This window comes from Somniosus microcephalus, chromosome 13 (genome assembly GCF_052327205.1).
Source record: "Somniosus microcephalus isolate GS21.2 chromosome 13, FLI_Smic_1.0, whole genome shotgun sequence".
Classification (NCBI taxonomy): domain Eukaryota; kingdom Metazoa; phylum Chordata; class Chondrichthyes; order Squaliformes; family Somniosidae; genus Somniosus; species Somniosus microcephalus.
This window is the reverse complement of record NC_140999.1, coordinates 40,474,178-40,618,356: the sequence shown is the minus strand read 5'-3', so window position 1 is coordinate 40,618,356 and position 144,179 is coordinate 40,474,178. Positions and strand designations below refer to the sequence as shown.

Here is a 144,179-nt window from a genome sequence, read left to right as displayed (position 1 = left end):
CCTGGGCCACTGGCAGTGCTGTTAGGCTACTCTTCCAGCCCTACAAATTAGAATGCCTGCTGGAAGAGACACAGTCAAACAGAGCTTGCCTTGCAATATATTGTGTGGTTGTGTGTATACCTGTGTAGCACCAAATGTGAACACGAGAGCAGTACTAACCCCAAGTTTGGAAGAGGCCTTTAATTTTACTATTTCAATCATTCCATGCTATTGTATACAAGTACATACAAAGTGCTTCCTCCAAGAAAGTCAATGGATTGTGCTTCCCGAGTCGTTCTCCAGTTTGGATCTGTTCCCTTGTATTATGTACCATCTTACCATTCAAGCAGAGAAGCAATCTTGAAATGTTTCAGTTGAAGTAGCCCATACATAGTGACAAATATGTGCCAAAACTGCAATCCATCCTGGGTGCCAATAAGTAACCATGCAACATGCAGTTAGGTGATGTAACAATAATTTAATATGTGTAGCCCTTAGAAGATGACAGCATGCCAAAGCTTTCAACTGTAAGCTGTAGCTTGACTATGTGCCTTGCTGAAGTATGGACATGCTTGCGATTCTATGAAAGGTGTAGATTTCAAAAAAAACCTGTACAATTGCAAAATGCTGGAAGCCTGTTTGGCCCAGTGGTAAGGGCATGATACAGTTAAACCTAGAAGCACAGACACACCTGTGAGTTTTAATTTAACTTTGGGAAAGACATTTACTTTGGACAATGAGCGTCCCGCTAGGTGATTTAATGGTGGATAGGTGATTTAACTTTGGACAATGAGACTTCGTGTTTTAATGGGTTTCGATGGATCTTCAATGGATAAGACAACAATACCAATTTTGCTGGGACAATGGACTTCCTGGCCTCAAGTGCAAACACTTTAACCTTGGGCAAAACACATCAGCAGTAAGACTAAATCACATTAAATATGTGCCACAGCAGGGGGAGACAAGATAAGGAATTATCTTCCATCCCTCAGCCCTGTACATATCCTGTGGTTTGGATTACTAGGTGTGCATTGGAAAACAAGAGTTGGAGGAAGGCCCAGACTCGAAAAGGCATGACGGAAGAGCTGTAAAAAGGAACCACACCACAGCTCTCTCTTTCTCTCTCGGAAGCTAGCTCTGACTACAGCAACTGCCAGGTGTAAGAAGGAAGGGAAGACGGTCATCTCCAGCTCCCAGCCAGCAGTCGACGTTGGCCACGACCAGCCGGTCGGGTAATTGTAAGTATCAGTTGACTCTACAAGGGGTTTGCGCTGTGTAGGCAGCTGCAGTCAGATAAAGTTTCAGCCAAATCTCTAAGGGGTTTTTGTCTGTGGTTTGTTGGTTTTAATAAACTAACAGTTTTGGGTTGAACCTAAAACGTTGTGCCATCTACCATTTTGTTCCTGTAAAACCCAGAGTCAAAGAACCCTTGTAAGGATGAGGAAACCAAATACCTTACAAAGGTTATATGAGAATTTGGCATGGGCAAGCAGCGAATGTAGAACAAGTTAACAGGTAACACTTTGTATGATGCAATCTTGGGCCATCTGCCCAGTACATGGATAGCCTTATTTTAGCAGGTTGCTTAAAATATGCCGTCTTCTCCCACATGAAGAGATTCAGCAAGAGACTTTTTGGAGAGGTGCGTATCAAGTTGGTTGATGACAATGTATTCAGGTACCTTGGAGAGGAAAAGGAGGTTAGATATGGGCACTGGATGAATGAAGGGTAGATTTTGAGGTGGGGACCATTTTAAGGCGAGAGGAATGGTGTCTATACTAAGCAAAACTTTTAAAGTGTCAGCAAACACTGGGGCAAGGAGAGGTAGTTGAGTGATCAGGATTTGCATAGGGAGGAGATCAAAGGAGCTGGAAGTGAGTCTGAGAGAGATGAGGCTGGTAAGGATGAGGAAGGAGATGAGGGAGAAATTACAAAATGATGTGGGCTTGTGGCTGGATGGAGAAGGACATGGTGGCAGGTGAGCCAGTCAGGAGGACAGTCTCAATCTTTTAAATGAAGAAGTTTATAAGCTTCTCATACTTGCTGTTATAAGTGAGGATGGAGGCCTGGGGCTTGGGGATCAGAAGAGGCCTTTGGTCATTGGGGAAATGGCTCTGGGATTGTCTTTACCTTCAGAATTATCCTAGAGTACTAGGAGAATTTTGCTGTGGCGAGGGAGATCCAGTATTGCTTGACATGGTCAAACCAGATCTGGTGGTGGATGTAATGTATATACCTTTAAGGGGGGAACTATCTTTTACAGCTCATGTATACTGCAGTACCGGCAGTGACCACACCTGTATATAGCACTGAGTAGTAATCTGTACAGATCAGTTCCAATGTGAGCGACGTTGAGTAAACACCTGTTGTACCGTTCTCCTGCAGTCTGTGTCTTATTATACACGGACACAACATTGGCGACAAGGCAAGTTCGAACCGACCTGCAACTCTGCATCACCTCCCGGGGATTCGTTCCTGGAGATCAGTGGATTGGAGGTCAAGGCCAGAGACTCGGGCGTCGACCACGGGCAACCGCCCAGTCATCCAGCAGAGACTCGAGAATTGCGGGGGAGGCTGTCGAGAGCCAGGCTTGGCTTTCCAGTCGAGGTGGTCCAGCGAAACGGGCTGGCAACAGGTAGTGCGCAGACCCTTCCCGGACAGCGGCGGGCTAGAGCCCGACGGAGCGGCACAGCAAAGGGCCGAGCAGCGTCGACAGGGGAGAGAGAGGGAGGGCAGAGCGCACAGGGTGCAGCCGGTGTTCAGGGGCCGAGCAGCGTCGAAGAGAGGGAGAGAGAGACGCACAGGAACCCGGAAGGCACCGCCATTGCCACGAGGACCGCCGAGAGCGGCATTGGCAGCAGCGCAGGAGAAGCGCGCGAAACCTAAAGTCACCGCCATTGCCACGCGAACCGCCGGGAGCGGCGTTGGCAGCAGCGGGGCAGGTAGGAAAGCGCGGGAGACGCCATTTTAAGCCATTGGGAGATGCCATTTAAAACCACACCCAAAATGCCAAAGAGTGGCAGTATCACCGCATTTGACAATGAAGTCGAAGATTGGACTACATATGTCGAACGAATAGAGGTATACTGCAAGGCAAATGAGGTGTCAGATGACAAGAAAGCGTCGGTATTGTTAAATTTAATGGGTGCAAAGACATATGGTTTATTACGAAATCTAGTAACCCCAACGAAGCCAATGGAAAAGAGTTTTGAAGACATAGTAACGATACTACAGGAACATTTAAACCCCACACCGCTGCTGATAGCAGAAAGATTCAAGTTTCACAAACGGAACCAGCATAAGGATGAAAGCAATGCTGATTATTTAACAGAACTGCGCAAACTATCAAAACACTGCCAGTTTGGAGCGGGACTGGCAGATACCTTAAGGGACAAGTTTGTGTGTGGGCTTCAAAGTGAAGGAACCCAGAAACGGCTTTTATCTGAAAAGGACCTTACACTGGAAAAGGCTTTCAGCATCATATGAAGCAGCAGCACGGGGCGCTGCAGAGATATAACAGAGACCGCAAGAATATGGCACAAACGAAATGTTATATGGAACAGAGAAGTGCTATCGCTGCGGCAGAACAACACACGACCAGAATGATTGCTGGTTCAAAGACAAAGTGTGCAGACAGTGTGGAAAAGTAGGACACATAGCACGAGTTTGCAGGTCGGGAAAGAAAACCAGCAATAAGAAACCTACCAAAGAAAAGTACAAGAAGGTACATAAGATGACGGAGAATAGTTCAGACGAACAAAAGAGTGATAACGACTCCAAAAGCAGGGAACTGAGTTGTCTGAAACTACATAATGTGATCACAACGGAGGATCACCGAACCATTTGGGTCACTCTCAAGATAGCAGGAGTCCAGGTAAAGATGGAATTGGACACAGGATCAGCCCTAACAGTCATAAACCGATGGGACTACGAGCGGCTATTCTCACACATACCCTTGAGAGACACAAAAATTATTTTGAAGACGTACACGGGGCAAAAAGTCTACCCCAAAGGAAAAATAAGGGTGACCGTTATATATAACGGTAAGGAAACACCAAAACTAGACCTGTATGTATTGCAAGATGGAGGACCACCATTACTGGGACGTGAATGGATCCGGAAAATACAACTGGATTGGCATTCCATACAGGCACTGACTGTGGCTGACAAAAAGGATGACGACGTCACACCTGGGCGACTGTCAAAGATCCTAACTGACGCGAAAGAAGTGTTCCAGCAAGGACTTGGAACACTGAAAGGCATGACAGCGATGATTAAAATTGAAGAAAATGCAAGCCCAAAATTTTTTAAGGCCAGACCGGTACCTTATGCGATCCGCCCAGCCATCGAAGCAGAGCTGGAGAGTCTGGAACGTTCAGGTGTACTGTCCAAGGTAGACTGGAGCGAGTGGGCTACACCCATCGTCCCTGTGATGAAAAAGTCGTTGAGCAGCACGCCTGGGGAACCAAGGAAGGTTCGCATCTGTGGGGACTTTAAGGTAACAGTGAACCCGGTCCTTCACACCGTACAATATCCACTTCCGCGGATTGAAGATATTTTCGCCTCGCTATCTGGAGGGAAACGCTTCACTAAGATTGATCTGGCTCAGGCGTATCTGCAAATGGAGGTAGAAGAAGCATCAAAAAAATACCTCACAATCAACACCCATAAAGGTCTCTACCAATACAACCGGCTGGTATTCGGGGTAGCATCAGCTCCGGCTATTTGGCAGAGGGCAATGGAACAAGTCCTGCAAGGGATCCCAGGGACCCAGTGTTATTTGGACGACATCCTGGTCACGGGCGAAAATGACAGTGATCACCTTGCCAACCTGGAGCAGGTGCTCACTAGATTGCAGGAATATGGGCTCCGAGCTAACCGCCCCAAATGCGAGTTTTTTAGAAAACAGATCTCGTATTGTGGCCACGTTATCGATAAAGAGGGGTTACATAAGTCCCCAGAGAAGATTGAGGCAGTAGTCAAGACTCCAGCACCGGAAAATGTGTCACAACTGAGGTCGTTCCTCGGGCTGGTAAACTACTACCATAAGTTCTTGCCAAATTTGTCTACAATACTACACCCACTGAACACCCTACTGCAAACTGGGGTGCCATGGAAGTGGAGTGACGAATGTAGACGAGCTTTCCAGAAGAGCAAAACACTAATCACATCGAAAGAGGTATTGGCCCATTACAACCCAGCATTACCAATTCGGTTGGCATGTGATGCGTCACCCTACGGCATCGGAGCGGTGCTGTCGCACAAATTCTCGGACGGCTCAGAGAGGCCAATAGCCTTTGCGTCACGATCACTAACCTCAGCCGAGCGTAACTACGCCCAGATTGACAGGGAGGCCCTCAGCCTAGTGTGGGGAGTGAAAAAGTTCAATCACTATCTGCAGGGGCAGAAATTCACCTTGCTGACTGATCACCAGCCTCTTCTCTCCATTTTTAATCCGAAGAAGGGCGTTCCGGTGATGACTGCGCAACGACTACAAAGATGGTCACTTTTTCTAGGGGCGCACCACTATGAGATTGAATATAAGGGCACGAAACAGCATGGAAATGCTGATGGGCTATCACGCCTGCCACTGCCTACTGCGGAGGAAGCACCAGCAGTGGATCCTGTTGAAATATTCCATTCGACTATAGTTGAATACCTACCGGTAACTAACGCTTGTATCGAAAAGGAAACCCGAAATGACCCGACACTGTCTCGGGTATATGATTTGACGGTGAAGGGATGGCCAGCACATGGCGACTCACTGTTGCCAGCATTCTCGACAAGGAGAGAACAGTTGTCAGTGTGCTGGGGGACCTTGATGTGTGGATCCCGAGTGGTAATTCCACCCAAGTTAAGGGATAGAGTGCTCAATGAGCTTCATGAGGGTCATCTGGGAGGGGTAAAAATGAAAAGCCTAGCCAGGGCTTATGTGTGGTGGCCGGGAATCGATAAACAAATCGAGGACCTGACCAAGGGCTGCTCAGGATGCCAGAAAGTCCAAAATGCACCACCACAGGCCCCTCTACACCCATGGGAGTGGCCCTCATCTCCATGGCAACGGGTGCATATTGATTTTGCTGGTCCATTCATGGACTCAATGTTTTTAATAGCCGTGGATGCGCACTCGAAATGGCCTGAGGTCATCAAAATGTCCTCCACCACCACGGAGAAAACTATTGCAGTCCTACGGACCATTTTTGCCAGGAATGGCTTGCCAGAACAGATTTGCTCCGACAACGGACCACAGTTTGTGTCCGAAGAGTTCCGGAGGTTCTTGAAAAAGAATGGGGTAAGGCATTACACATCCGCCCCGTATCATCCAGCCACAAATGGATTGGCTGAGAGGTTCGTACAAACCTTTAAGAAGGCAATAAAGGCTATATACAATGACAACATTCCGCTGCAGCACAAGGTGGACAATTTCCTGTTCGCCTACCGGAATGCGACACATGCAGTCACCAACCAGGCCCCAGCCATGATGTTCTTTAACCGAAGGTTAAGATCTCGCCTGGATTTGCTCAGACCAAACGTACGAAGAGATGTTGAGAGTAAGCAATTCCAGCACATCCATGAGAAGCCAACAAGGAGCTTCAATGTAGGGCAACCAGTCTTGGCCCGCGACTACCGAACAGAAAAATGGCAGCCAGGAACGATATGCACACGGCAGGGCCCACTAATGTACACAGTGGACGTTGGGGAGAGCATCGTGAGACGCTATGCTGACCAGATCCTAGAGTCACAGGAACAAGTCAACCCCATGCCTCGCCCATACGTACCTGGTGATGAACCCGACGTACAGGTCATATCTACCCCAGAAACAGTAGCATCGGAAGCTAATGAACCAACTGATGACAGGGGGCCAGAATCGCCTCCGCACCAAGAGCAAGACACTCGGGAAAGGCGCTATCCAGAAAGGATCAGGAAGCCTCCCCAAAGACTGAATATATAAATAGACTATTTTCAGCTAATGTTGCATGTTAAAAGTGTTAATTGTAATTAGTTTGATATTTAATTGTTAAATGAGTGTTATGGTACTGTTAATCTAAAAGGGGAGGAATTGTAATGTATATACCTTTAAAGGGGGAACTATCTTTTACAGCTCATGTATACTGCAGTACCGGCAGTGACCACACCTGTATATTGCACTGAGTAGTAATCTGTACAGATCAGTTCCAATGTGAGCCACGTTGAGTAAACACCTGTTGTACCATTCTCCTGCAGTCTGTGTCTTATTATACACGGACACAACAGTGGACAACCAAGTGGTTGAGCAGTAGGTGAACTTATGTTTTGGTCTTCAGGCTTGAGGATATCGAGGTGAAGACTGGCCATACCGGGTGAATGGCAGGAGTGAATGATTGCGAGTGACTTGGGAATGAGAGCATTAAAACATAACCAATGAAGCTGCTGAGTTGCTGGATACTGGCAGCAATATCATCGCAGGTGAAGACAGAAAAGGAAGAGTTAAAAAGTATATTGGTAAGGGACCTGGCGAAGGTGAGGTTCTTCCAGGGCCGAAAGATGATGGTAATGAGGGCGCTAGAAAAGAGGAAGATGAGAGGGCAAGCAATTCCTAAAGGGAGTGAAGAAAAATCACTCGTGAATCTCCTAGCTACCAATATAGCATTGGTAAAGGTCTGCAGTCAAGTCCATTGATCTGCTCAGATTGCGAATTAATGGTTGATGAATAAAAATATCTGCTTTAACCACTGGCTCTATTTCCAGCCATCCCTCTACAAAGCAACATACAAAATAAAGAAACAAATATTACCTCAAAATTCATTAATTTTTTTTTAAACCTATTTTTAGCTATTGACTGCCACTAACAGTCAAGACAGTGAGCGAGGACAATGGGAACAGAACCTTTTCCAAGTCCTGTAACCAATGCCACTGTTGACTGACCCAGTAACTAGAAGGTATTTAATATTGGGCACTAGCACTCACCCCTTCAATAATCCTCCATTCCTTTGGGAAGCAACTGATCTCCACTCACCAGTCACTCTCACAGATAAGACCTGCGACTCCCATTGAGAGAGATTACAGCATTAAACCCCATGTTTGATGCTACCAAACAAAATTTCAAGCACCAAATGATGTTTTAATGTTTTTACCATTAATGCCGCCATATCACACGCAAATAAAATCTAGTTCTAGCTTTAATGCTTCAGAATAAATTCTTACTTTATATACAGAGCCACATCTCGGTCACATGGATGGTCAACTAATGTTATAAAATTATCAGCCGCTTTTAACAATTCCTGTCCAAAAGTAAAACACAGATACACAATATAAGTAACCAACACAGAAATTATGTAAATGCAAGTATGTTACCAGTAAAAAGATCTATTTGAATCTTGTTTTGCCTGTTTTAGGACTGTAAAATTCTAAAATTCTCTCTACAGGAATTTGAGGATGGTGGTCAGTGTGGCCAATTCATGGCCCACCTGATATGCTGTTCATTTCTGCTCACGGTAGACAGCATCAGATAATAATAAGAAAACGTCATAAGATTTATCTTTTGCAGTATGTTATCTTGAAATGTTGATTTTTTTTATAAATCATGTTGGCATTGGGGACTGGTGGCACAGTGGGACCTGGGTTCAAATCCAGTCTAGATGAATGGAATGAAAGTCACCTTTATCTGCTACTTGTAAGAGTCTGATGTTAAATGAATTTGGGCAGTTTCAATCGAGTTCATAGTGGACACAGACCTAAAGACAAAACGGTCTCTAATTAAGCACTACTGTAATTGGCAATCTTGCTCAGAGAAGCCACAATAACAACTTGCACTTTCATTGCAACTTTAACATGGAAAAACATCCCACGGTGCTTCACAGAGGTGTAATTAGACAAAATGGATGCCGAGCCAAAGGGTGACTAAAAGCTTGGTCAAAGAGGTGTGCTTTAAGGAGGGCCTTATGTGAGGACAAGGAGGTGGAGAGGCAAGGGGTTTTGAAAGGGAATTACAGAGCTTCGGAACTAGATGTCTGAAGGCACAACTCCCAATGCTGGGGTGAAGGAAGGGTGGATGCACAAAAGGTCAGTCAGAGGAATGGATAATTTGCGGGGGGGGGGGTGGTGGGGGCTAGGATTATAAGAAGTTATAGAGATAGGGAGGGGCCATGAAAGGATTTAAACATGAGGATGAGAATTTTAAATATGAGGCGCTGCAGGATCGAAAGCCAATGTAGATTAGCAAGGACAGGGGTGATGGGTGAGTGGGACATGGCACAGGTGAGGATACAGGCAGCAAAGATTTGGATGAGCTAAAGTTTACAGAGGGTGGCGAATGGGAGGCTGGCCAGGAGACCTTTGGAATAATCAACTCTGGAGGTGACAAAGGCATGAATGAGGGTTTGAGCGGCAGATGAACTGAGGCAAGGACGGAGGCGGGTAACATTGTCAAAGTGGAAGTAGGTGGTCTCTGATCGAGAGTATATGGGGTCGGAAGTTTCACTCGGAGTCAAATAGGACACCAAGATTGCGAACAGTCTGGTTCAGCCAGAGACAATGGCCGGGATGGGGGATGTGGCGACTAGAGGGAGTCTGTGGTGGGGGGTCAAAGATGATCGCTTCGGTCTTACCAAGAGTTTAAACGAAAGAAACTGCGGCTCATCCAAGATTGGATGTCAGACAAGCAGTCTGACAACACAGCGGCATGGATGGGTTGAGAGGTGGTAGAGAAGTAGAGCTGGGTGTTGTTAGTGTACTTGTGGATCCCATGTCTGCAGATGACGTCACCAAGGGGCAGCAGATTAGGAAGAGGACAGGGCCAATAACAGATCCTTGGGGGACTCTGGAGGGGTAATGATGCAGGGGTAGGAAGAAAACAATTGCTGGAGATGTTCTGAATATGACTGGATAGGTGAGTGGGACCAATGAGAGCAGTCCCACTGAGCTGGACAACTAAGTAGAGGCAGTGGAAGAGGATAGCGTGGTCAGCCATGTCAAAAGCTGCAGCGAGGTCGAGGAGACTCAGGAGGGATAATGCACCATGGTGACAGTTACAGTGTTTGTGACTTTGGTTAAGGCCATTTCAGAGCTGTGGCAGGGACGGAAACCTGAATGGAGAGATTCAAATATGAAGTTGCAAAAAAGATGGGCACGGTTTTGGGAAGCAACAACATGGTCAAGAACTTTGGAGTGGAAAGGGAGGTTGGAGATGGGGTGGACTGAGGGCGTTTTCAGGGAGGGGGTGATGACGGAGGTTTTGAAAGAGTGAGGAACAGTATCTGAGGAGAGGAAACCATTTACAATGTCAGCTAGCATGGCGGGCCAGGAAGGGAAGTTGAGTGGTCAGCAGTTTGGTGGGAATGGGGTCAAGAGAGCAGAAGATGGGTCTTTGACAAGATACACTCGGAGAGGACATGAGGGGAAATAGGATAGACACTGGGGAAAGACACGTGTTCAGGGCTCAGGCAGGGCGGAGCCTAGGGGTGGTTTAGCTTTGTATAAAAGGGCAAGGGGAAGGGGAAGGGGAAGTGGCCGGGGGGGAGTTGTGGTAGTAAAGGCAGCTGAATGAATGGTCTCAATCTGGTGATAAAGAAGTACATGAAGCTCCCTGCAGTTTTATAATCATAGAATCATAGAATGGTTACAGCACAGAAGGAGGCCCATGTTGGCTCGCTGCAAGAGCACTTCAGTGAGTCCCACTCCCCTTTCCCCGTAGCCCTGCATTTATTTTCCTTCAGGTACATATCCAATTCACTTTTGAAAGTCACGATTGAATCTACCTCCACCGCCCTCTCAGACAGTACATTCCAGATCCTAACCATTTGCTGCGTAAAAAAGTTTTTCCTCATGTCGCCTTTGGTTCTTCTGCCAATCACCTTAAATCTGTGTCCTCTGGTTCTCGACCCATCCGCCAATAGGAACAGTTTCTCTCTATCGACATTGTCTAGACCCCGGATGATTTTGAACAACTCTATCAAATCTCTTCGCAACCTCTCTGCTCTAAGGAAAACAATCCCAGTTTCTCCAGTCTATCCACGTAACTAAAGTCCCTCATCCTTGGAACCATCTTGTAAATCTTTTCTGCACCCTCTCTAAGGCCTTCACATCCTTCCTAAAGTGCAGTGCCCACAATACTCCAGTTAAGGCCTAACCAGTTGACGTAAGAAAACTACTAGGCACTTGGTCTAAGCATTAAACAAAGCTTTAATCAACTGTTTTACAACATGGAGGTCTAGTTGTGTCCTTCACTAGTTCCTGTTAAGAATGTCCTACGCAAGCTGGGCCCGTGCCCGAGTATTTATACTCTCCTTGGACAGCGCCACCCGTAGGCCGCACAGTATTATTTCATAAGTCTTTCTTTCATGAATGACTGATTCATGTCACCAGTGTTTTATAAAGGTTCATCATAACTTCCTTGCTTTTGTACTTAATGGGGGCAAAATTTTCCTCCTTTGCGCCCGCCGTTAGCGCCTCCGGGGGGGGGCGCTAACAGGGGGAAAAGGGCTTATCGTCCGGGTGAGGGCGCTAATAGCACCTGTCGAGAAATTCAGCGGGGCGTTACTAAGGCAGTAGTCGATAGCGCGCGACCCGGGCTACTGCACCAACAGCAATTAAGTCATCGCCAAGTGATGCAACCCCTTAGCGCCCTGTGGCTGAAATTCAGTGACAGCCTCGCGGGACACGAGCTGGGCCACACACCGCTGGCAGGGTGCTAATTATAGGGGTGTTCCGGCTGCGCCCCGCGCTGACATTTTCTATTTTGGCCGATCTCCAGGTTGGCCCCTCTTTGCTGCCCTTGCCGTGGTCCGTGGCCGCCATCATGCCGTCCGGCACCACGTCTCGGTGCCGGGCTGCGGCCACTTCATCACACCGCCCTAGTGGGCTAGTGGAGGCCGTCAAACGGCCTGCTGAGTGCGCAGCAGCTCTCCCCTTTAATGGAAGAGGAGGGGCGTTGAAACACGTCAGCGCTATGCGAAGCGGCTGCATAGCGCACACGCGCTACCGCGCTGTAATGATCAATAACATGTCATTCTATAGTGGACACTAGGTGGAGCCGTAGAGCTGTGTAGAGCTGTATATCTATCTATATTCTATCCATATATATAAATAAATCGGTCCTTCTGTCTGTCCTTCTGTCTGTCTGTCTGCAGGTGTGCGTCTGGGCGGCTATGCGCTCGAAAGTTACAGGGCGTACCTACGCGTGCGTTACGTCAAAAGAAAGCTTACCTTTCCAAAATGGTTTTAAGCGTATTTACGTTTCGGCCGGGCTAAAATCGCGCCCGCGGTATCCGAAAAACCTTAACATTCCGCTCATTAGCATCTCATTATCCGCTCATTAGCGACAGAGTGACCTCGAGCTCGACCAATCGTACGCCGGGTTGCTGGCGTGTGCCGCCGGGCCAATCGGTGCATGTGTGGGCGGGCCTTATCGTTCTGAACCGAGGTGAGTCGCCGCCATCTTGATTCCAAACTTTTCCTTTCTTTTTCCCGCTTTCTGCGTCTTTAAAAAAAACGTTGCTTTTAAAACACATATTGTTTATTAAAAAAATGATTAGAAAGTCATTAACTTATCTAATCTCATTAATTTTCCTACCTTTCCCCGTTTTTCCAGGTAGGCCTCGAAGCCTCGGCCTCTCCTCCGCACCCACGCCCGAGCTAGGCACCTCCCGGCCCCACTCGAAGGCTGGAGGGGCGGGCCTCAGCCCAGCGCCGCTACCTTACTAAAGGGTGCGCGCGCAGCAGGAGCAGCTGAGACGCGGCGTCTCTCTCTCTGGCTCGGCCGGGGGGCGGGGCTTGGTGAGCGTCAAGGGTTACCCTGGCAACCGGGCCCGCCGGCCGTCTCGCACAGCCGCAATCTTGAAGCCAGTTCGGGAGGCCGGAGCTCGGAAGATCGCGCCTCCGGAGTTCGGTGCTTGGTTGGTGGGGGGGGGCGAGCCTCGGGGGTGGGGGGCGAGTCTCAGGGGGGCCAACCAGGGGGCTCGGGAGTTTGGGGGGACGGGGATCAGGGGGCTCGGGGACTCTCCCCCTTCCCCTCCCCTCACCCCCTCCCTCCTCTCTCCCCCCCTCCTCTCTCCTCCTCCCTCCTCCCCCCCTCCTCCCCTCCCTCCCCCCGCCCATCCCTCCCCCCCTGCTCTCTCCTCCTCCCTCCTCCCCCCTCCTCCCCTCCCTCCCCCCACCCCTCCTTCCCCTCCCCCCCTCCCATTCACCGCCCTCCCCTCCCCCCCGCCCTCCCCCCTCTCCTCCCCTCCCCCCCGCCCTCCCCTCCCCCTCCCACTCCCCTCCCCTCCTTCTCTCTTCCCTCCTCTCCCCTCCCTCTCTTCCCTCCCCTCCCCTCCCCTCCCTCTCTTCCCTCCCCTTCCCTCCCCTCCCCTCCCCTCCCTCTCTTCCCTCCCCTCCCCTCCCTCTCTTCCCTCCCCTCCCCTCCCCTCCCTCTCTTCCCCCAGTCGCTCTCTCTCTTCCCCCCAGTCGCTCTCTCTCTTCCCCCCAGTCGCTCTCTCTCTGCCCCCCAGTCGCTCTCTCTCTTCCCCCCCAGTCTCTCTCTCTCTTCCCCCCCAGTCTCTCTCCCTCTCTCCCCCACCCCCCCGCCCCCCCAGTCGCTCTCTCTCTCTCTCTTCCAACAACAACATGCCCTCGAAAAAGCCTCGGCACCGCCGGGCACTTCAGCTAGTCTATATATATAAAAGGATCGTTCTGTCTATCTGTCTTTCTGTCCTTCTGTCCTTCTGTCTGTCTGTGTCACGTGTGCATCTGGGCGGCTATGCGCTCGAAAGTTACAGGGCGTACCTACGCGTGCGTTACGTCGAAAGAAAGCTTACCTTTCCAAAACGATCTTAAGCGTATTTACGTTTCGGCCGGGCTAAAATCGCGCCCGCGGTATCCGAAAAACCTTCAAAATTCCACTCATTACCATCTCATTATCCGCTCATAGCGACAGAGTGACCTCGAGGTCGACCAATCGTACGCCGGCTTGCTGCCGCGTGCGGCCGGGCCCTCCTATGGTCGAGTGACGGGACGATTGACCAATCCTACGCTTTGGTCACCTGACGGTCGACCAATCGGTGCGTGTGTGGGCGGGCCTTATCGTTCTGAACCGAGGTGAGTAGCCGCCATCTTGCTTCCATTCTTTTTCCTGCTTTCTGCGTCTTTCTTTTCAAATATACATTTCCAGCAAAATAAAATTGAATTTATTAAATTGTTTTTAAAAAAATCACTCATTTGTAAATATTTTCTCTAACCTGAAGATTCTTTTTCCTACCTTTCCCCATTTTTTTCTTAGGCCTGAAAGCCTGGGCCTTTCTTGCCCAGCCAGGTCCGAGCTAGGTAATTGGGCTTCTGCTAAGCTCCTCACCGCCCCCCCCCCCACCGTGTCACGTTACCCGGGGCAACGGCGTCAGCCACGAGGATCAGGGTGCGCGCGCAGCAGGAGCAGGTGAGACGCGGCGTCTCTCTCTGTTCCGCGCTAGGCTCGGGGGGGGGGCGGGCTCTCGAGAGTGCGGATCTCGGCCTTGGTGAGCGGGGCTCTCGGGAGTGTGGGGCGGGGCGGCTGGGTCTTGGAGAGCGGCGCTCTCGGCCGGGGGGGGCGGGGCTCGGAGAGCGTGGCTCTCGGGAGTGCGGGGCGGGCTCGGAGAGCGGGGCTCTCGGGAGTGCGGGGCGGGGCGGCTGGGGCTTCGAGAGCGGGGCTCGGAGAGCGGGGCTCTCGGGAGTGCGGGGCAGGGCAGCGCAGCAGGGTTACCCCGGCAACCGGTCATGGCCGTGGCCATCTCTCAACCTCAAGCCCTCCCTTCCTCCCTCCCCCCCACCGCCCTCCCTTCCTCCCTCCCCCCCCGCCCTCCCTCCCCCCTTCCCCTCCCCGCCCTCCCTCCCCCCCTTCCCCTCCCCCTCCCCCTCCCTTCCCCTCTCCCCTCCCCCCCTTCCTCCCCCCTCCCCCTCCCTTCCCCCCGCCCCCCCACCCTCCCTTCCCCCCCTCCCTTCCCCCCCTCCTTTCCCCCCCCCGGCCTCCCTTCCCCCCCCCGCCCTCTCTTCCCCCCCGCCCTCTCTTCCCCCCCTGCCCTCTATTCCCCCCCCGCCCTCTATTCCCCCCGCCCTCTCTTCCCCCCGCCCTCTCTTCCCCCCGCCCTCTCTTTCCCCCCCGCCCTCTCTTTCCCGCCCCCGCCCTCTCTTTCCTCCCCCCCCGCCCTCTCTTCCCCCCCCCGCCCTCTCTTCCCCCCCCGCACTCTCTTCCCCCCAGGTCGCGCTCTCTCTCTCTCTCTCTCTCTCCGCACCCCCCCCCCGTCGCTCTCTCTCTCTCTCTCTTCCAACAACAACATGCCCTCGAAAAAGCCTCGGCACCGCCGGGCACTTCAGCTAGTCTATCTTATATATATAAATCGGTCCTTCTGTCTGTCTTTCTGTCCTTCTGTCCTTCTGTCTGTCTGTCTGCAGGTGTGCGTCTGGGCGGCTATGCGCTCGAAAGTTACAGGGCGTACCTACGCGTGCGTTACATCGAAAGAAAGCTTACCTTTCCAAAACGGTTTTAAGCGTATTTACATTTCGGCCGGGCTAAAATCGCGCCCGCGGTATCCGAAAAACCTTAACATTGCGCTCATTAGCATCTCATTATCCGCTCATTAGCGACAGAGTGACCTCGAGCTCGACCAATCGTACGCCGGGTTGCTGGCGTGTGCCGCCGGGCCAATCGGTGCGTGTGTGGGCGGGCCTTATCGTTCTGAACCGAGGTGAGTCGCCGCCATCTTGATTCCAAACTTTTCCTTTCTTTTTCCCGCTTTCTGCATCTTTAAAAAAAACGTTGCTTTTAAAACACATATTGTTTTTTAAAAAAATGATTTAGAAAGTAATTAACTTATCTAATCTCATTAATTTTCCTACCTTTCCCCGTTTTTCCAGGTAGGCCTCGAAACCTCGGCCTCTCCTCCGCACCCACGCCCGAGCTAGGCACCTCCCGGCCCCACTCGAAGGCTGGAGGGGCGGGCCTCAGCCCAGCGCCGCTACCTTACTAAAGGGTGCGCGCGCAGCAGGAGCAGCTGAGACGCGGCGTCTCTCTCTCTGGCTCGGCCGGGGGGCGGAGCTTGGTGAGCGTCAAGGGTTACCCTGGCAACCGGGCCCGCCGGCCGTCTCGCACAGCCGCAATCTTGAAGCCAGCTCGGGAGGCCGGTGCTCGGAAGATCGCGCCTCCGGAGTTCGGTGCTTGGTTGGTGGGGGGGGGGCGAGCCTCGGGGGTGGGGGGCGAGTCTCGGGGGGGCCAACCAGGGGGCTCGGGAGTTTGGGGGGATGGGGATCAGGGGGCTCGGGGACTCTCCCCCTTCCCCTCCCCTCCCCCCCTCCCTCCCCTCTCCCCCCTCCTCTCTCCTCCTCCCTCCTCCCCCCCTCCTCCCCTACCTCCCCCCGCCCATCCCTCCCCCCTCTCCTCCTCCCTCCTCCCCCCTCCTCCCCTCCCTCCCCCCACCCCCCCTCCCCTCCCCCGCCCTCCCCCCTCCCCTCCCCTCCCCCCCGCCCTGCCCCCCACCCTCCCCTCCCTCCCCTCCCCCCCGCCCTCCCCTCCCCTCCCCCTCCCCCTCCCCTCCCTCTCTCTCTTCCCTCCCCTCCTCTCCCTCTCTTCCCTCCCCTCCCCTCCCCTCCCTCTCTTCCCTCCCCTCCCCTCCCTCTCTTCCCTCCCCTCCCCTCCCTCTCTTCCCTCCCCTCCCCTCCCTCTCTTCCCCCCAGTCGCTCTCTCTCTTCCCCCCAGTCACTCTCTCTTCCCCCCAGTCACTCTCTCTCTTCCCCCCAGTCGCTCTCTCTCTTCCCCCCAGTCGCTCTCTCTCGTCCCCCCAGTCGCTCTCTCTCTTCCCCCCAGTCGCTCTCTCTCTTCCCCCCAGTCGCTCTCTCTCTTCCCCCAGTCGCGCTCTCTCTCTCTCTCTCTCCCCCCCAGTCGCTCTCTCTCTCTCTTCCAACAACAACATGCCCTCGAAAAAGTCTCCGCACCGCCGGGCACTTCAGCTAGTAGCTGTATGTATAAGACTACACTACCCAGCTGTATATATATTAAGACTACATTACCCATGAGGCACTAGGCTACCCACAAGGCAACAGTCAAGATGGCAGCCTACACACAGGAGCACACATGCTGCATCTCTACAGATACTGCACCTAGAGAATGTGTACTGAATAAATGACTAGCTAGAAGTTAGCTGTGTTCATAATAAGAATGTCTATTTATTAATGAACATAACATGGTACCAGGGTGGTGAAGATCTGCTGAAAATTGTGAAAAGCGACATGGAGAATTTGAAGCCACCAGAGCGTTTGAATCTCGAGGGAAATGTCGACTACAATTGGCGGATTTTTAAACAACAATTCGAACTCTACATTGCAGCCATCGGATTCGGTACGAAGCCAGACGCAAGGAAGATAGCGTTGCTGCTCACGGTTGCAGGCCCACAGGCGATAGAGGTATTTAATACATTTGTATTTAATCCAGCGGAGAACAGAGAAAAATTAGAAGATGTGCTAAAAAAATTTGATGCACATTGCTCTCCCAAAAAGAATGAGACGTATGAAAGATATATCTTCTGTTCTCGGACACAGCAACAAAATGAGACTTTTGATAGCTTTATAACTGATCTGAAACTGAAAGCATAGACGTGTAATTTCTCTGAGCTCAAAGCATCCATGATTCGTGACCAGATTGTGTTTGGTATTCATGGTAAAAAAGTCAGGGAATGTCTGTTGAGAGAAACCGAACTAAATTTGGAAAATGCGGTGAAAATATGCCAAGCCAGCGATCTAACTCGAAAGCACGCGAAGACTTTCAGTGAAATCAAAAATGATGCGATTGTAATGAGTGATAATGCTGCTGTCGGTGCTGTGTCCTACAAGGGGAAGAAACGTGGGCAGAACAGAAATGAAAAGCAATCGGAGGATGAAATTTTTAATTGTAAACGCTGTGGTTACAAACACCAGTTAAGACAATGCCCAGCGTTTGGAAAAATGTGCACAAAGTGTAATGGAAAGAATCACTTTGCCAAACAATGCTTTTCAAAAGTAAAAACAACGAAAGGGCAACAAGTTAATGTGATTGAGGACACTGATTTAAGTGAGACATTTTTTGTAGGAATGGTGTCATGTGACGTTATCAAAAAATATACAGAAAATGTGCAGCCCTCAGAAATGGACAATGCTGAACATAAAGTCAATGCAGTAAAATGGACAAATGGATGATCCCACTGCAGATAAATGGAGCATTAGTTACATTGAAACTGGACACTGGGGCAAAAGCAAACTTAATCAGTATGAGTGACATAAAAAATATGAAAGAAAAGCCCAAAATACAGAAAAAGTCAGTACTACTGAAGAGCTATAATGGACAGAAAATAGATAGCTTCGGTGTATGCAGACTTAAAGTGACAGTCAAAGACAAAGTGCATCATCTCATGTTTTCTGTTGTGGCTGAAAGACTTGATTCGATACTAGGTGACAAAGCTTGTGAAGACTTAGAACTGGTCAAGAGAGTCTACCGTATAAACTGTGCCATAAGCAGACCAGATGACTCAGGTGATGAAGCAGAGAGCTCATCAAGGATGAAAAGGCCAAAGGGTATCCATGTCTTCAAAAAGCCTAGTTTCTCCAAGAAGAAAGAAAAAGACTTTAAGGTCAAAGAGAAGCCAAAGGAAGAAAAGCACAAAGAGGAAAAACACAAGGAGAAAAAGTCCAAAGATATAACCGCAGCAGATGTTGTTAAGCAGTGGAAAGAGAAAAAGAAAAAGAAGAAGCCTGCACCAGAGCAGGAAGCAGTTCCGGTGGATATTCCTTCTTTCCTCAGGCCAATCTTTGGTGTTCCATTAGCCGAGGCTGCTGAGAGGACTATGCTGTATGATGGGATCCAGCTGCCAGCAGTTTTTCGAGAGTGCATTGACTACATTGAGAGTTATGGCATGAAGAGTGAAGGAAACACTGAAACCCTCTCCAAGCAAAGATCGCAAGGAGACCTCGATCTATTCAAGACCAGATTGATGACAATGCCGCAACTGCATCTTGTCATTCACCGCCAGAACAATCTCATGAAGACACATCAGGCTTACCCGTGTTGAGAAGATCCACACGTGAAGTAAAAAAAAGCCTGATAGACTTAATCTTTGAGTACAATGTAAAGCTTTGAAAATGTGTTGACTGTTTTGAAAATGTTTATGTTTATAGAGCACTAACAAAAGTGTTACCGATATTATCTTTATTGTTTTCTTGAAAGTTGATTGATATTGATTTTGTTAAACCTCAAAGAGAGGGGGATGTAATGATCAATAACATGTCATTCTATAGTGGACACTAGGTGGAGCCGTAGAGCTGTGTAGAGCTGTATATAGCTGTATGTATAAGACTACACTACCCAGCTGTATATATATTAAGACTATATTACCCATGAGGCACTAGGCTACCCACAAGGCAACAGTCAAGATGGCAGCCTACACACAGGAGCACACATGCTGCATCTCTACAGATACTGTACCTAGAGAACGTGTACTGAATAAATGACTAACTAGAAGCTAGATGTGTTCATAATAAGAATGTCTATTTATTAATGAACATAACACGCGCTCTGCGCCCCGCCCCGAGAGGAAGTGGCGCTCCCGAGATAGCGCTGCGCTTCCTCGCCTGGGCGGTAAGCCCAATTTAGAGGACGGGGTGGTACTCCCGGCCCGAGCGCTAAATGTGAGACGCTAATTCAGTTACTGCCCCCAAACGGGGCGTAACCGAATTTCGCCCCCCTTGGGGGAGAAATTCAGTTGATTTGCGCCTCCAGTTAGCACCCTAAGAGGGCACTAACAGGGCGCAAAGCAACTAGCACCTGGGCGCGGTGCCACCAACGCCTCCTGCGAAATTCAGCGGGAGCTTAGCGGCGACTGTAACCGTTAGCGCCCCGCGGTGCTGCACCTCTGGTGATGACGTCATCGCCGTGGGCAGCGCCCCGCTCGCGCCCCGGCCGCGATCTTCAGTAGCGCCCCCTGACTTACCACCGGATGCTATGTCTGACAGGGTCAGGGAGGCCTACCTGCGGCCAGGGCGGCGCAAATTAAAGAGAAGGTGCCGGGCGGCTATTTTTGTTGCTGGCCGCCTGCCAGCGCCTGCCTCCGTTGCTGTCCCCAGCCTCCTGTGCAGTCCCCCCATGGGGTGCCGGCTACGCTCCGTGAACCCGGCACTTCTCTTGAGTGCTGGGCTCTTTTGCCGGCACTCCGATCCCTGGTGGCCCAGCTGGGCCATGGGTCATGATGCGCTAGGCCCCTCCCCTTTAATAAGGGGAGGAAGGCCTGCAGTACCGCGGCGCGCCGTGCCGTGCCGCAGAGTGTGGCGCTGCAGCACGTAGCACCGTGATATTCACTCGCTGCGCCCCAAAAGCCGGCTCACAGCCTTTGCCCTACCCCTGGAGCGCTGCCCAGCCGCGTGGCCGTGCAGCTTAAAGGGAACATTGGTTACAACTTCAAAAAACTAACATATTTGTCAAACATGATTTCCCTTTCCTAAATCCATGTTGAATCTGCCCAATCATATCAGGATTTTCTAAGTGCCCTGTTGCCATGTCCCTAATAATAAATTCTAACATTTTCCCTACTACTGATGTCAGGCTAACTGGTCTATAGTTCCCCGTTTTCTCTCTCCTTCCTTTCTTGAATGGCAGAGGCAGGTTACATCTGCTATCTTCCAATCCGTGAGGACCGTCCTAGAATCTAGGGAATTCTGGAAGATCAAAACCAATTCATCTACCACCTCTGTAGCCACTTCTTCTAAAACCCTAGGATGTAGGCCATCCGATCCAGGGGATTTGCTGCCTTGTATTCCCATTAATTTCCCCAGTATTATTTCTTTATTAATATTAATTTCTTTAAGTTTCCCATTCTCGCTAGACCCTTGGTTTCCCACTATTTCCAGAATATTTTTTGTGTCTTCTTCCGTGAAGACAGATACAAAGGCGTGCGGGTTTGGGGGCGTGTCGGCAGTAAAAGTTGCAGAAATTGCGAGCGGGTCGGGAACCCGTCGTCATCCCGCCACCTCGCGCATTTAACTCGTTTCCTAGCATGCCACGGACCTGAACGGCAGAGGTGGGTGACCTAATAGAAGTAATGGGGTAGGCCATTTAAGACTGAGATGAGGAAGAATTTCTTCACTCAGAGGGTTGTGAACCTTAGAAATTCTCTGCCCCAGAAGGCTGTGAATGCTGAGTCTTTGAGTATATTCAAGGCTGAGATAGATAGATTTTTGGACTCTAGGGGAATCGAGGGATATAGAGATCGGGCGGGAAAGTGGAGTTGAGGTCGATGATCAGCCATGATCTTATTGAATGGCGAAGCAGGCTCGAGGGGCCGTATGGCCTACTCCTGCTCTTACTTCTTATGTTCTTATGTAATTAAGTGCTTGTTGTGAGACACTTACCAAGGCTTTTAAACCAGAGCTTTTGATTTTTACTGGATGACCATGGGAATCACGCACTCGGGAACCTTGTCTGTCAACATGAGGCGGAAGCTCAGTGGCCATTGTGTGAGGTCATTAATGGAGAGCATGGAAATCCACATAAATACTCCCACATTACACCTCATTGCTTGCCTAAAGGAAAGGCTCTCACTGACTCCATTTTGTGCACAGATTTAGGTGTCTAGAGTTTGGAAGTCTTTTCTGCAACCTTGGAAGCCACTCTCACCGCATTGCTAGTAACTATCACAACATTGACAGATTGGTCCTCTGATCGCTACTTGACCTGCCATCTATTCCATCAGCATGGGTGCTGCTTATACTGTCTCACCTTGGTTCTCAGAATTGGACCAAGATGAGTCCCACCACCACCAGCTGCAGCCACACCAAAAGCAGCAGCAGCAACAACACCAACAACCTTCTCCTCAACAACCTGATGCTCCACAGAAGAGAGGGCATCAGCACAGGGCTGCACCGCGCCGGAGACGATCCCCCCAACACAGGGTATACAGCCAGAGGATGAGCTTCCTCAACATGACAGAGCAGCAGTGGTTAGCACTGTTGCCTCACAGCACCAGGGACCCGGGTTCAAATCTGGCCTCGGGCGACTGTCTGTGTGGAGTTTGCACATTCTCCCTGTGTCTGCGTGGGTTTCCTCCGGGTGCTCCGGTTTCCTCCCACAGTCCAAAGATGTGCAGGTTAGGTTGATTTGGCTATGATAAATTGACCCTTAGTGTTAGGGGATTAAATACGTGGGGTTACGGGGATAGGGTGGGATATGTGTCGGTGCAGGCTCGATGGGCCGAAATGGCCTCTATCTGCACTGTAGATTCTGTGATTCTGTGATTCTGTGAAAGGAGGCTCAGGCTATCGCACCAAGTCGTCACAGACATTTGCAGCTTACTGGAGCAAGACCTCCAGCCCAGAGGACCTGGTGGCCATGTCTTACCAGTGGTTGTCAAAGTCACCACCGCCCTCACCTTCTTTGCCTCAGGCTCCTTCCACGGATCTGCAGCAGACATTTGCGGCATCTTGAGGTCAGCTGCCCACAGATTCATTACACAGGTCACCATGCCATGTTTAACAAGTCAGCCAATTAGGTGAACTTTGCCACTGATGAAGCCAGTGTTACAGAGCAGGCGCTTGGCTTTGCCACGCTGGCTGGCTTCCCACGGGTGTAGGGCATAATCGAATGCACACATGTGGCCATCAAGGCACCCCCACATCACCCAGGAGTGTTTGTGAACCACAAAGGCTTCCACTCCCTCAATGATGTGGAGATGCCGGTGTTGGACTGGGGTGGACAAATGTAAGAAGTCACACAACACCAGGTTATAGTCCAACAGCTTTATTTGAAATCACAAGCTTTCGGAGCGCTGCTCCTTCGTCAGGTGAAGTGGACTCCCTCAATGTGCAGCTGGTCTGCAACCATAGGAAAATCATCATGCATGTGTGCGCCAAATTCCCTGGCAGCTCTCAAGATTCTTTCATGCTGCACCAATCCACGATCCCTCAGCTCTTTGCACTGCCAAACACATGTACCGGCTGGCTGCTTGGAGACAAGGGCTAGCCACTGAAGACGTGGCTCATGACACCCTTGAGGAGGCCAAGCAATGAGGCTGAGGAGTGTTATAATGAAAGCCACATGTTCACCAGATACGTCATAGAGCAAACAGTCCAAAGATGTGCGGGTTAGGTTGATTGGCCATGATAAAAATTGGCCCTTAGTGTTAGGGGGGATTAAATACATGGGGTTACGGGGTTATGGGGATAGGGCTTGGGTGGGATGGCTGTCAGTGTATGGGACCGGGTGCTAGGGTTTGGATGATCAGCCATGATCTCGTTGAATGGCGGAGCAGGCTCGAAGGGCCGAATGGCCTACTCCTGCTCCTAGTTTCTATGTTTCTATAATAGACATGCTCAAGATGCGCTTCAGATGCCTTGATAGATCTGGAGGAGCTTTTCAGTACGCACCAGCCAGGGTCTCCAGAATCGTCCTTGTATGCTGCGCGCTGCACAACATAACGCAGCAGCGAGGATTAGAGCTGTATAAGGAGCAAGGTGCACTTGCCACAGCCTCTTCAGAGGAGGAGGAGGGGCAACAGCTGGAAGATGAGGAGGAGGAGGAATGCGAGGTTCAGATGACACCAGCAGCGGAGCACATTGCTGCCCGGGAGGCCAGGAATGGCCTCATCATGGCCAGATTTACTTACCTTCCTACAATGCACCCATATGGCTGCCACATGCTGTGTCAAGTTCCCCCCCCCGGCCCTCCCCACCGCAACAACACCATAAAGCACCCCTACAATGACCAAGCCATTCCTTTCACACTGATCCCCATTGCTGGAGGTTAAGTAATGTCTCACCATTCACTCCAACTCAAAAAGCCACTTCCAAGGTTGCAGACGAAAATGGGTGTGGTGTATGTAACCTGTTCCACCTTAAGAGAACTTAAGCCTGTTCCACCTTAAGAGATGTACTACTTTCTCTGGCTGCTGTATACGTAATACCAGTGGTGACCACCGGTATATAAGCACTGTGTAGTAATATTGTATTTAGTATAGTCCTGACCTCCAACCAGTAAAGACCTGTTGAACTTTAATCTTGTAGTCTGTGCTAGTAATTACAACTAGAACACACAGACTTAACAGTGGCGACGAGTCCGATTCTTACCCTGCGGCAGTTTATATCCACGGCGGCTTCGTCCACAGAACGGACGTCGAAGAGAGGCTTCCACCCTCATCACCCTGCTGGAAGACACGTCGCGCGGCAGACATCGAGAAACCAGAGTGCAGAAGACATCCTGAACTCGAAGCCTCCATCAGCGGCTGTCAGCTATCTTCTTTCTACCTCGGTGGTGGGTAAGCCGGGCAGCGACGCGACCAGAAAGTCGGCCGCGTTGGCTGTACAGACGGGGAGGGAAGACGGAGGAATAAGGGCGGTGAGATCGATCGCGACCGGAGATAAGGGCCGGGCCGCATTCGGGCCGAAAGGCGCAGCGCGGGGACATCGATCGCGGCTGGTGATAAGGGCCGGGCCGCATTCGGGCTAAAAAGGCGCAGCGTCTGGGGCAACTGAAGGCGCGAGAGCCGCGGTGAAGCGGAGACAGCGTCGGGGGACGGGTGAAGACCGCCAAGCGCGGGAAAACCGCCGTTTTGTAGGCGGAGGACGAAGACAAGAGCAGGAAGCCGCCATCTTGGATAAAAATTAAAATAAATTAAATTGCAACGATGCCTAAACATGGGAACATTAATACCTTTGATAGCGACATCGAAGGTTGGGCCATGTATGTAGAACGCATACAAAATTACTGTAAAGCAAATAAAATCCCAGATGAAGAGAAAGCACTAACATTATTAAACTTAATGGGTGCGAAGACATACGGGCAATTGAAACACCTTTTATCACCAGATGAACCGGCGGATAAGACGTTCGAGGAGATTGTTACTGTCCTGAAAAATCATCTAAACCCCACGCCGCTGATGCTAGCGGAACGATTTAAATTTTACAGCAGAAAGCAGCTGAAAGATGAAAGCAATGCTGAATATTTAATGGAATTGCGTAAGCTAGCAAAGTACTGTCAGTTTGGAACGAGACTGACAGAGGCGCTACGAGATAAATTTGTGTGTGGTTTATTAAAAGAAGATACACAAAAGCGACTGCTCGAGGAGAATGAGCTGACGCTTGAGAAAGCGGTCACTATGGCAGCAGCACACGAAGCCGCAGCGAGAGGCACGGCAGTAATGCAGCTACGGTCACCGGAACTCAGTACAAATAAATTGGATTTGAGTACTGTAAAATGTTATCGTTGTGGAAAGACAACGCACGATCAGAACCAGTGTTGGTTTAAAAACCAAGAATGCAGAACGTGTGGCAGGCTTGGCCACATAGCTAAAGTATGCCAGTCAGGAAAGAAGACCAGCAACAAAAAGTCACCGCAAGGAAAATACATAAAGGTACACAAGGTGACAAAGAACAGTTCGACCGAACAGAAGTCAGATTCAGACGCTAGCAGTAATGAACTGGGTAGCTTAAGAGTACACAACGTTGGTAAGGATGCAGATCTCCAGACAATTTGGGTCACCCTTCAGATAGCAGGAGTCCAAGTAAAGATGGAATTGGACACTGGATCGGCATTGACGGTCATGAATAAGAAAGATTACAAAAGGTTATTCCAACATATTCCCCTACGGGATACGGAGATTATATTGAAAACATACACGGGGCAAAGAGTGTACCCCATCGGAAAGATAGAGGTAAAAGTGGTCCACAAGGGCGAAGAAAGCCAAGTAATGGACTTATATGTGCTACCTGAAGGAGGTCCACCACTACTGGGACGGGAGTGGATTAGGAAAATGAATATGGACTGGCACTCCTTGAAGGCACTAACGGTAGATTCCGGGGAAACAGATGTCAAACCTAAACGATTGTCCAAAATATTGGATGATGCTAAAGAGGTGTTCCAGCAGGGACTGGGAACACTGAGAGGAATTACGGCAAACATCAAGATTGATGAACATGCACACCCAAAAAATTTGTAAAGCCAGACCGGTACCCTATGCAATACGACCTACTGTAGAAGCGGAACTGGAAGCGCTAGAACGTTCAGGTGTACTGTCTAAGGTAGATTGGAGTGAGTGGGCTACGCCCATTGTTCCCGTTATGAAACGTCCTTCGAGCAACAAGCCAGGAGAACCAGGGAAGGTTCGCATCTGTGGAGATTTCAAAATCACCGTTAATCCGGTGCTTCACACGGTGCAGTATCCGCTTCCGCGGATTGAGGATATTTTTGCTTCGTTGTCTGGCGGGAAACACTTCACCAAGATAGACCTGGCGCAGGCGTACTTGCAGATGGAGGTTGAAGAAGAGTCACGCCAATACCTCACGATCAACACGCATCGAGGTTTGTACCGGTACAATAGGCTGGTTTTTGGAGTGGCATCGGCTCCAGCAATTTGGCAGAGGGCCATGGAGCAGGTATTACAGGGAATTCCAGGCACACAATGTTACCTGGACGATATTCTGATTACAGGTGATGGTGATGAAGAACACCTCGCAAACTTGGAACTGGTGCTCAACAGACTGAAAGAGTATGGACTTAGAGTTAATCGGCAGAAATGTGAGTTCTTCCAGAAGCGGATCTCGTACTGTGGTCATGTCATTGACCGGGAGGGGCTTCATAAGTCTCCTGACAAGATAGAGGCAGTTGTAAAGGCTCCCGCTCCGGATAATGTCTCTCAGTTGAGGTCGTTTCTAGGATTGATTGACTATTACCATAAATTTCTACCAAATCTATCCACGGTACTGCACCCGCTAAACGCTCTTTTACAGAAGGGGGTACCATGGGAATGGAGCGAAAACTGTAAGAAGGCATTTCGCAAAAGCAAAGAATTGATCACCTCAGAGGAAGTGTTGGCTCACTTCAACCCGACACTGCCTATTCGGTTGGCTTGTGATGCTTCTCCATATGGTATTGGGGCAGTACTCTCACACAAGTTGCCAAATGGCACGGAAAGGCCAGTCGCGTTTGCATCCAGATCATTGACCTCCGCTGAGCGCAACTATGCGCAGATCGATAGGGAGGCTCTCAGCCTTGTATGGGGAGTGAAGAAGTTTAATCATTACCTGCAGGGCCAAAAATTCACACTTCTGACAGACCATCAGCCGTTGGTATCCATTTTTAAACCTAAGAAGGGTGTTTCAGTGATGACAGCACAGCGTCTCCAGAGATGGTCCCTTTTCCTAGGGGCACATCAATATCAAATAGAATTCAAAGGTACGAAGCAGCATGGCAATGCTGATGGGCTGTCGCGCCTGCCACTACCTGAAGAAGAAGAAACGACGAAAGTTGACCCTGTTCAGTTATTTCATTCGACCATCATCGAGTGTTTACCAGTCACCAATGCAAGTATTGAAAGAGAAACCAGGAATGACCCGACACTGTCCAGAGTCTACGAGGTGACAGTGAAAGGATGGCCAATACGTGGTGATCCTCTGTTACCGGCATTCTCGGCAAGGCGAGACCAGCTGTCCGTCTGCCATGGTACTTTGATGTACGGGACAAGAGTGATTATTCCTCCCAAGTTAAGGGAAAGAGTTCTAAAAGAACTGCATGAAGATCATCTGGGGGGAGTTAAGATGAAAAGTCTTGCTAGGGCTTATGTATGGTGGCCGGGTATTGACCAACAGATAGAGGAGTTGACGAAAAGCTGCGCTGGATGCCAAAAAGTGCAAAATGCACCTCCGATCGCACCACTACACCCATGGGAATGGCCTTCAGCCCCATGGCAACGCGTACATATTGACTTTGCTGGTCCATTCATGGACTCCATGTTCCTAATTGCGGTGGACGCACATTCCAAATGGCCAGAAGTGATCAAGATGAATACCACTACTTCAGAAAAGACAATTGCGTTGTTAAGAACAATATTCGCAAGGAACGGATTGCCAGAACAGATCTGTTCGAACAACGGACCACAGTTCGTGTCGGAAGAATTCCAAAAATTCTTAAAGAAGAATGGGGTGAAACATTATACCTCTGCCCCATATCATCCGGCGACAAACGGGTTGGCCGAGAGATTTGTCCAAACATTCAAAAAGGCAATAAAGGCCATGAACGATGATCAGATTCCGCTACAGCACAAGGTGGACAATTTCCTAATGGCATATTGAAACGCCGCTCATGCAGTGACTAACCAAAGTCCTGCCATGATGTTTTATAACAGGAGGTTGCGGTCCAGGTTGGACTTGTTAAAACCAAATGTGCGGAGGGAAGTGGAAAACAAACAGTTCCGGCATATTAATCACAAGACCACTCGAAGTTTCGATGTAGGACAACCAGTGTTGGCAAGGGGCTATGGAAACGAAAAATGGCAGTCCGGAACAATTCGGGCCAGACAAGGACCTCTGATGTACACAGTAGATATTGGTAACAATGTGATAAGGCGTCATGCGGATCAACTGGTAGAATCAAGAGCAAGGGTCGAACCCATGGTTGCGACAGAGACAACTGTGGAAGACGTTAATGAACCTGAAGCATCTAACTCGGCAGGGAATGTACCTGATGATGATGATAACACCCAATGCATGGGAGACCAACTAGAGGAGTCACCTCAGCAACAGGAATCAGAGACCACTGAAAGGCGTTATCCAAACCGAATCAGAAGGCCTCCTGAGAGACTGAACCTTTGAACTGTTTGTGGTAAACCACTGTTATAGTTATCACTGTATATTGTTCTCACTGTTCTCACTGTCACATCACTACACGAGGTCGCCTCTTGTCGCACTGTTATACCTGGGCTGACCACCTCCGACTCCGCCCATTACCTGCCCAGGTATAAAGGTAGCTGACTGGCTAGTATTCCTCCCTGTTGGATCGGATCACCCACGAGGGTGGGCTCTGTTATTTAGCCAATAAAAACCTTCAGTTACATTCTTAACTCGTCGCCTTTTATTGGACTAATTGATAGGCATATCAATTTTATTGACTAAATTTTAAAGATGTCTGATAATGAACAGCAACAGCAAGGAGCTCACCCAGCAGCACAGCAACAGCAGCCTCCAGACAACGGGCCACACCAGCCGGCTTGGCTGCAAGCCTTGAAACCACCATACCTGGATCTAAACCCACAGGCACCAAACTCAGCCAACGACTTCAAACACTGGCTGGACTGCTTCGAATCGTACCTGGAGGAAGCCGTCGTCCCTCAGAGATCCAAACTAAGAGTCCTGAAAGCCCAAGCGAGCCCGAGAGTATATACACTCATCCAGGACATGACTACGTACGACGACGCCATCAACCTACTGAAACAGCAGTACCGGAGCCCGGTAAACTACATGTACACTAGGCATCTCTTAAGATCTCGCCAGCAACAGCCAGGAGAATCGATAGCTGAATTTTCACGAGCGCTGAGACAACTCGGCAGGAACTGTGACTTTAAAGCGGTGACGGCTACTGCGAACATGGAAGACAATGTCCGCGACGCCTTGGTGAGAGGCCTACGTTCCGACTACACACGGCAAAGACTGCTTGAAGCTAAGGACATAGACCTGGACAAGGCCGAAGCCCTCGCCCTCACCCTAGAGGCCACCCAGCAAGACCAGGAAGCGTTTGCCAGGTACTATTCGCGACCCTGGGACTCGGGCCCGACCCCCACCCCACCACCCTTCACAGCGCTGCCCCCGGGACCTACCTCAGCGTCTGCATCACGGATCCGACCGGGCCCGCTAGCCCCGGTACCGGCCCCGACATCAGGCAACCCCGATCGGGCCGCTGGCTGCTTCTTTTGCGGCCAGGAGAAGCATCCGAGGTCGCGCTGCCCAGCCAAAAACTCGACCTGCAAAACCTGCCTCAAGAAAGGCCACTTCTCCAAGGCCTGCAGAAGCAAATCCTCAGAAGCCAGCAGTGCCTCATGCGAACCCTGGGGGCGGCCATCTTTGTGCGGGGCAGCCGAAGCCTGCAGAGCCTCATGGGAAAACCAGGGGCGGCCATCTTTGTGCGGGGCAGCCGAAGCCTGCAGAGCCTCATGGGAAAACCAGGGGCGGCCATCTTTGTGCGGGGCAGCCGAAGCCTGCAGAGCCTCATGGGAACAGCAGGGGCGGCCATCTTTGTGCGGGGCAAACGATTTAAACAGAGCCTCATGTGAACTACGGGGGCCGCCATCTTCGCCGCCATCTTGTCATGACAACGACGCGCTCATCTACACCCTAGCTTCCGTGACCCTGGATCAAGCCCGCCCGCACCACCTGGCCAGCTCAATGATGGACATCAAAGTCAACGGCCACGCCACGACCTGCCTGTTCGACAGCGGAAGCACGGAGAGCTTCATCCACCCAGACACGGTGAGCCACTACTCCCTCCCCGTCCTGCCAACGCGCAGCCGCATCTCGATGGCATCGAGGTCGCACGCCACAGACATCAGCGGCTACTGTGTCGTGACATTGTCGGTTAAAGGGACAGAGTATAAAAATTTTAAACTCCTCGTACTCCCCCAGCTGTGCGCTGCCGTCATACTAGGGCTGGACTTCCAATCCCACCTCCAAAGTGTAACCCTAGCATACGGTGGACCCCTCCCCCCACTCACAGTCGACAACCAGCGAAAGTTAAACCGCCCACCGCGTAACACCTGCAGCCTATCCACCCTCAAGGTACCGCCACCTTCCCTGTTCGCTAACCTCACCCCCGACTGCAAACCTGTCGCTACTAAGAGCAGGCGGTACAGCGCTGGGGACAGAGCCTTCATTAGTTCTGAGGTGCAGCGACTCCTGAAAGAGGGCATTATTGAGGGGAGCAGCAGCCCCTGGCGTGCCCAGGTGGTGGTAGTCAAGACCGGCGACAAAAATCGCCTGGTTATCGACTACAGCCAGACCATAAACAGATACACCCAGCTGGACGCATACCCCCTCCCCCGCATATCGGACATGGTCAATGAGATTGCACAATACCGCGTATTCTCGACCATCGACCTCAAGTCGGCCTACCACCAACTCCCCATCAGCCCGGAGGACAGCCAGTACACCGCCTTCGAGGCGAATGGCCGCCTCTACCAATTCCTTAGGGTCCCCTTTGGTGTCACCAACGGGGTCTCGGTTTTCCAACGGGAGATGGACCGGATGGTTGACCAGAACGGACTACAGGCCACTTTCCCCTATCTCGATAATGTCACCATCTGCGGCCGCAACCGGCAGGACCATGACGTGAATCTGGAGAAATTCCTCCGTACGGCCCAACGGCTGAACCTCACCTACAATAAGGAGAAATGCGTGTTTAACACAGCGCGCCTTGCCATCCTTGGCTGTGTAGTAGAGAACGGAGTCATCGGCCCCGACCCCGAAAGAATGCGCCCCCTCATGGAGCTACCCCTCCCCCACTGTCCAAAAGCACTTAGGAGAACCCTGGGGCTTTTCGCCTACTATGCCCAATGGGTACCCAATTATGCGGACAAAGCCAGACCCCTCCTGAAAACCACATCCTTCCCCCTCACGGAAGAGGCGTGCGCGGCCTTCTCCCTCATTAAGGGAGACATAGCCAAGGCCACAATGCACGCAGTGGATGAGTCAATCCCCTTCCAAGTGGAGAGCGATGCATCCGACTTCGCCCTAGCCGCTACCCTTAACCAGGAGGGTAGGCCGGTAGCCTTCTTCTCAAGGACCCTACAGGGCCCCGAGACCCGACACTCGTCGGTCGAGAAGGAAGCCCAGGCAATTGTGGAGGCAGTACGGCGCTGGAGGCACTACTTGGCAGGCAAACGATTTAACCTCCTCACCGACCAACGCTCGGTTGCCTTCATGTTTAATAACAAGCTGAGGGGCAAGATCAAGAACGACAAAATCTTGAGGTGGAGAATCGAGCTTTCCACCTATGATTATGAGATCTTGTACCGGCCCGGTAAACTGAACGACCCCCCTGATGCTCTTTCACGCATTACATGCGCCAGCGCGCAAAGTGATAGACTTCAGACCCTCCACAATGACCTCTGCCACCCCGGAGTCACCAGACTCTACCATTTCATTAAGGCCCGCAACCTGCCATACTCCATCGAGGAGGTCAGGACCATGACCAGGAACTGCCAGATCTGTGCTGAGTGCAAACCGCACTTCTATAAGCCGGACAGAGCAAGCCTGATCAAGGCCACCCGCCCCTTCGAGCGTCTGAGCATCGACTTCAAGGGGCCCCTACCGTCATCCGACCGTAATGTGTACTTCCTCAACATCGTTGATGAGTACTCCCGTTTCCCCTTTGCCTTCCCCTGCCCAGACATGACCAGTAACACGGTCATTAAATGCCTGAACAAACTCTTCGCCTTGTTCGGGTTCCCGAACTATATACATAGTGACCGGGGCGCCTCCTTCATGAGCGAGGAACTCCGTCAGTTCCTATTGGAGAGGGGTATTGCAGCAAGCAGGACCACCAGCTACAACCCCCGAGGGAACGGCCAGGTGGAAAGAGAGAACGCGACGGTATGGAAGGCCACCCTCTTAGCCTTAAAGTCTAAGGGCCTCCCAACCTCCCGCTGGCAAGAGGTCCTCCCGATTGCGCTGCACTCCATCCGGTCACTACTTTGCACTGCCATTAACACCACCCCCCATGCTCGAATGTTTGTCTTCCCCAGGAAGTCGACTACGGGAACCACCCTACCAACCTGGCTGACCTCTCCGGGACCCGTCTTGCTGCGAAAGCACGTGAGGGCCCATAAAACGGACCCCCTGGTCGAGAAGGTGAACCTCCTGCACGCCAACCCCCAGTACGCCTATGTGGCTTACCCAGACGGACGGGAGGACACTGTCTCCTTACGAGACCTCGCACCCTCACCCCCCCCTCCCAACCCCCCGAGTCCAGCCGAGGTAGACGGCATGCCGGAACCCCACGAGCCTTTGCCGACTACGCAGACACCAGCTTTAACACCGGATAATGTAACACCGCCGCTGCGACGATCGGAGAGGCTAACGAAGCCTCCGGACAGACCGACATACCAGAGCTGGTAATACACTTCACCCCGCCGGACTCTAATCTAAACAAGGGGTGAATGTGGTAAACCACTGTTATAGTTATCACTGTATATTGTTCTCACTGTTCTCACTGTCACATCACTACACGAGGTCGCCTCTTGTCGCACTGTTATACCTGGGCTGACCACCTCCGACTCCGCCCATTACCTGCCCAGGTATAAAGGTAGCTGACTGGCTAGTATTCCTCCCTGTTGGATCGGATCACCCACGAGGGTGGGCTCTGTTATTTAGCCAATAAAAACCTTCAGTTACGTTCTTAACTCGTCGCCTTTTATTGGACTAATTGATAGGCATATCACTGTTTATACCTGAAGTTATATATGTTATTATGTTATGTTAAATGGGGATATGACTGTTAAGCTAAAAAGGAAGGATTGTGGTGTATGTAACCTGTTCCACCTTAAGAGAACTTAAGCCTGTTCCACCTTAAGAGATGTACTACTTTCTCTGGCTGCTGTATACGTAATACCGGTGGTGACCACCGGTATATAAGCACTGTGTAGTAATATTGTATTTAGTATAGTCCTGACCTCCAACCAGTAAAGACCTGTTGAACTTTAATCTTGTAGTCTGTGCTAGTAATTACAACTAGAACACACAGACTTAACAATGGGCATAACCGGAAAATGGTGAAAATAGATACTGTTATATGTGTGATAATAGTAACCTTAACAATAACACTTCTTTATACACCCATGTGCATACCCTTGTGGCTTTTTTCTTTTACGCATGCTTCTACGAGGTGCAATCCCTGTGGCTTCAGCTGACGTAGAGGCAGGCTGCTCACTTCCCTGCTGCGACTGCGTAGACATTTTGGAGGACGTCCTCTGGGTTTCGGAGCCTGAGGGCCCCGCCGAAGACTGCTCCTCCTACGACTGTGCAGGGGCAGACTCGGCCATTGCGATCTGAGGCAGCATCTGGGGCTCTGACTGAGGGGGAGGCAACAGGGAAGAAGTGGGAATGCTTTGAGAGGAGCCCCCACTTCCATGCCCCCCTCTCATCATCATCCCTCTCATGGGCCACCCGCACTTCCCTGCTAGCAAGGAGCTGGAGAGCACTGTGTTGCACAGCAGCAGAGCCACGAGGACCCAAATCTACGCTTAGATACCTCCAAGAAAGGAGGCCTATGTGCCTCTGCCATCTATTCTCCATAGCTAGCATGTGCTCATGTGAGAGTGATGGAATGAGTGTAAGGAATGTGTGGGTTACATCTCTAATGGGTGTCTATGAGGGAGTGTGGTGCCAATGCCAAATGGCCTCCTTCTGTGGTGTTACTTGGTATGATTACATTAGGATGAGGGTGAGTGTGAGGGGTGGTTAGTCAGATGGGGATGTGAGTATGTACATAGAGAGAGAGGGATGGGTGGATGTGCAAGGTATGTTGGTGTGAGAAATGATGTGCAGGAGTAGGCTTGGGAAGCCAGAGTGATGAGGATGCGGTGACAAGCACATCAGGATGAAGGTGAGCGTGGTTTTGCACTCACCTTTCCTGATCTCATCAGATCATTGAATCTCTTCCTGCACTGTACCCATGTCCTCCTGACGACATCCCTGCTGCTGACCTCCTCAGCAATTTCGAGCCATGCCCTTTTGGTCTCTTGGGGAGGTCTCTTCCACCCATCAACAGGGAAGAAAGGGGACCTTACTGCATGCTCTGACTGCCTCCACAAGAATATGTAGTGAGTTATCTGAAAAGCAGGGTGCAGCCCTCTGTCTTTTTGAAATCATTTTTATAACTCTCAGCAAGATCCCACTCCTCTACAATACTCCCTCCACACTCCTACACGAACCTTCAAAAGCAATGTGACCAAGGCTGCTTTAAATATCCCCACTGGAAATGAGTCATTGATGACATCATCAGACCCGCACCATTTAATAGGGCCGGCAAACGCGCCTGACTAGTTCAATAGGGGCCATTAACTGAAAGTCGCAGTGGAGAACATGCTGTTCACACCTTCGGGCTCCCAACCGCACCCATGCAACCCGACTCCAAGGTAAAAATTCTGGCCAAAGTATTTGTTTAATGACTCTGCCATTTCCTTATTCCCCATTATAATTTCTTCTGTCTCTGCCTGTAAGGGACCCACGTTTACTTGTGCTAATCTCTTCCTTCTTGCATACCTACAGAAGCTTTAACAATCTGTTTTTATGTCTCGTGCTAGTTTACTCTCATTCTATTTTTTCTCTCTATCAATTTCTTGGTCATCCTTTGCTGAATTCTAAAATCCTCCCAATCTTCAGGCTTACTACTCTTTTTGGCAACATTATAAGCCTCTTCCTTTAATCTAATACTATCTTTAACTTCTCTTGTTAACCACTTTTGGTTGGAGCACTTTTCCCGTGGAGTTTTTATTCCTTAAGGGAACTATTTCTTTAAATGTTCGGCATTGCTTATCTACATCATAACTTTTAATCTAGTTTCCCAATCTGCCTTAGCCAACTTGCCCCTCATACCAACGTAATTTGCTTTGTTCAGATTTAAGACCCTAGATTTGGACTTAACTAAATAAAAAGGAAGAGAGTAGCTAAAGTAAATGCTGGTCCCTTAGAGGATGAGACTGGGGAATTAATAACGGGAAACGGAAATGGCAGAGACTTTGAACAAATATTTTGTGTCGGTCTTCACGGTAGAAGACACTAAAAGCATCCCAATAATAATTGATAATCAACGGGCTATAGGGAGGGAGGAACTTAAAATAATTACTATCACTAAAGAAAAAGTACTAGGCAAACTAATGGGACTAAAGGCTGACAAGTCCCCTGGACCTGATGGCCTGCATCCTAGGGTCTTAAAAAAAGTGGCTGCAAAGATAGTGGCTGCGTTGGTTGTAATCTACCAAAATTCTCTGGATTCTGGAGAGGTCCCAGCGGATTGGAAAACCGCAAATGTAACTCCCCTATTCAAGAAAGGAGGGAGGCAGAAAGCAGGAAACTATAGGCCAGTTAGCCTAACATCTGTCATTGGAAACATGCTGGAATCCATTGTTAAGGAAGTAATAGTAGGACATTTAGAAAATCATAATACAATCAAGCTGAGTCAACGTGGTTTTATGAAAGGGAAATCATGTTTGACAAATTTACTAGAGTTCATTGAGGATGTAACGAGCAGGGTGGATAAAGGGGAACCAATAGAAGTAGTGTATTTGGATTTCCAGAAGGCATTTGATTAGGTGCCACATAAAAGTTACTGCACAAGATAAGAGCTCACGGGGTTGGGGATAGGTGGGAAAGCAAGTTGTGAGGAGGACACAAAGGGGTCGATTTTCTGGCAGCCATCGGGCGGCTTTTCATGCGGCCGGGGGCCGAAAATCGCCGAAAAAGCGGGTCGCGACCCCCCCCCCGCCTGATTCCCCCGCCCCGTCCAACTTTCGGACCACCGTTTCTCCGCGACCCGCTTCAGTCCCGGCCGCCGCTGGCGGGACTGGTCGTCGGAACACTAATGACCAATTATTACCTTGTTGAAGTAGATTTTCCGGGGCCGTTGCAAATTTGGGGCTTTCCCCATGTGAAACACGCCTGCGGGGAACCCCGCTGATGAGACCTGGCATGAAAACAGTTGGCTTGCTTGCTTGCAGCTGCAGGTCAATGAGGGCTGAAGAGATTTAAACAAGCAGCATTTGCAGGCTGCAGGACCTTGTTGATGAAGGCTTGGGGGAACTTTTTGAAGGCTTAGGAACAGCTGTAGAAAGTTGGAGCCTCACACACTTCTCCAGTGTGAGCTCCTGGGAAGCCCCTCTCACCACCCTAACTCAGCGCCTCCTCAATGGCGGCATCTGCCAGAAGCATGGGAGGCCTTTGGTACCTTCCTTTCCTGGCATTAGAGGATCTCCAACAGCAGAGGAGGCTGGAGCAACTCCAGCAACAGCATCACCAGCAGCAACAGCAGCACCAGCAGGAGCGGCAGGCTGCGACTCACCCACCTGAGGCAGCTCAGGCCAGAAGGGGTCAGCGCATGGAAGGCCGTCGGCGCAGGAGATACCCCCCAAGCAGGGTGTACAGACACAGGGTCAGCTACCTCAACATGACTGAGCAGCAGTGCCAGATGCGGCTCCGACTTTCGCGAGAGGTTGTGACTGACATCTGCGCAATGCTGCAGCAAGACCTGGAGCCCAGAGCAACAGGTCCACACTACTTGCCAGTGACCATCAAAGTCACCACCGCACTCAACTTTTATGCCTCAGGCTCCTTCCAGGGATCAGCAGCAGACATCAGCGGCATCTCCCAGGTGGCCGCACACACATGCATCACGCAGGTAACCGATGCACTCTTTGTCCTCGCGCACAATCACATCCATTTCACCAGGGATCACGCAAGTGTGAGGGCGCGAGCGCGTGGATTCGCTCAGCTGGCAGACTTTCCAAGGGTGCAGGGCGTCATTGACTGCACACATGTGGCCCTTAGGGCACCACACCGCAATCCAGGAGTTTTTGTCAACCGCAAGGGCTTCCACTCCCTTAACGTTCAGCTGGTGTGTGACCACAAGAAGGTGATTTTGCATGTTTGTGCCAGGTTCCCTGGCAGCTGCCATGACTCCTTCATACTGCGCCAGTCTACTGTGCCTCCGCTATTCAGTCCGCCAAATGAATTTCAAGGATGGCTACTTGGAGACAAGGGATATGCCCTGCGCTCTTGGCTAATGACGCCATTGAGGAGACCAGCCAGCGAAGCTGAGGAGCGCTACAACTCCAGCCACATTACCACCAGTAGCATTATCGAGCAAACCATCGGATTGCTGAAGATGCGCTTCAGATGCCTCGATAGATCAGGTGGAGCCCTGCAGGAGTCATCAGCCAGGGTCTCCAAAATCGTTGTGGTATGCTGTATGCTTCACAACATGGCACAGCGTCGTGGCTTGCCGATTCCGCAGGACCAAGAGGCTACTCACAGAGCCGCCTTGGATGAGGAGGATGCTGAGGATGATGCTGAGGAGGAGGAGGAGGTCAGAAATGAGCATCCTGCAGAGGCCCACCAACCAGCGGCACCAGTGCGCGAGAACATTGCTGGGTGGAATGCAAGGAACGCACTCATCCTGGGCAGATTTGCGTAGTCTGGTACATCAAACACTGCAGCCTCACTGCTTCTGAACTGACCATGGACAGTGGCCCATGCCTGCACTTTCCAACAACTTTGACCAGCTTGCAGTCATCTGCAAGTTATCCTAAAGCCTCTATGTGACATCCCCATTCGCCAAATGACAGACGCCGTAACTGCAGCAGCTGGCACCAGATTTTTTATGTACAGGAAAATGATGGCATTAAAACTATTTACAAGACTGGATGGTGGAATAGTTATGTGAATGTGAGCATAGAGAGAGACGGAATGGGTGAGGATGCATGGATGTGACTGTGAAGTGGGATGTGGAAGAAGAGATTGCTGAAGCTGAGTGCTGTTGGGGAAAGGCAATGGGGATCAGGTTGAGGGTGATGGAAACTTCATACTTGCTTTCCCTGTGCGGTGAAGGTCATGGAAGCGCTTCCTGCACTGCAGCCAGGTGCGACGGGTGACACCCAGAGAGTTTACCTCTGTTGCCACCTCCATCCAGGCAGCCGTGGACTCTTTGGGAGGCCTCTTCCTCCCTGAGCGAGGGTAGAGGACCTCCCTTTGGGCCCTTACCCCATCCACCAAGGTCTGCAATGACGTCTCGTTGAATTTGGCCGCAGCTCGGCCTCTGCCGCTGGCAGCAGCTGGTGCAGGCTCCTCTGCCATTGTGCAAGAGTGGTTGAGAAGCCTGCAGAGGTGGAGAAGCTTGCTGGACACTTTGAAAGCACCACGAATGATGACATCATACTGTGGGGATTTCTGACTCGAATTGGACAATTAGCAAGGCTTCCCACATGCTGGGAATTAATTGGCCACTTGAGAGAAAATTGCGTGGAGCTGGCTGACACTTTTTTATGTGTGTCAGAAACCCCACATTCGGAGAAACCCGACCATTTCCCACACAAGCCGAAAATCGGGGCCTCTGTCTCCACAGCTCTCTGGGGTAGAGAATTCCAAAAATTCACGACCCTCTGAGAGAAGAAATTCCTCCTCATCTCTGTTTTAAATGGGTGACCCCTTATTCTGAAACTTTGCCCCCTAGTTCTAGATTCCCCCACGAGGGTAAACATCCTCCCTGCATCCACCCTGTCAAGCCCCCTCAGAATCTTATATGTTTCAATAAGATCACCTCTCATTCTTCTAAACTCCAATGAGTATAGACCAAACCTGCTCAACCTTTCTTCATAAGACAACCCCTTCATCTCAGGAATCAACCTAGTGAACCTTCTCTGAACTGCCTCCAATGCAAGTATATCCCTCCTTAAATAATTAGACCAAAACTGCATGCAGTACTACAGATGTGGTCTCACCAGCGTCCTGTACAGTTATAGCAAGAATTCCCTACTTTTATACTCCATCCCCCTTGCAATAAGGGCCAACATTCCATTTGCCTTCCTAATTACTTGCTGTACTTGCATGCTAACTTTTTGTGTTTCATATACGAGGACCCCCAGATCCCTCTGTACCGCAGCATTTTGTAGTCTATCTCCATTTAAATAATAATTTGCTTTTTTATTCTTCCTACCAAAGTGGATAACCTCACATTTCCCACATTATACTCCATCTGCCAAATTCTTGCCCAGAGTCATTGAATATATTTAAGGCGGAGATAGACAGATATTTGAGCTACAGGAGAGTCAAGGGTTATGGAGAGCAGGCGGGAAAGTGGCGTTGAAGCCAAGATCAGATCAGCCATGATCTTATTGAATGGTGGAGCAAGCTCGAGGGGCCAAATGGCCTATTCCTCCTCCTATTTCTTATGTTCTTATGTCCTTAAATCACTCTTAAACTCAATATAAAATTCTATCATATTATGATCACTCTTACCCATAGGCTCCTTTACCACAAGGTTATTAATTAACCCTGTCTCATTGCACAATACTAGATCTAAAATAGCCTGTTCCCTAGTTGGTTCCGCAGCATACTGATCTAGATAATTATCTTGAATGCATTCCATGAACTCGTCTTCTGCACTATTACTGCAAATTTGTTTTGCCCAGTCTATATGAAGAATAAAGTCCCCCATGATTACTGTATTACCCTTGTTGCATACACCTCTAATTTCCTGATTTATACTGTGTCCAACACTACTAATACTTTTAGGGAGCCTATAAACTACACCCACCCATGTTTTCTGCCCCTTGTTTCTTAGCTCCACCTGAAGTGATTCTACATCTTGATTTTTCCGAGCTAAGATACTTTCTCTCTACTGTCTTTATCCCATCATTTATTATCAGAGCTATCCCCACCCCCCCCCCTTTTCCATTTTGCCTATCTTTACTAAGGGTCAGGAATCCTGGAATATTTAGTCACGCTGCAACCATGTCTCCGTGATGGCTATTAGATCAAACACATTTATTTCAATTTGTACTATTAATTCATCTATTTCGTTGATATTAATTGTTATCAAAAAGTGCTAATACCGACCACTGGGGGATATCACACCCTTATCCAAGGAGGATTGGAAAATTGTGACCAGAGACTCCGCAATTTCCACCCTTACTTCCCTCAGCAACATAGGATGCATGCCATCCGAACCGGGTGACTTTTCTACTTTGAGTGTTGCCAACCTGAAGTACCTCCTCTTTATCTATTTTTATCCTATCCAATTTCTCTACCCTCTCCTCCTTTACTGTGACAATGGCAGCATCATCTTCTTTGTGAAGACAGATGCAAGGTACTCATTTAATATCTCAGCCATGCCCTTGATATACCTATCAATTCATCCAATGAAAAGCGACGAGTTAAGAAAGTAACTATAGGTTTTTATTGGCTAAATAACAGAGCCCACCCTCGTGGGTGATCGGATCCAACAAGGAGGAATACCAGCCAGTCGACCACCTTTATACCTGGGCAGGTAGATGGAGCCATGGGCGGAGTCAGCAGTGGTCAGCCCAGGTATAACAGTGTGACAAGAGGCGACCTCATATAGTGATACAACAGTGTGAACAGTGATAACCATAGAGTAACGATATAACAGTGATAACTACAGTGTAACGATAGTGAACGATAAAAGTGGTTTACCACATTCACCCCTTGTTTAGATTTGAGTCCGGCGGGGTGAAGTGTACTACCAGTTCTGGTATGTCAGTCTGTCCGGAGGCCTCGTAAGCCTTTCTGATCGTCGCAGCGGCGGTGTTGCATTATCCGGTGTTAATGCTGGTGTCTGCGTGGTCGGCGAAGGCTCGTGGGGTTCCGGCATGCCATCTACCTGGGCTGGAATTGGGGGGGTGGTGGGGGGGGGTGAAGGTGGTGTCTCCGGAGTGCCCGAGGGTGCGAGGTCTCGAAAGGAGACTGTGTCCTCCCGCCCGTCTGGGTATGCCACATAGGTGTACTGGGGGTTGGCGTGCAGGAGGTCCACCCTCTCGACCAGGGGGTCCGTTTTATGGGCCCTCACGTGCTTTCGCAGCAAGACTGGCCCCGGAGAGGTCAGCCAGGTTGGTAGAGTGGTTCCCGTAGTCGACTTCCTGGGGAAAACAAACATTCGTTCATGGGGGGTGGCGTTAATGGCAGTGCAAAGTAGTGACCGGATGGAATGCAGCGCTGCCGGGAGGACTTCCTGCCAGTGGGAGGTTGGGAGGCCCTTAGACTTTAAGGCTAAGAGGACGGCCTTCCATACCGTCGCGCTCTCTCTTTCCACCTGGCCGTTCCCTCGGGGGTTGTAGCTGGTGGTCCTGCTTGCGGCAATACCTCTCGCTAGTAGGAACTGACGGAGTTCCTCGCTCATGAAGGAGGAGCCCCGGTCGCTATGTATATAGTTTGGGAACCCGAACAAGGCGAAGAGGTCGTTCAGGCATTTAATGACCGTGGTACTGGTCATGTCTGGGCAGGGGAAGGCAAAAGGGAAACGGGAGTACTCATCAACAATGTTGAGGAAGTACGCATTACGGTCAGAGGACAGGAGGGGCCCCTTAAAGTCGATGCTCAGGCGCTCGAAGGGGCGGGTGGCCTTGATCAGGCTTGCTCTGTCCGGCCTAAAGAAGTGCGGTTTGCATTCGGCACAGGTCTGGCAGTTCCTGGTCATGGTCCTGACCTCCTCGATGGAGTAGGGCAGGTTGCGGGCCTTAATGAAGTGGTAAAGTCTGGTGACCCCGGGGTGGCAGAGGTCGTTGTGGAGGGTCTGAAGTCTATCACTTTGCGCGCTGGCGCATGTAATTCGTGACAGAGCATCAGGGGGTTCGTTCAGCTTACCTGGCCGGTACAAGATATCATAATCATAGGTGGAGAGCTCGATCCTCCACCTCAAGATCTTGTCATTCTTGATTTTGCCCCTCAGCTTGTTATTAAACATAAAAGCGACCGAACGCTGGTCGGTGAGGAGGGTAAATCGTTTGCCTGCCAGGTAATGCCTCCAGCGTCGTACCGCCTCCACAATCGCCTGGGCCTCCTTCTCGACCGACGAGTGTCGGATCTCAGGGCCCTGTAGGGTCCTTGAGAAGAAGGCCACTGGTCTCCCCTCCTGGTTAAGGGTAGCGGCTAGGGCAAAGTCGGATGCATCGCTCTCCACTTGGAAGGGGATGGACTCATCCACTGCGTGCATTGTGGCCTTGGCAATGTCTCCCTTAATGAGGGAGAAGGCTGCGCACGCTTCCTCCGTAAGGGGGAAGGATGTGGACTTCATGAGGGGTCTGGCTTTGTCTGCATAATTGGGCACCCATTGGGCATAGTAGGCGAAGAGCCCCAGGGTTCTCTTCAGAGCCTTTGGACAGTGGGGGAGGGGTAGCTCCATGAGGGGACGCATTCTTTCGGGGTCGGGGCCGATGACTCCGTTCTCTACTACACAGCCGAGGATGGCAAGGCGCGAGGTGTTAAACACACATTTCTCCTTATTGTAGGTGAGGTTCAGCCGTTGGGCCATATGGAGGAATCTCTTCAGATTAACGTCATGGTCCTGCCGGTCGCGGCCGCAGATGGTGACGTTATCTAGGTAGGGGAACATGGCGTGCAGCCCGTTCTGGTCAACCATCCGGTCCATCTCCCTTTGGAAGACCGAAACCCCGTTGGTGACGCCGAAGGGAACCCTAAGGAAGTGGTAGAGGCGGCCATTCGCCTCGAAGGCGGTATACTGGCGGTCCTCAGGGCGGATAGGGAGTTGGTGGTAGGCCGACTTAAGGTCGATGGTAGAGAATACTCGGTATTGTGCGATCTGATTGACCATATCAGATATGCGGGGAAGGGGGTATGCGTCCAGCTGGGTGTACCTGTTTATGGTCTGGCTGTAGTCGATGACCAGGCGGTTTTTATTGCCGGTCTTAACGACCACGACCTGGGCACGCCAGGGGCTGGTGCTCCCTTCGATGATGCCCTCCTTCAGGAGACGCTGCACCTCAGAGCTAATGGAAGCTCTGTCCCCGGCGCTGTACCGCCTGCTCTTGGTAGCGACGGGTTTGCAGTCGGGGGTGAGGTTAGCGAACAGGGAAGGTGGCGGGACCTTGAGGGTGGATAGGCCGCAGGTGTTACGCGGTGGGCGGTTTAAAATCTGCTGGTTGTCAACTGTGAGTGGGGGGAGGGGTCCGCCGTATGCTAGCGTGACGCTTTGGAGGTGGGATTGGAAGTCTAGCCCTAGTAGGACGGCAGCGCATAGCTGGGGCAGGACGAGGAGTTTAAAATTTTTATACTCCGTACCCTTAGCCGACAGGGTCACAACACAGTAGCCGCTGATGTCTGTGGCGTGGGACCTCGATGCCATCGAGATCCGGTTGCGCGTTGGCTGGACAGGGAGGGAGTAGTGGCTCACCGTGTCTGGGTGGATGAAACTCTCCGTGCTTCCGCTGTCGAACAGGCAGGTCGTGGCGTGGCCGTTTACTTTGATGTCCATCATGGACTTGGACAGGTGATGCGGGCGGGCTTGGTCCAGTGTGACGGAGGCTAGTGTATAGCTGGGCGAGTTGCTGTAGTCTGCGGGTGAGGCGGTAGTCGGGTCTAGAGGCACGGTGGCGGTCGAGCGTGGTGGGTAAAATGGCGTCTCCCATGAGGTTGGACAAAATGGCGGAGAAGATGGCTGCCCCCGTAACTCACATGAGGCACTGCTGGTGTCGGTTGCCTGGATCAAAGATGGCCGCCCCCATGAATCACATGTGGGGATGCTGGCCTCTGTTGCCTTGATGGAAGATGGCCACCCCCACAGCTCGCATGAGGCACTGCTGGCCTCTGTTGATCCCCCTCTGCAGGCCTTTGCGAAGTGGCCTTTCTTCAAGCAGGTCGAGCAGGTCGCGTTTTTGGCAGGGCAGCGCGACCTCGGGTGTTTCGCCTGGCCGCAGAAGAAGCAGCCGGCGGCCCGATCGCGGGGGTCCGATGTCGGAGCCGGTACCGGGGGTGGCGGTCTCGATCGGGTCCGGGACGCCGACGCTGAGGTAGGTCCCAGGGGGGTTGCTGCGGGGGGTATTGCGGTCGGGGTCAGTCCCATGTCCCAGGGTCGCGAGTTACAGTACCTTGAGTATGCCTCGAGGTCCCGATGGGCCACTTCTAGAGAGCGAGCGAGGGCTGCAGCTTTGTCCAAGTCGAGGTCCTTTGCTTCCAGTAGTCTTTGCCGTGAGTAGTCGGACCGCAGGCCTTTCACGAAGGCATCGCGGACATTGTCTTCAGTATTTTCTGCCGCCGTTACCACTTTAAAGTTACAGTCTCTGCCGAGTGCTTGTAGCACCCGTAAAAATTCATCCACGGGCTCTCCTGGCTGTTGCGGGCGGGATCTTAGGAGGTGTCTGGCATACATGGAATTTACCGGGCTCTGGTACTGTCTTTTCAGCCGGTTGATGGTGTCCTCGTATGTTTTAAGGTCCCGGATGAGTGCGAATACTTTAGGGCTCACTTGGGCGGTCAGAACTCTTAGCTTGGATCTCTGAGGCACGCCGGATTCTCCCAGGTAGGACTCGAAACAGCTCAGCCAGTGTTCGAAGTCGAGGGCTGAGTTTGCAGCCTGTGGGTTTAGATCCAGGTACGGTGGTCTGAGGGCTCGCAGCCAAGCTGGCTGCTGTGGCTGTTGTAGCTCGGCGTCTGGCTGGTCGTTTTGCTGCTCGCTTTGCTGCTCGCTTTGCTGCTCAGGGAACGACATTTTAAAATGTAGCCAATAAAATTGATATACCTATCAATTCATCCAATGAAAAGCGACGAGTTAAGAAAGTAACTATAGGTTTTTATTGGCTAAATAACAGAGCCCACCCTCGTGGGTGATCGGATCCAACAAGGAGGAATACCAGCCAGTCGACCACCTTTATACCTGGGCAGGTAGGTGGAGCCATGGGCGGAGTCAGCAGTGGTCAGCCCAGGTATAACAGTGTGACAAGAGGCGACCTCATATAGTGATACAACAGTGTGAACAGTGATAACCATAGAGTAACGATATAACAGTGATAACTATAGTGTAACGATAGTGAACGATAAAAGTGGTTTACCACAGCCCTCTGCCTCCACTAGAAGATCTCCACTTTGGTTCCTAAATAGCTCCACCCTTCCACTATTTATACATTTATAAACTACTTTTGGGTTCCCTTTGTTACCCACTAACCTATTCTCATACACTCTCTTTGCCCCTCTTATTTCCCTTTTCAGTTCTCCTCTGTACTTTCTGAATTTAGTTTGGTTCTCTACTGTATTATGAACCTAACATTTATCATAAGCCTCCTTTTTCTATCTCATTTTAATCTCTATATCGTTAGTCAATGTATCTAGTCTGTACCCAAACTATCTCCTCTTTGAAGGTCTCCCATTGTTCATTTACTGTTGTTCCAATCCACCTGGAGCAGATCCCCTTTGAACTCACTGAAATTAGCCCTGCTCCAGTTGAGTATTTTTACATTATCTTTGATCGCCAAGGCAATTCTGGAATAGTTTGTGGTTTTGCCAGAGGATAGCTCCAGATGTGGTCCAGCCAGATCTGGTGATGGATGGCTAATCCGTTGTGTGCCAGATACGCTCACGTCTGCACTCCTTGGACTTGATGGAGTGATGATGGGAGCCGTACTAAGGAGATCAACTAGTATGGGAGAGGGTAAAGGTTTTGCTGTGGACAAGGGCATCATAGATGGACATGAGGGAGTAGTTAAGCAGATCGATGGCTGCTAAGTACTGGAGCAAATAGAGGGTCAAAGGCTAGGCAATTAGGATTTTGAAAGTGCAGTTGTCAGTGATTTGGAAGAGTTTTTTTTTGCCAGGAGCAGATAGAGAAGGAAGTAGTATTGGAAGGGGGTGGAGAAGTGGTTGGAGATGGCCTTGCCTGTGATCGTGACCTTGGAAGTAGAGAAGCCATGGAAAATGGCATGGTCAAGGGGGAGGACGCTAGTATGGGTAGAAGAATTTTAGGGATTACAGAAGGAGGAGGTTTAGTTAATTCAGAAAATAGAGTCATAGAGTCATAGAGTCATAGGCCTAGAAATTCAGTGGATTGCGCCAGCCGCTAACGCCATAAAAGGGCTATATTTCCGGCGCTAGACACTTAGCGCCTGAACGCAGTCCGATCTGCGCCGACGCCCAAATTCAGTTGACATTTAGCGCCGGCGCAAAGTGTTTGCGCCCGCTCAGGTGCGCGCGCAGCTTATGACGTCATATCGTCGCGCAACGCTGTTTGTGCGCCCCAAACCAGAAATTCAGTGGCGCCCGCCCAATGTGGGCGTGGCGCTGCTAAGAACTGTGAGGTGGAACGCAAAAGAGGCCCTGTGGGCCTCGGGGAGCGCAAATTAAAGGGCACTTACACTGACCTATAAAGCCCAGCCTTTTTGCTGCAATGACTTTACTGCTTTGGATTTTTGGACAGAGACCAAGGGACAGAGCTTACTGATTTGGGACAACATAGGAGAGGTATTTTTGGCTTCTGGCCAGTGCTTTGACATTTGATTCATTGTGATTTATCTGTTCTCAACTTTATTATGGGGGCTGTATGGGGGGCCAACCCTCAGTTGCAGCATTATGTGCGAAGGGCTCGCAGACGCTGTGAGAGAGGGCCAGCCATGCCTAGACGCAGAGGGGCCATCAGGCGTCGGCAACGTAGGCCTTACCCACTCAGGCAATACCGGCAGCAGGTGTCCTATCTCACCATGACTGCGGCGCATTGTGTGAAGAGGCTGCGCTTCAGAAGGGAGGTGGTTGCAGAGATCTGCCAGCTGCTTCACACAGATCTGCATCCACAGCTGATGTGCAGGACGTCTCTCTCGGTGGAAGTGAAGGTCACGGTGGCTCTGAACTTTTATGCAAGCGGCTCCTTCCAAGCCGCTGCTGCGGACATAGCGAACATCTCCCAGTTCGCCGCGCATCGCTGCATCCGGCAGGTCACCGATGCCCTTTACGCGAGGAGACACCAATTCATCTCCTTCCCCATGACCCGACAGAGGCAGGAGTAGCGTGCAGTCGGATTTGGCAGGATCGCGGGCTTCCCCATGGTGCAGGGCGCCATTGACTGCACGCATGTGGCTATGCGGGCACCTATCCACAATGCCGAGGATTACCGCAACCGGAAGGGCTACCATTCCCTAAATGTACAGCTGGTGTGTGACCACAGGCAGCGCATCCTAGCTGTCAATGCCCGCTTCCCAGGAAGCAGCCACGATGCATTTATCCTGCGCCAGACTACTGTGGCTGACATGTTCGAGGCACAGCCTCCACCAAGGGGATGGCTTATCGGGGACAAGGGCTACCCTTTGTGTACATGGCTCATGACCCCGCTCCGCGCACCCAGGACCCCAGCGGAGGAGGCATACAACGAAAGCCATCAAGCCACAAGGAACATCATCGAGCAAACGATAGGCGTCCTCAAGCAACGGTTCCGCTGCCTGGATCGTTCCGGAGGATCTCTTCAGTATTCGCCGGATAGAGTCTCCCAGTTCGTCGTTGTGTGCTGCATGCTGCACAACCTGGCTATCCGCAGGACTCAGGCACTGCCACCTGGCATTGCACCACCACCTCAGGAGGACGAGCAGGAGGAGGAGGAGGAGGAGGAGGAGGAGGAGGAGGAGGAGGACCAGCCCAGGAGGGAGCGACAAGGGCCAAGGGCCGTCCACCGGGGGCTTATTGATCGACACTTCTAGGCCCCCTGTCAGGGAATGGCCTGTGGCAATGAACGCACCTGAGGCAGCCGCTCCGCAAGCCCTCAGCCGGTTAACGCAACAACCACTTCAAACATGACACCTGGACATGCTGAATAAATCAAAAGCTTTATTTCACAAACTCAAGACCCTTCCCACATGAAACAGGAAAACAGACAAGACCCCCAAAAAACTGTCAAAAACATCTGTCACTCCCAAAACCTGGGGAGGACTAACAAAACTTGCCCATCCAAAAGGCCTTCAACAGCGGCCTTACAAAAATAAGCCCCCCCCCCCACAACAGAGACACCCCCATGAAAACAAAAAATGCCTTGATCCTCGGCCTTAACAAAATAATGCCCCCCACAACACAAGCCCCCCAATATAAAACAAACCGCTCTCACCACACTCTAATGGGTGTGCCGAGAGGGCGAGTCCTTAGACAGGCTTCTCCGGCCCCTGGCCGACCTGCTGCTCTGCCTCAACCTGGGCCCTGCGGGTGTGGCGAGGCTGGGGGAAGGCTCATGAGGGCCACAAAGCGTGTCGGCAGATGCCCTTGGGGGTCGGCCTAGACGAGGCCTGGCCCGGGAGGGGCTGCCTGCTGACTGCTGCAGCTGTGGCTGGGCAGCATCAGTCTTAGCTGCAGCTCGTCGCACCTTGGCTGGGGGAGTGGCAGTGTCGGCAGCACCATTGGGGGCAAGCTGGCTGATGGCAGGTGCGCGCTGCTCGCCAGAGACACTGGCACTCGGCCGGGCTGGCAGTGTAGCAAGCGCAGCAATCTGGGGGAGGCCAGACCGCTGTGCTGCAGCAGGGCGGCGGGTGCCATGGCGATGCCTCCGTGCCACAGCGAGTGTGGCAGAAGTGAGTGCCCGAACTGCCCTGGTATGTGCCCGCATCAGCTCTGCCAGTGTCTGGACGGCACCACTCATCTCGCGAGTCGCGTCCTGCGCTGCCGCCAGTTGCTGCACACCCCTGTCCTGCGCTGCCGCGAGTTGCTGCACACCCCTGTCGTGCGCTGCGGCCAGTTGCTGGACACCCCTGTCGTGCGCTGCCGTGAGTTGTTCGAACCCCCTGGCCTGTGATTCCCCGAAAACCACCACACTCTGAGCCAGGGACTCAATGGCGTGAGGCACCTGTTCGACCACCCCCATGAACTCTTGGTGGCGCCGCTCAGACGCCGCCGACATCTCATCGAGGACGCGCACCTCCTGGGCGAGGACCGTGTCCGGACTGGAGGGCGGACTCTCCCTCCGGGGAGAAGGCCGCCGTGCTGGCCGACCCTTCCCGCGTGCGTCGACCCCACTTGGGCCAGGTTCTGCCCTCCCCTCCAACACCTCCCCCCTCTGGGCAGAAGGCCGGCGTGCTGCCGGAGCCTTCCCGCGTGCGTCCACCCTACTGGGACCAGCTTCGGCCCTCCCCTCCAACACTTCCCCCTGGCTCTCCTGCAGGCCAGACGTCTCCCCTCCATTGCCATCCCCTGGCACGGAGGAGGGTTCCCCCGATGTGCCGCCTTCCTCCTGGTCCTCGACGTCCTCCTCCTCCAAGGGTCTGGCTCTCTGCGCTTCAGGGACCACCTCCTCCTCACCAGCTGAAAGCAGGAAGGCACAAGAGTAGCTTTAGAGTGAGGACAGGCCGTCAGCGAGGGAGGCCTGAGTGGTGCATTATGCGCATTTGTCGGTCAGTGGGAAAGGATGTAGATCTGAAGCGCGAGGGCAACGAGAGAGGTGCAACCGGTCATGTCCTTACCAGTGGGTACCAGTACAGGGTCCGCCTCGCCGATCGCGACAGGGCCAGTCACCCGGCCACGCATGAGTCGTGCCACGCTCTCCTCCAGATCAGTGAGCGCCTGGTACTCGGGACGGCCTCCACCAGTGACAGCCTGGCTCCTTACATTGCTCGCCAGCTTGGCCTGCAAGAGAAAGGACGGCCTCTAAGTACAGTGTGGTGCCCTGTCGCTGTGTGCACTGCCTCCCATGGTGGAATAGCTTGGCCAGTGTGGTGCCCTGTTGCTTTGTGCACTGCCTCCCATGGTGGAATAGCTTGGCCAGTGTGGTGCCCTGTTGCTGGGTGCACTGCCTCCCATGGTCGAATAGCTTGGCCAGTGTGGTGCCCTGTTGCTGGGTGCACTGCCTCCCATGGTGGAATAGCTTGGCCAGTGTGGTGCCCTGTTGCTGGGTGCACTGCCTCCCATGGTCGAATAGCTTGGCCAGTGTGTTAAGTGCAGAAAGTGCTATTGATGAACATGCAAGTGCCATTGCTGCGGGAGGAGGGCTGCCCATTAGGCCTTTGAGGTCCCTTTGCCCATAATGTGAGGTGCACATGCAAGGATGAGGGGGACACTGGAAAGGGTACTCACCTTCACCATCCGAGTGAGGTCGTTGAACTTCTTGCGGCATTGGTCCGCACTCCTGGGGACATCACAGGTGGATGACACCCTGCGGGCGATTTTGCCCCAGGCTCTCCTGTACTGGCTCCTGGGAGCCTTCCTGCCACTGTCCGGGCACAGGATCTCTCTTCTCTTCTCCACACCATGAATGAGCACACTCAGAGCATGCTCTGAGAAGCGCTGCGCTCGCTCACGGGCCCTCTCCATTGCTCCAGGCGCTATTTTGGCACACCAGTAGTGCTGAGGCCTAGCTGCAGGGCTCCAGTATGCAGGGCGTGGCAGCAGTCAAAGTTGACCCTTCCCCCTTTAAGAGCTGGCCGGCGTCAGGGTGTCTGCTGTCAATCAAAACATGACCGCACCTGCGGTGCGCCCGGTTTCGGCGTTATTAGGCTGCATCGCCGGCTTAGCGCCGGAACACAGCATTTCAACGCCAGTTTCAGCACTCGGCCAAACTTAGGGCCAACTCTACTGAATTTCGGCGATGTGGCCTACACTTTCCGGCGGGCGCTAACTTTAGCGAGTGCCCGACTTTAGCGCCCCAAAAGTGTCCAGACTGAATTTCTAGGCCATAGAGTTTTACAACACAGAAAGAGGCCCTTCGGCCCATCGTGTCTGCGCCGCCCATCCATCCCTGTCCAGTCTAATCCCATTTTCCAGCATTTGGTCCATAGCCTTGTATGCAATGGCATTTCAAGTGCTCATCCAAATGCTTCTTGAATGTTGTGAGGGTTCCTGCCTCTACCACCCTTTCAGGCAGTGAGTTCCAGATTCCAACCACCCTCTGGGTGAAAAAGTTCCTCCTCAAATCCCCTCTAAATCTCCTGCCCCTTACCCTGAATCTATGCCCCCTTGTTATTGACCCCCCTACTAAGGGGAAAAGTTCCTCTTTATCTACCCTATCTATGCCCCTCATCATTTTGTACACCTCAATCAGGTCCCCCCTCAGCCTTCTTTGCTCCAAGGAAAACAACCCCAGCCTGTTTAGTCTTTCTTCATAGCTGAGGCGCTCCATCCCAGGTAACATCCTGGTGAATCTTCTCTGCACCCTCTCCAAAGCAATCACATCCTTCCTATAGTGAGGCGACCAGAACTGCACACAGTACTCCAGCTGTGGCCTCACCAGCGTTTTGTACAGCTCCATCATAACCTCCCTGCTCTTATATTCTATGCCTCGGCTAATGAAGGCAAGTATCCCATATGCCTTTTTAACCACCTTATCTACCTGTTCCGCTGCCTTCAGAGATCTATGTACATGTACACCAAGGTCCCTCTGACCCTCTGTACTTCCTAGGGTCCTACCACTCATTGTGTATTCCCTTGCCTTATTTGTCCATCCAAAATGCATCACCTCGCACTTTTCAGGGTTAAATTCCATTTGCCACTTTTCCGCCCATCTGACCAACCCGTTTATATCGTCCTGTAGCCTGAGGCTTTCCTCCTCGCAATTTACCACCCCACCAATTTTCGTGTCATCTGCGAACTTACTGATCATACCTTTTACATTCTCATCCAAATCATTTATGTAGATCACAAACAACAAGGGACCCAGCACCGATCCCTGAGGTACCCCACTGGACACAGGCTTCCAGTCACAAAAGCATCCTTCGACCATCACCCTCTGCCTCCTGCCACTCAGCCAGTTTAGGATCCAACGCGCCAAGGCACCCTGGATCCCATGGGCTCTTACCTTCTTGACCAGTCTCCTATGCGGGACTTTGTCAAGGGCAAGGGAAGCTGAGATGAAGATTGAAATCAGTGAGGATGAGGAGTCGCTCAGTACAGAGACTGAAGGAGGAATGGAGGGAAGATATCTTGTGCGAAAGATGGGATGGGGCTGGGGGCGCAGTAAACAATTAGGATTTTAAAGATGGCTGGTTCCACAATGGAGTGCTCTTTGGAGACTGGAGCGGAGGCATACTGTTGTGGCAGAATACATGGAACTTTACTCTGTATCTGGTTATGATACACCTCATCTAGGAGTGCTTAATGCTGACACTAGATATCTTAAATGAAAAGAGCTCTATTCCCCAGAACTGACATCCCTCGCTTTGATGAGCACAAAAAGATATTTTAAAAATGTTGGCCTGTTTACTTACGTAACCTGGTGGCATTGTACCACCATCATGGTTCAAAGAATAAGCAAGTTTTCTCTCACTATTAAGAAAGCACATAAACCAATAACAATTTAAAAACTACACATTTGAAAACTATACATAAAAACCTATTTAATTATTTCAATTGTGTTTTCAGCCTTGGATATAGCATTTTGCCATTAAGTCTTCATGTCATTACTACACAAACAGATTGATAGATATATTGTGGGCATTTTTGCAGCTAGACTCTACTGCTGTTAATTAATAGCTATTTAAATTGAATTACTGGATAATTCAAATTGCACTTAAGGATTACTGTGTTATTTTAACGCAATTGTTAGCTTTGAATCACTGAATAATTAATTTTTGGAAGCAAAAAATTACTTTCAATTAGACAGTATATAACTGTTTTCACTCCGTAAGAGACTGCTGTGGAAATTTTACATTCATACAAGTTTAGAATAGTATATACATTATATTAAATACCAGTAAATCTATCCACTGCATTGCTTAGTGGATAGTCTGGGACCTGGAGTGTGGTTGCCAATATTTGGTGGCATAAACGAAACAACAGTAACACAACAATTTACCAAAACCAATACATTGATGACTGATACAAGGTAGAAATAATACACACTGAAGATACAAGCATATTTAATACCTATCACTTTATAAAACTTCCTTTTACAACCTGCATTTACAGTATATAGCACTTTAACATAGAACAATATTACAGAGGCATAATCAGAAATAAATGGACGTTGAGTCAAAGGAGAATATTAGGAGGGATGACAAGAAGTGGGTTTTAAGGAGGATCTTAATGGAGGAAAAGGAAGTACAGAATCAGAGGGACTTAGGCAGGGAATTCCAGAGCGTTGGGCCTAGACAGCTGCAGGCACAGTCTTTGGGAAGGTGGAGGTTTACAGCACAGGAGACCATTCAGCCCATCATATCTGTGACAGCTCTTTGCTAGAGCAATCCAAAACTGCTCTCACTGTCCCGCTCTGTCTCAATAGCTTTTTCACTCTCTCACTTTTAAACTGATTACCTGTCGTCACTAACACACCAACCAGAAGATACTCACTTAAAAAAAATAAACTTCTATGAAACCTCCCTTTAGCCAGTGAAAAATAGTCCCAAAATCTCAAGTTTCTCCTCTTAACTATAGATTCCCATCTCTGTCAACATCCTCGTGAATTTAAACTCTATGCTCTCTTGATTTTAATGTGCTTTTTATAATGAATGACCAAATTGCATGAAGTAATTAACTGTGGCCTACCCATTGCCTTGTACAAATTTATCATTATCTTTTTACTCTTTTACTCTATGCTGTAGTGTCCGCGCATCAATAATACAGACTGCAGGAGAACAATAATAACAGGTATTTACTGAACAGAGGGTATGCTGAAAACTGAAAGTACAGAAGCCTGCTACGGCTTTATATACAGGTGTGGTCACTGCCGGTACTACAGTATAAAATCAGTTCTCTCTTAAAGGTACATACACAACAATTCCTCCCCTTTTAGATAAACAGTACATAACATTCATTTAACAATTAAATAATAACTAATTACAATTACAAATTTCTCTGTACTATATACATCAACTGAAATAATCAGTTATAAGTTCAGTCTTTGAGGAGGCTTCCTGATCCTGACTGGATAGCGCCTTTCTCGAGTATCCTGTTCTTGCGGCGGAGTCAATTCTGGCTCATTGTCATTGGTTGGTTCGTCAGCTTCCAATACCACTGATTCTGAGGTAGACGCAATCTGTACTTCGGGTTCATTACCAGGTGCACATGCTCGTGGTATGGGTTTGGCTTGTTCCTGTGACTCTAGAATTTGGTCAGCATGGCATCTCACGATGCTCTCTCCAACATCCACTGTGTACATTAGTGGTCCCTGCTGTGTGCATATCGTTCCTGGCTGCCATTTTTCTGTTCGGTAGTCGCAGGCCAAGACTGGTTGCCCTATCTTGAAGCTCCTGGTTGGCTTCTCATTGATGTGCTGGAATTGCTTATCCTCAACATCTCGTCTTATGTTTGGTTTGAGCAAATCTAGGCGACATCTTCGCCTTCGGTTGAAGAACATTATGGCTGGAGCTTGGTTGGTGACTGCATGTGTCGCATTCCGGTAAGCAAACAAGAAATTATCCACCTTGTGTTGTGGTGGTATGTCATCGTTATACATCGCCTTTATTGCCTTTTTAAAGGTCTGAACAAACCTCTCAGCCAATCCATTTGTGGCTGGATGATATGGGGCAGATGTGTAATGTTTTACCCCAGTATTCCTCAGAAACCTCCGGAAATCCTCGGACACAAACTGTGGTCCATTGTCGGAGCAAATCTGTTCTGGCAAGCCATTCCTGGCGAAGATGGTCCGTAGGACTGCAATAGTTTTCTCCGTGCTGGTGGAGGACATTTTGATGACCTCTGGCCATTTCGAATGGGCATCCACGGCGATTAAAAGCATTGAGTCCATAAATGGACCAGCAAAATCAATGTGTACCCGTTGCCATGGAGATGAGGGCCACTCCCATGGATGTAGCGGGGCCTGTGGTGGAGCGTTTTGGACCTTCTGGCATCCTGTGCATCTCTTGGTCATATCCTCGATTTCTTTATCGATTCCCAGCCACCACACAAACGCCCTGGCTAGGCTCTTCATTTTTACCCCTCCCAGATGACCCTCATGAAGCTCATTGAGCACTCTATCTCTCAACTTGGGTGGAATTACCACTCGGGATCCACACATCAAGGTCCCCCGGCACACTGACAGCTGTTCTCTCCTTGGCGAGAATGCTGGCAACAGTGAGTCGCCATGTGCTGGCCATCCCTTCACCGTCAAATCATAGACCCAAGAGAGTGTCGGGTCATTTCGGGTTTCCTTCTCTATACTTGAGTTTGTAACAGGTAGACATTCGACTATGGTCGAATGGAGTACCTCAACAGGGTCCACTGCAGGTGCTTCCTCCACCGTAGGCAACGGTAGGCGCGACAGCCCATCAGCGTTTCCATGCTGTTTCATACCCTTGTACTCTATGTCGTATTGATGTGCCCCTAGAAAAAGTGACCATCTTTGCAGCCGTTGCGCCGTCATCACCGGAACGCCCTTCTTTGGGTTAAAAATGGAGACCAGAGGCTGATGATCAGTCAGTAGGGTGAATTTCTACCCGTGCAGATAGTGATTGAACTTCTTCACCCCCCACACCAGGCTGAGGGCCTCCCTGTCAATCTGGGCGTAGTTACGCTCGGCTGAGGTTAACGAGCGTGACACACAGGCTATTGGCCTCTCTGAACCGTCAAGGAATTTGTGTGACAGCACCGCTCCAATGCCGTAGGGAGACGCATCACATGCCAACCGAATCGGTATTGTTGGATTGTAGTGGGCCAATACTTCTTTTGAAGTGATTAGGCATTTACATTTCTGAAAGGCATGCTTACACTCATCACTCCATTTCCATGTTACTCCAGTTTGCAGCAGGGCGTTCAGTGGGTGCAGAATTGTAGATAAATTCGGCAAGAACTTATGGTAGTAGTTCACCAACCCGAGGAACGACCTCAGTTGCGACACATTTTCCGGTGCTGGAGCCTTGACTACTGCTTCAATCTTGTCTGGGGACTTATGCAACCCCTCCTCATCAATCATGTGGCCACAATACGAGATTTGTCTCCTGAAAAACTCGCCTTTGGGGCAGTTGGCTCATAGCCCATATTCTTGTAATCTAGTGAGCACCTGCTCCAGGTTGGCAAGGTGTTCACTGTCATTTTCGCCCGTAACCAGGATGTCGTCCAAATAACACTGGGTCCCCGGGATCCCTTGCAGGACTTGTTCCATCGCCCTCTGCCAAATAGCCGGGGCTGATGCTACCCCGAATACCAGTCGGTTGTACTGGTAAAGGCCTTTGTGAGTGTTTATCGTGAGGTATTTCCTAGATGCTTCTTCCACCTCCATTTGTAGATATGCTTGGGCCAGATCAATCTTCGTAAAGCGTTTCCCTCCAGATAGTGAGGCGAAAATATCTTCTATCCGTGGAAGTGGATATTGTACTGTGTGCAGGACTGGGTTCACAGTTACCTTAAAGTCCCCACAGATGCGAACCTTCTTCGGCTCCCCAGGCGTGCTGCTCAATGATTTCTTCATTACAGGAACGATGGGTGTGGCCCACTCGCTCCAGTCCACCTTGGACAGCACACCCGAACGCTCCAGACTCTCCAGCTCTGCTTCAACGGCTGGGCAGATCGCGTACGGTACCAGTCTGGCCTTAAAAAATTTTGGGTTTGCGTTATCTTTGATTTTTATCATTGCCGTTACTCCTTTTAGAGTCCCAAGTCCTTGTTGGAACACCTCTTTCGCGTCAGTTAGAATCTTTGACAGTCGTCCAGGTGTGACGTCGTCATCCTTTTTGTCAGCCACAGTTAGCGCCTGAATGGAATGCCAATCCAATTGTATTTTTCGGATCCATTCACGTCCCAATAATGGTGGTCCTCCATCTTGTAGTATATATAGATACAGTTTCTGTGTTTCCTTGCCGTTGTATTTAACTGGCACCCTTATTTTTCCTCTGGGGTAGACTTTTTGCCCCGTGTATGTCTTCAATACAATGGACGTGTCCTTCAAGGGTATGTGTGAGAATAGCCGCTCATAGTCTCGTCGATTCATGACAGTTAGGGCTGATCCTGTGTCCAATTCCATCTTTACTTGGGACCCTGCTATCATGAGGGTGACCTAAATGGTTCGGTGATCCTCCTTTGTGATCACGTTGTGTAACTTTAGACAACTTAGTCTCCTGCTCCCGGAGTCATTATCACTCTCCTGATCTTCTGAACTACTGTCTGTCATTTTTTTTACTTTCTTGTACTTTTCCTTAGTAGTTCTTTTAGTGTTGGTTTTCTTTCCCGACCTGCAGACTCTTGCTATGTGTCCCATTTTCCCACATTGCCTGCATACTTTGTCCTTAAACCAGCAGTCCTTCTGATCATGGGTTGTTCTGCCGCAGCGATAGCACTTTTCTGCTCCATATGCCATTTGGTTAGCGCTATATTCTTGTGGTTTCTGTTGTATTTCCGCAGCTCCCCGTGCTGCTGCTTCGTAGGATACTGCCACGCTGAAAGCCTGTTCTAACGTCAGGTCCTTTTCCGAAAGTAGTCATTTCTGGGTTCCTTCACTCTGGAGCCCGCAGACAAACTTATCCCTTAAGGTATCTGCCAGTCCTGCTCCGAACTGGCAGTGCTTTGATAACTTGCATAGTTCCGTAAGATAGTCAGCATTGCTCTCATCTTTGTGCTGGTTTCTTTTATGGAACTTGAATCTTTCTGCTATCAGCAGCGGTGTAGGGTTTAGGTGTTCCTGTAAGATATTAACAATCTCTTCAAAACTTTTCTCCATTGGTTTAGCTGGGGTAATTAAATTCCGCAATAGGCCGTACGTTCTCGCGCCCATCAAATTTAATAATACCGATGCCTTCTTTCCATCGGCCACCTCATTTGCCTTGCAGTACACTTCAATTCTTTCCACATACGTGGTCCAGTCTTCTATTTCGTTGTCGAAAGCAGTGATACTGCCACTCTTCGGCATCTTGGGTGGTTTAAAATGGCGCCTCCCGCGCTTTTCCTTCTTCCCCAATGGATTAAAATGGCGCCTCCCGCGCTTTTCCTTCTTCCCCAATGGAATAAAATGGCGCCTCCCGCGCTTTTCCTTCTTCCCCTTGCTGCCAACGCTGCTCCTAGCGTTCTACAGGGTAATGGCGGCGCCCCGCTGCTTCGGCGCATCTCTCTTTTCCTTCCCCTCATTTTATTTTCTCTACGCTGCCCGGTTCTTGAGCACCGACCGCGCCCTGTACGCTCCACCCTCTCTCTCTCTCTTTTCCTCCCGATGACGCTGCACGGCCCCTTTGCAGAGCCGCTCGATCGAGCTCGAGCCCGCCGCAGTCCGTAAGGGTCAGTGCACTACCTGCTACCAGCACGATTTGCTGGAACACCTTGACTGGGAAGCCAAGCCCAGCTCTCCACAGCCTCCCCTGCGATTCTCCGAACTCCGATGGATCACTGGGCGGTTGCCCGCAGTCGACGCCCGTTGCTCTGACTTCGACCTCCAAGAAGCTTCTTTTCAGGGAAAGATCCCCGTGAGGTGATGCAGTACTGCAGGTGAGTTCGAACCTGCTCGTCGCCAGTGTAGTGTCCGCGTATCAATAACACACGGACTGCAGGAGAACAATAATAACAGGTATTTACTGAACAGAGGTTATGCTGAAAACTGAAAGTACAGAAGCCTGCTATGGCTTTATATACAGGTGTGGTCACTGCCGGTACTACAGTATAAAATCAGTTCTCTCTTAAAGGTACATACACAACATATGCCACTATTTATAAAACCCAAAATGCCATTGGCCTTTTTTATGGCTTTATCTACCAGTGCGCAAAAATTCAGGGAATTATATATTTGAGCTGCTAAGTCTCTTTGTTCATCCATACATTTCACTGTCTTTTCCATTGAGTGTATACTCCCTCCACACTCTTCAATATCTTTCCACTGACGTTGTACTCCCATCCCCTGCTTTTCTTTCCAAAAATGTATTACATCACACTTCTGCACATTAAAGTGCATCTGCCAACTGTCCACCCACTGTAACCTATCTATAGCCTCTTGAAGTCTTTTACAGTCATCGTCACTGTTTGCAAAATCCCCTCTTTTTGTGTCATCAGTAAATTTCACAATTGTGCTCCCTATGTCCAAGTACAAATAATCTATTTACAGAGAGAACAAAAGTGGTCCAGCGCTGACCCTTGGAATAAACCATTTGCATACTTTTCTAATCTGATCCTAACACATTGTTTCCTATCTGTCAACCAATTTTCCATCTATGCTACTGCACTTGCCCTTACACTATACACTAGAAATGTTGTAACAAGCCTCTTGTGAAACATCTTAACAAATACCTTCTAAAATTCCAAGTGCACCACATCTCCTGCATCATTTTGTCTATCCAATCAACTATTTAAAAAAACACTTAAATGTCAAATATGACTTGCCTTTAATAAATCAGTGCTGGCTGTAATTGACCTTGTTTGTTCTTCCCCTCCCCAAAACTTCTAATTATGTTATTTACATTTATTTTGCTCTACCTCCCATAGTGTATTTGCTTACGAAGCAAATATTTCACATTTATTCCTCACTCTACCTTCCAAAAGCCTTCCATCTTTATTCAGTTATTTACATAATTAATTAATCAAAACTCCCTCTCCACACACTGCCACTCTTCTCTTCTCATTGACCGATTTCAGTGACCCAGGTGTTACCAATCGGAAATTAAATTTTCATGGTGCGGGACGGGCTTGATGGACCAGCTGGTCTTCAATGGTGTAGGGCAGGCTTGATAGACCAGTTGGTCTTCAATGGTGCGGGCAAGCTTGATGGACCAGCTGGTCTTCAATGGTATGGGGTGGGCTTGATGGACCAGCTGGTCTTTAATGGTATGGGGTGGGCTTGATGGACCAGCTGGTCTTTAATGGTATGGGGTGGGCTTGATGGACCAGCTGGTCTTTAATGGTATGGGGTGGGCTTGATGGACCTGCTGGTCTTCAATGGTGCGGGCAGGCTTGGTGGACCAGCTGGTCTTTAATGGTATGGGGCGGGCTTGATGGACCAGCTGGTCTTTAATGGTATGGGGTGGGCTTGATGGACCAGCTGGTCTTCAATGGTATGGGGTGGGCTTGATGGACCAGCTGGTCTTCAATGGTGTGGGCAGGCTTGATGGACCAGCTGGTCTTCAATGGTGCAGGCAGGCTTGATGGACCAGCTGGTCTTTAATGGTATGGGGCAGGCTTGATGGACCAGTTGGTCTTCAATGGTGCGGGCAGGCTTGGTGGACCTGCTGGTCTTTAATGGTATGGGGTGGGCTTGATGGACCAGCTGGTCTTTAATGGTATGGGGTGGGCTTGATGGACCAGCTGGTCTTCAATGGTGCAGGCAGGCTTGGTGGACCTGCTGGTCTTTAATGGTATGGGGTGGGCTTGATGGACCAGCTGGTCTTTAATGGTATGGGGTGGGCTTGATGGACCAGCTGGTCTTTAATGGTATGGGGTGGGCTTGATGGACCAGCTGGTCTTTAATGGTATGGGGTGGGCTTGATGGACCAGCTGGTCTTTAATGGTATGGGGTGGGCTTGATGGACCAGCTGGTCTTCAATGGTGCAGGCAGGCTTGGTGGACCTGCTGGTCTTTAATGGTATGGGGTGGGCTTGATGGACCAGCTGGTCTTTAATGGTATGGGGTGGGCTTGATGGACCAGCTGGTCTTCAATGGTATGGGGTGGGCTTGATGGACCAGCTGGTCTTTCCGTATGAAATAACCTAGTAAAATAGAGAACTCAAATGTGCCGACGCCCGGGTACCATCGTGGCACAAGGACCCTAGTTGGAATGCCTGTTCTAATAATAATGGCTCAAAAAAATATTATGGCACTTACCTACATTCTCTCTCAAAGCTGGAATAGCTAAAATACAACATCTCGAATAAAACCACAAGAGTTATTAAGGCCATTCTCCTGTGTTAAAGAACTTCCAATACAAACAAATTAATCTTATGCCACGCAACCGTTGCCTCTCTTCGAACCGCCTTCCCGAACAGCTCACTGGTCCCGCCTTTAACCGTAGCCCCGATTGGTCATTACGCGACAATGCCAGCCGTACTGGCCACTCTAATTGGATATCGCAGCTGCCGGTCAAAGCAGCGTTCCCGCTCCCTGGCGGGCGCTCGAGGCGCTGCTGACTGCTGCTTCCAACTGCCGGCGCTCGTGCTGGCACGCGGTTTATGTGGCGCGAGAGGAAAGCAGAATATTAGTGAAGTTGAATTAAAAATAGGTGCTACAGGTAATTTGAATCATAGGGAATAGTAATATTCAGGAGGAAAGGAAGTGAGCATTCACACTGGGGTTGGGGTGAGTTTTCCTAAGTTGCACCTTTTACAGCCTTTGGCAAACTTCTCTGGCAACTTCTCCCTCCAGTGGAAAAAAAGTAGGCATTTTCACTTTGCTTTGCTAAAGATAGTGAACAGAGAAAAATAAGCAAAATACTGCGGATGCTGGAAATGTGAAATAAAAACAGTAAATGCTGCAAATACTCAGCAGGTGAGGCAGCATCTGTGGAGAGAGACACAAAGGACCAGAATTTGCGGTGGGTGATAACAGCGAGCAAACAACGTTTGCTATTATTACCCCTTTGAAACTGAACGCAACTTCAGGATTTAGCACCTGCGCATCCTAATGCGGAAATCCTGAAGTTGCGGTCATTCACTGCTCCGACATTGGTTGCGCTGTGCCCCCACCACAAGCTGGCAATCAGTGAAACTGACGAAAACTTGAGCTTTTCCGCAGTAATATCGTTGTTAAATACCCCATTAAAAGTTAGACCTTGTTGGATTAGGTGTAACTGGGGTTTTAGCAGCGTATTGACTGTTAAACAAATGTTATGGCTCTGAAAAACTAATTTTAATTTTGTGGAGTGTCAAATTTCTCCGTTACAATAAAAATTACACCTCTCCTCCGGTGTCTAGCTCAGTGGGACCACCCTCGCTTGGTTTCACTCACCTATCCAATCATAACCAGAACATCTCCAGCAATGGCTTCTCTTCCCACCCCGTCACCATTACCTCCAGAGTCGTTGAAGGATCTGTACTGGCTCCCTCAGAATCACAGAATCACAGAAACCCCACAGTGCAGATAGAGGCCATTTCGGCCCATCGAGCCTGCACCGACACATATCCCACCCGATCCCCGTAACCCTTACACCAACACATATCCCACCCTATCCCCGTAACCCCACGTATTTAATCCCCCTAACACTAAGGGTCAATTTTATCATAGCCAATCAACCTAACCCGCACATCTTTGGACTTTTTTCCTCATCTACATTCTGCCTTTGTCGACATGATCTGAAGACATGGGGACAGGTTCAACATGTACGCTGACGACACCCAGCTCTACTTCTCCGCCACCTCTCTCAATCTATCCAGTCCTTCTGTATTGTCAGATGAACCACAATTTCCTCCAGTTAAACTTTGGGAAGACCTGATGTGATCAATATGGCCTCTGTCATGAACTCCATTGGCTTGCCACTGATTCCAGTTCCTTCCCAGGCCATTGTCACAGGTTGCATTACTGTTCCCAATAGGAGCGTCTCATTTGACCCAGAGCTAAGTTTATAATCCCGTATACTCGCCATCATAAAGACCACCTACTTCCACCACCCTAACATTGCCCCTCTCTGCCCTTGCATCAACACCTCTGTGGCTGAAACCCTCATCCACACTACTGTCACCTTCAGACTTGACTATTCCAATACTCTCCTGGCTGGTTACCCATCCTTCACAATCCATAAACACCAGATCATCCAAAACTCTGTTGCCCATATTCTATCTCGCACCACGATCTGCTCACCAATCACCCCTGTTGTTGCTAACCTTGGCTCCCATTTCCCCAATGCCTCAAATTTAAAATTTGCATCTTATATTCAAATCCCTTCATGGCTTTGCCCTTCCTCATCACGGTGACCTTTTCCAGCCTACAAATATCGGAGAACTCTATGTTCCTCTGGACTCCTGTGCATCCCCCACTCCCTTCACCATACCACTGATGGTCATGCCTTTAGCTGTATAAGCCCAAAGCTCTGGACATCCCTTCCTAAACCTCTTTGCCTCTCCACCTTCCTCGCCTCCTTTAAGATGCTCCTTAAAACCCATCTCTGACCACTTTCAGTCACCCCTCCTAGTATCTCCTTCTTTGGTTCAGTGTTGATTTTTTGTCTGATCATGCTTGTGTGAAGTTCCTTTGGAAATTTTTTCTACAGTAAAGGTGATATATAAATGGAAGTTGTTGTTGTTATTCCTGATGGCAATCCAGTGACCCCTTCTGCAATGCTCACATGTGTGCACCTCATGTGAGGGCAATATATCAGGATTGGTTACGATCCTTCTGCTAGTTGAATAGCTTATAGACACTCACTGTCTAGGCTCACGTGCAAAGAATGGCCACTTGGAAAAGGTACCGGAGGGCATCTGGTGACACTAGAACCGTACCCAGTGTCCACTGGTACGCTTCAGGCCTTCCGTGGCCGGTGGCACCACAGGGACTGGAGTGTGTACTGGATACGGGTGGAAACATTATTAAATTGTTAAGTTTCCTTTCATTTTTATGATTTGAGTTTAATTAGTTGTACCTCTCTAAAAAGGGGCACTTACGTTTGTTTTTTGTTTGATGACACCAGGGTGGCAACCCAGGGTCTCCTTATTGTTTTCAATTAACAGAGTAGAACCATACCCCAGGTGGCCCTGGAGAAGGTGTCCGGTGGTACGCTTGAGGCTTTCCGTGACTGGTGGACACCGGAGGGACAATATTCTTATTTAATTCTTTGCTTTATTTATGATTTGCGCCTCTTTAAAAAGGGATCACTTTCGTTAGATTAATTTGTTTGATGACACTCCTGATTGGTCCAATCAGAAGAGCAGACCCGTACCCAGCAAGGCTCGGTGCCTGCAGCAGATACCAGCCGTCGTTGATTACCATCTCTCCTCGCAACGGTTCAATATTGGCCAATCATGGCGCGGCACGGATTCTCTCCGGAAGTACCTGGGAGATGTCACCGTAAGGCATTGTGGGAGTTAAGTGTCTACATTCAAGATGTCAGCCTACGTGCGGCTTGGCACCGTGTGTCGGTGGGTTAGCGGAGGCAGGCCTCGGTTTCGACCTTTCACCAGTTATGCTCCAGTCGGCAGTAACGGCGGGACTGGCGCTGCTTGTTTAATAAAGCAATTCCACGCGGTGGCCGCTGACGGGTTGCAGGGCTACGGCCGGCGCTGGACGGTAACCAGGGTGACAAGCGCGGCCTGCGGCAATGGCGGCAACAACCCCGGCCTGCGACCCCGACCTAGCCCCCGATTCCAGCAGACCTGCAGCTTTCAGGACTTCAGTGAGAAGAGCAGTGGTGGCTCGGTTCACTCTGGGGATGATGGTGTGGAAGGCGGGGCCGGGAGTGACGGAGGCGGGGAAGGGGCTGCAGGTATGGCCCCTGCCATGACTGCACTCTCTCCCATGATCGTGCCGGATGTTTTCCCCAATGTTCCCCTGATCGCAGTCACCAGGAACCCCGTGTTTCCCCGATTTATTAAAATAATTGAGGTAGGAATCCTGCGACGTGCTGTTTAGACTTGTAACGCCGGCTCGTGGATGGGAAATGCGAGCAGCCAATTTAGCAAGTTAGAGCTAAATCCGAACTGTACTGTGTCTCTGGTGCGATTCTTTTGACTTCACTAAATTTTAAAGATCTACTTCGATACATGTGATCTTCAATCTCAATTTATCAGGAATTGGCATAATTGTGTGGAAACTATACAATGAGGGGTACTAAATATAAAACATTAGATGTGAATAGTTCATTGAGTAGATTTAACCGGGAAGCCGTATAAGAATTGCATACCGGACTCGTTTGAAGCATTTGGTGCTTCCCAAGGTGGTTTCTATTTGGAAATTTGAGACTTTAATCTTAAAATAAAGTGGATTTTTTTTATTCTTAAATGCGAATTTCAATATCGTTAATTTTAGAGGACGCACTTTCGAACAGGTTTAATCACTTTTTGCAGCAAACGTGACTTGTCACAAGCGGAAGGGATTGTATTCGCTGTATTTCGTTGAGAATGTTGTCGCATATGTAATGCAATACAAAGTAACACTTACACAAAGTTGCATCAGATGCGTAAGTTAACAAGAGCAATTGGGGAGTTGATTGAATGTTCAGAATTAATTCGAATATCACTAATTACAGATGCAGAGACGTTTTGGTAAAATACTGCACTAATAGATTAAAAATAGTCTGTCACAGCAACCATACATAGAAACATATAGAAGATAGGAGTAGGCCATTCGGCCCCTCGAGCCTGTCCCGCCATTTAATGAGATCATGGCTGATCATCCAAACTCAGTACCCTGTCCCTGCCTTCTCCCCATATCCCTTGATCCCTTTAGCCTTAAGAAATATATCTAACTCCTTCTTGAATATATTTAATGAATTGGCCTCAACTGCCTTCTGTGGTAGAGAATTCCACAGGTTCACCACTCTCTGGGTGAAGAAATTCCTCCTCATCTCTGTCCTAAATGGCTTACCCCTTATCCTTAGACTGTGACCCCTGGTTCTGGACTCCCCCGCCATCGGAAACATCCATCCTGCATCTAGTCTGTCTAGTCCTGTTAGAATTTTATGTTTCAATGAGATCCCCTCTCATTCTTCTAAACTCCAGCGAGTATAAGCCCAATCGATCCAATCTCTCCTCATACGTCATTCCTGCCATCCCAGGTATCAGTCTGGTGAATCTTCGCTGCACTTCCTCCATGGCAAGAACATCCTTCCTCAGATAAGGCGACCAAAACTGCACACCATACTTAAGGTGTGGTCTCACCAAGGCCCTGTACAACTGCAGCAAGACATCCTTGTTCCTGTACTCGAACCCTCTCACTATGAAGGCCAACATACCATTTGCCTTCTTAACCACCTGCTGCACGTGTATGCTTGCCTTCAGCGACTGGTGCACAAGGACACCCAGGTCTCGTTGCACTTCCCCTTCTCCCAATCTATTACCGTTCAGATAATAAACTGCCTTCCTGTTTTTGCCACCAAAGTGGATCACCTTGCATTTATCCACATTATAATGCATCTGCCCGATCACCCAACCTGTCCAAATCATACCATGACCCTATATAAGCAGGAATAGAATGTAGGGACTCTTGAATAGGAAAAGCCAATCTCCTTACAGTCCTGACTGTTACACTCGACTTTTGGACAGATGACTCAGCCAATATTTTTCGTAATCAGTTTGTTGATGCTGTTTGTCAGAGAGCTAGTCTGCTTGGATGCACAGTGGGATGTTCCTGTTTGCCGATGAGTTGATTATTACCCTACATTTGCTAGAGCCTTGCAACTACAAATGAAAGCTGATGAACATAAAACAATACTTGTGCTTTCTGTGTGCACCAAAGTAAAGCAAGGACATATACATAATTTGATTTGACTAAATTAAAAGTGAAGCTGTATTAAAAAAATACCTTGGCTTAGAATATTTTGCATAATGTTCAAGATAACTATGCAGGTAAATACACAGCTCAGTGTACTACTGAGTCATACAGACCAAGAAGGTACCAGGTTTGATTCTGCTGAATTAACTACCCTCATCATCCCAGTGTCAGGGAGTGCTCTTGCTCACTATCCATGTGTGGTGAGGACAGGATTATATGATGCCTCCTGGAGGGGGATAGCCAGCCAATACACTAGGCTCACACATGAATAATGACTGCTAAGCTGAGCTACTGAAAAGCACCTGTGAAGCCCATGGGGTTGCTTACCAACCTGTACACATGTAAATATATCCTCTGAGGACAAGTGGTAAATAATCTTTAGAACGAAGTGTGAAAAGTGTGTTTCTATTCTCTTTTTGGGTTAAACTCCAGGTCTTGGATACTTGGTGTTTAAAGGAAAATGTGTGACCGCAGTAATGGGAATACTTACTCCCTTTTTATAGGTCAAGAACAAAAAGTTAATGGAACTCCTACGAAGAAAAGTGCGTTTGGCTCAGCCATATGCAGGTGTATTTCTTAAAAAAGATGACAAGTAAGCGATGTTTAGGTCCTTGATGGTTTGCACTAACATCTATGTGTATAGACACTACATGGCACTTCACCAGTTTCTAGAATGTGTAATGGAGAAAACAGAATTGGATGTTATGAGTAAATTATATTACAAAACAGTTCTAGTAGCCTGAAATTTGCAGGGCTATGGGAAAAGAGCAGGGGAGTGGGACTAATTGGATAGCTCTTTCAAAGAGCCTAACAGACACGATGGGCTGAATGCCCTCTTTCAGTGTTGTATGATTCTAAGACTCTTGTAGGAGCCCTAAAAAGTAGAAAATGGGTCATGGCCAGCAGTACAGGACAATAAATATCTGCGCTTAGAGGGTCACTGCAATAACTCCTGAGCAACGATGTCACAAGTGAGTTACGGTCAGCCTTGTGAATAGATCATTTATATGGTCATGAAATCTATTATGCAAACCTGTCTATGTCTTCAACTAAAATTAATAGTCCTCCACTCTTCCTTTTCTATAATTCTCTACTTAAACTTAGCTCACCAGCTCCTCTTGAACACAGAATTAATATTAGCAGAGATATTGTAATTAGCCCTGGGATTTTCAGCTGTGTTGGCTCCCCTGAAGGCTTAGTAAGTTTATCGAGTCTGGCAGACCATAAAGAACCCACATTTAGTCCTTGGTCTGTACTGAGTTGGCTGACCTCAGCCAAGCATTGTCAGTTGCTATAAGTGGCTTGAATGCCTTGAACTAGTTAGGGGGAAATTGATTTGGCTTTTCACTCCTGATCCCCATCCAGTGATTCCTGCTGGAAGTCTTCCATGTATGGACATTGGATGAGGACCGAATCAGGCTTGGGTGTATTGCCTGCCCTCCCCCACCCCACCCTGTGGTTGAAAGCTTGTTACCACTCAGTCATCTCACGTGAAGGTTGGCCCCTGGGTGATTGATATCTGTGTGACTGTGTCAATGACTTTGGGAGAGGAGGGAAGAAAATTGGAAAGGAAAGAAAAAAACCCTGCTAATTCAGTTCCTCTTTACTCACACTCTGACCCTTGGATTAAACTGACTTGCAATCAAAGTTTAAACAAATTACCTTTTTATAGGGGTACTGCCAATGATTTGTTTTCAAATTTCTGCTGCAGCTTTCTTATAGGCCTGAATAGATAGTACAATATATAGAAATCTGTAGAGTTATTAAGTTTTTTTGTTTCTGTAAACTCACAGCAATGAATCTGATGTAGTTGAAAGCTTGGGTGAGATTTACCAGACAGGAACATTTGTTCAGATCCATGAGATGCAGGATTTGGGGGACAAATTGCGCATGATTGTGATGGGTCACAGAAGGTAAGTGGGACATCACACTGAGTTACTTGATTTCTAACCATATAATAAACTAAAACGTTGCAATTTTAAAATTCTGTTGTCCTAACTGAGGTTCTATAAACTTTTTTTCCTACAAGTTAAGTGGTAATGTTTATTTTCATTTATAATTTCCCCCAATTCAGTAGTAAAAGAATTATACGGATATGGTCCTGATCAGTGGTATCTTGGTTAAATTCACTGCAATCTGGTTTTATTCTAGTTCTAGCACACTGCAGAATAAGTACAAGAAATATCAGTGTAAATTGCATTCAGATCCCTTCCAATTCAAGAACATAATGGATTAAATTTTGGGCAGAAGACTAATGGCCGATTTAGTCTATCTTTCCTTACCAATCAGTTTCCTTATCATGATATTCCTTTTCCTAACAGTCTTTTCTGTTCCACCACCCCTTTTGAGAATTTGTTCCACGATTCTTATTTTCTTTTAATACCCTTAACTTTAAAACTTTGTCCCATTGTCTTGAATTCTTAATCTTCTGCCCTCTGTGCCACCCCAGTATGTTTCCTTTCTCCTCTGTTTCATTTGTGAGCTCCCATTTATGTTTGGACATTTTCCCAATCCTATTGAGGTGTTCAGAAACAACCACAGAATGTCCCAAAGCCAACAAAGTACTATTGAAGTATTGTCAATGGGGCTTGAACCCACAAGCATCTGACGCAGAAGAGTGTTACCATTGAGCGAAGGCTGCCATCCTTAAGTTGATTGGTTATTGATTTCTGTGATGCTTTTTGTTGCCCTGTATATTGGACCCAAGAGTTTCTTGATTTTATTCCCTAGAATCCAATTAAACAGACAGCTAGAAGTAGAGGCTGATGAACCAGTACCTGCAGAATTTGAGCAGAATCAACACCAAGCTCGAAGGAAACAAAAACATCACGGGATAAATGAAGCAGATGGCCAACCCTCAGAGATGCATATGAGCATAGAGTCGCTAGTACCTCCACTGGGTGAACTGCTAATGGTAGAAGTGGAAAATGTCATCCATGAGGACTTTCAGGTCACAGAAGAGGTCAAAGTAAGTGCAAAAGGAAGTATTTGGGTAACATTTTCCCAAAATCATTTTATTAAGTTATCTTTAGTTATGTTCACTTAATACAAGGTTCCCATTTTAGCGCTTTTCAACCATTTTTCTTCGATTACCAAATTATTTAGCAAATTAAACAAAGATTCTGGTGCAAGGATATTCCCTCCCCACACCCCACAATTAACTCCCCTTCATACTGCTTTTGAAGTAATGATGTCTTGCTGTATATAAGTTCACGGTAACAGGCAACCTCCAGAATTTTGGACAAATTCTGGAGGATGCCAGTGAAATCATACATGTGTGTTTGACCATTGAAGATAGCACAGTCACGGTTGATCCTGTCCTCTCCTGGTGTCTACAAACACTAATTTTCCAGAAGCTCACTGGGCACTGATTGCAGGAACTCTGACTCGACGTCCTTCCCTTGCTAGCCCAGATGCACTGAGGACCTTAGTAGGGCCTATAATTGCTTCCGTGGCTGAGATCAACTAACAGCACAGATCAAAAGCATTTAAATTGTAAAGTGCAAGTTTGTTTAAGTGTACAAACAAATTACATTTTAATTGTCTAATAGATTGAAATTTATTATTTAATATTTCAGCACAATGAGCAAACATTAAGTAGTGTGTGTCTCTTCTTAACAGGCACTTACAGCAGAAATTGTGAAAACAATACGTGACATCATTGCCCTGAATCCACTTTACAGGCAAGTGTTTGGACATTTTGTGTGTAATCAGATAACGGCCATTTTAAAATCACAATTTTTCCTCCTGACCATGTCTTTGAGAGGCATTTTTTTGCAATTGAGAAACCTAGGTGAAGTCCACGTTCTAGGACTCGACTACCATTGTGAGAAGAGCAGTTAAATCGAGAAGCAGTGATTAGGTGATGCCAAGTTTGGGTTTTAAAAGCCAGCAGCTTGTAGGAGGAAAGGAAGACTGAGGGAGGTGAGGACCTCAGCAATTTTAAGATCCTGGGAAAGAATGAGTTAAAGTAGACAATTTCAACATAAAAAGTATGGGTGTAGAACAGTGTATATGGAGTGTAAAAGGACCATTTTACAGATAGATAAGTTCAGAGGAGCAATGACGATACGAGTGAAGTCCCCACTGCTTAGAGCAGGTGCGAACATGATTTGCCTGCTCTGTGATAGCTAGTATAATGGGGTATTCTTTCATTACCTTCTCATTTGACTACTCTGGGCAACTTTAAAGGAGGGTGTGATTTGAAAGGGGTGAGCTGGTTTGTATTTAGTTTCCATAAGGTGGTGGTCTAGTCCTGACTGCTTGCAGGGACAGATGAACAGCCTGTGCAAGAATTGTGCATTCTTTTTAAATCAATTTGGATAGAAAACTCCTGTAGTTATTTCAATCTTTGCTATCAATAAAAACATTTTGTTAGGAATTGAGGTCAAATGAACCTTTGGCTCCTGCACCTCCACTAACGGAAGCTGCTCTCCATTGAGTCATGAGTTATTTGTATTTTGAGATACTGCTGTTATTGATGTGGATAGTCGTAGACTATTTTGTTGTTACAAAGATCTGTGCACATTCACCAGAATTTTCATCAGCTTGAGGAGGATACAGTAGGTTCTGGCTAGTAGAATAAAAATACACATTTGAGTTTTAGATTAATGTTCTAATTTGAATTCACTTTTTGAATGTAAATAAATGTTGATTTTTGCACTTATTTATTTTTACAGAGAGTCAGTGCTTCAGATGATGCAGGCAGGACAGAGGGTGGTGGACAACCCAATTTATTTGAGTGACATGGGAGCAGCACTCACGGGTGCAGAATCACATGAGCTACAGGAAGTGCTGGAGGAGACCAACGTAAGATGTCAGTTCAGGTTGTCCTGATATAAAAAGCAACTCCAGGTTTCCCATTTCCCCCACATTATTATTGTTTTGTTGCTGTATAAAAGTTACTGGCCAAATCCCATGTGGAGCACTGTATGCAGCTGTGCTCTGTTATCATTGCTCTTGAAAGGGGCATACAGAGCAGCAAAGGTGATTTCCATTATCAGGAATTTGAATTCTGAAGAAAATTTAAGGAAGTCATATTCTTTTTTTCGTTCTCAGGATGTGAACGATGCTGGCAAGGTCGGCATTTACTGCCCATCCTTAGTTGCCCTGAGAAGGTGGTGGTGGACCACCTTCTTGAACCACTGTAGTGGTTTGATACAATGCAGTGGCTTGCTATTCCATTTCAGAGGGCAGTTAGGACTCGAGCGCATTGAGTCACGTATAAACCAGACCAGATAAAGACAGCAGGTTTCCTTCCCTAAAGGATATTTGTGAACCAGTTGTGTTTTTATTTACAATGCAATAGTTTCATTATCACTTTTTTTACTGATACCAGCTTTATTTGGTTTTGGTAAAGAGGCTTGAAGGTGGCCTTATTGAAATTTTCAAGATTACAACAACAACTTATACTTGTATATGCCTTAACGTAATAAAACATCCCAAGGTGCTTCACAGGAGTGTCGTCAAAAATAAAAACAAAATTTGACACCGAGCGATATAAGGAGATGTTAGGGCAGATGACCAAAAACTTGGTCGAAGAAGTAAGTTTTAAGGAGCATCTTAAAGGAGGAAGGAGAAGTGGAGAGGCAGAGAGATTTAGAGCAGGAATTCCAGAGCTTAGGACCTAGGCCGCTGAAGGCACGACTGACAATGATGGAGCATTTAAAATCTGGGATGTTCAAAAGGCCAGAATAGATGGAGCGCAGCAGTCTAGGGGTGTAGGACTGGAGGAGATTAGAGAGAAGGAGGTGCGAGGCCATGAGGGATTTGAAAACGAGGATGAAAATTTTAAAATCGAGGCAATTGCTTAACTGGGAGCCAGTGTAGGTCAGCAAGCACAGCGGAGATGGGTGAGCAGGACTCGGTGCGAGTTAGCACATGGGCAACAGAGTTTTGGATGACCTCAAGTTTATGGAGGGTAGAACTAGGGAGGCTGGCCGGGAGTGCATTGGAATAGTCAAGTCTAGTGGTGATAAAAGCATGGATGAGGGTTTCAGCAGTAGATAAGTTGAGGGTTGTCAAAATTGATCAAGTTGTTCACTGAGGTTCAAATCCCATGGGACGCAAGTTAAAATGAGGAGGTTGTGAGTAAGAAGGAAAGTCAGGGAAACTTTTCCATTCCAAGGGTAATAGAGTTGTGGAATACATGTCCAGGGAAGGACATTGAAGCAGACAGTATTAATGGGATCATGAGGAAATTATATACATTTCCAGTGAGATTAAGAAATATGGTGAGAAAGCAGGCAGGTTCTTTAAATTTAAATAGGGAAACAAATGAAGAGCCATGGCTTATATTACAGGACACCAAGGTTTAAAAGAATAAAAGAGAAGTTGAAGTAAATTAGGTAGTGGTTAAGTGACACTCTGCTTAAGTTTAAAAATTCTGTAGGAGGTAAGGAGTTTGAGTTCTGGGAAAGAATGAGTTCAACCAGGAGATCATGCAATAAGTCTTGATTTAAACATGGTGAGGATATAGGGAGGATGAAATAGAACAGTATATGTTCAGCTTATGAGGAACGAGAGGGGAAAGTTCAGAGAAACACAAAATAGCAAAACACTAAAAAGGTTACAGTAGAGAGTGGGGCATACAGATGAGCTTGTATCATCTCCCACAAGTGCAAGGCAGATGATGCAAGAGCTTCGCTAGATATGGGAACAGGACTGTATTCAAGTCTTGGGCGGACTTGGGCTTTATATCAAAGATATGAAGGAGAAAATGTGGTTGACAAGAAGAGGAAACCACACTTGTGATGCCTTTAGGAAAAGTTTGATGCATACATGCTGGAAACAGGAATAGAAGGATCAGGTGGCAGAGTGGGATGAGGTAATTAGAGTGGGAGGCGGTTAGTGTGGAGAGTAAACACCGGCAATGGCCTGTTTTCTGTGCTGGAGATTCTATGTAGCAATGGAAGAGCTGTGCTGTCAGGTTGCCTGTCTGGTATTCAATTGTAAATGAGTCAGAAACTTTCTCCAACTGAACATTGGGAAAACTGATGCTTTCATTTTCAGACCCCCTGATAAATTCCACTCCCTTTCCACTGACTCTTCCTTTGCTAGCCACTTGGTCAGGTTGACCCGACCCTCTTCTACCAAAAATGAGCTTCAATTTCCACATCCTTTCTATCACCCTCTGCAACATCTTCTGTACAGTCAAAGCAAATTCCACTTGCACCACTTAATCTTGTTTGTTTCTTCAAGGTGGGGAAAAAATAATAATTGTCCTGTCCTCTCCATGGTCTAGTTTACTTATTTTTTGGTATTGCCTTTCTACACGACTTCTAGCTGCAAAACCTGACCTGCTGTATCTTAACTTTCAGGTTCAGGCCAAGGACTGTAGCTCTCAGTCTCTTGTTTTAACAACCTCCATTATTGCCCATGTGTCCCTTTGCCCTTTTGTGGGCTGCAATGCTGACTTTTTCCCTAATGCTAATTGTCCAGTGGGCCTGTCGATAAAACTGGCTAGCTCTCCTTTCTCCCCCACCTTAAAACTGGCTACCTCCTATTTCTCCCCTGCCCTCCTTGTGTAATTTTAAAGGTCTCCTGATCTCAAGATGAATGTGGGGCTTCCTGGCTAATGGACCCTCATTGTATCAGTTGTGAATTCCACAAACTAGCCCATCTGGCTTCAATGCATATATTTAAAGTTTGGAACCTGTGCCTTTCTTCTTACACCTGTGTGAAATTACATTGTTTTAAAATGCAGCACCTCAAAATAACTCAGTCCTGTGAAGAAAGAGATCAAAATTCCTGAATCATAGAATAGTACAGCACAGAAGGAGGCCATTTAGTCAGCGGCAGCTCTTTCGAAGAGTAATCCAGTTGGTTCCACTCCCCTGCTCTTTCCCCATATCCCTGCAGTTTTTTCTCCTTCAAGTATTTATCTAACTCCTTTTGAAGGCTACTATTGAATCTGAATCCACCACCCTTTCAGGCAATGCATTCCAAATCCTAACCACTTGTTGCATAAAAATGTTTTTCCTCATGTCGCCTCTGGTTCTTTTGCCAAGCACCTTAAATCTATGCCCTCTGGTTATCGATCCTTCAGCCACTGGAAACAGTTTCTCTTTATTTATTCTTATTCTCTAAACCCTTCATGATTTTAAACACCTCTCTCAAATCTCCTCTTAACTGCTCAACCCCAGCTTCTCCAGTCTATCCACATAACTGTAATTCCTCATCCCTGGAACCATTCTAGTAAAAATTGCAGGCTTCCTAGCCTTCATTTTTCATAAACTTTCAACTTAGTTGAAACTCAGCTGCATATATCATGTCCTATTTACCCATCACTCTTCTCCTTGCTGACCTTTATTGACTTTCTCCCCACCCCGTGCCCCATGCTTAGAATTTAAAATCCATGTCCTCATCTTCAAATCCCTCCACGTCCTTGAACCACCTAGCTCCGCAACCCCCTCCAGTCTTTCGTCCCTGCCTGCACTCTTTTTTTTCCCCCTCCAATTCTGTCCTATATACCCCCCCCCCACCACCACCACCCCCTCTCTTCACTCCAACATTAATGGCAGAGTCTTTAGCCACCTTAACGCTACCTTCTGGACTTCCCTTCCTAAATCTCTGCTCCTCTCCATTTCTTTCTTCACCTTTTTTTTAAAATCGTCTCAAAACACATTTTCTGAACCAAGCTTTGTCATTGTCTTGATTCTCTCTCATCATGGCTTATTGTCTATTCCTTTGTTCATTTTTTTTTTCTTTGCTCACCCTGCCCCTCCCATCAAAGGAGGAAGCTTTATAAGTTGCCAGAAAAAGCAGTCAGCCTGAGGATTGGGATCTTTTTAGAAATCAGCAAAGGAGGACCAAGAAATTGATAAAGGGAAAATGGAATATGAGCACAAACTAGTGAAAAATCTAAACGGATTGTAAAAGCTTCTATCGGTATGTGAAAAGGAAAAGACTGGCGAAGGTAAATGTAGGTCCTTTACAGTCAGAGACTGGAGAATTTATAATGGGGAATGAGGAAATGACAGAGAAATTAAATAAATACTTTTGTTTCTGTCTTCACAGAGGAAGACACAAAAAACCTCCCAAAAATACAAGGAAACCAAGGGTGTGGTGAGAATGAGGAACTTAAAGAAATTATTATTAGTAAAAAAAACAGTACTAGCAGAATTAATGGGACTAAAAGTCGATAAATCTCAAGGACTGGATGACCTACATCCTAGGGTTTTGAAAGAGGTGGCCATTGGGATAGTGGACGCATTGGTTGTCATCTTCCAAAATTCTATAGATTCTGGAACGGTTCCTGCAGATTGGAGGGTAGCAAATGTAACCCCGCTATTTAAGAAAGGAGGGAGAGAGAAAACGGGGAACTACAGACCTGTTAGCCTCATCAGTAGTTGGGGAAAATGCTGTAATCTATTATAAAGGATGCAATAACTGGGCACTTAGAAACTAATAGTAAGATCGAGCAGAGTCAACATGGATTTATGAAATGGAAGTCCTGTTTGACAAACCTATTGGAGTTCTTTGAGGATGTAACTAGTGGAGTAGACAAAGGGGAACCGGTAGATGTGGTGTATTTTGATTTTCAGAAGGCCTTCGATAAGGTTCCACACGAGGTTGGTGAACAAAATTAGGGCACATGGAATTGGGGGTAATATACTAGCATGGATTGAGAATTGGTTAACAGACAGAAAACAAAGAGTAGGGATAAACGGGTCTTTTTCAGGATGGCAGGCTGTGACTAGTGGGGTAGCGCAAGGATTGGTGCTTGGGGCCCCAGCTATTCAAAATCTATATCAATGATTTGGATGAGGAGACTAAATGTAACATTTCCAAATTTGCGAAGAGGATGTGAAGAGGCTTCAAGGGGATCTCAACAGGCTCTGAGTGGGCGAGAACATGGCAGATGGATTATAATTTGGATAAATGTGAAGTTATCCACTTTGGTAGAAAAAACAGAAAAGCAGAGTATTTCCTAAATGGTGAAAGATTGGGGAATGCAGATGCTCAAAGGGACCTGGGTGTCCTTGTACATGAGTCACTGAAAGTGAAGGTGCAGGTGCAGCAAGCCATTAGGAAGGCAAATGGTATGCTGGCCTTCATTACAAGAGGATTTGAGTACAGGAGTAAAGAAGTCTTACTCCAATTATATGGGGCCTTGGTGAGACCACACCTGGAGTAGTGTGTACAATTTTGGTCTCCTTACCTAGGAAGGATATACTTGCCAGAGAGGGAGTGCAACGAAGGTTCACGAGATTAATTCCTGGGATGGCGGGACTGTCGTATGAGAAGAGATTGAGTAAACTCGGCCTGTATTCTCTTGAATTCAGAAGAATGAGAGGGGATCTCATTGAAGCATACAAAATTATTACAGGGCTTGATAAGGTGGATGCTGGGAGAATGTTTCCCTTGGCTGGGGAGTCTAGAACCAGAGGCCACAGCCTCAGGATAAAGGGTAGGCCATTCAGGACTGAGATGAGAAGAAATTTCTTCACACAGAGGGTGGTGAATCTTTGGAATTCTCTATCCCAGAGGGCTATGGAGGCTCAGTCATTGGGTATATTCAAAACAGAAGTCGATAGATTTCTGACTGGTAAGGGCATTAAGGGATATGGCGATGGGGCTGGTGAATGGAATTGAGGCAGAAAATCAGCCATGATCTCATTGAATGGTGGAGCAGGCTCAAAGGGCTGAATGGACTACTCCTGCTCCTATTCCTTATGTTCTTATCACAGTAAAGCATCTGGAATCCTTTAATGGTAAATTGTGGAGTAACTAAATAATCTGCAAATATAGACCTGACAAATTATTGGAGACATGTTGCAGGGTTTCATGTTTTATCCCTGTGAAACCCAATAAATGTGTTCTCTTTTTTTCTTTTAGATTCCAAAACGACTGTACAAGGCACTCTCTCTGTTGAAAAAAGAGTTTGAATTGAGCAAACTGCAGCAACGTCTCGGACGAGAGGTAACTGGACGTTCTATTTCTGTTTTTATTGCTTCTAATCTCCTGAAGTTGCTGACTCTTGCCAGGTTCCAGTTCAAAGGGCAGGTCACCCTCCAGGTCCTCACCAAAATGGCCCTTATTTATGTGCGAGTTTAGAGAGCTATCGATCACTAAGGGCATCATAGCCACCCTGGCCTCACTTGTACACATGCATGCACCCCAGTGATCTGGAACTGTGGATGACTTTTTTTTGTTCTTCCCAGCCTAGAGGACATAAAGCCAATTGTAGCACCTCAGTTACTTTTGGCTGAGATCAGCTAATTCAACCTAGACGAGATGAAACATGTGACCTTCCTGGTACCATACAGGGCAGAGTATTTACACACCTGTCTGCCAGGGACTTTTGCTGTGATTCTTCAACAAAATGTTATATTTTAAATTGGGTTTTCATTTTTTTTAAATGAATGGAAGTTCCTGACTCAAAGCACCCATTTTATATGCGCTGTTACTGTATTGCTGAATTACAAAGCTGATCCTTGTGTGAAGCTCAGTGAATGTGTTCGTAATTCTTAGGTAGAAGAGAAAATCAAGCAGACTCACCGTAAGTACTTGCTCCAGGAGCAGCTGAAGATTATTAAGAAAGAGCTGGGGCTGGAGAAGGAAGATAAAGATGCCATTGAAGAGAAGTTTCGGGAGAGGCTGAAGGAACTGGTTGTTCCAAAGCATGTCATGGAGGTTATTGATGAAGAGCTGAACAAACTCAACCTGCTCGATAATCACTCTTCTGAGTTCAAGTGAGAATCCTGTGGAATTTTACAAACCCAGCTTTTTCCAGGATCAAATACCAAATGGTGTTTTAAGAAGGGAAACTTGAGCTCTATGTTGCCTTTAGACATGGAAACACTTGTAGCTTGAAGTTTAAAAATGGCAGCTGGTGAAGAAAATGTGATGTGGGTGTTGAGGGATCGAAGTGTAGCTAGGAGAAAGGGCAGATGAGTTGTTAAATCAGTATGAAAAGTCAAAATGGGTTGGAATATTGGGACTGGTCCCTAATGCATGAGAAAAACATTGAATATGGCAGGCTTTTTTTACGCCTTGTGTCTGAGTATTCAGAATGTCAGGATGGTATGAAGAGTACGTTTTAAATATATAATTTCTATAACTATATTTTGAATTGAGTCAATAACTTGTGTATATAATACTGCTTGCACTGAGTACAGTGAAAAGATCATTAATATTTTGAAATTAAGGTGATACAGTTACATTAATTCCGTATGATTCATGAGGGTGTCATGATTTGGGATTTAGGTCTATTTTCCCATGGAAGTATCTTGGTATGATTTATATTAAAATGGTACTATTAAGTTCAACTCACTGAACAACCAAGGGCTGAGGGGATGTATATTAAAGTCTGATGAACCAGTTTGTGAAGTAGGACTTCTCGCATACCACTTCAGCTTGGGTCAGTGGAGGGCATTTATACCTTCCTATCAATCATGCACACTCATAATGTCAGGATGATCTAATCACTTGATGATCGTGGGACCTGGTTTCCAGGAACCCCCCCACCCTCACTCCCAAATCCAGGGAGAGGCAGTAGCCGGTTTAATTGCTGGCCCGATGAGCCAATTCTTGGACATAGAGGTGGAAGATGGTCATGGACAATTTAATGATTTCCTGCCCAACTAGGGAAAAAGTATAGGCAAACACATTAGGATAGTTGTATATGTCTGGTAAGGAAAACAGTGAGCCTATCTTTCTTTTACGATGGCACTGAGCGAGGTTAGGGAAAACACTCGTCCAAAAAGTTATATTTAGCCTGCTAACAGGGACATTGATTTTCCTATATTATGAGAAGCGTTACTGAATTAAGTTTAAGTAAGGTGAGATTTACTATAAATCGTGCCATTTATTCAATTATAGAATGTAAAATAACGCAGCTTGACAATTTGTATCTGGCCTTGTCTCACTAAAGTGTTAATCAGTCTGTTTGTCAGAAGTTAAAACAGAAAATGCTGGAAATACTCAGGTCAGGCAGCACCTGTGAAGAGAGAAAGAGTTAACGTTTCAGGTTGACAACCTTTCATCAGAACTGGAAAAGGTTTGAGATTAAGCAAGTACAGAGGCAGGGAAAGGGGGAGGAAAGAACAAAGGAGAAGGACTGCGATAGGGTGGCAGGCAGGAGAGATTAAATGACAAAAGGGATTATGGCGAAAGGAGATGAAACATAGAAACATAGAAGATAGGAGCAGGAGTAGGCCATTCGGCCCTTCGAGCCTGCTCCGCCATTCAACGAGATCATGGCTGATCATCCAAACCCTAGCACCCGGTCCCTACACCGACAACCATCCCACCCAAGCCCTATCCCTGTAACCCCACGTATTTAATCCCCCCTAACACTAAGGGCCAATTTTTTTATCATGGCCAATCAACCTAACCCGCACATCTTTGGTAATGGGACAAGTAAAGAAAGATGGGCCTAGAGGTGTAAATGGAAATAGCAGAATCATTACCAACAGCTGCTGTCCAAAAAAATGGGAGCAAGGGTCATGATCTGAAATTGTTGAATTCAGTGTTGCTCTTTTGGTGCGATCAATAAACAAAAAACTGTAACTTAACAAAAATACATAAAATGAAACTTAACAAATTAAATTAAAATTTGGTTTCCGGGGGTGATGATGCACTCCAGTCCCTGTGGTGGTCGCGGAAGGCCTCAAGCGTGCCGACGGACACCACGTGCCCCATCTCCAGGGCCACCCGGGCGCGAACATGGCCATGGAAGAGGGGCCGGCAGTCGGGTCGAACAACCCCCTCGACCGCTTAAATTCAGTGAGTCCGGAAGGCTGTAAAATGCCCAATCGAAAGATGACTTGCTGTTCCTCGCGCTTACGTTGAGTTTCATTGAAACAGTGTAGGAAGCCGGGGACGGAGAACTAAAATGACAGGCGACCAGAAGCTCAGGGTCGCACTTGCAGACTGAATGGAGGCGTTCCACAAAACAGTCACCCAATCTGCGTTTGGTCTCCCCAATGTAGAGGAGACCACATACTGAGCAGCGAATACTGTATATTAAATTGAAAGAAGTACAAGTAAATTGCTGTTTCACCTGGAAAGGAGTGTTTGGGGGCCCTGGACGGTGGGAAGAGAGGAGGTAAAAGGGCAGCTGTTGCATGGGAATGTGCCGTTGGAAGGGGAGGGGGTGATTTGAGGAGTAGACCAGGGAGTTGTGGAGGGAATTGTCCCATTGGAATGCTGGGAGAGGATGGGAAGATGTTTTGTGGTGGGATCAGGCTGGAGGTGACAGAAATGGCGGATGATGATCCATTGACTGGAGGCTGGTGGGGTGGAAGGTGAGGACAAGGGGAACCATATCGTGGTTCTGGGAGAGAGGGGAAGGAGTGAGAGCAGAAGTGCAGGAAATGGAACGGACATGATCGAGGACCCTGTCAAACACAGTGGAGGGGAATCCTCAGTTGGGGAAAAAGGAACGATCATAGCCTGTCAACAGAAAGGGACGGAGGAAGTGTTAGAGTACGACGGGCAATTTAAAACTAACTGGTTGGAACACTCGGGGCTGAACACAGGTCGGATAAAGGAAGTCAAACAGTGTAAATCAAGTGATGCAATAAATCGACTATTTAAAATTTACCACCGGACTCGCAAACTTTAATTTTAGTGTGTTGACCTGAGATCAGTGTGGTCCACTGAAATTAATTACCCGATCTAACACTATCTGATGCACTGGTGTGGAAGGTGGCATTGTCAGAACAGATGCAATGGAGAAACTGGGAGAATGGAATAGAGTCCTTGCAGGAAGCTGGGTAGAAGGCGTAGTCAAGGTAGTTGTGGGAGTCAGTGGGCTTATAGTGGATATTGGTCAGTAGCCTATCTCCAGAAATGAAGTCAGAGAAGCTTTTGATTTTCATTTCTAACAAATTCTCTATGTAATGTAACCTTTTTATTGATGAGTTGCTTGATTCTCGTTGCCTTTTTCACTTGCTGACTTTTGTTTTCACTTCACCTGCTTTAGTGTGACTCGGAATTACTTGGACTGGCTGACTACAATGCCTTGGGGAAAATGCAGTGAAGAAAACATGGACCTGAAACGAGCCAAGGAGGTGCTGGAGGAGGATCATTATGGCATGGAGGAGGTCAAAAAACGCATCCTGGTATGAGAATTGTATAAGTTTATTGACCAATCGTCTGTGCTATAACCTGTTCAAGGGTCAATGATCTGTGCCCTGATAACATGCAAATTTGTACCCCATGCTGATTTCACCTGGAAGCAGTACAAACTAGACACAATCTCTCTCCCCAGAGAGGGAGAATTAGATGAGTTGCGCTCGATATTTTTCCCTTGGGAGTTACTGAGGCCAGTTGTGGGCCCTAGTTGATACTGGCTTGGCTCAGACTGGGCTTATGCTCAGGATTTTCTGGATGTGTCCTACTCCTCATGATTAATTTAACCCGAGTCAACAGATTGCACCTTGTGCTGCAGTGTGGGTTCCAGCCAGACACCACCCTGTTCACACTGCCTGGTTTAAACTGCTGTTCTGCTGAGGAGAAAGCTCTGCCTGTGTGGTTACACTTGTGCTCAGAGCTACTCTCCCTAAGGTTAAAATTTAAATGTTTAGATCATTGTCTAAGCACTTAAATTAACTCCAGATGGGTTAAAAAGTTCCCACTAGTCCCGTGATTTTTTAATTCACATGGATACTACACTGGAATTGCACTCTAGTGTCAAACCTAAATGGTGTGAGACTGCCTTCTCCAGGGGGGTCTCTCTTCTGTCCTGAATTGGATCTGGGCCATGGTGCCAGATTTATACTGCAATGGAAAATTTTCACATTGATGCTAAAGTTGCAATATAAAGACACCTTTAATTCCATTTAAAAGAGCTTTCATTGTGTTAACTACATGGAGCTCCTGTTAGGTGAGGTAAATCTTTACGCCTGGGTTTGTAATGTACATCTCTGTTCCCAGGAATTTATTGCGGTTAGCCAACTGCGTGGTACAACCCAAGGGAAGATTCTATGCTTCTACGGTCCACCTGGAGTTGGCAAGACCAGCATTGCTCGATCTATTGCAAGGGCGTTAAACAGAGAGTATTTCAGGTTCAGTGTTGGAGGAATGACTGATGTAGCAGAAATCAAGGGTCACAGGTACTGTAAGCATCTGATTGCACTTAAACCATGTAATTACTGTACTGCAAGCTCTTGCAGCTGATGGCAACTGTAGTTATAGCTTGTGAGTAGCACTAATTCTGTACAAGTGTTGAATTAATATCAAAATTAATGCCATTCTAGTGGATATTGTTTTAAAGTACTAATTAAGTCTTGTAATCACCTTGCCAAAAATATGGGTTTTGTGTTCATTTCCTTTATTGCCCTCAATTTTCTACCAGCTGCACCTGATCATCCTTGCATGCATTTGCCAGTGATCAGAAGCTGGAATGCTGGCTGATTTCTGCACCCTCCCACCCCACCTATGGCTGCACACTGATTGCAATAGTGCAGCTGGTTGCTGTTCACTTGTGCTTGTTATATCTAAAACATTTATTCATAATTGTTCGCTTATTGTCTATTAAATAAACACTACCACAGAATTCCTGCAGGTGGCACTGCTTGTTGAAATCATCGCTGTCAACCATGCTTCCAGTAGGGACTTGGTGACACTAATGTATTAAAATAATAATCACCATTACGGTGTTATGGTGGGACTACCATAAGAGGGATGGAATCTATGTAAACAGTGCTGTATGCTGAGAAGTACTCGATCGATGTGTTTCTTTAAGTGTCTCTACATATTCCCACTTTGTCTGTAGTCCAAAGTGTTCTAGAAAACTCTACACTTTCATCATTGAGCAACACCACAGGTAATGAGTATAGCTCAAATAAATAACATTTTAAAATGAAGAGTGCTGGAAAGTTGTGATGGTAAGGAATCTGTATAGTACTGCAGCACAGGACGTAACCACCGATCGCAATGTCAACTGAGTGGATTGTGAATTGAGTGGGAAGTTTAGAATTTGGTGAGTAGGAATTTGCTGCAGAGGGGGAAGGAGGTGCTTCTTTTTGCCTTTAACATTTGTAGTGGTTTGTGTAAGCTTGAGGCAGTAAGTAGCGTGGCAGATTTAAACAGCGTGCAAGAGCCGGCAGCAGCAGAGCCTATCGGGAGAAACCGAGTGGCCGACACTAAGGGAAAAAGTAATGTCATAGTCAGCACAGTGTGCAGTGGAGCGAATAAATACTTCTCTGTAACTTAGTTTATTGGTTAATGTTTTTATCGGTTAATATTTTTTATTTAGTGGTTGGTATTTGTGTTTTGGTGTTGGTTAAACAGTTAAATAGCCTTAAAGCTAAAAAGAATCTATAAAAATTAATTATAGATTAAGATATGGCAGAGCAGGTTGTGTGTCTGTACTGCAGTATTTGGGAGTTTGTAGACAGAGACTGTCCTGAGTGAACAGGTCTACAGTAGATGTCTCTGCCTCTGATCTCTCCAGTTCAGTCATTGATGGAATCAGACAGGGACTCACCCAAATTAATAGTAATGAAGAAAGTAATGGCACTAAAGAGTGTCAAATTCCCAGGACCAGATGGCTTTCATACTAGGGTTTTAAAGGAAGTAGGTGAGAACATTGCAGATGTCCTAACTATGATCTTCCAAAGTTCTCAGGATTCAGGAACTGTTCCTTTTTTAGATTGGAAAATTGGATAATGGAATGCTGGTCTTTATATCTAGAGGACTAGAATACAACGGGTTAGAATTCATGCTACAGCAAAGCCCTGGTTGGACCACACCTCTGGAGTAGTGTTCAGTTCTGGGCACCACACCTTAGGAAGGATATACTGGCCTTAGAGGGAGTGCAGTGTAGATTTACTAGAATTATACCTAGACTCCAAGGTTTAAATTATGAGGGCGATTAAACAAATTAGGTTTGCATTCCTTGGAATTTAGAAGATTTAAGGGGTGATTTGATAGAAGTTTTCAAGATATTAAGGGGAACAGATAGTTTCTCTATCTACCCTATTTATACTGGTAGGGAAATCTAGGACTAGGTGACATAGCCTAAAAATTAGAGCCAAGCCGTTCAAGAGTGAATTTACAAAACACTTACTTTCTACACGGAGAGGGTGGAAGAAGTTTGGAACCTCTCTTCCGCAAACTGCAATTGATGCTAAGTCAATTAATTTTAAATCTGAGATTGATAGATTTCTGTTAACCAAAGATATTAAGGGATATGAGGCATATGGAGTTAGGTCACAGATCAGCCATGATTTCATTAAATGGTGGAACAGGCTCGAAGGGCTAAATGGCCTACTCCTATTCCTATGTTTCTATGGCAGGGAGAAAAGGAGCTTGTTTAGTACAGGAGAGTCTAAGCTTTTGCCTTCATGGGCTGCTGAGGTGGACACTATGGAACTTCAGAGCCACATATAAAATTTAAATTGATAGTTCTGTTAATGTGCCTAATTTGCTGATATAGTCCTACCCACTTAGAGAATCTTTCAGCACAGAAGTATGCCATTCAGCCCATTGTTGACATGTTGGGGACCATTCTAATTTTGTTAACTTAAGCGAGACAAATCGGCAGATTTCAATTTCCGTCCTGCCACACCACCTTTTCAATGTTATTTTAACTTTATTTCTTGAACTTCTGGGCCTGGATAGTCAGTCACTTGGGGCTTTGCTTTCTCACCACCGATTCAGCGCTTAAGAGTAAATATACTTGCTACTCAGGATTCATGGTTGCATCTCACTTGACCGAGTTATCAGCTTCTTACAGATTCTCAAACCAACGCTAAAATAAAATTTACAAGAAATGTTTTTGTTTGCCTGAAACTATTACTTACCAACCAGGCAGAGTTACTTGGATATCCTGGAGAGTTGAGGGATAATAATCAAACTTCCTTGTATCTTAAAACAACGGGTTTTCCTTTTTTTAATATTGTCAAATTAAGCATGCCAGTTTGTCAACATCAACATAAAATATTTGGTATTAATGTATGGAAAGGACTGGGGGGGGGGCGGGGGGAATTTGGTTGCTTTGCGCCTCCAGTTAGCGCCCTAAGAGGGTGCTAATGGGGCGCAACTAGCGCCCGGGCGCGGCAATGTTTGCGCTGCTCACAAAATTGACCAGACATTTTGCGGCGGTGCTAAACACTACCACCACGATCTCCTGCGCCTGCACATCGTAACATCAGTCAAGTGTGCAATGCCCCAGTAGCACCCCGGACAGGATATTGAGTGGTGTCCCCTGCCTTACCGCCTGGCACTAGCAACGACCGGTTGAGGGGAGCGTTTTGCAGTTGGGAAGGGATTGGGGGAACGCTATTTAAAGGCGACCGCTTCCTGCCTTTTTTTGTCTGCGACATTTTTGCACCACGCATAGAGAGAGAGAGAGATAGAAACACTTCTGGAGAGATTCAACGCTGTGTGAAGGAGTTTTGGGTACTGAGCAGTACTTTGCAGGTTCATTTTGATTTGACCTTGTATCGATTTAGAAGAGACTATGGGGGCTGCGCTCTAAGCTCTTTCCCTGGGACACACTATTCTTTCCAGCAGATTTGATGTACAGGTCTCTCCAGGCTGAGATTCAAGGCTGCAATGAGCAGGGTGTGGATGGAGAGCAAGATCGACCCTCCCCTTTAAGAACTGGCCGGTGCCCGTGTGTGTTCCTTTGCTGACTGACATCACCTGAGCTTCGCCAGCGCTCTGAGGTAGCGCCTCGTTCCTCGGCGTTAGCGCCTTGAGAGGTGTGTAGCGCCTGACTTAGCGCTCCAATCACCTCCAGGGGCGATGGAAGCCAAGTTTGTAGCCGGAGGCGATAATTAGCGCCAGGCGCTAAACTTTGCACCCGGCCGATAATTGCGCCCCAAACGGGACGATACCGAATTTCTCCCCCTGGGACTTTTTGTCAAAATAAGAGGGATGTTGACAATGCACAAACAGATCTTGCTGTTCTAGTTTAGGATTTATCTATAGCAACAGCTCTAAATACAGCCCTTAAAGATTTAATGGATCAACACATTAATACTGTGGATTCTAACATGCACCTGTTGCTAAGATTTATCTTGAGAAAGAACCTAAGAAATGTCAGATGCAAACAGGTAATTTGGCCCATTGTAGCTTATATCAAAGCCCATCACTCCAGTAGTCTGACTCTCCCATACGAATGAGAAATGGCCACAGGTTTAGCCTATCATTTTTCATGAAACTAACTTTCTGCTGCACTATCAGACAGCTGCATTAAAGTACAATTTACAGAATAAAGTAAAATAGATATGAACCTAATATTACTTCTACTGCATGCAAGTGCGATTACATCTGGGCATGTGCTGCTCAGGATTGAGAGGCTAAAGTCAGATCATGTTTTATACTGAGTCCAGAATCTAACACAAACCTATTGTGGCTTTAGAGGGGAAGATTTTGGATTCTTAAGCCACTAATGAATGTGACTTATCAAATGTTCATAACAAAGTTCTCCCTCCCACAGTGCATTACAACAGGTAATGCAGTGACCTGCCTCTTGCGGCTATCCATAATGTAATGATCATACTGTTTCTGCCCATGTAGTATTTTATTGATAGATTTATTTTCAACCTTTCTCCGTTTGTTGAGTGTATATTCATGTTCAATATTGAAAAGTTTTGACAGTAGTGGTAAGCTGCATTTTGTGTTCCTCTTTCATAGGAGGACGTATGTTGGAGCTATGCCTGGAAAAATCATTCAGTGCCTGAAGAAAACCAAGACTGAAAATCCATTAGTTCTTATTGATGAGGTAACTTTCTCCAAAGAAGTTGTAATTAGCACCTGCAGCCTGATCTCAGAGGGCCTTTTGTGAACCAGTGGTGATTAAAAGTGCATTATAACTTTAGACTGTGATTACCGTTTCACATATATTCAAAATATATAGCATTTAATTGGTTTGTGCTGATCTGTAATTATGGAAGCAGCGCATTGTATTATTGACTTGGATGTTTCTTGTCCATTGCTGGTTACATAGCATGCAGAGACTTCTCGCATTTCTGATCCTCTGATCGCTTGTGCCTATTTATTACAGATTGATAAAATTGGTCGTGGTTATCAGGGAGATCCATCTTCAGCGCTCCTGGAGCTTCTCGATCCAGAACAGAATTTTAACTTTTTAGACCATTACCTCGATGTGCCAGTTGATTTGTCAAAGGTATGCTTTGGGTTCCCTTCCTGTTTTGACCTTAACTTTGATTTCCAGGACCTCCTGCAAGATTACTGCAGCAACAGTTACTTTCTTATGGCATAAATTCTAAATTTCAGTTGAAGTGCTGCCTGTCTGTGTAAGTTCTCAGCATGATAAGTTCTGTTTTAGAATTTACTAAAATTATATGTGAAACCTTTCAGAAATGGAAAGGATGAGAAAAACAAATTCAGTCATGTTTTATTTCAGAACTCATGATCCAACACCCAGTATTACACTATTTTTGTTGAGCTTAATTTATAGTCACTTCATTCAAATGATCCAATGTTTTTAGCACTAATTTCCCATTTTGTGCTATTATTTACATTGTTTAGTTCAAATTATTGGTTAATTCAAACATTTGTTGTACAAAAAATAATTGGAATTATCCGCTGTATACTGTATTCTGCCATGGAGTTTTTTGACCACTATTACTCATCCTGCTCAGATACAGTTCCTAGGCTAGCCGCTCTCTCTCACCTCGCTCTTCACTTGAGTCTGAAGTGACTGTCTGCTGTGTAACCATAGAGGATATCGCAGCTGAGCACAATGTTGTCCTTTTGTGCACCTTCCAGCTGGAGCTGTGACGAGGAACAGGAAGCCCCAGCTGATTTGTACTTGTTTTGTTCTTCTTTTCCCTACCAAAAGATACTGTGGCCAATCTTAGCACCTCTGCTGTCACCCTAGCTGAAAACAGCTGACTCGGTGCTGACCGAAGATTAAATCTGCAACTTCCAGATGTGATTTCACACTGAGCCATTAAAAAATATACTGGGGGCACAACCATAAAACTTCTGTTTGTAAATTAATGCTAATGTGCTTAAGAGATGACATTTGTTGATCTGTTTTATAATCAGTTCTTGTGTCAGTGAAGTGTGTTGTAAGCAGGGAACAGTGAGTTTATATTGTGTATTTTTTTTATTTTCACTGCTGTGAAATCTCAAGAATAGAAGTTAATGTGTTTTACATGTCCGCCAACATGAGGAATCATGTAATTAAGAGCATTATAAATTGAGGTTTAGACATGTCAATTTGACTGTTACGTGAAGTCATCTAATGACTTAGTGCTAAATTCTCTGTTTGAACCATACAATGTTTAAACCCTGGTCTGTAGTGACTTAACTGATCTTAGCCGGGTGATGATAGGTATGCTACAAATGGCCTCCGTACCCCAACCTAAGGATGGAAAGATCAACCGGGGTTCCCACTTGTGATTACTCTACAGTGGCCCCTGTTGGAAATTGCCTGTGTGGGCACCAGATGAGAACAAGTTTGGGGTCAGCTGTGATGCCCCCCATGATGAAATAGTTCTGCCAACACTCTGTTTACACTTGAATATAAAGTGAGTGTGAGATACTGTAGGACAGGATGTCCAAGCTTGTATGTTCACGGGCTGCAAAAATGTGTACAGGAAGCTCTCTCGTATCTGGCACCGACAGGACCGGGATGGTGCCGGTTGATTAAAAATTCCGGATGACGGAGTTATCTACCGAGGCTATTTTTAACAAACAAACAGAGTCAGACTCCTGTTATTGAGGTGTTCAGACTTTCGACAGCGCCAAGAAGCCAAGTAGTGGCAGTTTGGAGAACTACCCCCACTGACTGACTCGGCCACTACGGGCGACTCGGACTCGGCAACATTTCCGGTTATTGAGGTGTTTTCGGAGTATGAATTTTGCCGGTTAATAGAGAATTCCGGATATTTAGGTGCCATTTAAACGAGAGTTTCCTGTACTATGGAATCTCATTGGAAACTGCTAAAACAGCCCTTTCCAAACCTCCTGGGCCACCAAATTCAAACAGGACAAATCATCAAAGAAATATTGACACAAAGAAGACTAAGTTGCTTGGGCTTCATGAGCCAAATTACCAGGTCATATGTGGCCTAGGGTTGCAGGTAAGACTCTCCTGTCTAAGAGCAGCTGACACCTGTGAAACAGTACCTAGTGGGAATCAGGACTCTTGGGATAGGAGGGGAGAAAAGGGCTGTGCTGTTGTGTAGTCTGCTCCAATCCTCTGTCTCTTAATTTGATAGGTACTTTTTATCTGCACTGCCAATGTGACTGAAACAATTCCAGAACCTCTCCGAGATCGAATGGAGATGATTAACATTTCTGGCTACGTAGCACAGGAAAAGCTTGCAATCGCTGAGGTACGTCTGTTCATTTAAAAACAGGCAGAACAGATATGGCAAAAAAAAATGAAGATACTTGCCATAATTCTGGAATGGGTGTTTTATGTGGATGTGAGAAATCCTAATAATAATGGTGCCTAGATTACTTTGATGCAAGGAAAGAATCTTGTCTGTGTTCTGAATTTCACATTAACACTGTTCCAGTGCTGAATCCACAATGGTAGCGCTCTTGCTCTGAGTTAGAAGGTCATGGGCTCAAGCTCAATTCCGGTACTTCAGCATATACAGGAGTACAGTGTTGCAGATGCCATCTTTTGGTTGAGACATTAAATCAATTAAACCTAGTCTGCTTGCCTGGTCAAATGGATGTAAAAGATCCCATGGCACTATTCATAAAGCAGGGGAATTTTGCTAGTGTCCTGGACAACATTATCCTTTAACCAACGCCATCAAAAACAAATTAACTGGCCATTCATCTCATTTGCTGTTTGATACCTTGCTATGCACAAATTGGCTGCTGTGTTTGCCTACAAAAAAAAGTGACTGCACTTCAAAAGTAGTTAATTGGCTGTAAGGCACTTTGGGACATCCTGAGGACATGAAAGGCGCTATACAAATGCAATTTTTTTTCTTTACGGTTGTGAACTTGGACTCTCATTTTATTGCAGCGCTATCTGGTTCCTCAAGCAATGAATGGTTGCGGCCTGGACAAAGAGAAGGCGCAGATCACATCTGAAGCACTTATTGTTCTGATCAAACAGTACTGCAGGGAGAGCGGGGTTCGCAATCTGCAAAAACAGGTGGAGAAGGTCAGTGCACCATGGTTACTGACGTAAAAGTTCCGACCTGGAGAAAGAAGGCGCCTCAGTGTACAGACAGCGGTATATTCAGCATCAGCGTACAAAAAAATAGCCCCATCTATAAACTAAAACCTTCCTCAGCGGCACATTTTATACTGTAACATGCATCAAAATGATGTGAATCGAATTCCATTTAAAAAAAAAAAAAAAAAAATTAAAATGTAAAAACTCTGCAGCCTAATTTTCTACCACAGTGGATAGGATGTATTCCCCCCCCCCCCCCCGTTGTATTTTTCCCTTCCTCTGTCACACTTTATTTAAATATATAGAGAGGGAGTCTCCATCTTGGTATTTTTTTTTAAAACTGTATTGCAATCCTAATGGTCTAGATTTTGCTGCAGCAGAGCATCTAACAGTGTCTGCCATTAGCTAGACTTGCCCTTGCATTTTTAGGTTTTAAATTTTTTTTGCGTGGCAAGTGGTTGAAATTGCAAGCTGATACAGTCGCAGCAAGGAAAACCGGGCATCTGGGACCTGAGTGAACAGGGCGAGCAAATGTAATTCCTCGACCAATCAGATTGAAGGATTGTGAAATTAACAGCACAAGGACTGAGAAAGAATTATAAATTCGAGTGGGTGAATTTAATGTCAAATCAGGTACTGAAAGAGAGGGGAAAAGAAAAGTTGGATTAAGGGGGGAGGAACATTTTTTTTTAATTAACTTTTTTTTTCAAATCTCCCACAATTATTATGTGAAAAAATGAGGCACCACCCTTGTAATAGTTAATTTGCAGTGCCAGAGAGGTTAATTGGTAGTATTCAACATTTACCACATCTTTTAAAAGGGTACTTGCACTTGAAATAACTAGACTTAACTTTCTGTGGCGAGTTTAGTTTGTATCTACCGCGCAAATACAGCAAATTCACGCCACTCAGTGCATTTCATTGGTGAGGCAGACAGTGAGATGCTGTTTTCAAATACAATGACTCCTGAAAAGAGTGAGCCCGTGTGTTTGCATGCACATGTAGGCACTGAATGAGGACAGTCAGGCTCTGCTTTGATATCCTCTTGGTCTCTGTTGCTTGAATGTTGTTTTGTATCCCTGTCCTCATTCTCAGTGGTATATTTGTGAGTGGGGAGCTGCAGATTGTTCTGTTGAGCTGGTATTACTTTGCATGAGATTCCTCTGTACTGCTTTTAAAGACCTGGATGTATCATGTAGTTGGGCTTGTATTTCAATCTCAATTTCACATTTGTGTGTAAGTTTTCCCAGTGAAGTGACATGGATCTCCACAGCCACAAGTGACATGATTTCTCTTCTGCAGGTGCTTCGCAAGGCTGCATATAAAATTGTACACAAAGAGGCTGACATGGTAGTGGCAACGCCCGAGAACCTCCAGGATTTTGTCGGAAAACCGATTTTCACAGTGGACAGGATGTATGATATCACTCCTTCAGGAGTTGTAATGGGTTTAGCCTGGACAGCTATGGGTAAGTGGATGAGCTTTGCATTTAAAGAGTGAGTCATAGTGACACAATAATGCATTTCCTCCTACTTACATCTTTGTAATATTGCTCATCTCTGCCCCTGCCTCAGCCCATCTGCTGCAGAAACCCTTGTCCATGCTTGTTACCCCTCAACTTGACTATTCCAATGTTCTCCTGGATGACCTCCCATTTTCCACCTGCCATTCAGTGCATTTCCAAAACTCTGTTGTCCTTATCCTAACTCGCACTAAATCTCGTTCACCCATCACCCGTGTGCTCGCTGATCTACATTGGCTTCTAGTCCACCAACGCCTCGATTTTTAAAATTCTCATCCTCGTGTTAAAGTTCCTCCATGGCCTCGCCCATTCCTATCTCTGTAACCTTCTCCAGCACTAGAACCCAAGAACTCCGCGTTCCTCCAATTCTGGCCTCCTGTGCATTTCCACACTCCCCCGCCTCTTTTGTCAATTGCCACGAATCCCAGTCAGTTTACAAAAAACTTAATTGCTATAATTATTTTCTGTCTTCATATAGCTGTTTGCATTTGAATAGTTATATGTAAACTGACTACCTTTGTTGGAAATTGGCTTGGCAGATTTGCAGTGAAAGAACTGAATTAATACATACTGTACTTGAAACCCTAGGAATGATCTTCAGATGTTTAATTCTGATCTCTGTTTATTAATTTCCAAGTTTGGCTGCCCTATGTAATCAGCACTTAAAAACACAATTTTCAACAGGAGAAAGTGGGAACAAATTGTTCTTTGAAAATGGTTATTGATTATGCAACTCTATGTAAACTGGTTGAATTATATATTTTCTGAAAGGGTATGAATGCTACTATTTCCTGTTCGATCCGCTGGGATGTGCACAAACTGTAGCGAGGAGAATGGGGAACTTGCTCCCAGCCTATCAATGATCCTCAACTGGCCACTGGGAACAGTGCAAGAGTTGCCTCAAGATGACTTTCTTTCCGCATTCCCACCCTTGCAAAATCCAGCTTAGAGCTTCTCATAATGATAATCTCCAATAGGGAACTTGTCGACACCGGGTGATCCAAGTGTCGATTTTACTTTATTTTTCAGAACAAATCTGCAGCCTATATGAAAACTGTAAATCATCAGTGGACATTTTAAGTTTTAGTATTTCTATTTTAAATATCTTGTCTTCTCCCCCACCCCCTTCAGTTACGGATGGTAAGTAGCCAAGAGGAACTAGGGAGAAAATAAAAAGGATTTTGTACCCTTGCAACAAAAGAAACCTCCTGAATTAACTGTGTTCTTTGTAATCCTCACAATCAGGCGGTTCAACTCTCTTTATTGAAACTTCTCTTCGACGACCAAGGGACAGGGAAAATAAAGATGGCTCTCTTGAAATGACTGGTCAGCTGGGAGATGTGATGAAGGAAAGTGCAAAAATTGCCTATACATTTGCCAGGGCCTTTCTCATGCAGAAAGACACTACCAATGATTTCCTAACTCAATCCCACATTCATCTCCATGTACCTGAGGTAAGTATTGAGTACAGTGTCTGAGAAACTTTAATAAACCAGTTATTGTCTAGTTTATACTGCAACAGGATTATGGTCCATTAAAAAAATTCTGGTTGCATCAAGAGGTATCACTTTCTTCTGCTTCTCCCTCTAAAAGAAAATAAAATCAACACATGGATCAACTGAGATACCTCGTGGTTCTGTATTCACAACCCCCTGCAGTGCAACTGCTGTACTCATTCCTCCTCCCCTCCACAGAAAAAGTAAGCTTAGTTTTTATATTAGTCATATTTTGAATTAGGAATGGAAAAACTTGAGGGAAAATGTACACATCCTGTCTCTCCTAACCACCTGCGATGTGAATTACGTCATTAACATTTACAGCAACTGTCTTCTGGTATGGTTTTAACTATTAATGTTTTAAATGAAGAACTGAATTGGCCACATCAGCTTCACTTTCAAAACAAACTAAATTAAACTACTCTTGTGCCAAATATATACGTAGCACTCTGAGTACATACATCATTGTGCAGTTCTACTAAATAATAATATATACACAGTACGCCATTGTACATTCACAACATGCTGCAGCTCTATTAAATGTATACATCACTGCATACACACAGCACTGTTTTGGGTATATATTACCAATGTGGCCATTGTCCCAGTTAATGCAGAACTATGTAAGCCAGCCAAGTGTAGTTTGCATATTGCATTAACGGTCATAGAAACCAACGCTGCAGAAATGTCCATCTTTTTTGCTCCTTTGTGACTGAGCTGGTTTAGCTCAAGCCAAGTCGGTGACCCGAGTCTGGTTACGGATATCTTCACAATTCTTTTCTCCTGGTATTTATATTTAGCAGGTTACCAATACTTAACTTTTTGGAAGCGCATTCATCCAAATTGTCACGTAAATGTTTTAAAGGCAGGAACCTACCTGTCTGTCCTGTGTTTTGTTTTCCTCTGTCCTTTTAGTGTAAGTTTAAAATAGCTGGTCAGAGACTGTTTTGGGGGGGGGGGGGGGGGGGAATATTGTACAGAATCCCCTCCTTGCCAGCAACGTGAAGTTGGTCTCCACTAATGTGAATATTAGAGACTGTATGTGGGGGTGGGGGGGGGAACAATAAATACGTATTACAGGTGGTGTAGGGAGGAGAAGATTGAAGACATTGACCCTGTTAACTGGGTACATACACAGATTGTACTGCTCATATTAATGGTAAGTGATCCAGGATAATTCATTTTGATCCATGTAAAAATAAAAAGTACTTGTCTTTATCCCTGAAATGCATGGACAAAATACATAATTTATGATGTAAACATCTGTGTGCATTACCCCACAGTCAATCACTGTATACTGTATTGCAGATGAGGAGTGAGTTTAATGAATGCAGTAACTCTACGAGTCACTAGGAGACTGTTCAAACATTATTTCTGATTACTGAATGGTTTGTTTCTCTAGGGTGCCACGCCTAAGGACGGTCCAAGTGCAGGCTGTACAATTGTAACTGCATTGCTTTCTCTGGCGATGGATCGACCTGTAAGGCAAAATTTAGCCATGACTGGCGAGGTGTCACTTACTGGAAAAATCCTGCCTGTTGGTGGAATTAAGGAGAAGACCATTGCTGTAAGTTGCTGTGAAGGTTCTGAAAGAGCAAGACTAGGATTAATAAAACTGATGCAACTGAAAAAAACAGAAGCCTTTTTTTATGAGCTCTTCCTTTTAAAATTGGGGCTGGCAGTAACATACTTGCAGTAAAGAATAGAAAAATACCAAAGTATGAAAGTGTTTGAATTATCCAATTCTTAGTGCATTTTAACACCCTTAAACTAGGAATTTCCCTTAACTGTAGTTAGCTTAGACTCTTTTCATAATCGGTGTTTTACACGATAGGAAACCCACTTCAGTTTTTGTTTCTCACTCTTTAAGATGGTGAATCTGATGAACCACTTTATGCCCTCTGACATCTTGATGGCATTTTCTTGATGTATATCAGTGTCCGCAAACTGAAAGCTTAACATTAATTGTCATGACTTTTTCTTTAAAACAAGGATTCCACTTCAGAAGAGATTTAAATACAACTAAATTTTTTTTTTTTTTTAATAAGGCAAAGCGAGCTGGTGTTGACTGCATCATTTTACCAATGGAAAACAAAAAGGACTTTTTCGATCTACCAAAGTTTATTACAGAGGGTCTGGAGGCGCATTTTGTTGAACACTACCGGGATGCGTATGATACAGTATTTCCAAATAAATGAGATTGAGCAGTGTACAGATAATAGAACTGATCACAAGACATTTCTGGGAAGTGCTTTTTGAATCGGAACCGGATGCTATGCACCAGTCCCTGATCAGCCATCTCAATGCTGCAGTCGTCATGCCAGCAAAGCAAATCGAGCATGTATGATTAATATATTTGGCCATTTTACTGAAGTAGTATTGTAACCAATCCTGACACCATACTGTCATTGTCAATTTTGATATGAGATGATTTAAATAAACTTTCTAGAATTACTTCATTATCTATTGAAATCATAGAAATTGAGGGTAATTGTCATCGGTGGAGTTAATTGGATAAATCAGCTGTCTAGTGTGGTAATCATATCAACCAGGAAGGCTCCAAATTATATTTTGGGTCTGTGCTAAGTTAGCTGGGGCAAGTTTGGGCACACTTGCCCTCAGCACAACTGGACTATTGAAAGGGAATTGATATCCAGGTTCCTGATTCCTATCCACTGACCTGTGCCAGTGGTGACTGATAACTTCCAGTCAAACTGCCTGCTGATATTCACTGGCCATTTAAGAGTGTGTCTGGCCTGTGGCCCATACCCCACCAGCATGACTCTGCGCATTTAGGAGGACAAGTAAAATGGTTTACAGTATTTTACTTTCCACTTGGACAGATGCCTGCAATTGAGGGTTCTCCAGCAACAGTCGCAAAAACAAGGTTTCCACCGAAGTTGCAGCAGTCACTCAGAATCTCCAGGGAAATTCCCAGTGTCTGAATTAGGGCATGGGAACAAGTGTGTAAGATGTCTGACACTTTTCAGTAGCATGCCTTTCCATTAATTATTTAGTTTGCTTGGACAACTAGCTGCAGTTTGTGACGCTTCATCCTTCAGGTGGGTACAAATTTCCCAGTATGTTTCATACACTGCCTAGTACTTCTAGGCAGAGAGGAGTTGCCTCCCTGGTGCCAGGGTCAAGGATATCACTGAGCAGCTGCAGAATATTGAGGGAGAGGGAGGATGAACAGCCAGAGGCCGTGGTCCATGTCGGTACCAACGACAAAGGTAAAAAGAGGGATGAGGTCCTGCAGGCAGATTTTGGGGAGCTAGGAAAGAGATTAAAAAGTAGGACCTCAAAAGGTAGTGATCTCCCGGTGCCACGAACTAGTGAGTATATAAATAGCAGGATAGAGCAGATGAATGTGTGGCTGGAGTGATGGTGCAGGAGGGAGGGCTTCAGATACCTGGGACATTGGGACCAGTTCTAGGGGAGGTGGGACCTGTATAGGCCGTACGGGTTGCACCTCAACAGAGCCGGAACTGGGGAGGGTTTAAACTAATTTTGGCAAGGAGGTGGGCACCAGGATGTAGCATTAGAAAGGAGAAACAAAGTGTACAAAAGGATTGGGAGAGACAGATAGCACTAGAGTAAGAAATAGTGATGGGGTCAGACTAAATACAAGACGCTCTTAAGATTTCTGTGCGTGCTAAATAAGGTTGGTGAGCTGCAGGTGCAAATAGCCACATGGGAATGTGATGTGGTGATAACTGAGACCTGGCTCAATAAAAGGCAGGATTGGGTTTTAAATATTCCTGGATATAAGGTGTTCAGGGAAGGAAAGAAAGGAGGTGGGGTGGCAGTATTGGTTAAGGAGAATGTTACTGTTGGAGAGAGATGATGTCGTAAAGGGGTCAAGGACAGAATATATATTGCTAGAGTTAAGAAATAATCGAGGTGCCATTGCACTACTAGGTGTATTCTATAGGCCACCAACTAGTGGGAACGATAGAGGAGCAAATTTGCAGAGAAATTAGAGAGTTGCAAGAACGATATAGTGATAATGGGGGACTTCAATTATCCTAATATAGACTGGGATAGTAATAGTGTAAAGGGCAGAGAGGGGGAAGAATTTCTGAAGTGTGTTCAGGAGAACTTTCTTGATCAGTATGTTTCTGGCCCAATGAGGAAGGAGGCTTTGCTGGATCTGGGGAATGAGGTAGGTCAAGTGGAGCAAGTGTCGGTAGGTGAACATTTGGGGAACAGTGATCATAGTATAAGATTTAGAGTAGCTATGGAAAAGGACAGAGCAATCTAGAGTTAAAAAAAACTGAATTGGAGGAAGGCAAATTTCAGTGGGTTGAGAATGGATCTGGCCTGGGTAAATTAGAATCAAAGATTGGCAGGCAAAACTAATCGAACAATGGGCGGCCTTTAAAGAGATGGTTTGGGTACAGTCCCACGAGGGGGGAAAGGTAGGTCAACTAAAGCCAGAGCTCCCTGGCTGACGAGATGGAGAGTAAGATGAAGCAGAAAAAGAGCACGTCTGCCTGATGTCAGGTTGAGAATACAAGTGAGAATCAAGCTGAATATAGAAAGTTCAGAGGGGAAGTGAAAAAGAAAGGCAAAGAGAGAGTATGAGAATAGATTGGCACTAACAAAGGAGTTCAAGTCTTCTATAGGCATATAAATAGTAAACGGGTAGTAAAAGGATGGGTAAGGCTGATTAGGGACCAAAAAGGAGACCTACGCATGGAGGCAGAGGGCATAGCTAAGGTACTAAATGAGTACTTTGCATTGGTCTTCAAGGAAGAAGATGCTGCCAAAGTCAGTGAAAGAGGAGGTAGTGGAAATACTGGATGAGATAAAAATTGATAGGTACTAGAAAGGCTGTATGTACTTAGTTGATAAGTCACCAAGACCAGATGGGATGCATCCTAGGAAAGTTAAGGAGGAAATCAGAGGTACTGGCCATAATATTCAATCATCCTCAGATATGGGGGTGGTGCCAGAGGACTGGAGAATTGCAAATGTTACACCAGTGTTCAAAAAAGGGTGCAAGGATAAACCCAGCAACTACAGGCCAGTCAGTTTAACCTCTAGTGGGGAAGCTTTTAGAAATGATAATCAGGGACAAAGTTAACAGTCACTTGGACAAGTGTGGATTAATTAAAGAGAGCCAGCACTGATTTGTTAAATGCAAATAGCGTTTAACTAACTTGATTGAGTTTTGTGATGAAGTAACAGAGGGTTGACGTGGTGTACATGGACTTCCAAAAGGCATTTGATAAAGTGCCACATAATAGGCTTGCCAGCAAACTTGAAGTGATAGGAAACAGTAGTGATCGGTTGTTTTTTTAGACTGGAGGAAAGTATACAGTGGTGTTTCTGGGGGCTCTGTTACTAGGGTCACTGCTTTTCTTTATATATTAGTGATTTGGACTTGGGTGTACAAGGTACAATTTCAAAATTTGCAGATGACGCAAAACTTGGAAGTATAGTGAAGAGTGATAGGCTTCAGGGCAGATGAAATTTAATGCAGAAAAGTGCGAAGTGATACATTTTGGTAGGAAGAACGAGGAAATATAAACTAAAGGGTACAATCCTAAAGGGGGCATATGTGCACAAATCGTTGAAGGTGGTAGGGCAGGTTGAGAAAGCGGTTAAAGCATACAGGATCCTGGGCTATATAAACAGAAGCAGGGAGTACAAAAGCAAGGAAGTTATGATGAACCTTTAGAAAACACTGGTTCAACCTCAACAGGGGTAGTGTCCAATTCTGGGCACCACACTTTAGGAAGGATGTGAGGCCCTGGAGAGGGTACAGAAAAGATTTACAAAAATGATTCCAGGGATGAGGGACTTCAGTTATGGGGCTAGACTAGAGAAGCTGGGGTTGTTCTCCTTGGAGCAGAGAGGGTGGAGAGATTTGCTAGGTGTTCAAAATCATGGGTTTAGACAGAGTAGAGAAACTGTTCCATTGGTGGAAGGGTCAAGAACCAGAGGGGACAGATTTAAGGTGATTGGCGAAAGAACCAAAGGCAACATGAGGAAAAACTGAGTGGTTAGGATCTGGAATGCACTGCCTGAAAGGGTGGTGGAGGCGGACTCAATTGTGGCTTTCAAAAGGGAATTGGATAAGTACCTACAGGGAAAGGGCAGGGGAGTGAGACTAGCTGAAGTGCTCTTGCAGAGAGCCAGCATAGGCTCGATGGGCTGAATGGCCTCCTGTGCTGTAACCATTTTATGATTCCACTAATGTAATTGCAGGTCCAATCTTGACAGTTTTCCCATACAGCCAACTTCTGTTTGTCATCACAATAGGCATATGCTTCCCTTCTAAGGGGTGGTGGTAAATATCAATTGGTAAAATTATTGCAGTTGAAGGCCAAGATTATGTTCTGTAATACTGCTACACCTCTGGTAGGGAACTGGAAGCTTCCATTTAAACATGGGGGGAAAAAAACTCATAGCTAGTTCCTAGGAAGGTTGAGGTCAATTTTCTGTTTAGTCCTATTCATCTGTGTGCGGTTCAAAGTGCAGGAAACTTTGTGCTATCCGGGACCGAGCTGTTACCGTCCCATCAAAACTGCCGAACAAACCAGCGCTAATGTTGAAACATATGGAGATTTTGAGCTCCGTATCTGGCAACAAACCCTGTTGCTTAGCAACAGCTTCTAAACAGTCGGCCGTACCTTGCAAGCGTCTCTAGCTTAGCAACAGCTTCAGTGAGACCTTGCAGAGCCTGTCTGGTGGGGGGAAAAAAAACTAACAAAACGGCTCCTGATTTTTACCGGTGGCTTGAGCATTCCGGACAGTTAACCTCCGGATAAACCAAAGTTTCCTGTACGTTGTGCTTCCCACTATTGACAATAAGTAAAATGGTAAATTTTTTCTGTTGTGGGGCTCTTCGCCTATGTTAATAGCAAACCAGTGGTGTTGCTGAAAATTACCCATCATTAAGAATTTCTAGAATTGAGGTTAAATTCATCTGTTGGCAGCATGCAGTTTTGCTCCACTGCAGCCAGTTGCCTTCCAACTTAAAAACAGTCGGACATTTGCCTGAAGTTCTGGGGAGATGGGGGAAATAAAGGAGGTGCTAATGTGCATTAGTTGCATCAACTCCATTAGTTGTATTTATTCCTTTCCCAGTTGTTGTGCAGATTAAGCAGAGATTTTGATTAAAACATGTTTGACAAAGGCATAGATTGGCTTGCAGAAAGCTTTAAAGTCAAAATACCAGCAACTTAAAGTATATGATTCCACGAAAAAGTTCTATAAACTGAAAATTAAGTCCAAGTAAACACAGAAGGTAACTCTGAAATAACTTTAATGGTAGCAAATTTGTACAGATTAATCTTTCTTTGCAGCTGCCTTTCTCATTGCTGCCAGCACATTGCTGAGTTCTTCTCTCTTCCTCTTGGCACGGATGTGGGTACCAACCTGAAGAGAAGGAAGGTTAGTGTTTAGCTACATACAGTAGATGGAGAAATTAATTTAGGTGCTGGTTTATAAGGCATGAAATTTAAAACTGCTTCTCAACTAGTGCACTACAGCTACACTCTGATCAATGTAATTCTGAACCTAAATTTCAAGTACTGAAAACATTCCAACTTGCATCCACCCAGATCATATAAAACTACTGCACCCTTCAAAACTAATCTCCCTAAAAGATACCCAGCCTGTGCTGTTTTCTCATGCCGAGTTAAGGTACAGTTCCACAAGCACCATCCACTTCTGTACCTCACCGAACTGTCCATTCTTCACATGCAAGCTGGGACAGTGGAGCAGGCAGCTAATCAACTGGGGCCACAACAACTAACCCTACTTGCAACTCACAGGACACCTCCTTTCTGAAGTACTTCCCCACTTTGTTGAGTACTTTCCTGCTTTGTTTTAAGAGTATACGGAGGATGTGTCACATAACAAAACTATTCCCCAAATCTCATTTATTTCTCTGTTCTGAACCGGCAATCTAAGCAATGTCATCTAACATTGACATGCCTGTTATGGATTGTTTGACCACCTTCAAATATAGAAAATCATTGTAACTTGAGTATATTTTGTGCCATTTTACAGCTGCTAACTTCAGTGGAGGGTGAGTAATAGTAAAGGCAAGCAGCAGCAACTAAGGATTAAACTAGCACTACCAATAGGTACAAATGCCACTTTCTAAAAACCTTTACAAAGATCTATACAACCTACAGCAAAGATTTAGATTTTTGTGCATAAGGCCTGAACACATTATATGCAACACATATTTGCCACTGCAAGTTGTTACTTACTCTCTTTTTGATGAATTTGAGTGCACGCTTGTCTTTAGAGACCTTCAGCAATTCCATTGCACGCCTTTCATAGGGGGCAAAACCACATACCTCACGGATCAGATCTCTGACAAACTTGGTGTGCTTGGTCAGGCGCTGACAAAATAAAGATAACCAAAGCAAGAATTAAAAGGAGAACTCAGGATTTCAATATCTCCCAATAACTTAATGTTCAGTTCTAATCCCAATTGTCCACTAAAAACACTGGTAACAAGAGTGGAAGAAATGCCTGCTGACTCTGCAGGTAAACAGTACCAGAGTACTTACCCATGATCTAATCTGAGACTGAACTTAACCACAAAATAGAAGGCATAAACCTGTAGTTTTAGACTACTTTATCCTCAAATAATCAAATCCCTTCATCAGTGCAGAGAGCAACACCACTGTCTGTGCCAACAAACTAACTGACGTGAAGTTTGCCAGAGGAGGAATGTGTCAATGCATAGAAATCTAGTGCACTTAGCTTTAAGGAAACTCAACCAGGAGCTTGAGTGTTCAAATCAAAAGGCATTGGCATCTAATCTTCCCTCACTACATTGATGAATTTAGCACCACCTGAGGGGAGAGAAAGAAAACAGAACCTCTTCCCCTAAACCCAAAGTCAATATGAATAAATATAGATTACAGAATTTAAGTTTTACTGAACCCTGCTGCCATTTACCTAATGCAGCTTTAAAGGGAACTATGTGCTATCATTTAAAATAAAACTTACAATTTCAGGTCTCTGGCTAAACTCGGCAGTTATTTCAGGGCAATTTTATATTTTACATAGATTCCAAGAATGCTGTGCTCAGACTTGACAGGTGAGCAGCACTCCCAAATGGAGGGTCAATAAAAAAAGCTTTTTTTCCTTCACCGTTGATTTGCTCAAGACACACAAGTCCCAGATATTGTGGACTGCCTCCTTTATGTTGCAGCATGCCAGTAGCAGGGACAAACCTTTGTGACAGAAACACAGAAGATAGGAGCAGGAGTAGGCCATTCGGCCCCCCGAGCCTGCTCCGCCATTCAATGCAATCATGGCTGATCATCCAAATTCAATACCCGGTCCCTGCTTTCTCCCCATACCCCTTGATCCCTTTAGCCTTAAAATATCCAACTCCTTGAATATAGTTAATCAACTGGCCTCAACTGCTTTCTGTGGTAAAGAATTCCACAAGTTCACCACTCTCTGGGTGAAGAAATTCCTCCTCATTTCTGTCTTAAATGGCTTACCCCTTATCCTTAGACTGTGACCCCTGGTTCTGGACTCCCCGACCATCGGGAACATCCTTCTTGCATCTAGTCTGTCCAGTCCTGTCAGAATTTTGTAAGTTTCAATGAGATCACCTCTCATTCTTCTAAACTCCAGCGAGTACAAGTCCAATCGACCCTATCTCTCCTCATACGTCATCCTGCCATCACAGGTATCAGCCTGGTGAATCTTCATTGAACTCCTTCCAGGGCAAGAACATCCTTCCTCAGACAAGGCGACCAAAACTGCACACAATACTCAAGATGTGGTCTCACCAAGGCCCTGTACAACTGCAGCAAGACATCCTTGTTCCTGTACTCAAACCCTCTCGCTACAAAGGCCAACATACCATTTGCCGCCTTAACCGCCTGCTGCACCTGCATGCTTACGTTCAGCGACTAGTGCACAAGGACACCCAGGTCTCGTTGCACTTCCCCGTCTCCCAATCTATTGCCATTTAGATAATAATCTGCCTTCCTGTTTTTGCCACCAAAGTGGATAACCTCACATTTATCCACATTATAGTGCATCTGCCATGTTTCTGCCCAATCACCTAACATGTCCAAATCATCCTGGAGTTTCTCGACATCCTCCTCACAGCACACACGCCCACCCAGCTTTGTGTCATCTGCAAATTTGGAGATATTACATCTAGTTCCCTTGTCCAGATCATTTATATATATTTTGTGAATAGCTGGGGTCCAAGCACCGATCCCTGCGGTACCCCACTAGTCACTGCCTGCCATTTGGAAAAAGACCCGTTTATTCCAACTCTTTGCTTTCTGTCTGCCAACCAGTTTTCTATCCAAGTCAATACCTTGCCCCCAATCCCATGTGCCTTAACTTTACACGCTAATCTCCTATGCGGGACCTTATCGAAGGCCTTCTGAAAGTCCAGATACACCACATCCACTGGTTCTCCCTTATCTATTTTACCAGTTACATCCTCAAAAAATTCCAGTAGATTAGTCAAGCACGATTTACCTTTTGTGAATCCTGCGATTGGATGCATACTGGAGCGCTCACGATGCTCGGGACATCGTGAATAGCACGTTTACGGAGTTGGACACACCGCAGGTAGAGGTTGGACAGGAAGAAACGGAACGGGTGACCAACAGGCAGAGTACTAGGCGCAGACAGGTAGTGCAGGGGTCCCCTGTGGCCATCCCCCACAGATATACCACTTTGAGTACTGTTGGGAGGGATGGCTTATCAGAGGAAGGCAGCAGCAGCCAACTTCCTGGCACCAGGGGTGGCTCTGCTGCACAGAATGGGAGGAAAAAGAGTGGTAGAGCTATAGTAATAGGGGATTCAATTGTAAGGGGAATAGATAGGCGTTTCTGCAGCCGCAAACGAGACTCCAGGATGGTGTGTTGCCTCCCTGGTGCAAGGGTCAAGGATGTCTCCGAGCGGCTGCAGAACATCTTGGAAGGGGAGGGTGAACAGCCAGTTGTCATGGTGCATATAGGCACCAACGATATAGGTAAAAAGCAGGACGAGGTCCTAAAAGCAGAATATAGGGAGTTAGGAGGTAAATTAAAAAACAGGACCTCAAAAGGTAGTAATCTCAGGATTGCTACCAGTGCCACGTGCTAGTCAGAGTAGAAATAGAAGGATACTTCAGATGAATGCGTGGCTAGAGGAATGGTGCCAGGGGGAGGGATTCAAGTTCCTGGGACATTGGAACCGGTTCTGGGGGAGGTGGGACCAGTTCAAACCGGACGGTCTGCACCTGGGCAGGGCTGGAACCGATGTCCAAGGGGGAGTGTTTGCTAGTGCTGTGGGGGAGGGTTTAAACTAAAATGGAAGGGGGTTGGGAACCTGAGCAGGGAGACAGAGGAAAGGGAAACAAGGATAAAAGCAAAAGATAGGAAGGAGAAAAACAAAAGTGGCAGTCAGAGAAATCAACGGTTTAAATCAAACGTGGCCACAGTAAATAATAATTCTAATAGGTCTAAGAGCGTTAAAAAAACAAGCCTGAAGGCTTTGTGTCTTAATGCGAGGAGCATTTGTAATAAGGTGGATGAATTGGCTGCACAAATAGAGGTAAACGAATATGATTTGGTTGGGATTACGGAAATGTGGCTCAAGGACGGCCAAGACTGGGAATTCAACATCCAGGGGTATTCGATATTCAGGAAAGATAGGCAAAAAGGAAAGGGAGGAGGGGTAGCATTACTGGTTAAAGAAGGGATTAACACAATTGTAATGAAGGATATTCGCTCTGATGAGGTGGAATATGTATGGGTAGAATTGAGAAATACTAAGGGGGAAAAAAACATTAGTGGGAGTGGTATATAGACCTCCAAACAGTAAGGCGGAGGTTGGGGATAGCATTAAAAGGGCAATTAAAGAAGCGTGCAATAAGGGCACAGCAGTCATAATGGGTGACTTTAATCTACATATAGATTGGGCTAACCAAATTAGTAACAATACTGTGGAGGAGGAATTCCTGGAGTGTTTACGGGATGGTTTCCTGGACCAATATGTCGAGGAACCAACCAGAGATCAGGCCATCTTAGACTGGGTATTATGTAACGAGAAAGGATTAATTAGCAATCTTGTTGTACGAGGCCCCTTGGATCGGAGTAATCATAATATGATCGAATTCTTCATTAAGATGGAGAATGAAGTAGTTGACTCAGAAACTAGGGTCCTCAATTTAAATAAAGGAAACTACGATGGTCTGAGGAGCGAGTTGGGTAGGATTGATTGGGGAATGGCACTCAAAGGGTTGCCGGTGGATAGGCAATGGCAAACATTCAAAGACCGAATGGATGAACTACAGAAGTTGTTCATCCCAGTTTGGCATAAAAATAAAACAAAAAAGGTGACTCAACCGTGGCTAACAAGGGAAATTAGGGATAGCATAAGATCCAAGGAGAGGACATATAAATTGGCCAGAAAAAGCAATAATCCTGAGGATTGGGAGCAGTTTAGGATTCAAAGGAGGACAAAGGGATTAATTAAGAAAGGGAAAATAGAATATGAGAGTAAGCTTGCAGGGAACATAAAAACTGACTAAAAGCTTTTATAGATATGTAAAGAGAAAAAGATTGGTGAAGTCAAGCGTAGATCCCTTGCAGTCAGAATCGGGGGAATTTATAATGGGGAGCAAAGAAATGGCAGATCAACTAAATACATATTTTGGTTCTGTCTTCACAAAGGAGGACACAAATAACCTCCCAGAAATACCGCGGAACATAGGGTCTGATGAAAGGGTGGAACTGAAAGAAATCAGTATTTGTAGGGAAATGGTGTTAGGAAAATTGATGGGACTGAAGGCCGATAAATCCCCAGGGCCTGATAATCTACATCCCAGGGTACTTAAGGAAGTGGCCCTAGAAATAGTAGATGCATTGCTGGTCATCTTCCAGAACTCAATAGACTCTGGAACAGTACCCATGGATTGGAGGGTAGCTAATGTTACCCCACTATTCAAAAAAGGTGGCAGAGAAAAAGCGGGGAATTATAGACTGGTAAGCCTGACATCGGTAGTGGGGAAAATGCAAGAGTCCATTATAAAAGATGTAATAGCAGAGCACTTGGAAAGCAGTGACAGGATCGGACAAAGTCAACATGGATTTACAACATGCTTGACTAATCTACTGGAATTTTTTGAGGATGTAACTGGTGAAATAGATAAGGGAGAACCAGTGGATGTGGTGTATTTGGACTTTCAGAAGGCTTTCGATAAGGTCCCGCATAAGAGGTTAGCGGGCAAAATTAAGGCACATGGGATTGGGGGCAAGCTATTGACTTGGATAGAGAACTGGTTGGCGGACAGAAAGCAAAGAGTTGGAATAAACGGGTCGTTTTCCGAGTGGCAGGCAGTGACTAGTGGGGTACCGCAAGGATCGGTCCTAGGACCCCAGCTGTTCACAATATATAAGCATGCAGGTGCAGCAGGCGGTTAAGAAGGCAAATGGTATGTTGGCCTTTGTAGCGAGAGGGTTCGAGTACAAGAACAAGGATGTCTTGCTGCAGTTGTACAGGGCCTTGGTGAGACCGCACCTTGAGTATTGTGTGCAGTTTTGGTCACCTTACCTGAGGAAGGACGTTCTTGCCATGGAGGGAGTGCAGCGAAGATTCACCAGGCCGATACCTGGGATGGCAGGAATGACGTATGAGGAGAGATTGTGTCGATTGGGCTTATACTCACTGGAGTTTAGAAGATTGAGATGGGATCTCATCGAAACCTATAAAATTCTGTCAGGTCTGGACAGACTGGATGCAGAAAGGATGTTTCTGATGGCCGAGGAGTCCAGAACCAGGGGTCATAGTCTAAGGATAAGGGGTAAGCCATTTAGGACTGAAATGAGGAGGAATTTCTTCACCCAGAGAGTGGTGAACCTGTGGAATTCTCTGCCACAGAGGGCGGTGGAGGCCAGTTCATTAAATATATTCAAGAAAGAGTTGGATATATTTCTTGAGGCTAAAGGGATCAAGGGATATGGGGAGAAGGCAGGGACAGGGTACTGAATTTGGATGATCAGCCATGATCTCATTGAATGGCGGGGCAGGCTCGAAGGGCCTACTCCTGCTCCTATCTTCTATGTTGACTTTGTCCAATCCTGTCACTGTTTTCCAAGTGCTCTGCTATTACATCTAGTGATTTTCATAGTGACTGTACAATGTCTTTACAATAATATATTCATTTAATTTCTCAACCACCTTCTTGGAATCACAATTCCAAAAGCTAGACAGCACAGCAACGTTACAAAAATTAGAATATGGATCCTGGGGCTTGAAAAAATCACTTTTAGGATTTCATTAGTAATTTTGCCAAAAGGCTTTTAAATGAATGCATCCAGCTACTTTAACTAGACATTTTACTCACCCCTCTTCTGCGGCACTGCCTTGGGCTGGTCTCATTCTTGGTGACGGGGTGACCTTTGCGAAGGCCAACTGCCATAGGATACCGGATTGCCATTTCTACACAGTAAAGACAGGGGAACGAACATTTAGCAGTTGACACATTAGAATTTACATATAGTTAACTCTCAATGTTGTTTTGTTCATAGTCAGTGACAGATGGGCTCAGTGGTGGCAGACTCGAGAGTCAGAAGGTTGTGGGTTCAAGCCCCACTCCACAACTTGAACACACCTTGTAGGCTGACACTTCAGTGCAGTGCTACATTGATAGATGTGCAGTCTATTAAATTAAATGTTAAACTGCCCGTTCAGGTGAACATTAAAGTTCCCAAGAGTGGGGAGCTCTCCTACATACTGACCACCATTCATCCCTCAACCAAAACATGCGCTATATATAGGACCTTGTGCACAAACTGGCTGCTGCAAGTGGCTTTCACTTCAAAAGTAGTTCATTGGGGCATGCTGGGGATGTGAAATGTGCTTTTTAAACTGCAAGTTTGTTCTGTTTGATTTTCCAACTAGTTCCCCAATACTGAAGCACAGACATAATTTAGGAACAAACTCCTTTTCACACTGAATTCCATTCCCCATTAGAAATTGGAGCCACTTTTCTATAGTTTGTACTGCTGACTGCCAAAGCATACATCCTGCTCAGCCACTAATGCTATCAAGGAAATATGTAGTTGGCTCTACATGTGAGACAGGTTAGAGACCCACAGTGGGTCTCCCCAAGTCCGCCAGTTCAAAGCTTCCAAAAATGGCCACTAAGTGTGCCGCATCAGATCAGTACATCTGTGGCCCCACATCACTACCAGAATCAAAAATAGAAAATACTGAACATTCAGCAGATCAGGAAGCATCTGTGCAGAAGGGAAGGTAGTGTTAACGTTTCAGATCTTATGACCCTTCATCAAAAGCACAATCGCTGGACATTGCAGATGTCACTCACTACTGCACAGGCCAAAATTACATTAAGTTTGTGATGTGGGGGCAATCTGAACTACAACTTGTATTTATATAACACCTTTAACATAGTAAACTGTCCCATAGTGCTTCACAGGAGTGTTATAAGACAAAAAAATTGACACCGAGCTATGCAAGTAGAAATTTGGGCTGATGACCAAAAGCTTGGTCAAAGAGGTAGCTTTTAAGGAGTGTCTTAAAGGAGGAAAGAGGGGTAGAAAGATTTAGGGCCGAGACAGCTGAAGGCATGGAAACCAACGGTTGAGCGACTATAATCAGGGATGCTCAGGAGGGCAGAATTAGAGGAGCACAAATATTGCAGGGTGGGGCAGGGGAAGTGGGGTTGAGGGGCTGTAGGAGATTAGAGATAGGCAATGCCATGGAGGGATTTGAAAACAAGGATGAGAACAGATATGAGCACCCCCATCTGTACACACATACACAGGAGAACACCACACTTGGGTCACTCTCCTACAACCTAACTTGGGACCTTAAGCACCCTAAATATATTTATTCACTGCCCCGCACAGCAGATCAAACCTGAAGCAGATCAAACCTGAAGACAGAACTTGCATGTATCTACAGTAATAACAACTTCCACGACCTCAGGACAACCAAAGCATTTTACAGCCAATAGAGTACTTTTGAAGTGTAGTCACTGTTGTAAAGTAGGAAACGCATCATCCAACTTGCACTTCGCAAGATCCCACAAACAACAATGTGATTTTTTTTTTTTTTTTAAAGTGATGTTGGTTGAGGAATGAATATTGGCCAGGACACTGGGGAAAACTCTTCTTCAAAATAGTGCCATAGGATCTCCTGCAACAGTGCAGCACTCCCTCAGCACTGCACTGAAGTGTCAGCCTAGATTTTGTGTTCTATTCTCTTAAGTAGGGCTTGAACTCTCAACCTCCCGACTCCTATGCGAGCGTGTTACCACTGAACCAGACCTGCCGCGCTGATTAAATATTTTTTTACCTCCCCTCCCAGAGGTTCAGCTGATCAGGGCTGTCGGGCGAGGGCAGAATGGGACTCGGCAGCGATGCGTGCCTGCCGTCACTGTCCAGACTTGCATATGCAAACTCGGGAGAAGTTCCAGGAGCGCCCTGCAATGGCACCGGCACCCAGGAGAGCGCGCCAAATCCTTCAGAAGAGAACTTAATTCATCAACTGAAATATTACAAATCCCGGGGTCAACGTACAGCACCAGAAAGGGGAGTGAGCGGCCCGGGATTTGGGTTTATTCACCAAGCGGAGAAGGTTCTCGCTACTCTACTTAAAGGCCTCGGTAAGGACTTTTCTCTCATTCCGCAAGTAACGACTGAAATGCGACACTACGGCATGAAATAATCAGTCCAGCTAACACCCATAACGTTAATCTTTCCATTCCTGCCCAATAAGAGTTACCCAACCCCAGGATGGTTCAAATAACAAACCGATTTCAACTTAATCAACCCAACACTCATCTTTTTACCTCCTTCTAGGTTATGGCGTCGGCACCGGAAGGACTGCACCAACGCGGAATGCTGGGATATCAGTGCTTGCACCCAGTGCCCTCCGGTAACCACGTGACTCGGCTAAGGCTGTAAATGGCAGTCGTGACGCCATCTTGGCTTGTGGAGATTGAAGGCTTTTGTCAAATTCACCTTATTTTACAGGAACATTCACTTTCTATATGCCCTATTTGGGAAAAAAAGGTCTTCGTTTCAGTGGGTTGTAAACTAAACTTTTACACTGACTATTGAACATCTGTTCGTTTTTGAAAGTATACAACAACAACTTGTATTTATATAGCGCCTTTAACGTAGTAAAACGTTACAAGGCGCTGCACAGGAGTATTTTAAGACAAAAAAATTGACACCAAGCCACATAAGGATAAATTAGGGCAGGTGACCAAAAACTTGGTCAAAGAGGTAGGTTTTAAAGAGCGTCTTAAAGGAGGAAAGAGAGGTGGCGAGGCGGAGAGGTTTAGGCAGGGAATCTCAGAGCTTAGGGCCTAGGCAACAGAAGGCACGGCCACCAATGGTTCAGCGATTATAATCAGGGACGCTCAAGAGGGCAGAATTAGAGGAGCACAGATATCTCGGGGGCAGGGGGGCTTGTGGGCTGAAGGAGATTACAGAGATAGGGACGGATTTGAAAACAAGGATGAGAATTTTGAATTCGAGGCGTTGCTTAACCGGGAGCCAGTGTAGGTCAGTGAGCACAGGGGTGATGGGCGAACGGGACTTGGTGCGAGTTAGGACACGGGCAGCCGAGCTTTGGATAACCTCAAGTTTACGTAGGGTGGAATGTGTCAAGTCTAGAGGTAACAAAGGCATGGATGAGGATTTCAGCAGCGGACGAGGTGAGGCAAGGGCGGAGACAGGTGATGTTACGGAGGTGAAAATAGGCGGTCTTAGTTATGCTGCGGATATGTGGTCGGAAGCTCATTTCAGGGTCAAATATGACACCAAGGTTGCGAAGAGTGTGGTTCAGCCTCAGACAGATGTTAGGGAGAGGGATGGAGTCAGTGGCTAGGGAACGGAGTTTGTGGTGGGGACCAAAAACAATGGCTTCGATCTTCCCAATATTTAATAGGAGAAAAGTTTTGTTCATCCAGAACTATGTCGGACAAGCAGCCTGACAATTTAGACACCATGGAGGGGTCGAGAAGAGGTAGCGAGGTAGAGCTGGGTGTCGCTGTGTTTTCGGATGATGTCGCCAAGGGGCAACATGTAGATGAGAAATAGGAGGGGGGCCAAGGATGGATCCTTGGGGGACACCAGTGGTAACGATGCGGGAGCGGGAAGAGAAGCCGTTGCAGATGATTCTCTGGCTACGATTAGATAGATAAAAATGGAACCAGGCGAGTGCAGTCCCACCCAGCTGGACGACGGTGAAGAGGCGTTGGAGAAGGATGGAGTGGTCAACCGTGTCAAAGGCTGCAGACAAGTCAAGAAGGATGAGGAGGGATATTTTACCTTTGTCACAGTCACAAAGGATGTCATTTGTGACTTTGATGAGAGCCGTTTCGGTACTATGGCAAGGGTGGAAACCTGATTGGAGGGATTCAAACATGGAATTGCGGGAAAGATGGACACGGATTTGGGATGCAACAACACGTTCAAGGACTGGAGAGGAAAGGGAGGTTGGAGATGGGGCTGTAGTTTGCAAGGACAGAGGAATCAAGGGTTTTTTTAAGGAGAGGGGTGATGACAGCAGATTTGAGGGAGAGGAGGACAGTACCTGAGGAGAGAGAACCATTAACAATATCAGCTAACATGGGAGCCAGAAAAGGAAGTTGGGTGGTCAGCAGATTGGTGGGAATAGGGTCGAGGGAGCAGGAGGTGGTTCTCATTGACAAGATGAGTGCAGAGAGGTCATGAGGGGTGATCAGAGAGAAACTGGAGAAAGATGTGAGTTCAGGGCTAGGGCAGGGGGGAAACCTTAAAGAAAGTTTGGCCCAGTGGGCTAGGGGAAGGAAGAGAAGTGGCAGAGGCAGCTGAACCACCTTTAACCACAATAACTTACATTTACATAGAAACATCCCAAGGAGCTTCACAGAAGGGAAAAAATACAAAATTAAAGAACGGAATAAGCCACGGTGAACATCAGGTATAAGTGTAAAGGAGATTGCAGATTTAGGATGCATGAGGTCAGGGTGGGATTTGAAGATGAGAACAAAGATTTTTAATTAAGTGTGTCATAAAATAAGGTCTTCTTACCTGCTTTTCATTATGGCACTTGGACTGGAAGAACTGTACCAATGTAGAATGCTGGGATATCAGCGATTCTGCCCAACTACAACAGCTGACTATGGGACTCGTCAATTGGAGCAGAAAAATACTTCATCGAGGTGAAATAAAAATAACCGAATAAAAAGCATTCCTGGGGAAAGGCTTGGGGCAGTAACGGATGGCCAGATAAGAGATAGGTTTTAAGGTGGGGGGAACGGTAATAATGTGGAAGTGTTTAGAGAGAGAATTCCAGAGTGTGGGTCAAGGTGGATGAAGATGCTGCCAGTGGTGGAGTGGGGGATGGAACAGTCCAGAATTGAAAGAGCAGAGAGTCTGTGCTGGAATAAGGTTGTAGAGGTAGGGAGTGACAAGGATGAAGATATTGAAATCAAAGTGTTGGGGATGGGGAGGCAACGAAAAAAGAAAGACTTGCATTTTGTAGGGGGTGGCGCGTGGGCCCAGTCAGTTATGCCTCTGACTGCCCGTGAGCGGTTCGAATCGCTCCCACGCCCCTGAGGTTCTCGACACCGGACTTAGGTACAGGTAGCGATACAGAAAAGACTTGAGTAGACAGGTGGTTTGGATGTAAGCAAAACTCAGGATTTTATTAAAACAGGAAAAATTAATACAGTCTTAAAGAGAGGTTACCAGCATATGAAATTACAGGCAAATACAATTAACTATACTTATACAGGGAATGGGGAACACACAGCACATCGAGGGAAAACAACGACCTTAACAATCCCCTTATCCTTATCCCACCCCCTATACCTAACTAGATTAAGCTATGAGGGGCCAGAATTTATGCTCACCAAGAAAAGGGTTTGTTGGACTCAAAACAGCGGTAAGGTTCGGGGTTCGCTCTTGGTGCTCTCTGGAGCCTGCCGTCGTCACGTGGTCCCAAAGGTTCGAGTACCCCAAAGTTAAAGTCTCTGTTTGGGTACTTTACTTTGCAGGGATGATTCTTCGTCGTCAGCCGACAGTTTGAGTTGGTGTGCAGATATTCACAGGTCGGCCGAGGCTGAAGGCCCGATAATTCGAAGCCTACCCTCAGTTCGTCTCCTCAGTTGGTCTTCCTCAGTTGGTCTTCCCTCCTCCCCTCGTCACGTCCCGCCTCGCCTGGCCTGAATTGTCCGTGTCCGCCCGATGCAATCGGTCTAATGCATAATTCGGAGTCCTGTCTGGTTTCAAAATACAAAGTCTCTCCTCACAGAAAACTGCAGCTTGGGTTTCGATCCACAAGCTGTCTGCGTTGCAGAGTCCATTTTAAAATCTCACAGGCTTTTTGCCACGAGACACGGACGCCATCTTGGGTACCCTTTTTGACTTAAAATGTCCACGCAGGGTCCCGTTTATTAATAACAACCTTCGGGGAAATGTAGAAATTTTGCAAATCTTACACTCCCACCTGTGATACTAAAACTTGCTTGAAGTATCATACTTTTAAGGTGAGCAAAATTTTTCTGACCCTCCATAGTCAACCTTCCCCTGTAATTACCTATGTAATAAACCCACGACACATGCACTTCCCATTCCGCAAAAATGTAGTGTACATCAGCATACAGAGAGTAAAATTACAGACTTTACACACACATCCAAGCATGGAGGGGGTCCAACACCCCTGCACCTCTTGGTACACATATCTTTATTAAACCGTGTCGCGACAAAAAAAAAAAGAACCTTTATTAAAAAAATAACAAACACAAAAGAAACAACAATCCTATAATCAAAAATGCAGGGAAAAAGACTTAAACCAGCGTATCTCCCTCCACCTTTACATAATGTTCCTTCCAAATCCTCTGGTTTCGGAATTCTGACCACCGACCTTTTCCCTTACACTGAATACAAACTAAATACAACACTATCCCTAACTGACAAACCACGAGAATGTGGGAAGCCAGTCTGATCCATGAAGGGACCTCTATGTTATTGAAAATGTTCCACCAGGGTGGAGTCATATTATCCAATATCTTAGCCCCCTATCTCTACTGTTTTCTGTTCGAGTGTATAAAAATGTTTCTGCGAAACTATAACGGCTTTGAGTATTTTGGTAAGGTGTTCAGGGAGAGGGGGAATTTCGTAGCCAAAGTGGGCTACGTACTTCTGCAAATTCGTAAAATTCTCCTTCACGGTGAGGTGAACAGTGGAGGGTTCAGGAATGGGGACAATTCGCTCCTGGGCCACTTGAACTTCTGCCTTGGGTTTAAAACAGAAACTGCTGTCACTAACCAGACACCAGCTATGCTGTCCATGCTGGTAGTGGGACGCGCCGGTGGTGACACAATATGTCCCATCTATACGTGCTACCTGTGGGGGAACATGGCCTTGTGCCATTGCCTCCATGGTACAATTTATAGGCTTCGCGTCAGCAGTTCTGAACCCACACTGCGGTTTCGAATAGGCATTCAAGTGCTGGGGACACAGGATTATGTGTGCTCCCCAGCTCCGGCACCCTGAGAGGTCAGTACCTGTCATAGCGTGCTCCCGCTTAATGACGTAAGGCGGGACCACTGTGAAACGAATGTGTGCACCCCCTTGAATGACTCCAATGTTCTCCACCCTGTATACCGGTGTAGGTCGGGCTGTCCTACCCATGACCGGTATCCTAACTACTACTCCCATGATTGTGTGGTTGGACCGCCCACAATCCACGGGTGGAGGGTTGCGAGGTGCTTGTTGCTAATCTAGGAGGGGACCAAACCCTGTTTTAAATCCTCCAGGTTACTGCGGCCCTCGCCCAGTAACCACGCCCCGTATAACACGCACACCTCATTCTGCGCAGCCTGGTCAGAAGCATTTCTGTCCTCCCTTATGAGAGCATTTACCGTCTTTGCGTGCTTTTCCAACTCGGCTATGATCTCCTTTAAATGGACCGTCATGGCCTGGTCCTCATGCAACTCCGAGCCCACTACCTTGTTCTCATCCAGTAATATCCTTTTTAACTGTGTTTTTAAACCGTTTATCTGGGTCTGCAGCCCTATGTCATCCAAGCTGTTGATGACAGAGGACCCAGTATTAAACGCAGTAAAAACATCATTCCATACTCCCCATCTTTGTCTCCCTGCATTACCCAAAAATTCTCGGTGTGTGGTGTAGAGTTCGGTCTTGTCCACGTGGGCAAAATCGAACTCGTAAAACTTCTTGAACATGTCCTTTAATAGGGCCTGGTATAACTGCTCTGTTTCTTTGGGGCACCACTCCGGTAAATATACCTCGGTGAGATTTAAAATCACGGAGGCTACCGCGTAGTGTACCCCCTGGTACAGCATCTGATCGGTGGGGACTAGTACCAACCCATTCCCTGGTCCCTTGGTGGCGGTGGGGCAAACTTCCCTGGATAACCTTGCCGCCTGCTCCGTGGGCGGGGCACAAGCTCAGTGGCATTGACTGGGATCTGGGTGTATGGGACCACACACACCTTCAGGCTGGTATCCCACCTTATCCCCTCCCCGGCGTCTTGCCACTGCCGGTGGAAAACAATGGATATGCCTGCAGGGCAGACCTTCTCTGACCCCCACATACAGGTGTAAATCCCTTGATCCGGTTCCCATCACTTGTCCCAACACACGCTTAGTCCTCCATGAGTCCCGGTAATCGTCCGATGGGTGTTGTTTCCCAACCGTTCCCACTCGACTTCGGGGTTCCTCATGTCCTTGCTCAACTTTCTGAGCCACCACCACCTATCCAGTGGAATGTGTCCTTTACACGTCAAACATATTCGCTTTCCAATGGTGACGCTGACCCTCGTGGTAACGACTCATACCCTGGGGCACAGGAGGGAGGCTTCCCCGTACGTGAATCTGGTTTGGCTGGAGTACTGAGACGAATTGGACCCCAGCCATCCTGGCCACCTTCCCTCGTGGAAGTAGACGGCGGTTTTCTCCGCATCCCGTTCACCGTTCCCATCGATCGCTAGGGGCCCCTTGTCTCCCGAACACCCGCAGATGTGGGAGTCCTGGATGTCGCCCCTCCTCTCCACACTCGTCCCGATCAGGGCGAATAGGATCACGATCCATTCCATCCCGAAAATCTTTCTGCAAAAAGATGTAAAAACATGCAGCCAGGTCCCCAAGAGATTCTCTGGCTTGGTGAGGCATGGTCGGGTCCCGCGACCTCGACCCAAATATACACTCTTAACAGACTACTTACATAAAACTACCCATCACCTTATTTAACTTAAATTATAAACACCCAAACTTAAGCTAAATAATTACACTTTATTTAAAACTTAAACTTAAACTAAAACTATATACATCCGCCGCCCGTCTCCAGGCGGCCAGGCTAATCCCTGGTCAGACTACGGCTCGCCGCAACCCCCGGCGTGACCGCACCATCCTTCACTGTTGGTCCCTCGCAGCCCGTGGCTGCTGGCTGAGGACCTGTGTCCTTGGACCTCTCCCTGACTCGAGGGGCGGCCCTTGGTAACTGGAGGGCTGGTGACCATGGCTTTCTCGGCTGGGGCGTCCGTGGGGACCTTCTAGGGGTTTTGACGGGTGGAGCTTTCTTGGCCGCTGGGCCTTTTACCCGAACCGCTGCTCCCCCAGGCTTGACCCCTCCCGAACCCGGGCTGGGGGCAGGTAACTTTTCGCAGCCTGCTGCTGCGAGCTGAGAGTCTCCGCCCCCAGGTCCCATGGCTGGGTCCGGGGCGGGGTTTCTCGACCTCAGGTCCCTCCCTCTCTACACCTGGGTTAGGGCGGGGTTTTTGCCCTCAGGTCCCTCCCCCTCGTCTGGATCCCAGAAGAGTGGGGGAGTGTCCCAATCGATGGGCGGGATGGCCCCTCCCTTCAAGCAAGCCACAGCACCTGCCTGTGCGGTCTGTGGACTCGCTCCTGCTGCGGGCTGAGGATCTTTATCCTCAGACCGTACCCCAACTGGCTGCTTTCAAGTGTAAACAGCTTACACTGGTTGATATAACCAGCAGCCTGTTTTAAAACCTGTCCTAAAGGTTCATTCGCTGCCTGAACGGGCCTTCTAGGGACTCCCCGTTCTCTTTCCTTACCGGGATGGCCTCACTGACGGGATCTTGGGCCCGGACCTGCTTTAGGTCCGGGGCCAAAACTACCCCCTGTGTGCCTCCCTTGTCCCGGATTGCGGCTACCGGGCCTGCTCTACAGGGATCCCATAACTCTCCTTCCCTAGCCCTCTGCTCGGCCACCTCGTGGGTCCCTTGGTTACCCTCCCACGTGGTAGGGAGGGATCCCAAAACTATGGCCAAAGGTTTGGCCATTTCCCCAGCCTGCTCATTCCCTGCGGCTCCCATTGGGCTAAATGGGACCTCGTTAGACCCGGGTGGATTGGTTGGGTCTTCCGAATGGACCACCATGCTGGAAGCTCCAGTGTCCGCCGGATATCTCCCCTGCCCCGTCTCCACCCGCATCTTAACACAGGGCCTGCTCCCCTCATCGTTTTCAAGGGGACACAGGTCGACAGGCTGCGCTGATTCTAGTCGTGGCTGCTACCCTCCCTTGGTCAGTCAATATGGACCTCATTGCGTCCAAAAATGACTCGACCGCTGCGGGAGTGATTCCTTCCTCTGCCTTTTGGGCTGGGGCTGTGGAATTATTTCCCTTGTTATCTTTCCAAGGGTTTTTGCACTCCTTCCGCCAGTGACCATCCTTCCCACACCCGTAACAATTGGTTTTTGTGTTGGGGGGGGTTACTCCCTTCCTGGTACCACTCTTTCCTACCCAGTCCGGGTTTTAGCTCATGCACCTTCCCCTTGGGTGGGTGTGCATCAGCTCCCCTACCGTTTTTGTAAGCCAGAGTGAGCTGCCTAATTACCGTGAGTTCTGTGGTCTGGGGATCTTTGGGGTTGAACCAGGTCTCTGCCTTGGCCCGGACCTGTGGCAAGCTGTTCGCCACCAGGCAACGGAGCCAATACGTGAGGGAATCCCCATTCAGGAACGCCCGGCCCGCCATCCCTGGGCAAGCCTTCCGGTACACCGGCCACAGCCGGTCCGCAAAAGCCTGTGGGGTTTCCCCAGAAAGCGGGATCGTCTTCTCCACGCGGGAGAAGGGACTTCCCTCATCCACCCCCATGGCCTCTAGAACCGCATCCCAAAGCTCCTCGTACCCGCTCTGCCCCCTTTTACACGCGTCAGAGAGGGATTGGAGGAGATTACTCTCCAGGGAGAATAGCAGCATCTTGGCCTTCTCAGCGTCATCGCAGTCGTTGACACTAGCAGTCTGCTCTATGTCCCTGAAGTGGATCGAGGGGTCTCCCTTTGCGGAAAGCTTCGGGATATGGTTGACCATAACCCTGAGCTGTTGGGTGTCAAAGGGTAACACGAACTGGTTTTGGAGAGGCCCCTCAATGTCGCCGTTGGCGGGCGGGCCGAACCTCCGATGCCGCGCTGGGCACATCGGTCCCGGCTCCGGCCTCTCGGGCGGGGTTTGCTCTACCTCCGCCTCCACCTCTGGCTCCACTTCGGGTTCGACCCCCGGTTCCACCCCCCCTCGCTGCCAAACCTCACTGAAACTTGGCGCTACGGGTGGTGGCCGTGAGGTCTCCTCTCTCTCAACCGGGTCGTTCCTGGGCACCACCGGTGACGTTGGAACTGTCCTCCCTTCGTTCCCCATAAAATCTGCCTGGCCTGCCTTTGGGCTTATGAGGCATACCATGCCTTTTGCCTTCCGGAGGGCCCGGCTCAGATTTTCTATCCTCTCTCTACAGGGGCCGTGGTCTGCCTCCTCAAACCCCTGTTCACTTGCTAGCTTGTAGGTGGCTTTTACCTCCTGCACTCTCTCTTCATGTTCCCTAATCTGCCTTGCCAAGCGGGCGTTTTTCTCCCGCAACCTTAACTCGTTTCCCTTGGCCTCGGTGACTTGGCACCGTAGGTATTCCAACTGGGCCTTGTGTTCTCCCACTAAATGTACTCTTTCTTGGTTCAAAGCCTGCAAAGCTGCTAATAACTTCTCCCCTGCAAGAGCCTTATCCTGGATCTCCAGGGCTGACTCCCTTAACTCGACTGCCTGTGCTGCAACGAGCCTGTCCAAAAGCTGGACCTGCTTTTTAAAGCACATCAGCCAAACTGCCTTTTCTAAGGACTTCTTGTGTTCCTTTCCCTCTGTCCACTTAGCTGCTGCATCTATCGGACGCCCAGCCCTTAACAGAGTGGTGATCCACTTCTTAGTGATATTCACCTTGCTAAACACATAATCAGAAATCCTTTCCTCCATCACGGTTCGCTCATCTGAACCATTGTCTACTGTATCGCAACCCTGTTGCCGGTGTCCTGCCGCAGTCGCCATTCTGTAGGGGGTGGCGCGTGGGCCCAGTCAGTTATGCCTCTGACTGCCCGTGAGCGGTTCGAATCGCTCCCACGCCCCTGAGGTTCTCGACACCGGACTTAGGTACAGGTAGCGATACAGAAAAGACTTGAGTAGACAGGTGGTTTGGATGTAAGCAAAACTCAGGATTTTATTAAAACAGGAAAAATTAATACAGTCTTAAAGAGAGGTTACCAGCATATGAAATTACAGGCAAATACAATTAACTATATACTTATACAGGGAATGGGGAACACACGGCACATCGAGGGAAAACAACTACCTTAACAATCCCCTTATCCTTATCCCACCCCCTATACCTAACTAGATTAAGCTATGAGGGGCCAGAATTTATGCTCACCAAGAAAAGGGTTTGTTGGACTCAAAACAGCGGTAAGGTTCGGGGTTCGCTCTTGGTGCTCTCTGGAGCCTGCCGTCGTCACATGGTCGCTGAGTGCTGCAGGGGCGTTGTCCAGGTTCGAGTACCCCAAAGTTAAAGTCTCTGTTTGGGTACTTTACCTTGCAGGGATGATTCTTCGTCGTCAGCCGACAGTTTGAGTTGGTGTGCAGATATTCGCAGGTCGGCCGAGGCTGAAGGCCCGATAATTCGAAGCCTACCCTCAGTCCGTCTCCTCAGTTCGTCTCCTCAGTTGGTCTTCCTCAGTTGGTCTTCCCTCCTCCCCTCGTCGCGTCCCGCCTCGCCTGACCTGAATTGTCCGTGTCCGCCTGATGCAATGCCGGGGCGATGGAGTGGCAAAAAGGCACGGGCAAAGGCCAGGGGGTAAGCGTGGGACGGGGAAAGAGCGGCAGCCACGAGGGCAGGCAGAGAGAGAAGAGAAGAGAAGCGAAGCCCGCGATTGCTACCCGGGGGCCTTCAATTATACTCTTTTTGAAAACCCTTATCTGCGTGCCAGATCAGGTTAGTTCTTTGTCTTAATCTTGGCGGGCTATTTTAAATAATGGTAGCAATCCATACTAACTGTTTTTAGGTGGCCGGTAATCGCGTCTACCGGCCCAATAATTGACTTGTATTGTCATGAATGTTCCTTGATGGGCCTGTCCAGCCTCGATGGTTCTCTTAATCTGTTTGCGATTATATATGTAGACTGCTTGATGGCCTTAACTATAGGCCTAAACTGAATTTAGATTTGTCTCCAATTCGGTCTAATGCATAATTCAGAGTCCTGTCTGGTTTCAAAATACAAAGTCTCTCTTCACAGAAAACTGCAGCTTGGGTTTCGATCCACAAGCTGCCTGCGTTGCAGAGTCCATTTTAAAATCTCACAGGCTTTCTGCCACGAGGCACGAGCGCCATCTTGGGTACCCTTTTTGACTTAAAATGTCCACGCAGGGTCCCGTTTATTAATAACAACTTTCGGGGAAATGTAGAAATTTTGCAAATCTTACAATTTATATAGTACCTTTCAGGACCACCGGACGTCTCAGAGCTTTACAGTCAATGAAGTACTTTTGGAGTGTAGTGACTGTTGTAATGTGGGAAACGCAGCAGCCAATTTGCGCACAGCAAGCTCCCACAAACAGCAATGTGATAATGACCAGATAATCTGTTTCTATTATTTTGATTGAGAGATAAATATTGGCCAGGACACAGGGGATAACTCCCCTGCTCTTCTTCGAAATGAAGGTTGGCAAGGACAGCTGTGATTGGGAAGTGAGACAGCGGGTGGTGGAATGTTGGATGAGTTCTATCCTTGTGAAGGGTAGAACTCAGGAGACTGGAAGGGAGAATTTTGGTGCACTTTTTGGGAGTTTAGAGATGAGAAAGACATGGATGGGGTCTCAGTGGCAATAGGGGTGAGATAAGCACAGAAGCAGGCAACATTGCAATAGTGGAGAGAGAAACAGAGTTAATAGAAACATAGAAAAACAGGAGCAGTAGGCCTTTCGGCCCTTCGATCCTGCTCCGCCATTCAATATGATCATGGCTGATCCTCTATCTCAATACCATATTCCCGCTCTCTCCCCATATCTCTTGACGCCTTTTGCGTCTATCTATCTCCTTCTTAAATATATTCAGTTTCTTGGCGTCTACAGCCTTCTGTGGTAGAGAATTCCACAGGTTCACCACCCTCTGAGTGAAGAAATTTCTCCTCATCTCAGTCCTAAATGTCCTAACCCGTATCCTGAGACTATGACCCCTCGTTCTAGAGCCCCCAGCCAGGGGAAACATCCTCCCTGCATCCAGTCTGTCTAGCCCTGTCAGAATTGTATACGTTTCAATGAGATCCCCTCTCATTCTTCTAAACTCTAGTGAATACAGGCCTAGTCGACCCAATGTCTCCTCATATGACAGTCCTGCCATCCCAGGAATCAGTCTGGTGAACCTTCACTGCACTCCCTCTATGGCAAGTATATCCTTTCTTAGGTAAGGAGACCAAAACTGCACAGTACTCCAGGTGTGGTCTCACCAAGGCCCTGTATAACTAGTAAGGCATCCTTGCTCCTGTACTCAAATCCTCTTGCAATGAAGGCCAACATACCATTTACCTTCCTAACTGCTTGCTGCACCTGCATGTTTGCTTTCAGTGACTGGTGTACAAGGACACCCAGGTCCCTTTGTACATCAACATTTCCCAATCTATCACCATTTAAATAATACTCTGCCTTTCTGTTTTTCCTACCGAAGTGGATAACTTCACATTTATCCACGTTACACTGCATCTGCCATGTATTTGCCCACTCACTCAACTTGTCTAAATCACTTTGAAGCCTCTTTGCATCCTCCTCACAACTCACAATCTCACCTAGTTTCATGTCGTCAGAAAACTTGGAAATATTACATTTGGTTCCCTCATCCAAATCATTGATACTGTATATATTGTGAATAGCTGGGGCCTTGTTAACTCTGTTTCTCTCGCCATGGACCCTTGTTAACTCTGTTTCTCTCTCCGCGGATCCTGCCTGACGTGCTGAGTGTTTCCAGCGTTTTCTGTTGTTATTTCAGATTTCCAGCATCCACTTTGAATTTGTAACATTGCAAAAGTAATGGGTGTTCTTGGTGGTGGATAGAATGTGGTGTTGGAGGCTCAGCTCAAGGTCAAATAGGACACCATGATTGCTCGGTGTTAGGTTTGTCTGAGTGGGTAGTGTATACGACACATTCATGAAAGAGAATGAGTTTTAATCTAAAGTCTGTTCAACTCTTTATACAGCATTTACAGGAGACATCAAGCTAGTGATGCATCTTGAACGAAACTGAAACTAAACTAAACTGCCTTGCTTGTCTCGGTCACATGCCCTCTGCTGGTCAGGCACAAGCAATCAATACATGCAAACATGCTGATAAGGCATCATAATCAAACAGGCAAATACCATCTCTATTTGCTGATATCATTACATCTCCTTTTCTTAAAACAAAAGTATTTTACTTTTAACTAACATGTTTTCTTTGTATTAATCTGCATTTTAACTAACACTTAATGAACTTACATTATCATTATCATGATCAAGGTTTTTTAACCTTGCTTTGTGTGTTCACATGAAATATGTCAATACACTAGAACTTGAAGAAAGAATAAGATAACATTACTTCCTTCTATAACAATAGTCCTTAAATTTGCTCAATGAGTCTCTCAGGAGGCTTCACGTGTCTTGAGGATTTTCTGATTGATTGTCCTTGAATCTGAGTTGTTGCCGCAGATGATTGGTTCTCAGCTGTGTGATCAGGTTGTTCAACAGTATCAGTCTCTTGACCTGCTGTGTGATCAGGTTGTTCAACAGTATCAGTCTTTTGACTTGCTGTGGCTGGTCCCATGAGAAGATCTCGACGATTTCTTGGCAGAACAGCACCCTCATCTGTCTGAATGGTGTATGATCTTGGTTGAACTTCACTCAGGACGGTTCCCTTCTGAGTCCATATGTTTGTTTTGTCTTTGAACCTTACTTGGTCACCAGTGTGGAGTTCAAGTAGGTTTTGTGTTCCTCTGTCATAGTAGTACTTTTGCTTTTCTTTCTGTTGTTCTTTGAACTTCCTCACTTTCTCCCCCTCTTTTGTTTTCAGGAGGTTCTCCGGGATGGGTAGGTTTGACCTTAGCCGACGTCCCATCAGGAGTTGGGCTGGTGACTTACCACACTCGAGCGGCGTTGTGCGGTATACAAGCATGCTCTGGTAGAAGTCAGTTCCACTGTCTTTTGCCTTGTACTTCAGTCTTTTCACTGTGTTTGCGGGCTCTCCTGGGTCAACAGCTCTGGACAACGTGTCTGCTGTATACATCAGCTTACCCGGTGTGTACGCAACATTCAGTTCATCATAGACTGTCTCTCCTTCGCTTTCCACAACGAGGACTCTCTTTACCAGGTTCAGTCTCTCACAGGCTTTTAAACCTAGTATGGCTTGCACATCCTTTGGCACCACGATTAATGCTAGCGTGTGCTCTCTGTCCTTGTGTGTCACTTTGACAATGCATCTTCCTTTCACTGGTATATCAGTACCTGAGTATCCTGTCACTTTCACTTTGATTCCATGTATCTTTGGTCTGGGTCTAATTTTCTTAAAATCAGTCTCTGATATCACATTAACTTGTGCTCCAGTATCCAATTTAAATGGAATGTATATGTCATTCACTTTTAGTGTCAACATCCAGTCTCTTTCTTCTTTTTTGTTTTCAGACACAACATCTACATAGAACTCCTCTATGTCGCTTTCATCTACTGCATGGACCTTGCTTTGTTGCATTTGGTTCTTACAGCAACGGGCATAATGGTTGTTCTTGCAACTATTGCATGTTTTACCATATGCTGGACACTTTCTTGGTGGATGCTGTGTACCGCATCAACTACATGACTTTCGATTGTCCCTTTCATTTTCGTTCGCTGGCCACGCCTCTTTTTTCGCATTGGCGCTCTTTTTGTTAAACGGTTCATGTCCGTTCATTCTCACTGCATCCACGTTGCAGCTATTGTCACTGAACAGCTCCTTTGCCTGCAACTTCACAGTCTCTGTAGCCCTACACAGTGCTATGGCTTTTCCCAGGTCTAGATCTTGCTCTCTTAGCAGTCTTTCCTTTAGACCATTATCCGGAATACCACACACCAGTCTGTCTTTTATCAGCGAGTCTGTCAGTCCCCCAAATTCACATGTTTTGCTTCGGTTTCTCAGTTCAGTCACATACTGATCAATAGTCTCACCCGTTTTCTGTACACATGTGAAAAATCTGTGCCTCTCAAACGTCACGTTACGTTTAGGTATGCAGTAGGCCTCAAACTGTTCCATTATTTTATCTAGTTTCATTTTGTCTCCATTAGCAGCGAATGTGAAGTTATTATACACCTCCAGCGCTTCATCACCCACGACATGTAAGAACAGTGACGATTTCCTTTTATTACTTTTCTCGTCAGCTCCGATTGCTGATAAATACAACCCCACACGTTGTTTGAACCTTCTCCAATTTTCAGCCACATTACCTGTCAACTGAAGCGTCGCCGGTGGGAGTAAACCTTCCATTTTTCACTTCGTTAGCTATTCTCTAATGGTAAGTAACGATGTTCTCTTTTGGCTTGCTAATCTGTGGAGAGCTGATTTAACTTCAGATTTTTTCTCTTCATCTCTTTCAATCACTTCTGACACCATGTATTGATTTCTTTGTGGGTTCAATGACGACACATTCATGAAAGAGAATGAGTTTTAATCTAAAGTCTGTTCAACTCTTTATACAGCATTTACAGGAGACATCAAGCTAGTGATGCATCTTGAACAAAACTGAAACTAAACTAAACTGCCTTGCTTGTCTCGGTCACATGCCCTCTGTTGGTCAGGCACAAGCAATCAATACATGCAAACATGCTGATAAGGCATCATAATCAAACAGGCAAATACCATCTCTATTTGCTGATATCATTACAGGTAGCAAGGGAGAGGGATGGAATTGAGAATTTTTGATGGGAGCTGTCTTGTTTTGCACACTTTGTACAAAAATAATAAATTGCAGGACAACGGAGTATTACAGTTTAAACTCTTTTATGAAGCATCAGGTCTGTGATCTCAATCATACAGCACAGTGGGGACAAGATGGAGTTAGGACCCCTAGCCTGGGTCTTCCAAAACAATAGTAGGCCTTACAGATGCCTGCAGGCCAATGACAACTCAGCATGTGATCACATGTGAATATAATAGGTATTCCTTACAGATGCCTGCGGGCCAATGATAATTCAATATGTAAATATTACAGGAGCCAAACAGAATAGCTTCTGTCTTGCCAATGTTTAGTTGAAGGAAGGTCTTGTTTATCAAGAGCTTGATGTCTGCTAAGCTGGTGGACGGCACAGTGGTGGTCAAGGAGTTATGGGTGGTACTGAAGAGATATATCTAGGCATCATCAGTGTATGTGTAAAAGCTGATCTCCATGATTTTGAATTATGTCACTACGGGACTGCGTGTAGACAAGGAAGAGAAGAGGTAATCAATTAAAAGAGCAAAATTAACCATAGACATAGCACACACTGGCCTGCCTGCACAGATGGAACCACCTTTTCTTGTAATACTAATAATTCAACTTTATTGTCATTGTACAAGTACATGAACAACGAAATGTGATCTTGCAAGCTCCCATGAGTCCAGTACAAATAACATTAACATTAAACGTAAATAGCACCGTCCTGGGAGAAGCAAAGCCGCTGCGTCTGTGCGCGCCGCCATTCCATTTCCACCATTCCTCCTGTCCGACAATCTTCAGCCCAACGCCCGGGCCTGCTCACCAGCCGCCCCTCCCGGGGCTCCTTCCGTGACCGTCTCACCAACCGCCCCTCCTTGGGGCTTCTTCTGTGACCTTCTCACCAACCGCCCCTCCTCGGGGCTCCTTCTGTGACCTTCTCACCAACTGCCCCTCCTCGGGGCTCCTTTTCTGTGACCTTCTCACCAACTGCCCCTCCTCGGGGCTCCTTTTCTGTGACCTTCTCACCAACCGCCCCTCCTCGGGGCTCCTTCCGTGACCTTCTCACCAACCACCCCTCTTCAGGGCTCCTTCCGTGACCTTCTCACCAACTGCCCCTCCTCGGGGCTCCTTCCGTGACCTTCTCACCAACTGCCCCTCCTCGGGGCTCCTTCCGTGACCTTCTCACCAACCACCCCTCTTCAGGGCTCCTTCCGTGACCTTCTCACCAACTGCCCCTCCTCGGGGCTCCTTCCGTGACCTTCTCACCAACTGCCCCTCCTCGGGGCTCCTTCCGTGACCTTCTGCACCTGGTCTTCCCTGATGGTTACCCCTCCAGGTACTAATCAGGCCTGGCTCTGCTTAGCTTCCAAGCCTTGCCAGTGACCCTGTCCCTAGTCCCAGGAACAGGGCTTTTCTTTTCTTGTCTACACTTAGTGACAATCATGGAGATTAGCTTTTACACATATACTGATGACACCCAGATCTATCTCTCTGGCACCACCCTTAACTCCTTGAGGTACATGCCAGGTGACTGTGGAGATTGGAGGAGAAGCCATTGCAGGAATGTGCTGGCTTTGTTAGCATAGTTGGGATGTAACCCGGCTAGAGCACTGCCACAGAGATGTACCACACAGAGATGGTGGAGGATGATTGTAGTGTATGTACTTTGAAGAAGGAACTATATTCTGCAGCCCCTGTATACTGCAGTACCAGTAGTGACCACCCCGGTATATAAGCCTGTGAAGTAACTTTGTATAGTAGTTCCAGTTTTGTCTCCATTCAGTAAACACCTGTTATAACCAACTCCTGCAGTCCGTGTCTCAATTACACACGGACGTTACACTGGCGACGAACAGATCCGAACTTACCTACAGTTCTGCACCACCTCATGGGGATCCATCCCTGAAGCGAAGTTGTTAGAGGTCGAGGCCAGAAGGAAGAAATCCAAAAAGAAAAAAAAAACAAACAGAAGAAACGGGCGTTGACCATGGGCAACCGCCCTCTGATTCATCGAATTCGAAGATTTGCAGGAGAGGCTGTCGAGAGCTGGGCTTGGTTATCCAGTCTATGGTGTTCCAGCTAATCGGTCTGGTGGCAGGTAGTACACTGATCCTTCCTGGGCTGCGGCGGGCTAGAGCTCGATCGGGTGGCTTTTCAATGGGGCCGAGCAGCATTGTCGGGAAGAGGAGAGAGAGAGAGAGGGTGGAGCACACAGGGCGCGGCCGGTGCTACGAAGCCGGGCAGCGTACAGACCCGAGAAGAGGGAGGAAAGTGTCCCATAGGGTCTGCTCTGATGACGGGAACAGTAATTAAAATAAAAGAAATTGGAAGCGCAGAAAGCCGCGAGGAGCTGCAGTTTGCCACGGGGACCGTGGAGAGCGGCATTGGCAGCAGCGCGGGGGGGGAAGTGCGCGAAGACCATATGGCGTCGCCATCAAGGCATAAAAACACCAGCAACAGCGCTAGCAGCAGCGGAAAAGACAGAAAGCGCGGGAGGCGCCATCTTAATCCAGTGGGGAAGAAGGCAAAGCGCGGGAGGTGCCATTTTGTTCAATCGGGGAAGAAGGCAAAGCACGGGAGGCGCCATCTTAGATCTCCAAGATGCCGAAGACTGGCAATATCACTGCCTTCGATAATGCAATAGAAGACTGGACCACGTATGTGGAAAGAGTCGAAGTATATTGCAAGGCAAATGAAGTAGCCGATGAGAAAAAGGCATCGGTACTACTAAACTTAATGGGCGCAAGAACGTACGGCCTATTGCGGAACCTGATCACTCCAGTCAAACCGATGGCGAAGAGTTTTAACGAAATTGTTGATATCCTACAGGAACAGCTAAATCCTACACCGCTGCTGATAGCAGAAAGATTTAAATTCCACAAGAGAAATCAGCATAAAGATGAGAGCAATGCTGATTACCTTACGGAACTACGCAAGCTATCAAAGCACTGCCAGTTCGGAGCAGGACTGGCAGATACTCTACGGGACAAATTTGTCTGTGGACTCCTGAGTGAAGGAACCCAGAAGAGGTTACTCTCAGAGAAAGAGCTGACGCTAGATAAGGCTTTCAGCATGGCAGTATCGTACGAAGCAGCAGCAAGGGGAGCTGCGGAAATACAGCAAAAGCCACAGGAATACGGCACCCATGAAATGACACGGGGATTTGCAAAATGTTATCGCTGCGGCAGAACAACCCATGACCAGAAGGACTGCTGGTCCAAGGACAAAACATGCAGGCAATGCGGAAAGATTGGACACATTGCACGAGTTTGCAGGTCCGGGAAGAAGACTAACGACAACAAAAAGACTACTAAGGAAAAGTACAGGGAAGTACAAAAGATGACGGACAGTAGTTCCGAAGACCAGAAGAGCGATAGTGAATCCGGGAACAAGAGACTAAGCTGTCTCAAACTACACAACGTAATCACAAAAGAGGATCACCGAACTATTTGGGTCACCCTCATGATAGCAGGGTCCCAAGTCAAAATGGAATTGGATACAGGATCAGCCCTGACCGTCATGAATCGATGAGACTACGAGCGGCTATTCTCACACATACCCTTGAAAGACACATCCATTGTCTTGAAGACATATACGGGGCAGAAAATATACCCCAGAGGGAAAATAAGGGTGCCTGTCGAATACAACGGCAAGGAAATACAGAAATTGTATCTGTACATACTGCAAGATGGTGGACCACCGTTACTGGGACGTGAATGGATCAGAAAGATAAGTTTAGACTGGCACTCCATTCAGGCACTGACGGTGGCTGGTAAAAAGGATGACGACGTCACACCTGTGAGATTGTCAAAAATCTTGGCTAATGCTAAAGAGGTATTTCAACAAGAACTGGGAACTCTTAAAGGTGTAACCGCCTCGATAAAAATAGAAGAGAATGTAATTCCCAAGTTTTTCAAAGCAAGACCGGTACCGTATGCAATTCGCCCAGCCGTCGAGGCAGAGCTGGAGAATCTGGAGAATGCAGGCGTGCTAACTAAGGTAGACTGGAGCGAGTGGGCGACACCCATCGTTCCTGTCATGAAGAAAACTTTAAACAATAAGTCTGAGGAGCCAAGGAAGGTTCGCATCTGTGGGGACTTCAAGGTGACTGTGAACCCAGTCCTTCACCCAGTACAGTATCCTCTTCCGAGGATAGAAGATATTTTCGCCTCACTATCTGGAGGGAAACATTTTACAAAAATTGACCTAGCACAAGCATATTTGCAGATGGAGGTTGAAGAATCCTCTAGGAAGTATCTCACGATAAACACTCACAAAGGTCTTTACCAGTATAATCGACTGGTATTCGGAGTTGCATCAGCTCCAGCTATATGGCAAAGAGCGATGAAACAAGTCCTGCAAGGGATTCCGGGGACTCAGTGTTACTTGGACGACATCCTAGTGACAGGTGAAAATGACAGTGAACACCTTGCCAACCTAGAGCAGGTGCTCACTAGACTAAGAGAACATGGGCTACGAGCCAATCGCCCCAAGTGCGAGTTTTTAAAGAAACAAATATCGTATTGTGGCCACACGATTGATGAACAGGGGTTACATAAGTCCCCTGACAAAATTGAAGCGGTAGTTAAGGCTCCAGCGCCTGAAAATGTGTTGCAACTGAGGTCATACCTCGGATTGGTGAATTACTACCATAAGTTTTTGCCGAATTTGTCCACAATTCTGCACCCACTGAACGCCCTGCTACAAATTGGAGTAGCATGGAAATGGAGCGATGAATGTAAGCGGGCCTTTCAGAAGTGTAAAGGCCTGATCACTTCAAGAGAAGTATTGGCTCACTACAACCCATCACTACCGATAAGACTGGCGTGTGATGCGTCTCCCTACGGCATTGGAGCGGTACTCTCACATAAATCCCTTGATGGTTCAGAGAGGCCGATAGCTTTTGCGTCACGCTCGTTAACTGCAACCGAGTGTAACTACGCCCAGATTGACAGAGAGGCCCTCAGCCTGGTGTGGGGGGTGAAGAAGTTCAATCACTACCTGCACAGACAGAAATTTACTCCACTAACTGATCATCAACCTCTTGTCTCCATTTTCAACCCTAAGAAGGGCGTACCGATAATGACAGCACAATGGCTACAGAGGTGGTCCCTTTTCCTAGGGGCACACCAATATGACATCGAGTACAAAGGAACTAAACAGCATGGGAATGCGGATGGATTGTCGCGCCTACCGTTGCCGACGGTGAAAGAAGCACCTGCAGTGGATCCTGTGGAGATATTCCACTCGACCATAGTCGAATGTCTACCTGTGACGAATGCAAACATAGAAAAGGAAACACGAAATGACCCGACACTCTCCAGGGTCTATGATTTAACAGTGAAGGGATGGCCAGCACATGGCGAACCACTGTTGCCAGCATTCTCGCCGAGAAGAGAACAGCTGTCAGTGTGCCGAGGAACCTTGATGTGTGGATCCAGAGTAGTAATTCCACCCAAATTGAAGGATAGAGTGCTCAATGAGCTTCATGAGGGTCATCTGGGAGGGGTAAAAATGAAGAACTTAGCCAGAGCGTTTGTGTGGTGGCCGGGAATCGATAGAGAAATCAAAGAGATGACCAAGAGCTGTACAGGATGCCAGAAGGTCCAAAACGCCCCACCACAAGCCCCTCTACATCCATGGGAGTGGCCCTCATCTCCATGGCAAATGGTACACGTTGATTTTGCTGGTCTATTTATGGACTCGATGTTTTAATTGCAGAGGATGCACATTCAAAGTGGCCAGAGGTAATAAAAATGTCCTCAACCACCACAGAAAAAACCAACACAGTCTTACGAGCCATATTCGCCAGAAATGGGCTGCCTGAACAGATTTGCTCCGACAATGGACCACAGTTTGTGTCTGAAGAGTTCCGGAGGTTCTTAAAGAACAATGGTGTTAAGCATTACACATCCGCCCCATATCATCCAGCCACCAATTGATTGGCTGAGAGGTTCGTTCAAACATTCAAGAAGGCTATCAAGGCAATGTGTAATGAAGACATACCCCTACAACACAAGGTGGATAACTTCTTGTTTGCCTACCGGAATGCGACACATGCGGTTACCAATCAAACTCCAGCCATGATGTTCTTCAATCGAAGACTAAGATGCCGCTTGGATTTGGTTAAGCCAAACATCAGAAGAGATGTGGAGAACAGGCAGTTTCAGAATATGAATGAAAGGCCAACCAGGAGTTTTAAGATAGGTCAACCAGTTTTGGCCCGGGACTACCGCACAGAGAAATGGCAGCCAGGAACGATCTGCACACGGCAAGGACCTCTAATGTATACCGTGGATGTTGGAGAGAGCATTGTAAGACGCCATGCTGACCAGATTCTAGAGTCACTGGAAAACGTCAAATCCACACCACGATCCGATACACCTGGTGATGAAACCGAAGTACCAATTGCATCTACCTCAGAATCGGTGATATTGGAAGCATACGAACCAAACAACGACGTTGATCCTGAATCAACTTTGCCAGAAGAACCTGATACCCCAAAGAGGCGTTATCCGGACAGAATCAGGAAGCCTCCTCAAAGACTGAATTTATAATTGCTTAACTTCAGCTAATGTATATAGCAAAGCAACTGTAATTGTAAATATGTTATTTAATTATTAATCGAATGTTATGTACTGTTTAGCTAAAAGTGGAGGAATTGTAGTGTATGTACTTTGAAGAAGGAACTATATTCTGCAGCCCCTGTATACTGCAGTACCAGTAGTGACCACCCCGGTATATAAGCCTGTGTAGTAACTTTGTATAGTAGTTCCAGTTTTGTCTCCATTCAGTAAACACCTGTTATAACCAATTCCTGCAGTCTGTGTCTCAATTACACACGGACGTTACACTGGCGACGAACAGATCCGAACTTACCTACAGTTCTGCACCACCTCACGGGGATCCATCCCTGAAGCGAAGTTGTTAGAGGTCGAGGCCAGAAGGAAGAAATCCAAAAAGAAAAAAAAAATAAACAGAAGAAACGGGCGTTGACCATGGGCAACCGCCCTCTGATTCATCGAATTCGAAGATTTGCAGGAGAGGCTGTCGAGAGCTGGGCTTGGTTATCCAGTCTATGGTGTTCCAGCTAATCGGTCTGGTGGCAGGTAGTACACTGATCCTTCCTGGGCTGCGGCGGGCTAGAGCTCGATCGGGTGGCTTTTCAATGGGGCCGAGCAGCGTTGTCGGGAAGAGGAGAGAGAGAGAGAGAGGGTGGAGCTACGAAGCCGGGCAGCGTACAGACCCGAGAAGAGGGAGGAAAGTGTCCCATAGGGTCTGCTCTGACGACGGGAACAGTAATTAAAATAAAAGAAATTGGAAGCGCAGAAAGCCGCGAGGAGCTGCAGTTTGCCACGGGGACCGCGGAGAGCGGCATTGGCAGCAGCGCGGGGGGGAAGTGCGCGAAGACCATAGGGCGTCGCCATCAAGGCATAAAAACACCAGCAACAGCGCTAGCAGCAGCGGAAAAGACAGAAAGCGCAGGAGGCGCCATCTTAATCCAGCGGGGAAGAAGGCAAAGCGCGGGAGGCGCCATTTTGTTCAATCGGGGAAGAAGGCAAAGCGCGGGAGGCGCCATCTTAGATCTCCAAGATGCCGAAGACTGGCAATATCACTGCCTTCGATAATGCAATAGAAGACTGGACCACGTATGTGGAAAGAGTCGAAGTATATTGCAAGGCAAATGAAGTAGCCGATGAGAAAAAGGCATCGGTACTACTAAACTTAATGGGCGCAAGAACGTACGGCCTATTGCGGAACCTGATCACTCCAGTCAAACCGATGGCGAAGAGTTTTAACGAAATTGTTGATATCCTACAGGAACACCTAAATCCTACACCGCTGCTGATAGCAGAAAGATTTAAATTCCACAAGAGAAATCAGCATAAAGATGAGAGCAATGCTGATTACCTTACGGAACTACGCAAGCTATCAAAGCACTGCCAGTTCGGAGCAGGACTGGCAGATACTCTACGGGACAAATTTGTCTGTGGACTCCTGAGTGAAGGAACCCAGAAGAGGTTACTCTCAGAGAAAGAGCTGACGCTAGATAAGGCTTTCAGCATGGCAGTATCGTACGAAGCAGCAGCAAGGGGAGCTGCGGAAATACAGCAAAAGCCACAGGAATACGGCACCCATGAAATGACATGGGGATTTGAAAAATGTTATCGCTGCGGCAGAACAACCCATGACCAGAAGGACTGCTGGTCCAAGGACAAAACATGCAGGCAATGCGGAAAGATTGGACACATTGCACGAGTTTGCAGGTCCGGGAAGAAGACTAACGACAACAAAAAGACTACTAAGGAAAAGTACAGGGAAGTACAAAAGATGACGGACAGTAGTTCCGAAGACCAGAAGAGCGATAGTGAATCCGGGAACAAGAGACTAAGCTGTCTCAAACTACACAACGTAATCACAAAAGAGGATCACCAAACCATTTGGGTCACCCTCACGATAGCAGGGTCCCAAGTCAAAATGGAATTGGATACAGGATCAGCCCTGACCGTCATGAATCGACGAGACTACGAGCGGCTATTCTCACACATACCCTTGAAAGACACATCCATTGTCTTGAAGACATATACGGGGCAGAAAGTATACCCCAGAGGGAAAATAAGGGTGCCTGTCGAATACAACGGCAAGAAAATACAGAAATTGTATCTGTACATACTGCAAGATGGTGGACCACCGTTATTGGGACGTGAATGGATCAGAAAGATAAGTTTAGACTGGCACTCCATTCAGGCACTGACGGTGGCTGGTAAAAAGGATGACGACGTCACACCTGTGAGATTGTCAAAAATCTTGGCTAATGCTAAAGAGGTATTTCAACAAGAACTGGGTACTCTTAAAGGTGTAACCGCCTCGATAAAAATAGAAGAGAATGTAATTCCCAAGTTTTTCAAAGCAAGACCGGTACCGTATGCAATTCGCCCAGCCGTCGAGGCAGAGCTGGAGAATCTGAAGAATGGTATATAAGCCTGTGAAGTAACTTTGTATAGTAGTTCCAGTTTTGTCTCCATTCAGTAAACACCTGTTATAACCAACTCCTGCAGTCCGTGTCTCAATTACACACGGATGTTAGAATGATGAGATGATCAACTGTTTCAAATGCCATGGAGAAGACAAGCAAAGTGAAGAGAGATAGTGCACCGCTGTTGCAGTCACAAAAGATATAATTGTTTTTTTTTAAATGGTCTTGCTGCTGTGGCCAGTGTGGAAACTGGATTGAAAGGATTCAAAGTGGGGGTGATGGGAGCAGTGGCACAAATAAATTTGAACAGGAAGTGATGGGAGAGGTGGCACAAAGCTGGCTGGTAACAGTACATTTGAGGGCTTTAGAGAGGGAGCGAAAGTTGGAGATAGGGAAGTCATTGCAGAGAATGAAAGTTGAAGGTGGATTTTTTGAGGGGGTGATGATGGCGGTCTTGGAGGAATGGTGGACGGAGCAACAGAACTTGAGAGCAAGAAAGCAGCTCTACAGAAGCCTGAAGGCCAAGGTCCAACAAAAAACTCGCGACCTAAAGAACAGATGATGGGTGGAGAAAGCACAGGAGATCCAGCAGCTAGCCGACAGCCACGACATGCGTGGATTCTTTAGCACAGTCAAGACCATCTGCGGCCCAAGCACCCAAGGCCCTACCCCACTGCGGGCCAAGAACAGAGAGGTACTCATCCAGGACAGAGAGGCAGTCGGTGCCCGCTGGAAGGAGCACTTCGAAGATCTCCTTAACAGCGACTCTGTCTTCGACGCGAGTGTCCTCAACTCCATCCCACAGGATGATACCCGCCACCATCTCAGCACAATCCCAGCCTGGCATGAGGTTGAAAAGGCATCCGACAACTGAAGAACAACAAGGCCTCAGGAGCAGATGGAATCCCCGCCGAGGCACTAAAGCATGGTGGAGAAGTACTACTGGCGTGAATTCATGAACTAATTTCTCTTATCTGGAAGGAGGAGAGCATGCCAGGGGATCTCAGAGATGCCGTAATTGTGACCATCTTCAAGAAAGGTGACAAGTCCGATTGCGGTAATTACAGAGGAGTTTCCCTGCTGTCTGCCACAGGGAAAGTCATCACAAGAATCCTCCTCAATCGCCTCCTCCCAGTGGCCGAAGAGCTCCTCCCAGAGTCGCAATGCTGATTCCACCCACTAAGCGGCATAATGGTGTAGGATTCGCAAAATTGAACTTTATATTATAAAGGGTCAAATGGCAGAAGAGGCCATGATTTTTAAAGACTGTTTAAAAGAAGCCCAGAAAAAGGGGCATACAAAATGGCCACCATACCACGTGACCGGCTTATTGGGACATTTTAAAATGGTTCCTGCGAATCCTCAGACAGCTTTGTGGATCCAACCCACAGTAAGTTCTGGAAGCCGTTTCTGAGAGAACGAAACCAGACCCCCACATATACATATGGATTAGATGCAGATCCAGACAAGATCGGCCTGGAGACAGAGGCCATCTAAATGTTGACCCAGACAAAAGGGGACGATTTCATATTCATGAGAACATGATAACGAGATCAGCAGGACATTAAAAACAATGAAGGTCATTCCAGACCAGAGATGGGCCTTTACCGGCCATCTAAAATATTTTAAAATATAATAACTACCCCGCTGTGCTCCCAGCCCGCCAAAAGTTAAACAAAGACTAACCTGATTTTGGGCGGGAAGTGGAGGCTTCTGAAGGAAAAGTATAATTGGAAGAGGTTGGAGTGGAGTAGAGACAGTTGAATTCGGGGAGGAATTCAGTCAGTTGGTTGGCTTTCCAGCTTTCCAGCTTGCAGGCCTGCCCAGCTTTTGCGCTGGGTGAAGAGGAGTCGCTTCGGGAGAAGGTCAGCGGGACTCCTCTCCATCGACGGAGAGGAAGGAGAAGAAGACCAAACCGCCATCAAGAAGACCGTTCGAGCCAGCGTCCCACCCCGGGGTCAAACATCGGGAGATCATCGACCAACCCCGGGCCGTTGACGAAAACGAGAGGCCCTCTCCCGGCTCGGGAGAAGAGACAAAACTAAACGACAGAACCAGCCGGTGTCCAGCCGCCCCCGACCCCCACCTCAGGAGAGAGGTGTGGTGCAGCTCGCTGGGGCTCCACGATCCACGTGGAGACGGGACGCCTGAAAGGACCAAACGCAGACTGGTTCAAAACCTTGCACTTCCTAGTTGGATTGGTGAGCATGTTTCTGGCCCTTCACAATCAGATCTAGATAGGTTTAAGGGGGTGGATTTAAGGGTACAATTAACATGAGTTGTTATCCCTCGATGTTCCGTGTGTTTCCTTATTTCATGATGATTTTTGTAGAGTATAAGATGCCTGTATTTGCCTTAGTTAGTATTGTGTCGTTATGATTTGTTTGTGTTTTTCCCTCCCATGTACTCTCTTATCTGCTTGCATTTGATTTGTTTATTTTTCCTTATGCAATAAAATTTCATTTCGTTTCATCAAACTTGGTCTACAAGACTTTTCTCTACATTGTAGTTCCTGCCCCAAAGTCCAGAGTATAGAATCTAAGAGGCGAGTGGGTCGAACCACTCAAGGTTTTACTGTGCAAGAGAGAGAGGCCTTTAGAGAGAGAAACCTCTGCGATCTAAAACCCCTTACAATGGACATGATCTTCACCGCACATCAATTACAAGAGAAATGCAGGGAACAGCTCCAACCGCTGTACATGGCCTTCTTTGATCTCACAAAGGCCTTCGACACTGTCAACCGTGAGGGATTATGGAGTGTCCTCCTCAAATTCGGCTGCACTCAAAAGTTTGTCACCATCCTCCGCCTGCTTCACGACAACATGCAAACCATGATCCTGACCAACAGTTCCACCACAGACCCAATTCACGTACAAACCGGGGTCAAACAAGGCTGTGTCATCGCACCAACGCTCTTCTCGATCTTCCTTGCTGCAATGCTCCATGTCACCCTCAGTAAGCTCCCCACTGGAGTGGAGCTAATTTACAGAACAAACGGGAAACTGTTCAACCTCCGTTGCCTCCAGTCCAGATCCAAGGTCGTCCCATCCTCTGTCGTTGAATTACAGTATGCAGACGACGCTTGCGTCTGCGCTCACTCAGAGGTCGAACTCCAAACCATCGTCAACACCTTCACCAAAGCGTACGAGAGCATGGGCTTTACACTAAACATCCGTAAGACAAAGGTCCTCTACCAACCTGCCCCCGCCACACAGTACTGCCCCCCGATTATCAAAATCCATGACAAGGCCTTGGACAACGTGGACCACTTTCCATACCTCGGAAGCCTACTGTCAACAAGGGCAGACGTCGACGACGAAGTCCAACACCGCCTTCAGTGTGCCAGTGTAGCCTTCGGTCGCCTGAGGAAGAGGGTGTTTGAAGACCAGGACCTCAAACCCGGCACTAAGCTCATGGTCTACAGAGCAGCAGTGATACCCGCCCTGCTGTATGCCTCAGAGACATGGACCATGTACAGCAGGCACCTCAAATCACTGGAGAGGTACCACCAACGCTGCCTCCGCAAGATCCTGCAAATCCATTGGCAGGATAGGCGCACCAATGTCAGTATTCTTGCTCAGGCCAACATCCCCAGCATCGAAGCTTTGACCACGCTCAATCAGCTCCGATGGACGGGTCATATTGTCCGCATGCCCGATACGAGACTCCCAAAACAAGCGCTCTACTCGGAACTCCGGCACGGCAAGAGAGCCCCAGGTGGGCAGAGGAAATGCTTCAAGGACACCCTCAAAGCCTCCTTGAAAAAGTGTAACATCCCCATCGACATCTGGGAATCCCTGGCCCAAGACCGCACAAAGTGGAGGAGAAGCATCCGGGAAGGCGCCGAACACCTTGAGTCTCTTTGCCGGGAGCAAGCAGAAGCCAAGCGCAAACAGCGGAAGGAGCGCACGTCAACCCAAGCACCCCACCCACCTGCCCTTTCAACCACCATCTGCCCCACCTGTAACAGAGACTGTAGGTCCCGCACTGGACTCATCAGTCACCTGCGAACTCATTTTTAATGTGGAAGCAAGTCATCCTCGGTTCCGAGGGACTGCCTAAGAAGAAGAAGAGGAGGAATGGTGGACGGAGCTTGAGGAGATGGAGCCACTGACAATGTTAGCTATACAATCTACCTCACTAATGCCCATGTGGGTAGGGATCTGGGGCAGTGCTTGAATCACTTTAACTTTTAAATCCTTCCTGCTTAAATAAAGTTTTTTTTCTTTTTATTTGTACTAGATCTGGTTCACTGGGGTGCGTGGAGATTTTTTTGATGTCACACAGCTCCCTTTGTCAGCAGGGTTTACGGCCAGAAACGTGAAGGATTGTGTGTTTCTCACCAGCACTCTGCCATGACTCTGGAGGTTCCACCTGTGCAGACAGGCCAGAGTGTGATATGTCTACGGTTAATTTGCTCTTTTAATTTATTACAGGTTGTGATTGTGTGTGTGCCGCTTAACCAATGGAATCCCAATCGTGAGATAGTTTGCTTCAGGTCTCTCTCTCTTGTAATTTTGCTGCACTTGTATTTTCTGTGTTAAAGGATGTCTTAGCAACTATGTTTAATTTTTTGTTGTCACATTATGATCTCTTTGAATGAAACTCATGCATTCCAATCTGTGGGAGTGCTGTTATCAGTCTGCAACTTTATGTTTTTTTTTTACTGGGAAAGGGATTACTTCACATTGATATTGAAATGTAACAGAAACTCAAACTAAGGTAAAATTGCTGTTAACATGCCAGGCGTAAGCAAATAATTGTGGTTTAAACAATACAATGTGATACAAACAGTACTTATTTCAACATGTGGTCAGGTCATTTAAAAAAAAAAGATTTTCTCCCTTGACAACTTTCTCCTGAAAGCATCGACTGCTTGCTTGGGGTATGGTTCCACAGAAGCTAATAACCATCTGGTACCTCGCCCAGGTGGTCATTATTCATATATGAGCCTAGATAGGGAGTGTTGGCAGGTTTTTTCAACTGGTGGAGGAATCGCAGCCGAGCCCCAACTTGTCATCACCTGATGTTTACATACATGTTGTTTCTAGCAAAGGGTAATCATGACAGGGAACCCTGGGCAATTTACTCCTTCCTAACTCAGGAGCACTGAGGTCAGTTGTAACCCCCATCATCCCCTCAGCTGAGAGCAGCTAACTCGGCATAGGCCAGGGATTTAAGTTGCAACCATTCCTGGCCTGTATGGCGTAGCCTCACAGCATGAACTCAATAAACCGTCAGACGTCCACAAGTATGTCATCTTTTCTCTCTTCCTGTTGGGGTACTGTACCATTTGTACCGGTAACCTTTAGAATCATAGAATCATGGAATGATACAGCACAGAAGGAGGCCATTCAGCACATCGTGCCTGTGCTGGCTCTTTGGTAGAGCTATCCAATTAATCCCACTCCCCTGCTCTTTCCCCGTAGCCCTGTAATTTTTTTTCCTTTCAAGTATTTTTCCGATTCCCTTTTGAAAGTTACTATTGAATCTGTTTCCACCAACCTTTCAGGCAGTGCATTCTAGATCACGACAACTCGCTGTATAAATGTTTTTTCCTCATGTCGCCTCTGGTTCTTTTGCCAATCACCTTAAATCTGTGTCCTCTGGTTGTCGACCCTTCAGCCATTGGAAACAGTTCATGAACGTAAGAAGAAATAGGAGCAGGAGTAGGGCATACAGCCCCTCGAGCCTGCACCGTCATTCAATAAGATCATGGCTGATCTTCTACCTCAACACTTTCCTGACCTATCCCCATATCCCTTGATTCGCTTAATGTCTAAAAATCTATCTATCTCAGTCATGAATATACTTAACGACTGAGCACCCATGGCCCTCTGGGGTAGGGAATTCCAAAGATTCACAACCCTCTGAGTGAAGAAATTTCTGCTCATCTCAGTCCTAAATGACTGACTCCCTTATCCTAAGACTATAGCCATTAGTTCTAGACTCTCCAGCAGGGGAAAATAGCCTCTCAGCATCTAGCCTGTCAAGCCCTCTCAGAATTTTATACGTTTCAATGAAATCACCTCTCATTCTTCTAAACGTCAGAGAATATAGGCCTAGTCTACTCAATCTCTCCTCATAGGACAATCCCCCCCATCCTAGGAATCAGTCTGGTGAACCTTTGTTGCACTCCCTCTATGGCAAGTGTTAAGTCCGTGAATGATTGAGACATGGACTAGCAGGAGAGAAACAAACAAGTCTTTACTGGTGAAAGGCATAAACGAATCTAACCAACAGAGGCTCTCTAGCGCCTTTTATACAGGGGTGGTCACTGCCGGTACTGCAGTCTGAGACCAGTTATTCTCTTAAAGGTACATACACAACAATTCCTCCCCTTTTAGATAAACAGTACATAACATTCATTTAACAACTAATGATAACGAATTACAATCACAATTACTGTTGCTAGATACATTGGTTAAGTTTAAGCAATTATAAGTTCAGTCTTTGAGGAGGCTTCCTGATTCTGTCTGGATAACGCCTCTTTGGAGTATCAGGTTCTTCTGGCAATGTTGAGTCGGAATCAATGTCATTGTTTGGTTCATCTGCTTCCAATATTACCGGTTCTGCGGTAGCTGCAATTGGAACGTCGATTTCATTACCAGGTGTATCAGATCGTGGTGTGGAGTTGACGTTCTCCAGTGACTCTAGAATCTGGTCAGCATGGCGTCTTACAATGCTCTCCCCAATGTCCACGGTATACATGAGAGGTCCTTGTCGTGTACAAATCGTTCCTGGCTGCCATTTCTCAGTGCGGTAGTCCCGGGCCAAAACTGGTTGACCTATCTTAAAACTCCTGGTCGGCCTTTCATTCATATTCTGAAACTGCCTGTTCTCCACATCTCTTCGGACGTTTGGCTTAACCAAATCCAAGCGGCATCGTAGTCTTCGATTGAAGAACATCATGGCTGGAGTTTGGTTGGTAACCGCATGTGTCGCATTCCGGTAGGCAAACAAGAAGTTGTCCACCTTGTGTTGTAGGGGTATATCTTCATTACACATTGCCTTCATAGCCTTCTTGAATGCTTGGACAAACCTCTCGGCCAATCCATTAGTGGCTGGATGATATGGGGCGGATGTGTAATGCTTAACACCATTGTTCTTTAAGAACCTCCGGAACTCTTCAGACACAAACTGTGGTCCATTGTCAGAGCAAATCTGTTCAGGCAGCCCATTCCTGGGGAATATGGTTCGTAAAACTGCGATAGTTTTTTCCGTGGTGGTTGAGGACATTTTTATTACCTCTGGCCACTTTGAATGTGCATCCACCGCAATTAAAAACATCGAGTCCATGAAGGGACCAGCAAAATCAATGTGCACCCTTTGCCATGGAGATGAGGGCCACTCCCATGGATGCAGAGGAGCTTGTGGTGGGGCGTTTTGGACCTTCTGGCATCCTGCACAGCTCTTGGTCATCTCTTCGATTTCTCTATCGATTCCCGGCCACCACACAAACGCTCTGGCTAAGCTCTTCATTTTTACCCCACCCAGATGACCCTCATGAAGCTCATTGAGCACTCTATCCGTCAACTTAGGTGGAATTACTACTCTGGATCCACATATCAAGGTTCCCCTGCACACTGACAGCTGTTCTCTTCTTGGCGAAAATGCTGGCAGCAGTGGTTCGCCATGTGCTGGCCATCCCTTCACCGTTAACTCATAGACCCGTGATAGTGTCGGGTCATTCCGTGTTTCCTTTTCTATGTTTGCATTCGTCACAGGGAGACATTCGACTATGGTCGAGTGGAATAACTCCATTGGATCCACTGCAAGGTCTTCTTCTTCCACCGTTGGCAACGGTAGACGTGACAATCCATCAGCATTTCCATGCTGTTTAGTTCCCCTGTACTCGATGTCATATTGGTGTGCCCCTAGGAAAAGGGACCATCTCTGCAGCCGTTGTGCTGTCATTATCGGTACGCCCTTCTGAGGGTTGAAAATGGAGACAAGAGGTTGATGATCGGTTAGTAGAGTAAATTTTTGACCGTGCAGATAGTGATTGAACTTCTTCACCCCCCACACTAGGCTGAGGGCCTCTCTGTCAATCTGGGCGTAGTTACGCTCGGCAGAAGTTAACGAGCGTGACGCAAAAGCTATCGGCCTCTCCAAACCATCAAGGAATTTATGTGACAGTACCGCCCCAATGCCGTAGGGAGACGCATCACACGCCAGCCTGATTGGCAGTGCTGGGTTGTAGTGAGCCAATACTTCCTTCGAAGTGATTAAGTCCTTACTCTTCTGAAAAGCACGTTTACAATCATCGCTCCATTTCCATGCTACCCCCGTTCGTAGCAGGGCGTTCAGTGGATGCAGAATTGTCGACAAATTCGGCAAAAACTTATGATAGTAATTCACCAACCCGAGGAATGACCTCAGTTGCGACACATTTTCAGGCGCTGGGGCCTTAACAACCACTTCAATTTTGTCAGGGGACTTATGTAACCCCTCTTCATCAATCACGTGGCCACAATACGATATCTGTTTCTTAAAAAATTCGCACTTGGGGCGGTTGGCTCGCAGCCCATGTTCCCGTAGTCTAGTGAGCACCTGTTCTAGGTTGTTAAGGTGTTCACTGTCATCTTCACCTGTTACAAGGATGTCGTCCAAGTAACACTGAGTCCCCGGAATCCCCTGCAGGACTTGTTCCATCGCTCTTTGCCATATCGCCGGAGCCGATGCTACTCCGAATACCAATCGATGATACTGGTAAAGACCTTTGTGAGTGTTTATCGTGAGATACTTCCTAGAGGACTCTTCAACCTCCATCTGCAAATATGCTTGTGCTAGGTCAATTTTTGTAAAACACTTCCCTCCAGACAGTGAGGCGAAGATGTCTTCTATCCTTGGAAGAGGATATTGTACTGTGTGAAGGACTGGGTTCACCGTCACCTTGAAATCCCCACAGATGCGAATCTTCCTTGGATCCCCGGACTTATTGCTTAACGTTTTCTTCATGACAGGAACGATGGGTGTCGCCCACTCGCTCCAGTCGACCTTAGACAACACGCCCGCCTTCTCCAGATTCTCCAGCTCTGCCTCGACGGCTGGACGAATTGCATATGGTACCGGTCTCGCTTTGAAAAACTTGGGAACTGCATTCTCTTCTATTTTTAACGAGGCGGTTACGCCTTTAAGCGTGCCCAGTTCTTGTTGAAATACCTCTTTGGCGTTAGCTAAGATTGTTGACAATCGTCCAGGAGTGACGTCTTCATCTTTTTTACCGTCCACCGTCATTGCATGAATGGAATGCCAATCTAAGTTTATCTTCCTGATCCATTCCCGTCCCAATAACAGTGGTCCACCATTTGGCAGTATGTAGAGATACAATTTCCGTATTTTCTTGCCATTGTATTCGACAGGCACCCTTATTTTTCCTCTGGGGTATACTTTTTGCCCCGTATACGTCGTCAAGACGATGG

General features: G+C 47.2%; 2 protein-coding genes across 5 annotated transcripts; one reads left to right on the top strand and one right to left on the bottom strand.

The window, feature by feature from the left end:
• The first annotated feature begins 64,035 nt into the window (after positions 1-64,035).
• On the top strand, positions 64,036-96,010 carry lonp1 (lon peptidase 1, mitochondrial). Of its 4 annotated transcripts, none has more exons than XM_086004803.1 (19): positions 64,036-64,054; positions 66,963-67,051; positions 68,253-68,372; positions 69,190-69,427; positions 70,081-70,142; positions 71,139-71,268; positions 75,478-75,525; positions 77,299-77,382; positions 77,935-78,155; positions 81,392-81,530; positions 82,345-82,523; positions 87,058-87,145; positions 87,428-87,550; positions 89,616-89,732; positions 90,383-90,523; positions 91,841-92,006; positions 93,306-93,514; positions 94,959-95,123; positions 95,605-96,010. In XM_086004803.1, exons 2-19 carry the CDS (start codon positions 66,981-66,983, stop codon positions 95,752-95,754), a joined length of 2,451 nt encoding a protein of 816 aa, XP_085860929.1. In that variant the 5' UTR covers positions 64,036-64,054; positions 66,963-66,980; the 3' UTR covers positions 95,755-96,010. The 4 variants fall into 4 exon arrangements, with proteins under 4 accessions (XP_085860929.1, XP_085860926.1, XP_085860928.1 ...); XM_086004800.1 differs by lacking the exon at positions 64,036-64,054 and adding an exon at positions 64,061-64,572; XM_086004802.1 differs by lacking the exons at positions 64,036-64,054; positions 95,605-96,010 and adding exons at positions 64,061-64,572; positions 93,654-93,759 and having other exon boundaries at positions 94,959-95,115.
• A 4,805-nt stretch (positions 96,011-100,815) lies between these two features.
• On the bottom strand, positions 100,816-110,453 carry rpl36 (ribosomal protein L36). Its single transcript, XM_086004804.1, has 4 exons — positions 110,373-110,453; positions 107,901-107,995; positions 101,788-101,922; positions 100,816-100,945 (listed from the first exon to the last, which is right to left on the bottom strand). The coding sequence occupies exons 2-4, from the start codon at positions 107,991-107,993 to the stop codon at positions 100,856-100,858; spliced, it is 318 nt and encodes a 105-aa protein (XP_085860930.1). The 5' UTR covers positions 107,994-107,995; positions 110,373-110,453; the 3' UTR covers positions 100,816-100,855.
• Positions 110,454-144,179: the final 33,726 nt, after the last annotated feature.

What these genes read in the sequence shown, in the direction of transcription:
- lonp1 (XM_086004800.1), top strand. Translation starts at nt 64,075, where the DNA reads ATGTCAGCCTACGTGCGGCTTGGCACCGTGTGTCGGTGGGTTAGCGGA. An exon ending in AATCACTCTTCTGAGTTCAA is followed by an intron (nt 78,156 to 81,391) that starts GTGAGAATCCTG and finishes CACCTGCTTTAG; the next exon opens with TGTGACTCGGAATTACTTGG. An exon ending in TTTAGCCTGGACAGCTATGG is followed by an intron (nt 92,007 to 93,305) that starts GTAAGTGGATGA and finishes CCTCACAATCAG; the next exon opens with GCGGTTCAACTCTCTTTATT.
- rpl36 (XM_086004804.1), bottom strand. Translation starts at nt 107,993, where the DNA reads ATGGCAATCCGGTATCCTATGGCAGTTGGCCTTCGCAAAGGTCACCCC. An exon ending in GGCAGTGCCGCAGAAGAGGG is followed by an intron (nt 101,923 to 107,900) that starts GTGAGTAAAATG and finishes TTATTTTGTCAG; the next exon opens with CGCCTGACCAAGCACACCAA. An exon ending in TCAAATTCATCAAAAAGAGA is followed by an intron (nt 100,946 to 101,787) that starts GTAAGTAACAAC and finishes CCTTCTCTTCAG; the next exon opens with GTTGGTACCCACATCCGTGC.